At 37.3% G+C, this 141,585-nt stretch overlaps 2 protein-coding genes across 4 annotated transcripts; one reads left to right on the forward strand and one right to left on the reverse strand.

Annotated features, from left to right (window-relative positions):
* Positions 1-17,076: 17,076 nt before the first annotated feature.
* LOC126825619 (probable G-protein coupled receptor 19) lies at positions 17,077-43,591 on the forward strand. Its single transcript, XM_050555315.2, has 2 exons — positions 17,077-17,551; positions 41,676-43,591. The coding sequence occupies exon 2, from the start codon at positions 41,716-41,718 to the stop codon at positions 42,892-42,894; it is 1,179 nt and encodes a 392-aa protein (XP_050411272.1). The 5' UTR covers positions 17,077-17,551; positions 41,676-41,715; the 3' UTR covers positions 42,895-43,591.
* A 5,484-nt stretch (positions 43,592-49,075) lies between these two features.
* On the reverse strand, positions 49,076-75,344 carry LOC126825617 (uncharacterized). 3 transcript variants are annotated; one of them, XM_050555313.1, is made up of 12 exons: positions 75,289-75,344; positions 62,217-62,366; positions 61,121-61,208; positions 58,808-58,983; positions 57,652-57,961; positions 56,490-56,606; positions 56,157-56,293; positions 53,313-54,079; positions 52,744-52,868; positions 50,784-50,872; positions 49,901-49,968; positions 49,076-49,512 (listed from the first exon to the last, which is right to left on the reverse strand). In XM_050555313.1, exons 2-12 carry the CDS (start codon positions 62,344-62,346, stop codon positions 49,393-49,395), a joined length of 2,127 nt encoding a protein of 708 aa, XP_050411270.1. In that variant the 5' UTR covers positions 62,347-62,366; positions 75,289-75,344; the 3' UTR covers positions 49,076-49,392. The 3 variants fall into 3 exon arrangements, with proteins under 3 accessions (XP_050411270.1, XP_050411269.1, XP_055958032.1); XM_050555312.2 differs by lacking the exon at positions 75,289-75,344 and adding an exon at positions 74,346-74,366; XM_056102057.1 differs by lacking the exon at positions 50,784-50,872.
* Between the last annotated feature and the right edge of the window lie 66,241 nt (positions 75,345-141,585).

Consider the following 141,585-nt stretch of genomic DNA (forward strand, 5'->3'; position numbering starts at 1 on the left):
CCATACTCTATTTCGAAACACTAATGTTAAAGGGGCATTAAGGAAGACTAGATAAAGAGCTGACAGTGCTCGCTATATTAATAGTTAAAAAATAGATAACGTAAAGAGAATACGCTGAGAATTTCATTCAAATTACTTCACTCTAAGCCGAGAAACCCAAATTTAAAAAACACCGTAGCCTCGATTGTGATTGTTACCGTTGTTACGATAATAAACAAAGTCTCGATTATCCAGTTTTACGGTTAATCATTAACATTCAGTCATGACCAATAGATGACACCGAGGGTTGATTATGTTCTTGTCATGTTAATAAATGTCTAATTAATAGTTTATATAACATTTAAGGTTTAAAGAAAGAGCAGCAATAGGCAGATTTAGCTCTTGCATATATAATGTATATTTAATATCCAAACATCGATGTTTTCGACACATCAACTAACTAGAATCCCGATATTTGAGTTTTCAGTTACCATTATACATGTTAGTCTAGGACAAATTTATCAGAAGGAACGATGAATCATAACCGTCGGAAACAAAAACAAAACACCTTTCACGTTATTTATCAAGACCCCTAAGAACAGAAAATCAAATTGTTGTGACCTTTTACGGACCGGTAAACATGGACATAGTCAAAAGTTATCTTATGGTACACACATTATTTAAACTGACCGTATATTACGTGTTTATTAATTTTTATCGATTTCATCCAGGGGCAGATTAAGCGATTATCCGCCGGAGACTGCTCGTTCCGAAGGGTCGTAGCGATGCGGGATAGGCGGGGCTTCCCCAGAAATTTTTAAAATTACGTCGATGTAGATGAGATTTAGAGCACTTTCCTGACTAATGCAGATAGGGATAAACCATGTTGTGTGTGAGGGAAAATGTGCCCAGACTGCGTCGTTTCCGCCTATTCTTCTTGGAGATCGCGGGTTCGATCCCGATGTTCGGCAAAGCATGTTCCTTGGGATTTTTCCGGCGTGGTTTTCCATTGTTAATGCCACATGACTGAACACCCGACCTCCAGGCTAGCGAGCCAGCGTCTTACCCACTTAGATCGACATACTTTACATGGATGTTACGGTCAGTTTTGAAAAACTGGTTTGTATTTTACCGTTTGAAAGTGATACCAACCGGAATCCGATCTCGCTATCCCAGATCGCACCAACCTATCAAGAAATACAAGATTCTGTTCCTTATTGTCAGATACCAACAACTACTGCCCAGGTGACTCTATGTCTAATTATCTCTGGTCACGTTTTCCACTCTCCTGAATATATTCCTACAATTTCAGAAATTCAAATGGAATCAGTTAATACCGATGAAAAACGGAACGTTTTAAATGGTAAAATCTTTAGTGGTCTGTTAATTTAACCATGCAAATCTTCCTACAATCCATAAAGAGTTATTTCCCTTTAATAACACATCCATGAGAGAACCATGCAGAAATTGGAAAAAACCCTGGAAGCCGGCAATATTTAATCATTCTTGGTCTGCGGGGCTTTCCAGGCATCAGAAGTCACACAATGAAGTGAGCTTGTGTTTCTCAACTTCTGGTATAACGGGAAATTTTCGTTTTGGGAGCCAATTTGGCCAGATATTTCGACCAAATTTTACGCTATCAGATGTTGTGACCCTTACTTTTTGATTGGTTCAGGTTCAGATTGCATGCTTTTGGGAATGACTGAATCGTGTCGAATTTTCTGTGAGTAATCTATAAGTGGTCGTTTCCTAAAACGTGTGTAACTCCGTCTTTGTCGACCTGGAATATAATTGCTTGGTGTGGTGATGGATGACATTCCTTTAAGTAAGTATATGCCAGAAGAATATAAAAATGACTGGAACTTAACCCACTAGACTACTGCAATACTCTGAAAACATGTAAAAAAAAAATCGTCATTTTTCGAATTCCACGCTTACCGAAACGGAAGGGTCGGAGCGGTAACTCGTAAATAATATTGCAGGACCATGCAACGGCAATTCTCATGTTATGTATTTAGTAGGGAAGTGTACAAATGGGCTGGCATGACTTGGAACAGTCTAACCAAAGCAGAACCTTTGCACCAATGACCAACACTTATGCTTTAATGACATAGGGTCGCCTGTCCAACCTCGTGGGTTTTCTCTGGGTCCTCCGGTTTCCTCCCACTGCTAAAGACCCCAACGCGCAAGCGAATTATAGAAATAAAATTGAACCATGTGTTAGTCCCGAAATGACCTAGTTTGTGTCGAGTGGACGTTAAACTCCATTTCTCTCTCTCTCTCCCTCTCGCTTTAATGACAACTGATTATCACTACATGTTTCGTTGTTTGAACATTCCTCGTGGCAAAAAGATTAGTTTTATTAACAATCATGGTGTTTTTGTGACAAAATCGGACTTTATCACGTGCTGGAAAGAAGGGACATAATTCGTTTATAATATGAAGCTACCAGGTCTTCGACTAGCAATTATTGTCCCATTGACTTCAGTGTTAAATGGCTGTAACATCACAGGCTGTACCTTTTTGCTCTACCTCCAAACTAACGGCATCTCAATGGGGACAAAAGCGGCCCCTAACACCGCTTGCATATTCATGACCCAATTCGAAGAAACTATACTTAACAAAAGCCCCATCAAACCTCTAGTCTGGTGGAGATACATTGACGATATATTTTTTTAGTGGCCTGCCACACTAGAGAATCTTACTAGATTCATGGAAGATACCAACTCTATTCAATACCAAGCATCAAGTTAACCCTTGAACACAGTCTTAAAATTATTACCTTCTTAGATGTCACACTTTATATTTAGACGAAAACCAATGCCTTCAAACCCGTCTTTACCAAACACCCACAGACAGCTTCTTCTATTTACATTACAACAACAGCCATTCAGAACCCCTAAAAAGAAGCCCCCCCGTACAGTCAAGCCCTTAGAATATGCCGCATCTCCAGTACGATAGAAAATCGTGAAAATTCGCTTAAAACCTGTCGAAAACACTTTTTGAAAAGAGGATACCCCCTACATCTAATAGCATCAAGCTTTGACCGAGCCAGATCTCAACCCCGAGCAGACCCGTTAGTCCAAAAAGAAAAGAAAACACAAGATTCCATCGTATTTAGTACCAAGTACATCCCATGATTAAACCATCATAAACTCATCAACGATCCACTCGATATAGTAAAATCAAACGTCGAAACCAACTTCATAGCGGACAAAAAGATTGTTGTCTTCTACCAACGCAATAGAAACTTACGAGATATGCTGATTAGATCAGATATCGCCCTCCGTATACACAAACCAGCAGGATGTAAAAAGTGTGGACGTAACTGCATATACACAAACCAGCAGGATGTAAAAAAATGTGGACGTAACTACACATTATGCCGATATATAAATGAAGACAATACTCATAAAATCCAAAACCAACTCTAATGTTTTTACCATCAAAGAACACCTAAACTGCTTAACCCCTTATGTTATATACGCCATTATTTGCTCCTTTTGCGGCAAACAATACATTGGCCAAACCAGTGATAATTGCAAAAAAAAAAGATTTCCCAATCACCTCAGCGACATTAGAAGGAATAAGGAAACCCCGGTCAGCAACCATTTCCAGGAATCCAATCACAAACCTGACGTCATTATTCTAACCATGACGTCACGTAATTTGAACAAACGGCTAAGACACAAAGAGAGCCTCATTCAGCTTTTAGGAACCAGCCAACCAGGAGAGATCAACGATCATACCTGAAGAACACATCGAGATCATTATGCAGATTCACCATATTGTCCAGAATGCGGACGCCGATACAAGTGGCGCTCTAACCTATACCGTCATCTTATAAAGGACCATAACTTTACCACCACTGAAATCAAAGAACTTAAAAAGAAATTCACCACGGACCGCTCACTCCGTAAATTTCCGCACGACACACCTTCTTGTGTCCCGGAAATACCGAGCCAGTGGATTCCTCCGTTTGAGCTTCGTGTGCGACATCCTAACTCGGCCAAATTAATCTCCCAACACCGAAGCCACGGCGATCACCATTAGTCCAGACCCATCAAACACCGACATCGCCTTGGAATTCGAAGAATATCTAACCCATATCACTCCCATCTCCGAACCCGCCAGAAGAGATCCCAGAACCAGTCCATCTTTGGAACAGATTCCTTCCGATCACGATGTCACGGCACCTGCCTACCACGACCTAGATTTCAACTCTATACTCGGCGAATACAATATCATTTTTTGAAGAATGCCAATCGCCCAATGATCTGAAAATAAGAACTATTTTGGTGTATTTGTTTATTTATCCATATATGTTTTTATTTGTTAATCACTCTAAGCATTTTATTATATGTAGGGTAATATGGTGTAATTTCGCCCATAGGGGCAATTTCGCGCACCTTTCTTTAAACGCCGTTCGCGTAAAATTTTACCGTTTTCCAACCGCGAATGCTTTTTCATCAGATCATAACATCACGTGATAGACATACCCGGAACACCGCTTACGTCATTTATAAATAATAAATAAGATATGTAACATCTTCCGTGATTGGTGGAATTCTAGGTCATCTCAAGGTTACGACCCAGAGCAGACGACGGTAAGTTTACCTTACATTAAAGGGATATAACTCCATTTAAATCGGCCATTAAGTTATTGCCCCTTATGTTTTCGATAAATATAGTTAGTCTAGCGCAATTCTGTCGCAAAATAAATGGTATTTTTATATAAAAAATTAACAAAATAATCAAATAAATATAGGACGAAATTACCCCACCTAATTTTCATGATAGACGAAATTACCCCTTAGTTAATTTTATACATGAACGATATTACCCCATGCCAAAACATAGGCATAATTAAAAACTCTTAACAGTTTAAAGAACGTGCCTGACGATTAATTTGTAAATTATTTATTAATTTATTTATATTATTTATTTATTTTAGAATTAACCATGCCCCGAACATATATCAAAAAGGGATTATACAAGAACCAGGACCCGGAAAAAATGGAAGAAGCTGTGTTAGCAATAAAAACAGGACGCCTATCGTATTCAGAGGCAGCTACAAATTATGATATCCCAAAGTCCACGATACGGGACCACGTCAAGGGAAGGATCCTCCCAGGCAGTCATATAGGGAGACCCACAGCCATTCCGGAGAAAATTGAAAAAGAAATAGTCGAGACGGCGCTTAAAGCGTCCGGTATGGGGTTTGGGGTGAGCCGGCAACACCTGATTTCAAAGACGGGACGGCTTGTCAACCAGATGAAATTGGACACCCCCTTTAAAGGTGGGATTCCCGGGCCTGATTGGTTCCGATCCTTGCAAAAAAGACACCCTGAAATTGTATTACGGAAACCCGAAAAACTTGCTCAAAACAGAGTTCGTATGATGAACAAAGATGTGGTATCACATTATTTTCGCACCTTAAATAACGTCCTTGATGATTTGCAGCTTAAAACATGCCCAGAAAAAATTTGGAACATGGATGAAACAGGGTTCATTATGGAACATACTCCTGTAAAGGTGTGTGCCAGGAAAGGGTCCAAGTCGGTGCCAGCTAGAACCAGCAACTCTAGAGAATCGGTGACATGTCTGGCCACTGTCAATGCTACTGGACGCCACATCCCCCCTATGCTAATTGTACGTGGGAAAACCCAGAGGTCACTACAGGCCTGGAGAATGAAAGACGCCCCCGAGGGAACATTTTGGACGTATCAGAACCGGGCTTGGATGGAAGATGTCCTTGCTCAGGAATGGTTTGTAAAAGTCTTCATTCCAAGCATCGGTCCTGAACGTCCACAACTGCTACTGTTAGACAGCCACAGTTCCCATGAAACTCTCTCTCTACTAGAAATGGCACAAAAAGAAAACATTACGCTGATGACTTACCCGCCTCACACAACACATTTCCTTCAACCTTTGGATAGAACAGTTTTTAAATCGCTTAAATCACATTACAATAAATTTTGCTCCGAATATTTGATTGAAAACCCTACAGATACTATCACTAAAATATCATGGCCCACAATTTTTAAAAAATCATTTACAGAATCTCTGTCAGTTCAGAACATACAAAATGGATTTAAAGCATGTGGAATTTACCCATATAATCCGGAATGTGTTCCCGCCGAGGCTTTTCTGCCGAGCACGGCCTATAAACCAGCTTCCACGCCGGTGGCCTCAGTTTCAGAATTACCTGCTGCAGAATCCATGATACACGTGGACATGGACGTCATAGATACTACATCACCTGCTGCAGAATCCATGATCAACGTGGACATGGAAGTCATAGATGATACATCGCCTGCTGCAGAATCCATGATCCACGTGGACATGGAAGTCATAGATGATACATCACCTGCTGCAGAATCCATGATCCACGTGGACATGGAAGTTATAGATGCTGCAGAAATACCGCCTGGAGCTACTGTACTAGCGCCAGATGCAACTAGCATCTTACAGTCTTTGGCTGATGGGGCGAGGGGGGTAGATATCATTGATATAAATTCCATGTTTATACCTCCAACAACAGAATTAACCAAAACAAAAAATAACCGGCTTATAACATCGTGCCGCGTTTTGACTAGTGACGATATCATTTTGGAAAAAAAGAGAGAAGTAGAAGAAAAAGAAAGAAAAAGGGTTTCCATAATTAATTGTTATCTATATTTTTATTAAATATCATTATTTGCTTGATTACGATATCTGTATGTGTATCGAAGCGTAGCATGTTAATAAATACGGAAGTAGTATAACTATAAGTGCTTTTAAATTATCCAACTTTTATCGATATAATGAGATTACATGATTTAATAAGTTGTAAATAAATGTGATATAATTATTCTCTTCTGGGTTTGCTTTCGGGGGTATGTACAGATTTTATTTCTTGGGGGGGGGGGGGGTATGTACAGATTTTTTTTCTTGGGGGGTGGGGGTATGCCGTGATTTTCCTAGGAAATTAAATAGGTTTTAACTTCCTAGTGTTCAGCTCCGAATGGGTTAATAACAACGGACATTATACGCCCTACTATATGAAGGAAATATTGCCGGGGATTCGAAACCACGCCAGTGGATTCAATGACAGGCTTTATGATACAGCGCGAACGTGCTAACCATTCGGCCATCCAACCCCAATTATAAAGCTGTCTAGAAATTACGACGTGTCGGGAGAGGTGGGGGGGGGCGAGGGAATGAATGAAATGGGGTTTAACGTCCTGCGCTTATGCACTTAACCTGGGTTAATTGAAGACGGGCATATGCCATACAGTGTGCTATATAGGGGAATTTTGCCCGGGCAGCAATTGAATTCCAACTGCCAGGGGATCCTTTACGTGCACGCCAATGTGTACACGAGACCTCGGGTTTTTCGTCCCATCCGAACGACTAGGCAGCTGTCCTTGTCAGGCCCTCCGTCTGCATCACTGACAAGGGGAAACCACGCCGGAAAATCGAGATGAACTTTCTCGGCCAATGCAGGGATCGAACATCCGACCTCACTACCAATCCTAAACGCTCTTATTACGTCACAATCACTTTTCCTATAAATACTGTACGCTTCGCTCCATCAAATCATTACTGAGGAAGGACACCTTTAGTCCGAAACGTCTACAATAAATTAGTTTATCACCACCCAGAAGTTCGTCTATCGTCTCTGGTTATAGGAGTTGCCTTTCTACTTATTAGCGTAATTGAGCCGCCATTTTGTCGGGTTTCCCGGGTTTCTTTCTGATCTTCATGAAATTGAGAGAGAGAGAAAGAGAAATGGGGTTTAACGTCCACTCGACACAAACTATGCCATTTCTGGACTAATATATTTTTTTTAAAGTTTTATTTCAATAATTCGCTCGCTCGTGGGGGTCTTTAGCAGTAGGAGGAAACCGGAGGACCCGAAGCAAACCCACAAAGTTGGACAGGCAACCCTACTCCTTGTCACGTACAACCGTGGAATCGAAACCCCGCCAGTTGACTCAATGACAGACCGTATGATACAGCGCGCACGTGCTAACCATTCGCCCCCCCCCCTCACGAAATTGAACTCAACCGTCATTTGGTTGTAACACTGATATACTTAAACAACATTGATATTACATACTTTTAACACTATTTGAGTGCATAGAGCGGCCAGTTTTGGTCCAATTTTCACTAAAATGGAACCCAACCGTCATTTTTAAAATTGGATTAAACTTGTGACCTTTAGAGGATCCACAAGCTACAAAATATGTGACTTTCCGTACAATCAGGGGCCATAATCCAGGAGGAAGTTACGGTCCGATATGCGCAAATATGTGGGCATATAAAAATATCTCAACACATTAGCTAGCGTCATTTTCTCCAGAAATGTGTTCAAACTCCGATACTGTCATTCACCTAATGGGCATCTACGTTACGTTTAACCATGCTACCTTAATTAAAAGCAGTTGTTATGTTCCAAAGTCTTGACCAATCAAATTGCTTATCGCTCCTTAGCCTAAGCAGAAAATTCTCACCATCGAACTTAGTCAAGGTAATGATATAATGAATCTATACTCGGAGTTTCATCACTCTCACTTAATTAAAAGCAAAGTTATCGTGCCCCAAAGCACCAACCAATCAGATTTCTTATCTCTGCTTACCGTAAGCAGACAATGTTTATCATCGAACTCCATCAAGGCATTCATCAAATGAAGGCCTACACCGAGTTTGAACATTCTACCTCAATTAGAAGGAGAGTTATTGTGTTCCAAAGTATCAACCAATCAAATTGCTTATCGCTCTGCTTACCCTGGGCAGAAACTACTCACTACCGAACTTGAAATGAAATGAAATGAAATGGGGTTTAACGTCCTACTGTTTTGCTCCTAACTGGGCTAATGAAGACGGGCATACGCCATACAGTGTGCTATGAGGGAAATTTTGCCCGGACAGCGGCACTACGGCCTACTCTTATATCGAATTCCAACTGTCAAGGGATCTTTTACGTGCACGCCAATGTGTACACGGGACCTCGGTTTTTCGTCTCATCCGAATGACTAGACAGCTGTCCTTGTCAGGCCCTCCGTCCTGCATCACTGACAAGGGGGAATCACGCCGGAAAATCGGGATGAACTTTCTCGGCCAATGCAGGGATCGAACACCCGACCTCCAGACTAGCGAGCCAGCGCCTTACCCACCGTGATCCCCACTACCGAACTTAGTCAAGGTATTGATGTGATAAAGCTATACATCAAGTGTCCCCACTCTCACTGACTTAGAACTAATGTTATCGTGCCCCAAAGCATCAACTAATCAAATTGCTTATCCTAAGCAGAAAATTCTTCGCACTCCATCAAGGCATTCACCTAATAAACGCCTATGCCAAGCGTGAACATTCTAGCTCAATTAGAATACGCGGTATTGTGTTCCAAAGTCTCGACCAATCAAATTGCTTATCGCTCCGCTTACTCGAAAATGCTCATTATCGAACTTAGTCAGGGTATTTATGTAATAAAACTATACACCGAATTTCATCACTAACTTAACTAGAACTAAAGTTATCGTGTCCCAAAATATCAACCAATCAAATTGCTTATCTCTGCTTACCCCAAGTAGAAAATGCTCATCTTCGAACTCCATCAAGGCATTGACCTAATAAACACCTACACCAAGTTTGAACTTTATAGCTCTATTAGAAGGAGAGTTATTATGTTCCAAAGTCTCGGCCAATCAAATTGCTTATCGCTGACAGGCGGACGAATCCATTTTCGAAGGCGGTGGACGACCAGGGAAGGGTAGCAGGGACAGAGGGCACAATGGCAATTAGGAATACGATGGCACTGAAGCGGGCATTTCCATAGGTATTTGAGATAACTCTTTCGAATTTCGAGGGATAACTCTTTCGAAATTCGAGGACACTTTTTCAGCAGAGAAGGCGTTAAAGCGGAAGGGAGGGTATATAGCAGCACACACACCCTATACCCTGAGAAGAAATCCCAACGGAATCGAGCGTTTTCAACCATTTCCAGTTTTCTTTTGTTGTTTTTTTTTTCATTGATGAGGGTAGGTGCCTACCCACCCAGCACGCCCCTGCTTCACCATGTTAGTGGTTTAGAGTGTCGTGCTTCGAGCTCTAGCTGACCGGTCATCTCTGGCTTGCGACTGTGGTTTCGATCCCCGGTGTAATCACAGGTGGGTTTATTCCGGGTACTTCGGTTTTCTTCCACAAGAAAGATATCACCTTCAGTGGAAACTAATGTTAAACACCACAAACAACAACACGACATAGGTCGACGTTTTGGTGTATTTTACACGGTTCATAATGATTGCCAGTTTGTTAGCATGTTTGTTGTCACAGTATTTTGTGCGTTTGGCTTCGTTTCAGGGGCTGATAAATCGGACTAAACAGAATGACGCTTAGAAAATAATGAAACTGTTTCTGTTGGCCATAAATCATCCCTGATCAAGTTAGCAAGAGCTGGGAGTTGTAATGCATGACCTGTTGAAGGTATTCAATGTTTTGTCTGCAAATCGAAAGCTCTCTATAGTTCTTGGAATGGCGAATCTCCAATTGGTGTTCACAAAATGTAGAACCCGTATTGACTATTTCTCCAATCACCCGACTTTGACAATAACCACAATAATTTGTTTGCATCAATTTGTCTACAATTGTCAACTATTGCACAGTCGCGGAATAATATTAGAAAACATTTATTCCCATTTCTTGGAAGAGCATGTCGTCACCAGTTAAATGGAAATATCGACATGGTTCCGAATTCCGCCAACCAGACAAACATAAACATGTCTAATACCAGCACTTAAATTAATGACAAAATAAGATCTAGATCAAGATATTCTGATCATCTTGAAGAATATACAGATCAAATTATATATCCTGCAATTGATCATAAGGTTTTCAATGTTCATGGAAATTTTGACGTCCTTACGTTCCCGACATGGTTCAGTGTGTCTATTTGTGCTCTTTTGGTGTAGAGGCGTTGAATATAGGTTGTGGCCTCTTAAGGGAGTTTATTAAAACACCCATAGCGTCGCTGTCCTGGCAAAAATTCCCATCGGCCTACTGTATTGTGTATGCCGGTGTAGAAAAGTAGGGCGTTAAACCCCATTTCATTCCATTTCACTTTGTTAAATAAAACCTGAACCGAATCTGATTAAAATACAGATTTATATTTCGTTTCGTTGTTTTTATACTTTCGATGGACTATACTACATGAAGATCTGACCGGTTGTAGTGGAAAGCCGCGTCAGGCTGCAACTTAAAACTCTAAAATCTGCAAAAACGTTCTCTTCACTTGAACGAACAACTTACAGTAACTATAAAATCAACATCACAGACATTAAAACTCGTTTGCACTTATAGACCACCCCTGTCACGTAGAAACCATTGCACTGATGCAGACTTTATTGAAGACTTCTAGAGGTCACAATTTGTATCCGATTTTGATGAAACTTAAAACATATCTTTAGATCCCAAAGATCTTAAGTCTCTTTTGATATTTGCACATTTCAGGCCATAACTTTCTGGATCATTGCCCCTGATTGTACAACAGAAATCGCGTTCGTTTTTAGCTTGTTCTCATCCATCTCTTGCAAAATGTGGTCGTATCCTACCTGGCAGCCGCTGGTTCTGTATTCTGTTCTTGAAAACACCGCCCAAAAATGAAAACGAGAAGTTGAACCAGTTGACTGATCCGAAATGTCCCGTATTTGTATTGGGAGTGTCCTGGATATTCATATTTTAACGTGAAATTCAAAGGACAATAACTAACGTCAGGAACGTCGTGTCGCTTGCAGGGAACGCAATCTTGGAAATCATATCGTCAATCCGGCAGGTGAGCAAAGTGGAAGATTGGCAAATCGTCGTGGTAAATACGACAATTAGGTGAGACTGGTTAGGTAATATTTGCCGTAAATTTGTTAGTCACCCAGAACCCCTTAGTCTTCAATGTACAGGGGGTTTGGGACAAGTTCTAATGCTCATGCGTAAGCGTGAGTTTTTTTAATGTGGTTGATTATCCAGTATCTTTTGCCAAGTGAAATAAGAGTTGCGACCCATAATTCTTGCATTAATATATAAACAAACATGAATCATGACGACGAATAAGGACTAAGGACGAATCCAACAAACAGCTCATCAGAAATTTTACATTCAAAACATTGAACTGGCAATGCAATCAAATAGATTTTTTGAAATGGCATTCTTAAATTAACTTCATGTGCGCCAACATTTTGTTTTAGGACTAGTTACCCCCATTGTTGACAATGTATCCAGAATATTTTTCGGGATGATATAGACACTATAAATGTGTTTGAATAGTATTTGCAAATCGATTACCCATAATCAGTTTCTCGTAAAAATGCCCTTGGTTACATTCCTACAGTTAATTATAGTATACCTGTTCTAGCGTATAATTCCAAGCTATGTGAGTAGCTATGAATTGCAAACCGTTACATAGGAGCTTAACAGCATTAGAGGCCCTGAGCATATAACAGTGTAATGGACCCCTGCCTACCCAACCACAAACGGGAAAACATGTAAGTTAGTGTATGGGTACTTCCTACAAAATCAGTGCTTAAACATTAAAAAAAACATACCGTACAGCAAGTTACAACATACGTAGATAAGAATGGAATCCCTATCCCCTTATAACATTTCAGTGTATTACTTTGAGACAAATAACTCGACTGAATTCAATTTTTCATCAACAGATATTATATAGAAAGGTACAAAACAGGCTGATGAGAAAGACAGTCGGGATCAAAGTCGCAATACTCAATAATTCTCACTAATTAAATAATGGTAAACTCGATTACCATGTGACACATCACGTGGGCAACAATACTGAAAAAATAGTCTCAGTCACCCAGAACGCCCTAGTCTTCAACGTTCGGAGCGTCTGGGTCAGTTGTCAACATTTGGTGCTGTACCGAAGCCACGACATAGATAGATGTACATTGAGTTTTAACCAGTTTTTTATCGGTACATATCGAGGGCTGAAACCCAGAAATGCCTATTTAAACCAGCGGTTGCCAGGCAATATACGCCCACACTTTGCGTAGATAACAAAGTAAAAACAAAAGCGATATTTCGTACAATCAGCGGCCATAATCCAGAAAGTTATGGTCTGAAATGCGCAAATATCAAGAGATAGAACTTTTGGATATAAAGATATATTTTAAGTTTCATAATTACATTTACACAAAATGAGTACAAAGAGATGCCATTTTGTCGGGCACTTGCATTTCGATTTCCACGAAATTCGAATTCAGACTTCATTATGGTGGAATGGTGATATATTTAAGCGGGGCTTATGTCGACTTTGCAACCCATTTGCAAATGAACATTTTCTGCTGCGGGTAAGCAGAGCGATAAGCAATTTGATTGGTCGAGAGAGAGTGAGGACACTTGGTGTATATCCTTATTACATCAGTACCTTGACTAAGTTCGATAATGAGAATTTTCTGCTGAGGGTAAGCAGGGCGATAAGCAATTTTATTGGTCGAGACTTTGGAACACAATAACTCTCCTAATTGAAGTAGAATGTTCAAACTTGGTGTAGATGTTCATTAGGCGAATGCCTTGATGAAGTTTGGTGATGAACATTGTCTGTTTAAGGTAAGCTTAGATAAGCAATCTGATTGGTTGATGCACGATAACTTTGGTTATTATGAAGCTGAGAGTGATGTAACTCCGAATATAGATTCATTATATAATTAAGTTCGATGGTGAGAATTTTCTGCTTAGGCTAAGGAGCGATAAGCAATTTGATTGCCCAAGACTTTGAAACATAACAACTCTGTTTTTAATTGAGGTAGAATGTTTAAACTGTATGTGGATGTTCATTAGGTGACTGAGTTCAATGATTAACATTTTGAGCTGAAGCTAAGCAGAGCTAGTCAATTTCATTGGTCGATGCTTTGGGACAAGATAATCTTGATTCTATCTGATAGAGTGATAAAACTTAGTGTATAGTTTGATTGCTCGATACTTTAAAAAAAAATGTGCGATTAATTAATATGTGTCATCTATTTATTTTGGGATTTCGGCGGGGGACATCACTGTCGCTTAAGCCATCTTTATGATGTCGTTTGGTGTCGCCACCGTGTGCTCAATTTGGCGATTGAGAAATAAAATGAAATGGGGTTTAACGCCCTGCTTTGACGATTGAGCACCTGATCGGGACCATTATGTCGATACAAACGACTCGCTCTTCGTCAGGTTGAATGGTTTGGCGGATTGTTAAAATTGAAAACAACATGGAACGTGATATGGTTTGCAAATACTATTTCAAATATAAGCATAACAGCATTTGTTCATTATTTAAAAGACAAGTGCAGGATTTTGGAGAAATTTATTTGATTTTTTTTTTTACAGTTGATGCTCATTATCGAACTTAGTCAAAGTATTGATATAGTGAAACTATTTCATCACTCTCACTCAATTAGAACCCAACTTACCGTGTCCCAAGACGTCAACCAATCAAATTGCTTATCTCTGCTTGGGTTGGGCTGAAAATGCTCATCTAGGTAACTCAGGCACAGTGATTCAAGGGAAAGAACTGTCAGAATATAAGTCCTCTATCTACAAGAACTAGTCAAGTGGAGAACGCTAGACCGGAGACGGTCCTGCACATAATAACGTCATGTGGATTCGTCCAAGGTTATGAATAACGCTATCTCTGTTTACATCTGGAGACTGGCGAAATTTGCAGGTCCTAACACTAACTCAATTTTTGTTGATTTGTTGGTCTAGAATGGACGAAGGGGGTTTGAATTAACATTTTTTTTCCAGGTTTTGGTAAATATTCATGATTTAGAGGCGGAAGGATAACAGTTGTCAGGTTGGTTACGGTGATATGTGCGGCGAAAAATTACAAGGTTTTAGTATTCTTCTTCAGGTTTGTTTATCTCAAAATTTCCGTGATCAACCTCGTAGAAATTTTGGTGCAAAGACATTACCATTTGTTTCTCTGTGTGTAGTGAAAAGCAATCGGCCTAACGAGAATGTTGGGAAAAGTTGGAGCCGGGCAAAGAGGAGAGAATTAACATTGAAGTCACTGGGGAAATTAATGGTGGTCTGCCTCCATCTGCAAGAACTAGACAAGTTGGATATATGCATAACTTACACTAATGTAGCTGATGAAAATGACAGCAAGAACCCTCTATCTGGATATACTTGTTTCTTGTTTCCAAAAAAAAGATAGTGTTTTGACTTCGCTATTACAACATTTGTTATTTAGATAAGACTTGGGTCATATTTGCTGAGAAACTACATGTAATACCAAACTGTTTGGTGTATTTAACTCAGTTTTGACTATTTTGGAGATAGACTTCTGGCTGGCAGTCCTCGCTCTGTTCTTCTATTTGCGTTTATTAAAGATTTGAGGGCCTTCCTACTATTGTATATCACATCCATATGATTTTATATATTTGCCCATCTTAGTGTTTAAGATTGGAAACCCTTGTCTCAGTCTTCGTCTTAACACTATTAAGGGGGAGCAAAGACAAGTGCAAATACTAGACGATCACAGGGCTACTAAGATATGTAGTAAGAAAAGATGCACGGGTCATACGTAGGATGTGACGACCAGATTTGGTGGCCCGCTCTCCACGTCTGACAGAAGACCCATGGTACAACACCATCGCAGTGAAGAATACGCGAAAACGAACCTAGGTTGATTCACTTTCCCACACCTTCTCCCCGAGAATTGTCAATTATTTCAGTGCATGCGAAGATGAATTTGAATCGGAGCCCATGGACCCCTGACATCCAGGTGTCATTTAAGGAAATTAAAGATGCCGTGTGACTTGTCCCTTTCACCACCAACCATCATTTATTAGACAATTTAATAGATGGCACCACCATTCCACCCGATACAGATTTTATTGGTTGGCAGATTTTTAGCATATGTTTCAAGGCTTTTAAAAGGGTTGAATACCGTTTTTAGGACTTTTGTCTAATGGTTTGGATTGTTCGTACTTGCTTTTATTTTATTGTAACTAACAACCAGTGATTAAAAATTTCGAATAATTACTCTCTTATATTAAATCCAGAAATACCAGAATAAAGGTTAAATAAATTTTAATAGTACTTTTATTTAAAGAAAAAACACAAAACATTGGTCCAAAATGATAAAGATCGATCATTCTGACTTACCGTATAGTCCAAATAAGTTTACATTGTTTTCAGTTGATTTCACAACGCCATCTTTGTCTCTCTTAGATAAATGTAGGTCCAATTATAATAATTGGGCTATCTTATTTCTTACAAACCAGCCCATTGTTCATGTAGGCCTTGTCTACGTAGGTGTGCTTGATTTAAAAACGATAGTATATATATTAAACTTTTGAAATATTGTGCCTCCAATTTATAAACCCATTTGTTTAACTATCGATTTTCGTATATCACCACTGACTGAAGTGGGGTAAATCAATGGATAGAGTGGGCATGTCACATTGTTTTTATCCTTTTGGAACTTCTAGCAAGGGAACATCTGCCACTTTCACACGTTCCGGTCGTCACATTTATAAACTTAATTATGATTGTGTAGTGATGGACTTTTAGAATCCATGGGACTATTTTATTCATAAAAACAATTAAAGAAAATAAATATCCAACCCATGCGTAAGGTTTCGGTGACAAGGGTCATAACTCTTTAAATCGGCACACGATATCGATGATGCTACCCGTCATATCCTTAATCTAAAGAATATCAAGATATTTAAGCCAAGAATTGTTTTTCATTTAGAGAACGTGTCATTGATTAGAAACCTTGAAATAACATAACAAGTGACGTTCATTTCATTTACATTCATAAACATAGAACAAATAATATCAGAGATAATTATAAGTTAGTAGCCGTTTTAAATTAAACTCATTGGTATATATACTTCAAGTCGGTTCGATTTGTGTAAAAATATTAACAGACTGTCATGGCAACAAGCTGGAAGCCTGTAACTGGGAACTCGACAAATCCGATCTACAACTATCAACCTACGTTGACGTCAGTATTAAAAGGACGATTCCATTATATTGATTGGACTATATGTATGGGGTTATTGAGAGTCGAGGGTTGATTAACACTATCTATCTTGGACTGATTGTTCTGATGATTTACCTTAACAATATTATCACTCTCTCGTACCTGTTCTGACCTGGAAAAAGACGGATCGAGTCGGTGAAGCTATTTTATTCGACATTGTTTCAGCACTGTGACGTTTTATTAACAAGGTAAATTGACAGCTACCTATTGATTGCTATAGACTTTATGATAAACTAGACTTAAACATGATCTTGGGATGTGATATGGCACGGCTTTAAATTTCACAGTCTGGATCCGAAGAGGCTTCGGTCTTTGAAGTCATGCTGAAAATTTTGATGTCTTAAATTGTGGTATAGATGTTTTGTCACACGGGAATATTTATATGACCATAGGTTCCAGATGTTACAAAATGGCAGCCAACTACATGTGCCTTAACATGCAAGTGGTACAATTATTTATATTGTAAAATATCCAGTTGCGACTTAACTTTTGTTCAATCACGTGAACATATTGGCAACATCTGTTTTGCTGACAATTTAATTAAGGTAAGCACATCTATTTGTTTATGTTACCGGCTCTATGTTAAATAGTATTGGATATATGGATTCACTTTTGGTGTTTAAATGGGCCGTTCAGTGATTTATATTAACTAACTGCTATTTACCATCATAAACAATAAGAGAGGTACCACCTCGATTTCATTTCATTGTTGTGTGTGGCCACCACAGATAAGGTCATTTTAATTATGATGCATTACCGTTATACAGATTTATTTCTTTATATTAGGGTTAAATGGGCCAGATTTAAAAAGATTGTGAGATACATGCATATAATATTTTTATGCTCTATTTCCATATCACAACAAACAAACTATTGGAATTCAAAGGCCATCAAAAGGGGACGTTTAATACAAATGCAAAATAATAATATGATATTGTGAAAAATGAGCATGTACTAAATTGAAAATCGTAGAGGATACAATGCAATTTAGCTTTCTGCCAAAGTGGGGATCTGAAAGATCCCGCCACAAAGATTATTGATGTTTTAAAAATTATGGATATACGTAAGCTTCCCCACTAAAAGCTAAAACATGTTTTCTTTATAAAACATTATTCGTATTGAAATAAGAAAAAGGGGGTCAATCCCAATCTTTAAAAAAAATAAAAGTGACAGCACTCCATATATTCGTAAACAACCGATAAAAATGTAGAATAATGTTGGAATCAATACTGTAGACTAAAGAGTATTAATAATCAAGTGATAAGCCTTAATGTGAATTATTATATATAATTAACCAGAACAATACAACATAAACATATATACATCAAAAACAATTCCAAGTTTTAAATGGAAAATATGCACCAAAATCAGACTACGAGCCCAAACTGGAACCTTTAGACATCTATCCTAATTTTAAATGATGTCGGCCCAAGCAGACATAATGTAATGATAACATCAACCCAGGTCGGGTGTTCGATCCCTGCATTGGCCGAAAAAGTACATCCAGATTTTCCGGCGTGGTTCTTCCTTGTCAGTGATACCGAACGGAGGGCCTGACAAGGACAGCTGACTAGTCGTTCGGATGGGACGAAAAACCGAGGTCCCGTGTACACAGTGGCGTGCACGTTAAAGATCCCTTGACAGCTGGATTTCGATATAAGAGTAGGCCGTAGTGCCGCTGTCAGGGCAAAATTTCCCTCATAGCACACTGTATGGCGTATGCCCGTCTTAATTAGTCCAGTTCGGGGCAGAACAGTAGAACGTTAAACCCCATTTCATTTTCGAATCCCAATCCTGCCTCGTGCATAACACGTATCGGTCCTTGTCATCGTTGCATGTTCTTGCATACATTTTAAAGGTAACAGTTATTATCCTGATACATATAAATCCATGTTTTGTTGGCGCTAGGTATACGTTTGCTAACTTCATGATACATATAAATACATAGGTTTTTTAAATTGGCTCTAGGTATATGTTTGCTGACTTCATTTCGAATCCGGGTGAGATACTCCATCTTCTGGTGACTATGTATTGTGACATCACATGGTAACTATACTTGACATGCACAGATAGTTGTTCCATATTTTCACTTTAAAGTGTGGTATGTGTTTGGTTTTTTTTTATATTTTTAAACATTTTCCATGTTTTGACTTAAAAATGTGGTATGTGTTTCTTGAAAATTAATAAAAATTTACGAAAAAATATGTTCTTCCCTGAAGTCCACATCTTCAAAAACTAGAGAAGGTAGGATAAAATTGATATAGTGTCGGGTGCCATCTTTGATGACGTCATAGCGAAATAACCTACCACATGGCGAGTGTCCACCCAAGTTCAAAATTCTCCCTATTCAAACTTTCGTACAGAACCACAATGCACGGATTTTTGCGTCAGAAATGTGTTGCAGCCCCTATTCGAAAACTGTGGCCTTTATAAACATGTGTATTGAGTTGATAGAATCTTAAGCAAGAGAATACACACAGTTTCTTATCAATATAACTTCTGGGTATTGGATTTGCATAAAGAAGGGACCTGGGATGTTGCCTCTTATCTTTCAAATACTCAAACTAAAGTTAGAGCAGCCGCTGTGAAAGTGGGTCTATGACGAAAAGACAATCTATGTTTAGTTTGGTGTAGGTTATTTTAAAATTCCTAAAGCATACATTAAGCAAAAGAATAGTTTCTTATCAAAATGACTTCTGGGTATTGGATTTGCATAAAGAGGGGACCTGGGATATTTCCTCTAGCTTTCAAATACATTAACATTTAGAGCAGCCGATGTGAAAGTGGCTCCATGACCAAACCAAAAAAACAATCTATGTTTACTTTGATGTAGCTTATGTATAAAATTCCTAAAGCATACATTAACAATCATTGACGAGTTGTAGAATATTACGGTGGGTTCCAGCTAAACAAATTTCACCTATGCGTGTAAAAGCATTGAAAGCAAAAAGAAACATTGCGGTCAATGAAATTATTTCGTATTTAGATTATTGGTATTTCGTAGTAATTGGTAATCTGCTATCAATCGATGGCGACAGACGAAAGGCCTCAGCAAGCATCTTTTTTTATAAGAAAATGAGACACAGGATCTCTACCCAAACTGATTTTCTGAACGTACGAAAAAGCAGATAAATATTTTCGAAAACTTTTTCGAACAAAAAGGAAATTAACAAAGCAATGTGAGATGTTGATAATTTTGTATTAAGGGTGTTTAAATTATGCAAAAACTGAAAATTCAGACCAAGCGCGATTATAAACCAGTTGTGTAGTTGGGGCCAAGGCAGCAGTTAGTAATCCATCAATAACTGGAAAAAGCTCTGACCTTAAACAATATTTTATTTCTTGGTGAGTCACAGATATATGGATACAATAACAAGCACTAATGCTTATGTAACCAATGTTCATTGAGAAGATAGACGACTGGATATGGTTGATTTACATATTTTACAGAATGCAGAAGGTAAAGATCCCTTGGAAAGAACATACTAGTGGATTATAACGGTAGATATTTAATAAGACGATGTCTATGCCAAGGCCCAAAATTAGTTCGCCAAGTTTTATGAGGTCACCTGCTTTCTGATTAAGTGCATGCTTGATTTTAATTTAGTTTTGAATTCAGAAATAGTTTTGGAATTTTTTATTGGAAGACTTGGATCATTCCACTGTTTAACAGAAGATGGAAAGAAAGAGTTCTGGTACAGTAATGTTCTAAAGTTTATTTGCTTAAATTGGTTTGAGTTTCAAAGACGGTAGGGTTGGTCAGCGGTGACAAGAGGTGGAACTATATCGGTTAGATATCTTGGAACTAGTCCATTTAAAATTTTGTAGAAAAGTATCATTTTTTGTTGATAGCGTCTTAATTGAAGCTGGCAGATTCCAGTTTCCGTTTAAAGTATATTATGAGATGCACCACGTGGAAGGCCGGTTATAGTACGCAATGCGGCGAGTTAAAGTTTTTCAAGTTGAGTTGATTTATCTTTAGAACAATTATTCCATACACAATCTGGAGAGGAATCCGGTGAAATTGGAGTGGGTAACAACCACTGAACTTACACTGATTTGAACTGACCTGAACGACCTGTCCGTCATAAACTACGATTATTGACATTATATCGTTACGTGAAACAATGTAACAATCATTGAACTAGAACTGATGTTTAACTGACCTCGGCGACCTGTCCGCCATAACCTAGGAGAATTCATGTTTGACTTAACACTTCGATAAAATTTCTTATTGCCAGTTTGGTTTAGATGACATTGGCCGTCTTCAAAAATTTGACTTGGGTGTCAAGACTTGTAGAAGTAAAAATTGTGTTGACTACATTTCTCTGATTTAAATATAATTCGGGGCAACGGTCGCGTGATTATTTCACATATATAAACGTGTCTAACCCCAAATCCACATATTAAATATGATGCATAGCTAATAATTGCGTTCGCGACATACTGTAGGGTTCTGTGCATATTGCATAGCCCCCCCCCCCTCTCTGAAGAATAATTACATGGGGCATAAAACTATATAAGAAATCTGTAAGTTCATAATAATTGTTTACAGGGGTTTTGATAGTTCCCCCAGTGAAGCTGAAAAAATCGTATTTCACACTGAGCAAGATTCATTTCTATCAGTTTCTGGCCTCGAATGCAGTCGGCGAAAGCATTTTGCCCAGGCAAGTAAAGTCAGGCTGACACTTGCACGACTTTTGGCAACGATTTTGTTGTGGCAAGTCGTGCCATTTTGGGGCACGAACTGGGAGGCTCCCGCACTGTTCATGACTAGTTCCGAATGCGTGCCCATCAGTGTCCACATTGGCACGACGAGTTCACGCATAGTTTGCGCACTTCCCACATTGGCACGACGAGTTTGCGCAATTCGGACTTGGGTACGCCATATAAAACGGGGGCCTCCCCAACCCCTGGTCAATTTTGGATTGGCTGTGGAAGAGACAACATGCTGAATGTCAGAGACACAATCATTGCAGGGAAGAGAAGATGCCTACACCTGGCAGCTGCTCTAGCCATTGTTCAAGAGCAGCAGAAGAGCAATAAAAGGCAACCCCACCTCGAAGAAAGAAACAAAGGAAAGTGTGGGTCAGGGAATGGTTGACCAGAAGGCAAGAGTTTGGACAGTATGACAGTTTAGTGACTGAACTCCACAAGGAAGATCAAAGGGGCTACAAAAATTACCTCAGAATCACACCTGACCTGTTCCAAGAGATGGTTGAGAAGTTAACCCCTCGCCTCCAGAAGCAGTCCACCTTCATGAGGGAACCGCTTCAAGTTGGACTCGCATAGCTGTCACCCTCCGTTTCCTAGCCACTGGAAATTCCTATCCAAGTCTGCAGTACAGCTTCAGGGTTGAAGCAAGTACCATCTGCAAGTTCATACCCGAGGTGTGTAAAGCCATCATCGCGGTCTACAAGGACGAAGTGCTGCGCTGCCCCAAAACTGAAGAGGGGTGGAAGGAAGTTACTGCCAGGTTCAGCTCCAGATGGAACTACCACAACTGTCTGGGGGATGTGGACGGCAAGCACATCGCCATGGAGAATCCACCCAATGCTGGCTCTTACTACTACAACTACAAGGGCTTCCACAGAATTGTTCTGATGGCAGTGGCAGATGCTACCTACAAGTTCCTCTATTTGGATGTTGGGGCAGAGGGTGGTGCGTCGGATGGAGTAACTGTTCCCTGCATGATGCTGTAGAAGAGAACAGAGCTGGAGTGCCTCAACCAAAACCACTCCCTATTGGTGACCAGCCAGTCCCCTATCACTTCGTAGGGGATGACGCCTTTGCTCTCGGAACCTGAATGATGAAACCATTCTCCCATCGGCCACAGGTGGATAACATAGACACTTGATATGGATGACTGGGGGGGAATGCTCTCTCTCAGCGGTCTCTGCCTCTGGCCTTCTCTGCTTTGCTCTTCCTCGTGTCTGCTTTGTTTTAGGCATGTTGTCTCTGTGATATGTTGTCTCTTCGCTGGCATCTCTGGAATGGCGAGCAGTGTCCAGGAAGCCCTATATATACACCTGCACCGACGCGAACGCCACTGTCGCGCAGTAGTCGTGAACTAGTGGTGACAGTTGTGTCATGGCGCGCACTGGCACGCATCGTCCCGACGAGTTCACGAACAGTTTGCGGATAGTTCACGACCCGGTCGCTAAATTTTGTCGTGACCAAAATTTTGAACATTTCAAAATTCTCTTCCCGACATGGCACGCAGTCACGGCGGGTTTACGCCCACTTCGTGCCACGGAATCGTGCAAGTGTCAGCCTTGCTTAACTTCCAAGCCGACGCACAAAACTATGACCTAGCATACGAGGTGACGTCAAACTAAATGAATCCGAAAACAGGCATAAAACGAGTTATGTAGCATAACTTTTAGTATATTGCATCAAATATATGATATTGATAATACTAGGTTAATTGTTCTTGGAAATAGACTTTCGTACAGACTTAAGGATGAAATGCAAAACTGACATGTTCGGAACGTCAGCATCCCTCACCCCCGTAGCAAATTGCCTTCAATCAAGTAATCGCACCTTCCACAGTTTCCTCGTCCACATTTTGTTACCGCGTACTCGATTTCGAGACCAACGTATTTGGCTCTTGTTAGCATCTTTTTTAAGCTAGGTGAACTTTGCTTCACTAAGGATTTTGTTCATTCGCTCACTACGTCTCAGTAGAGCAAAGTTATTTCGGGGTACATTGGTCATATTCCGAGTTTCGAGGATTGTACGTGGAGATGTATGATATGCACTTTTCTTTTGGTACTTTGTTCTACTGAGACGTATTGAGCGAATGAACAAAATCCTTAGTGAAACAAAGTTCATTTCTTCAAAGCGCCAACCACCTAGCTTTAAAAAAATGCTAACAAGAGCAAAATGTGGACGAGGAAACTGTGGAACGTGCGTATTACTTGATTGAAGGCAATTCTTTTAACTTTAATAATTTTCCTTTTAAAATAATTAGTAGTATAACATGCTCTGTCACATATGTAGTATATGTAATTACATGCCTTGGATGTAATGAATTATTCATTGGGTCCACAAATGAATTACGGAAAAGTGTGACAGTATACATAAACAGCATATAAAAGAGAAAATATACCGCAAAATCCCATTAAGTGGGCATATCGCTGAGTATGCTAAAAATAAATCGCTACATTTTCATATTTCCCCCTTTTATAAACTGTCTGATAATAATATCACAAAATTAAGAGTTAAAGAAGATTATTTTATAAACAAATTCAAACCAAACTCAACCAGTGATGTTATTTCGTTTTGGTTTACATGAAAAATTATTGTAACTATCTCTCCGTAATGACGTTACAGGCGAAACATGTAGGCATTTAAATACAATTTCTTTAATGGTATTTTTTACTTAATTTTTTAAGAATATATAGTGACTAGGGTGGATATTAGTCTATATATGTCTTTTTTGTTGTGCCTAAAAATAATATATAGTGACTACAGTGGATATTGGTCTGTATTTGTCTTTTTTGTTGTGCCTAAAAATAATATGTTCTTCAATGACTCATTAAATTAGTTCTTAGGTAATCATTGTATTAAATGTCAGAGAAGTAATGAACCCTTCCTTTTCCTTAATTAATAAACCATCAAATAGGTGTATGTAGATGGACGGTTTGGTATGTTATGCATTGCAATGAAATGTGTGATGTGAAGCAAAGATAACATTTTCTGATGATATGAAATGAACTGCAGTATTAAGAGCGTGTCCGCGAGAAAACCATGCAGAAGGTGCTATGGCTTCAATCACAGATTTTGACCAAATTTGGTTTATAAGTCGGGATAGTCCCAAAACACATAAATGTGCAATATCAGATAAATCTTTCAATTCCTGACTGAGAAAAATGAAAAAACATTTTCATGTGGTGAAATTGCCCAAATCCGTCGGAAGTTTTTGATCAAACTTATGGTATGACACCCCCCAGGGGCAAGAAGTGGTTACAACAATGGGTCATTTTTATTTTTTGTATGAAATGTTGGAGGTTGCTTGTTCACGTGAGCATAAATTTTTGAAACCCACCCCACGAAAGAAGTAACTATAGGGCGTCAAACTTGGGTGACGAAATGTGGGGAATTTAGATAGGCTTTGATATCCAGTCCGTATACAGATCTCGTTCACCAGAATCGTCTGAAATTAATTTTGTGGTAACAGCACTAGGTTATCTACACCTCCATCAACACCAGAACACCCAGCAACCCTCAAATGATAACAGATTCGTATTCCCAGAACCCCAAAATACCAGGCATGGGGGAGGCACCTAGTCAAAGAAAGAGAAAAAAAGACATTGTCTGCGATATCACCTAGGCGTAAGCTTCTATTTCACACAGACGTGATACCCCCCCCCCCCCCCACACACACACACACACGCGCGTAATATATATATTATATATATAACGAAAGAAAACGAAAAAAAGAATTGAAAAACATTTTTTTTAAATAACCATATTGTGTAAGATTTAGATGAAGCGCCGACCTTCATCTCTATAATGACTTTAAAATAGATAATGTATTGAACATTTGAGTCAAATTACTTCATCCTTAATAAAGTTATGACTAGTATAGCGTAGTCTCGAATTTCATTGCTACCGTTGACATCGAGAGTTGATTTAATAACTGTCTAATTAATAGTTTATATAACATTTCAGGCCCAAAGAAAGACCTACAATAGGTAGATTTAACTCTTACATAATGCATGTTATTGCTACCGTTACGATAGTAAAAAAGGGATCGATTGTCCATTTTTAAATCAAAAATCCGATGTCCTAGAGAGTTGAGTATTAACTTCCCATGTGAATAAACATGTCTAATTAATAATTTATATAACATTTGAGGCCAAAAGAAAGATCTGCAACAGACAGATTAAGCTCTTACACCATGCATTTTTAAACAGGTTATATATAGGTATCCTTTTCTCAACGATCCACACCCATTAAAAACAAAGAAGCAAAATCCCACGAGTATTTTGAATTCTATTTTGAACTTTGCTTATCTCCAACTCAACTTAGGATTTGAGGTGAGATATCCCAAATGACTGTATTAGACACAGTTCGGTGGTCAGTCCATATACTTTTACACTGATATTTTTTTATAATTTTGATTCCCCTGTAGGATCAATGGTACTTTATTTTATTTTTCCCACAACAATCCTTTAATGAAAATGAACAGTTATTCACACCGTTTAGGAATGCTACCTGGAAACGGCATAAAACTGTTAACCGTGAACAGGTGTTTTCCAGGTAGTTTAGTGGTATCTGCTGTACACCGGCCGCCTAAAGAGACGTGTTAAGCGATAATCTCCGTGGGTTTATTGATATGATAAATACACTAATCAATATTAATTAGCACTAGTACTATATGAGCTCAGTACAATCAATAGTACCATGTCATTACAGTGTGGTTTTACGATCTATATGGTTGTTTTATATGAGGAGATAAGATTCAGAGCCATGCATCACATTACAAGTAATTATATCATAATTATTATTGGTCAGATTAGGAGTTCTTTATTAGTTTTTTCTAACGAACAACCACAACAGGTTATTTATTCGTGGAAATATTCTCATTTTAAGAATGTAAACAATCGTGACTTTGCTTCAGATTATTTGACTTGTTTCAGTTTTTATGACGGAATACTTCATCGTCACGATAGAATAGGTGATTGGTAGGACCTCACATTTCTATAGGTTTTTTTCCGCTCCATAACTTTACCTACCACTTCACAAATCTAACAATGTTTTGTTGTGGATACCCTGATAGGACGAAAAACTTGAGATACTCTCGTGTACACGTTGGGGTGTGCGTAAAAGAACCATTAGCAGCAAGAATTCTCTGAAGAGCAGACAGACACGTCGCTGTCAGATCAAAATTCTCCTCCCTAACCATCCACATGTGACCATAGAAAAATACGTATGTTAATCTCTATATAACCCAACCATAGTGTTGACGAGGCGTTAAAAACAAAAACATTCTTATCATGTTTGCATTTATTCGAAGCGGGGAATGTTTTGGATGGATATGGGTAAACAGTTCCAGAACCGTTTGTGGGTTTCGGCTCATTAAGAAATTATTGCCCCCCCCCCCCACTCTCCCAGTTAATAGATTTAAAACTCAATACATATTATTTTAAAATGGGTTTCGAATTGCAATAATCCGCTTATCTGTATAATATTTTGTCTCGTTAATGATTTGGGTTTTAAAGTCTCATTGCGTCATTTTAGCGCAATAGAAATCCATTGCAAACTGGTTAAAGATGATTTCGGATTAAACCCGTTTATTCCGTTCAGTATTTAAAAATATATGTTGAACTGAAATTTCATCGTTCTATGCTGCTCGCTATGTAATAAGCCCGCTGCCATTTTGTTGTGGGTGAACATAATTGATAGGCCTATTTTAAATAGGGGTATCAACAAAAGGCATTTTCAGTTGATCCCGCTAGATGCATCGAATTTTCGGAGGCCAAATTCACTGAAAAAGACAAATCTGGAAAAAAAATTCCTCTACAATGGGTTTTTGAGTTGGAGCCTGGCGATTTTCCAAAATGACGGCTAATATGGCCACCAATAATCGGTTTTCTCGTTTTTCACTCAGTTGGATGGTTTTAGATACCTTGTTTGGTGTCTTTTTGGTGGTTTTCAGGGTTGAGGAGTCCAATGGTAGCATCAGCAATGGTGTCACGTTCACGGTTATACCAAAAATCCAAAATGGCGGCCAAAATTAAGTCATAATGACCGATTTTCCAAGTAAAAAGTGGATTAACGGAGATTCAGGTTGTGTTATATGGGAGATTGGTGGCGAGTGAGTCAGATCAGGAGGTCTAATTACCTGAATATATCACCAGGGTCGATGTGGTCAAACTGGGCGGCTTAATGACGTTATAAGCTTAATCTATGACGTCACGAGAATTAGTTTTCGGTGATGTAGGGTTTTTCTGAGCCAATAAGTAAATAGTAATGTATCAGTTCGGAGGCAGATATATTATTCTGTTAACTGCTATGAGGAAAAACACTTCTAGAATGAAACTTGCTCCAAATAAACCGTGTCCAGATAATTTCTTGATTTACTCATCACTGTTTAATATCAAAATGACCAATAATAAAACATAACACATGAATAGGATATAAGTAATCAGTTATCATAACATTGAAAATAATCGGAAATCATATCAAACAGAAACAATAAAGATCACAGTTCTGATTTCTGGCCATGTCATCCTTAGGATTCTAAGCCTCCCCTCAGTCCATGTACTTCTATTCAGCTCACCGGTACTCCATTTCACATGCGTTCATAGCCTGGTGGGAGAATTACATTTTCCCCGCTTGGGGAAATTTTTTTACAGCACTTTGAAAATCTGACCCCCAGCAATCATGAAAAAATGGGGTAAAGTTACAAGTATTGTCAATATCTCAGTAAGTACTAGTGATACGGTCATCAAACTTCGTAGGAATCTTCTCCAGCTGATGCTTGGTGACTTTCTATAAGTTTCACTCGCAATCCGTGACGTCATCAGCCGAAAAAACGAGATGGCGAACCATTTTTTCCCGAAATGAAAATTTCCATCGGAGAATGAGTCAGTACAAGGAAATTGATTTTTTGTTTGCTTGATTGGTCCGGTACTGAGTTTCTGTGACTATTCTGAATTGAAACGGAGCAAATTTCCACTTCCGGTGTGACGTCATCTGGCAAAAATCTATAATTTTGGCGGGAATTTTTTTCAGTTTTGCAAGGATTTTATATATCGAGTGATGGGTTTGAATGCATGTTTCCATAGTGGGACAAAGCGAGAACGACCTGATTACGGTGTTTCGGGTGAAATTATTGATTCTTCAGACGCAACAACACTACAATTTTCTGGAGTGGAATCCGGAAATAAAATCGATTCATAATATAATCATTTAAACAACATCAGGAATTATTTGAACAACAATAGCAATTCTAAACATCGTCATCCTCAACATCATCAAAACTATAAACTTCAAAATTATCGCAATCACGACCGCCGCACCCACCGCAAGCCTGGACACATTTAATGCCGTTTTTCCGACAGGAACATGACTGAGTGGAACACATAGTTTGGCAATTGCATCTGATCACCTTTAGTAACTTATCAGGAGCCGGATTCAAATCTGTCATAATTGGCATGAATTTGTCCTTGTGGATTTTCCATCCCCATTCTTCGGCGTTCAGAATTCTATCGTCAATCGAAATCCATCGAACAATTTGTAGATGCACCAGCAATGAGTGCTTGTTTGAAGCACCTTCGGTAGGGGGAAGTCTTTGTGGCTCAAGTTTTTTTTGACTTGGATATCATTGACTGGAATTTTCTGTATCGTAGAGCACATAGATTGTCACTAGAGTTCCCGCCATACAGCCGAATGAATATTACCAGTCCAGCTGCCTGTATCTCGTCCGCGCTGGCGTCCAACGACATCATCACATCGGCCGCTCTTTGAAGCTCTACGGATTTCTGAAGCATTTTCAACACATGCAGCTTGCCATGTTGAATTGTTGATGAAGTTGTGTCACAGCCCGACCATGAATGAATAAACAGTAGGTACTTGATGACCATCGGATCCAGAGTCTTATGTATGTCAGAGATTTTGAACAATTGTTTTATTGTTTGTCGTTCGCGTTTCCTAGTGTCTTTCCTGATATAAACCTCCTCCATGTCATTCTTCCAATGATAGATCAAGGATACAATTATATCAGTGTCATTACAAACGACACATACAACCTGTTTTTCTTCACTATACTTCAAGGCAGTTTTTACGACCGTATTGTCCGCGTCTGCTTCACACAGCACAGTTTTGTGTCTATGGACAAGCCAACCTGAGAGGAACCTTATCAAGTTTGATTTATTGCTCAGATTCCTCAAGAAGGCTTCCCTATCAGGATATATTTCATTACGACCCCAATTTTAACATTGGGTGCCATTTTACCTGCTCTACGTATATGTTCGTGGTCTTTGATTGATTTAGAGTCATACCCATCAAAAATGATAACGGAAGAGCCAAAGTTGTCATGAACGAAATTATCATAATTCTCTGCCAGTTCGTTATAGGTCTTTCCGGCAGTTCACGCTGTTCATCCTCCTGCTTCTGTTGGTGCCACTGCTTATGGACTATGAAATTTGCCATATTTCTAAAACACACTATGTCTTGTCTCCCACCACCCACGCTGGCAAAAAACACATGATCTCCGTATTGCTCATATAATTTCACCTTCAGCATTTTCTTAGAATAAATCTCCTCTCCACACGCCAATGTTCTCATAGTGTCCATCAGCTCATCAAGAGTGTATAGTTCTGCCTCCGAGTAATGCTCAAGCCAGTCGCACATCGCCAGGAACCAAGAATGCATACTATTGTCCATGGGCCGGCCGGACTCACTATAAGTTGATATTGCACGCGCAAATTGCTTGTAGCAGCCATGATGGTAACGACCTTCAGCCGCCAATTGGATTGGTTCCAGGGCGGTAGGAGCGTTCCCTTCCAGGTACCTCTTCGCACGTTCAACATCCAAGAGCCTCGTATACGTTTTACGACACGCCGCATGCATAATGACCTTGACCGGTTCATCAGTTGCAGATTTGGCGCGAAAATATTCAGTCATTTTTTCATCTCCACAAGCCTCACTGCAGCGGATCAGCGTTTGTAGGCCTTTCAACCGAATCTTTGCTTCATCATCTGTCACTGAGTTACAACATATTGGACATTCACTCACCAAATCCATGGCAATCACCTCAAATTGTAGAATTACAACGAGAAATTACAAAAGCATAATATGACACTCTTCCATACCACCCAAAATGAAAAATGGCGTCAGACTAGATCCTGGTCCTCATGACGTCATAGCATACCGTGACGTCACCGTGGAACGTTATATTCTTAATATTTGACTCAAAATCATGTATATTGATGAATAATGCGTGTTTCAATGACAAATTATGCCTGAAAAATATTGCTAATTTAAATACTGCGTGGTTTTCAAGACGAATTATGACGAATTTTCATTTCGCGAAAAAAAACGGTTCGCCATCTTGTTTTTGCGGATGATGACGTCACGGATAGCGAGTGAAACTTATAGAAAGTCATCAAGCATCAGCTGGAGAAGATTCCTTCCAAGTTTGATGACCGTATCACTAGTACTTACTGAGATATTGACAATTTAAATACTGAGTGGTTTAAAAGACGAATTATGACGAATTTTCATTTCGCAAAAAAAACGGTTCGCCATCTTGTTTTTTCGGATGATGACGTCACGGACAGCGAGTGAAACTTATAGAAAGTCACCAAAAATCAACTGGAGAAGGTTCCTACCAAGTTTGATGACCGTATCACTAGTACTTACTGAGATATTGACAATACTTGTAACTTTACCCCATTTTTTCATGATTGCTGGGGGTCAGATTTTCAAAGTGCTGTAAAAAATTTTCCCCAAGCGGGAAAACGTGGGACTTTTTTTGGGATGATGTTCTAGTCATATACTTTCAGAAAAAATAAGAATCATTTCTTCCCTAATTTTTTCCCCAGTTCACAGCCCATCCACCAGGCTATCAGTCAAAGCTGTTCTTAAAATAGTGTCAAGGTCGTCCTCAACCTTGTTCTCTGGACTTGCTGCTCGCAACTCGGCGACAGAGAAGTTCTGGTACTTGAATCTATTCCCGTCCATGATGCGTCTCTTCTGGCTTTCAGTCAGTCTGGAAAGAATGTCTAAATTTGAGGAATTTACAGGTCCACCATGTCGCTTACACACATCCAACACTCTCGTCAGGCGACTGTTCTTTTTCTTATTCAGTTCCTTTTTCTTCTGGACAGCTAATTGCCTGCTGAACTTAACCTTTTCTAGGAATTCAGTCTCGAGACGTCTAGCCATCTTAGCCTGCTCGGAACTCCTCGCCCATTTCCATTTTTTTCGCCGGTCATCTTCACTCATCTCATAGAAGTCCGAGTTTGTCAGCAAACCATTTTGCTTTACTATTGCCTTGCGGGAGTGGGCCTCAAGTGATGTGGAACCTCCGGTTGTTCTAATACGATTGTCGAGGCCAGCAAACTCAGATTCACACCCCAAGTTAATTTGCGGCGCAAATTGTAACTTTCGCTCGTCGATATCGTCTGCTTCATTAGCGCTCGGTTTGAAATAGTCTATCTCTAGTAACTGACGATTCACGGTGCTTATGGGCTCATCCAAGACACGGCTGATCAACTGACCTTTACCAGTTGTAGTCTTGGAAAAGTCATCCGTCCATTTGCTGAACTGATTTAGTCTTTCTCTGCATCTCTGCATAAGGTACGAAAGTCACTCCAATTTCTGTTCTTGTGTTCAGTCGACTTACGCCCATCTATGCCCAAAAAGTCCATCAGTGGAAAAATTATGATATCTCCCAATAGGCTGTAGATCTCAGTGCACATAATGAACCAGTCGTTTCGGATGAAAGTTGCCACCGCCAAAACCAGTTTGTTGGAGTGCTCATCGACTATATCATCGAAAAAGTCTCTGATGGTGTCCTTCATTCTGCCGAAAGTCTGTGCCAACTCTGCATTCCGACCGAATCGATTTGCAGTGAAACCCTTGAAGCCATCGTGCTCTATACCCTTTATATACTGAATGTTGGGCATGCGATGGAGACAGGAGCTTTGTGATGGCGATGAGACCCAGAGTGTGAATAGATCCACCGGACCGAAGAATTTTAGTGCAGTCAATCAGGCGCTCCTGTCCAATACGTTGCTCTGCATCTTTGAACACTTTTTCTGTTACATTGTCTATACCCAATATCACGTGAGCAGAGCACTTCAAGATCTGTTCATCAGTTACACCCAATTCCTTGAGTATTACAGAGCAATCCCCGGCCCGATCACTCATCCAAAAGTCAATATTTTCTAATTTTATCTGGTACATATAGGTCTCTGTGGGAGATATTCGTCGTGTAACCCGTCGTCATCGTCTGTTTCCCAGCTGGACTACAAACAGTGAGATGATCTGCCTTGACATCAAGGACCCATTTCCAGCTGCCTTCACAGTATCATCAACGCCTACGGTAACAATGGTATCCGATGTTTTAGCCAACAAAGTCTTTGCTTCCAGTTCTAAATTCAGATTCGCGGCATCTTTGATGTAGTTGGTCAGTGTAGCATGGCTAGGCATCGTATAAGTTCGGTCAATGGAGACGCGTTTACGTTTGAGGCCAGTCGGTTCATTTTGTCCACCCAACACTTCGTCTAGGCAACCATCGCAATCAGAGTCAGTTTCATCCAGATTCTCAGAGTTTTTCTCTACGTCCTCATTCTCATCCGCCAACTTTTGATTAGCCAACTGCCATCTCTGGCCAAATACGTCGTTTCCCAATTCCACGGCTCTAGGCGTTACATGATAGTTACATAAACACTTCACCATGCACCGCATCAAAGATTCGTTGAATGTTTTTGGACCATCCCGGACTTTCACCAATGGAAATTGCATTTCATCTGCACTACCCTTATCATCGTGACTCCTAATCTCTTTTCTTGATTGCGTATGAATAGAGTTCCACGATTCCACATCGTAATCAACATCCATAGAGCTATTGACATCATTATCTGAACCACTTACACTAGACATGGCTATTTCAAGTTCTGCGAGATTTACCTTTACCTGCTCCTCTCTTTCTAGATTCAGGTTCTCCAGTAGCTGTTCCTGTCGTTGGCTTCGTTCCTCAACACGCCGTTTTTGCTTCATCCAGCTGATCGAAACCCTGTCAGAGCAGCGAGCAAGGTAGTCACCGTGACAATTGTCTTCATCGAAAGCCTGGTCTTCTGGAGTCATTTTTACCTGGTACTTCATCTCAAGTAACTTCTCATAGTCACGTTCCGTGCATCGTATATCGTATGCTCGTGTCCTCATTTTCTGATTGAAGGCTATGGCTTTATCCTTCCAGGACTGGGACGGACGTTTAGTCGGATGATTGTCTGTTTTCGACATGGTGCGCAGAACTTCATATTCAGTTTTCAGACGTCTGGCTATTGACCTTTCACTCATGGGATATACATTTTTTTGGATCCAATCATCACTGCAACATCCGCCCCAGAAAGTATTGTCCTGTGGGCAGTTTCGCACCGGCCTCATAGTCAATCACCTCTCCGTAGACCTCACCACACAGCTCTTTCCTGGTATCGCTGCTTCGAAATTGAATTTCCATGTCCTAAACTAATTCAACCAGTAAAATTGGTCACGCTTTATATGATAGATAATCCTAGGACCGAGACCTGTCGGGTGTTGCACATTTTATTTCGAAAAATAGGCAAAAAACTCCCATCTTGATGACAAGCACATTCCTTCTGGTTGTGACGTCATTGGCGTGCGACGTCATTCACGTGACGTCTTTGATTTGGCGTCGCGTCGGCGTGTTCGGTACAGACTTCCACTAGGACGAACATCAGGCCAGCAATGAAGCATGCCCTTTAGCAATCCAGAAATATTTGGACAATTTGACGCGGAACCACACTCCCCGACGATGACGTATGACGTCACAATGACTACAATTTTTGATTCGTAGTTTTCGAGTGGCCCCGGTGATGGAACACTCGTACAGCAAAAACGGCGGAGCAACTGGAATACTAGACCGAAAGTGCACGACGTGTTAGAAAAATGGGAACTCCTTGAGGCTTTGGGTTTCCTGCTTCAAAATCGATCATTATGATGTCATTTTGCCCGCCATTTTGGAGTTTTGGTATAACCGTGAACGTGACGTCATTGCTGATACTTCCATTAGACTCGGCGACCATGAAAACCCCATGAAAGACACCAAACGCACCGATTATTGTCAGTCATATTGGGCGCCATTTTGGAAAATCGCCAGGCTCCAACCCAAAAACTCATTGTAGAGAAAAAGTTCTTCCAGGTTTGGCTTTTTCGGTCTATTTGGTCTCAGAAAATCCCCTGCACAAAAAATATTGCGGATTTTGACACCCCTATTTCAAATCCGATTAAATACCAGTCGGGATGATATCTAGCGTTGGTATGTTGATTTTGTTTTCTTAATTAACTAATCTGGGTACATATAAGCGTGGATTAAACCGTGAAAAATTTGACATTTAATCGAAAATAAGTATATCCTGCCTTTTTTATTTTTATTTTTATTTTTTTTTTTTATAAACAATATTTTATTCTCAGAAAAGAATTGAGGGACAGGCTAGGCCTATATGGCAGAAAATATATACAGAATGACTATATAACCAAATTATGAAGTATTGAAATAAGGTTTTGGGGTAAGGTACAAATTGAATGTTTACGTGCATCGGAATGTAGAGGACAGGTTAAAAGGTAATGTTCGGCATCTTCATAATCATGACGGCAAGCGCATACAGGGCTGACTGAGATGTGCCTTGCGAACTTATGACCATTTAGGTCACTACAGGAAAGGCGAAGTCGACAATGTAAAATCTGATTTTTTTCTTTTTCCTGAACTAAAGTATAATGGCGCTTCTTTGTCAACTTGTTTCAATTTACTTTTAAAGATACTGATAGAGGGAGATGATTTTATAAAGTCAGACAGCTGGTTCCATTCCTTAATCGTAGATGGTATTCGAAAATAAAGATCTTCTGCAAAAGTATTCTGATAAATTAGATTTGTTACCAAGGTTATAAGGCTTTTTCGGGAATAATATCAATTCATGAAGATATGGTGGTGTGAGATGATTCATAACTTTGTAAAAGAGTATACGTTTATGAGGTCTTCCCCTTTCCTGTAGTGTGATAAAACCCGTGTAGTCATATAAAAGTCTATGGTTGGTCCCCCTAACAGCACCACATGTAGTCCTGAGTGCGTCAAGTTGCAATGATTCTAGTTTGTTAGTAAGTTCGTCGGTGCACCCATCCCGTATGACATCACAATGGTCTAAATGCGGAAGAATATAGGATGTGTACAATGTTTTCAAAGAATTTCTATTTAGTCTGTACTTCAGAGAGCCGAGAACGTTTACAAGCCTAGAATTTTTCGTCAAGATATTGTCGATATATATGACTATCATATTCACAGTCATTTTGAAAAGTCAGCCCCAAATGCTTGTGCTCAAGTACTTCCTTTATTTGCAGTGTTGTCAAGTGAAAGTGTTGGCAATACTGGGTCCTTTTTAGTCGATACCGTAAGTGTTTCAGTTTTCAGTAGGTTGAAAGAGACCATGCCAAGTCTTTGCCTAAGTATTGATCTTATCTAGGTCTTCATTTAGGACATCCGCGGATGCAGTTGGGTCATGGATTCTTAAGTACAAGCTGGTATCATCTGCAAATAATCTAACATTAGAATTAAGGTTTTCAACAATATCATTTATATATATAAGGAAGAGGAGAGGTCCGAGGACAGAGCCATGTGGAATACCAGCAGGGACAGTGAAGGGACAGGACGAGGTACCACTGACAATCACAGATTGACTTCTGTTGGTTAAATAACTTCTGAACCAGTCAAGTAGACCTCCTCTTATCCCCACCGCCCCAAGATTATGACAGAGTCCTGCATGTCAGACCCTGTCAAAAGCCTTGCTAATATCAGAGAACACTGCCCTCGTGTACTGGCCTTCGTCAAGTGTGGAAGATCAATTAGTTGATAAGATGATGATTCGCCGTCCAAAAAACCGCTTTGCAGATAAGTTATTATAGAGTGTGCCCGAAAGAAATTAAAAACATGCTCATATACACATTTTTCAAAAATTTTAGCGTCTATACTCAGAAGTGAAACAGGTCTATAATTTTCACACTCCGTTGGGTCACCTTTTTTCAAAATAGCTATTACATTGGCCGTTTTCCAAATAGAGGGTACTGTATTAGAAGATAAAGATAAGTTAAATTTCAAACATGATAGACTTTAAACGTTTTCCATTGATTTTATCTGGTCCAATAGCTTTGAATGCGTTCTTCTACTGCAAAGTCCACATTCCAAGATTTATCAGGAACAATAATGTATTTAATTTTATTTTGATCTATGTTTTTTAAATGAAATGAATTGGGGTTTAACGTCCTACAGTTCTGTCTCGATTGGCCTAATGAAGATGGGCATACGCCATACAGTGTGCCATGAGGGAAATTTTGCCAAGACAGCGGCGCTACGGCCAACTCGTATATCGCATTCAAACTACCAATTGACCTTTTACGTGTACGCCAATGTGTACACGGTTTTAATCCCATCCGAACGACTAGACAGCTGTCCTTGTCAGGCCCTCCGTCCTGCCGGAAAATCTCGATGAACTTTCTCCGCCAACACCGGGATCGAATCCGCGACCCCCCAGGATAGAGCCAGCGTCTTACTCACCTAGCCACCATGGCCCCGATCAATGTTTCTAATTCCGAACTATGTCGATTGCACATAACACACCATTATTATGTATATTCCATTCCCAATATAGAAGGACACGAGATTCCATACTTTTTAACTAGCGGGAAGGTTTTTCAATCGATAAAGGCACCCTTTTTCATAAAACAATTTTTAAGGGAGCTGAAAAGGACATTAAAAAGAAGGTGGGTTGTTTGTTTTCTAAATGTCAAAAGAGTTAGTGTTGAAAAGAACAATATTTTGCGAAAGTAAATGTTGAGTGTAGTCGGTTACAATATGAGGCCACCGATACCATGCAGATTAATCATCCTCTTTATTCGGCCCAAAAACGTAATTTTATCCGAAAATTTGATGTCTAATATACATAGAAAAAGATCACAATAAATTCGGTAACTTGTGTGACAGAAATCGGGACCCGAGGTGGCTCAGTGAATAAGACGTTGGCTGACTAACCAGGATGTCTCGGGTTCGCTCTCGGAGTTAGTCGAGAAAGTTCCTCGGGATTTCACGGCACTGTTTCCCATTGCCAATAGAACAGGACGAAGGGTCTGGCACGAAACGTTGCCTCGTCTATCGGGTGGAATGTACACATTTTTTCTGCATGTAAAAGATTCCTTGACGGTTGTAATTCCATTGCCATATGCCAAAGAAACCACCAACCATCGTCGTTTTCATTGTTTTCTGAATACGCGCCACGCCAAAGGTCATTTATTTTAAATATTCGCCAAATTTATTGGTAAAATCAATATTTTAGGGAAATGCATGGTGTATTTTTGACAATAATTTATCTATTTGAGAATCTTATCAAATCATGAACGTATTGACCGGATGATTTTGCATTGAGCAGAGTTAACTGAACCTTTACTAAAATGAATTCCCCAAATGGACGTGTTTGTACCTCCTGATCATTCTGCCTCAAATTCATTATTTTTTGCCAAAACGAGACATAAAATGTAACTTCAAATCCCTTTCATACATTCTAGACTAAAAAATAATCAGTATTAGGCATGTAAAACGTTTACAAAAAAAGGATACGGATTTATCTTTATGAATAACTCGCACTGCCCAAATTGTAGTTGGACTCCATCATAATGGTAAGCTTTTCCAGAAATATTTGATTTCAAGGTTACTTGTGGGTCTTACTTTATTATTTGGCCAATTAAAAGACGGTATCTGTCATTAAAGGGAATTACTCGGAGGCTTACACGACGATAGAGAGAGAAATGGGGTTTAACGTCCACTCGACACAAACTAGGTCATTTCGGGACTAACATGTTGCTCTTTTTTTTCAATAATTCGCTTGCGCGTAGGGGTCTTTAGCAGTGGTAGAAAACCGGAGGACGTGGAGAAAACCCACGAGGATGGACAGGTGACCCTACTCCTTGTCACGTACAACTGGAGAATCGAAACCACGTCAGTTGACTCAATGACAGGCCTAATGATACAACACACACGCGCTAACCATTTGGCCACCCAGCCCCACTCAGTTATTAGTATTTAGGTACCTATCGGGCAGTACAACCCGATCAAGAAAATGGAACAAGAGGACGACCAGCGTCAGGACTGGTAAAAGCCTGTAGATCCCGTCACAGTAAAAGCAGAACGGAAGCTGGCAATCGTGATTTCCACCATCTCATTCCGTCCAATCAGTCTTTTTTTATGGTTGAGAGAATTCATGTGTGGTGCGTTTACCTGATCGTAAAACATGTATCTCACTTGTTATCCTCATGATTATATTATTGAAGGTGGAGGCTATCTCGCAAACGTGATTTACATTTATAAAAATCTACATGTAGAAGAGAGTTCAACGCCCTAATCGCCCACTTACGGAACATTCTGGCGTATAGTTGTTTGGTTCAAATCAGTGTTATGTTTATTTTTTTAAGCTTAATGCTACACGTATCGTGGTCTCGCTTAAATGAACTAAACCTCTATTCTTTGGAAACACAAAATGGACAAAATTGAGTCGAAAGGCACATATTAATGTAATATGAATGTATATTAGCTGATTTATATTCATTTTGTAAAGTTTTCGTTATAATTTCTAATCAGTTATGTTTGTCGAAATACGTGAGCTGTCCAAATTGAATGCCTGGTTAGTCCATTTTTCATCGGTAGTACGATTTGACGTTTCACTTCGATACTAATTTATGGAATATGTCCTGCCTCATTACAAAATGTTAACACCGTATCTTAATCAGGAGCTCGTATTTCCACCGAAAGATAGCATCATCAATATTGATTGAAATGGACCAGTATTAAATTCTATTTCGCGTTTTGATATCGAAAATTATGGATATTATTGAGTTTTAGCTCCTTTAATGGTAAACACAAGAAAACGATAGTATTGTTGGGTGACATTAAGCAATTGGACACTAATGACGCCGTAAATGTGCATTACGTAGTTGTTATGGTAATGCTTGGCAGTAAACGGCTATTCATCATTATTATTAGGCATATGATTAGTTTTATTAAAACAATGATGAATAGCATTTATGTTTTCTATTAATGGACTGTTTATTAATCAGCTACTTGGAAACATGGATCTCTATGTTCTGTGGTAGATAAAGACATGTCTTTATGATTCAATCTTAGATGGACCTACAGATGGCTGGAAGATATGAGAAATCTTTTAACTGGATATTTGTTAGTCAATCTGTTATAAAACGACCGGAAGACATTATGACATGTACGTATAAAATATAAATAACAATATTGTGCAATTTTTTGGAAATACAATGAAATTGGCTGATTTTAGACTGGCTTTAGTGGTTGTAATCCATAATAGAGATTTACCAAGTACAACTTATAAGGAATACAGAAGAAGAAAGACCGTGAGTGACCCGTATAGTTGGTCATTAAGTTGTATTTCATTGTGGTCAGTTGCCATGCACTAATGTAACTTTGATAGAAATACTGGCAACACTTCCTCTAAATTGCTTTTATATATCTGAGCAATTTGACTAGAGGCGATAAACATTGTTCACGGAAATTACATTTTAATCAGTCTTCTTTTTGCAAATAATGAAACGATATCGGATCTTAAAATATCATTAAGTTTGTTTTTAACAGGCAGATTTTTCTTCAGCCTAGGGCATCAGTTATTCTTAAGACGACCATGATACTATAAGCTTGTCATACACGAGTGTCGGTTTAATATGACTTTCTTGATGAAGTCTGGAATCCCGTTGGACAGTTTTGTGTGTTTCTGTTATCCAAAATAAATTTAAACTTGATTAATCGCTGTTAGCTCTGGAAAATTCGCGGAAATATAACTTTTACTGCCAAGAAGACCGACTCATACGAGGTTAGAATATAACAGCAAAGTTAGCCCGGGATAGAGCAATTATATGTATAATCTTTCAAAGATTAAACCATTTGTCTTGCCAGTTAATTTCAATAATTTACTAAGTGTCTGCAAAAACAGGTACACGTTAAGGTCTGCAGATAAGCATTCTCTTTTAATTAACTATTTATGGCAATCATCAGCGCATCAGATATAGTTGTGAGTGTACCTGATAAAAAGCTATTTTAGTTAAATGAAGTATTAACAAAATGTTCTTTGTTCCTTAAATGTCAAAGCAATCTAGAGGGTTTTTTTTAGCACATTAGTTTTGTATTCGCCGCAGTCCTCCTGTGAAATTGTCTGTGCACGAACTTTCTCTATTTGCCACCAATAATGCACGGTCTAATGCTCGTAATTACATACGAATATATTTATTAGAATTCAAATCAATATTATTGTAACAATTATATTCAACATTGTATACCGGTTTCAAATATTAAGCGACAGTGTGTAGTTGAATCGTTTTTCTTTATTTGTTATTTACAAATAATGAGATGACTAGCCTCGTTATTGGCGAATAACGAGAGACACGCTGTCTCGTTATTCGTTATTCAACGTTATTCAATTGAAGCCAGACATCACTAGAATGATAGATGCCAAGTATCCCCAAGTAGCATAACACGCAGAAAAACGACTTCTAGCCAAAAACCAATCCACATATGAAGGTGTTCAGATATCTTTAATGAGGATATTTTAGATTTAAGTCCACATACATCAGGGTATAGTAGTCTTAAAAGTTCAGATTTAGACATTTTGATTAAACACTTGAAATATTCGAAACGTCCAGCGCTAAATCTTATGGGGTCATCAGCTGGTATTTGAGGTTGGAATCATTTTAGCTCTCGGAGACTTTTAAATATTTATTAATTTTGAATGAAAAACTGGTGTATCAACACTTAGGTTCTATGTTCTATTTCAGACCAGTTTTAATCAGCCTGGATGCAGCGGAAGAGTACGACGTTAGGCCCTTATTCATTTCGTTTTATTTCTATTTCAGATGAGGTTATGGACGCGAAGAATCTAAGAATCTCCATACAATGATAAGTTACTACAACAACACCACCACAATGGCCGTACCCATCTACCAATCAGACGGCTCAATTATAGGCCTTGACATGGAGCGACTGACAGTCCAAATCGTATTAGAGCTATTAACTCTCGGAATACTGTGGTTACTTTCTGTGATAGGAAACATCCTTGTATGTGTTGTGATATACCGTAGCAGACGGATGCAATCAACGACAAACTATTTCGTCGTTTCTTTAGCCGGAGCCGACCTTGCTATCGCCTTTGTTTGTGTGCCTTTTATAGCGTCTCGTGTCTCGACTAATAATTGGATGGTTGGTCAACTAGTTTGTAAGCTCGTCCGATTTTTTCAGTATTTAGTGCCTTGCATAAATATGTATGTCCTCGTCGCCATCTGCATCGATAGATTCTATACAATTATATATCCACTCAGCTTTAAAGTGACACGGGGAACAGCTAAACGTCTCATTGCTTTTAGTTGGGTTTTTGCTTCCGTTTTATGTTTTTTTAATTTTTACTTCTTTGACGTACTTCCATCACCGACGCGTAGTGATACAGGTATTTGTCCCACGTATATACCAGTAAGTGATTGGCCTGGAATAGTGTACACCTTGTGTGTAGTGATATTTCAGTATTTCACGCCTCTAGTGATCTTAGCTGTCGGTTATACTCGAGTCTTTAAATATATTTGGAAAGCTGGATGGGGACCACGGCCCATTCAGAGAACTATGAATGCTGTGCCGAGGACTAAAGTCAAAATGGTGAAAATGTTGATCGTTGTGACGTACTCTTCCGTTCTTTGTTACGCGCCATTTTATGTTGTTCAGTTGTGGTTCTGTTTCGACCCACACTCTTTGTACGACCCAACAGTATTCATATTTACAGCCTGGTTAGTTCTAAGTACAGGAGTTGCTAAACCGTTTATTTATCTGTGTTACAATTCGAACTTCAGAAGAGGATGCAAAGAAGTGTTCTGTATGTCTACCATGAAGTGCTACCGTAGTAATACTTACGCTATCACAAACGCTAGCCTTATTAGTAAAAAGAACCACGTTGGTATCATGGATGCTGGAATAACAGATCTGGGTACCAGGTCGCCCGATTCCCCAACTCGGGCTTTTAATCGTGCTCCTCTAGTCGAAAAAAGTGCCTGGCCGTTGTCTGGAACCATGCCTTCAACATATCTTTAATGAAATTTAGACAATAGTAATGCTTACAATTCATATACATGTATTTAGAATAAGGCACCGTCGCAAAATTTCAACACTACACCCAATCGAATAACCCACGGAAATTGGTGCGTGGGTTGAACCCACCGAGGGTATGAAATGAAGAATTAAATGTCGGTTATTTAATATTGAATATGAATGAAAATATGTAAACATTTTCTCACTGCGTCGGCGCGGATGGGCAGGTGGGTGGGTGAATCGTGACCTATCCATGGGATATTCGTTTGGACTCAAGTGTTCACATTTTTGCGATGGCTCCTAACAGAGTTGGGTTTATATCTGTTCTTGGTTAAATATGTTCCTGCTATCAATGATGCTTTTAAAATATTGTATTTGATACGAATGCAAATCTTGTTCTAAGTGATTTTATCAAGCCCCTATCAAGGGGTGGTTGCAAACATGCCACGCGCAAAGCAGATCAATGAGTCCAATTCAATCGTACTGACGAAAACGACATTTAATTATTTCTACTTATATAACAATAGACGAATTATTTATATCGGCTCACCCAATTCCTTAGCCTTATTTGTATTTCGATTTATGTTATACCCTTTGGTCTAGAATCGAAATATATTTGCATATACACATCATGGTTTTGGTGAACATTACTGACGTCACATTCTATAGCTTACTTCGACCTGCCAAAATAAATAAAATCGATATGATCAAACCACTTTCAGATTTCTTTTTATATTCACACATTTTCATGTGGACGTATTATATGTCGTCAACTCTGTCCGTCCGTTCACATTAATTTTTGTTTCTGCACAATCGATCTACAGGTCGCAATTTTGATCGGATTTTGATGCATCCACGGTATCCCCAGTGCCATCCTTCCGTTCGGCTCCATTGACCCCTTGGTCTATTCACGGGTTTTCGTTGATTCAAATTATCTGCCCTTAATGAATTTATTGGCCACATAGGTTGATCCTACAAACCAATCAAAACGGTTTACATACCAGGCTTGGCGTCATTGTTCACACCAAACAAAAGCTCGATTAGGAGTAGGGTTGCAAGAAATTTAATAATTTGACAAAGTTTGCAACACCGATTCGGCGATCTTAGTCCCAATAAATTGCGATTTACTTCCCTACGCTCACTGGAGAACTTTATGATTGGTTGATAAAAATAGCACAATTATCTAGGGCGAATAATTTAACTATGTGGCTCTCCTGTGAATGGACCAAGGGATTAGTGGTCCATAGTAGAGTAGAACGGAACGATTCCACTGGGGATACCGAGGATGATTTTGATGAAATATTTGTTTATACCCCAAAGATCTCGGTTACTTTCAATATTGGCGTAACTTCCTGGATTATGACCCATGGTTGTACGACAAATCGTCTTTTTAGCCTGTGGTCACTCTAAAGGTCACAATTTTTAATAGATTTTAAAACCCGTTCATATATTTCACCGTAAAACCATGATTATGGTTTTGTTCGAGCTTCGTGAAAACCGAACGGAAGCTTCTCTTCAAAAGGGACCTCCCCTTTACACAAATAGTGTTAACGCATGTAATACGTATACCAAGGTTATGGACCCTAAAATTTGAATTCCGACAAAACTTGAACACATATGGTGCGCATCAAAACTCAACTTATAGTTTTTACAGCCTTGGTTCTTCACACACATTGAATATTTAAGAAATAGATATACACTTGTATTACGCAACTATGGAAGCCTCATCTGAGGGTCATATCATGTATATCCATAGTGAGTTAGATTTGAATACACTTGTAATACACAGTAGACTGGTGAATATATTCCCTAAAACTATGCAATAGCCACCAATTATGACACTATTTCTAAAACTGAGAATTTGTCATCATATGTATGACATATTAAATTATAACAGTAAATCTTGAATCAGTGAGCCATTGATTTACCTCGTTCTTCATACCACCCCCTCCTCCCCCCAACCTTGGAAACTACCAATTTTCCAGTGGTTACACCTAAAATAAATAGAATCAAGTTCAATGTTTATAATCAGAAACTATCTGTAACAATTGTTTATATATTTGTTGTCTTCTTTCCGTATGTCTGTTTTCCAGTCGGCTTTCAATACCATTCCACCGTTCTGTTAACTCCGCCATCTTGGAAACGTATAAAGCTCTACAAGAAGAAAAACTTACTCATTATTCAGAACATGTCTAAAATAATAAATTACGTTATGGTCGAAAATACCTGATATTTGGTGATGGTATTATTGCACCAATGCAAAGTAAATAGTGCCGGAACATGACCCAAATGTGACGCCCCATTTCAGAAATTAATTGAACTTTGTTCAAATCGATATTTAGTCACATTTTCTGATATTTATATGAATGCAATTTTTAAAGATAATCCCATAGAAACTGCATCCTCAATTACCTTTACAATGTCTTCGGCAAGGGGGGGGGGGGTAAATCCCGAAAGGTAAAGGTATGTCTTTGAATGCTGTATAGCGGCACGTTCTCGCATGACCACAATGCTTCACACCATATTTGAAAACAAATCCGTAAAAAACACTCTGACCTCTATCGCGTACACGGGGCGGGGGTGGGGTGGGCAATAACTCTGGAACAGAAAGTCGCGGAACGCTGAATATCGATAGGGATTATCCATTCATGTCCCCGGTGCCTCTCACAAATTTTAAAACTACGATCCGTTAAAAATGTGGCCTAGGTCGCGTTCAAAGGTTTCGGAAAAGGGGGCATAACTTTAGAATGAAAGGTCGTGGAATGTTGACTATCGAGTTAATTCGTCCCCTCATAACTACATTGCTTCCCACCAAAATCTATAGCCTATATCGCGTTCACAAGCAAATTATTGATGGACGGACCGATTGATTCAGCCACACAGAAATGTGGGCATATAAAAATCAATCACATCCCTATATACGTTATAGTGTATTTTCCATAGTGAACTACCGTCTTACACCCCAACTAATAAACTCCCATGAACATAAGAATCTGAGTATAGTGGGTACATTTTTTTTTAAATTCTAGCACTTACTTTCTTTTCTCGGAATTCTCTTTCCTCAAATTCAAATCACACTGTCTTTGCTTAAATTCTAAATCCCTCTGTCTCTGTTCTTCCTCTTCATTCGATGATAAAAGATTGAAATCATCATCGTCGTCGTCTTCATAATCCTTGAATATTTCACGTATACTCTTATATCGATCAACAGCATTTTCTGTATCCCGTCTATCGAGTTTTGTAATCTCCTCCTTTTCCTCTTCTAAATCATCGCCAACTGGCATAATGTCTGTGGTATCTTCGTTTAAAACAAGCGGTGAAGTTTCTCTACGGGCTTTCCGTGAAACATTAACTGATTCACAACTTTGAATTTTCATATCGGGGGAATCTAAACTCGATTCGCGAGATGTTGCGAGTTGAATACCTATTAGGTCGTGAGTTTCACTCACATTTAAATTATAAACAATGTCGGTAACATCCACCGCAGCGTCATTTAAACAGGAAGACAGACTAACACAACGGTCCGTGACTTGGGGTGCACTGGCATCATCGTCATTATCCAAGTGTATAATTTCCAGATTGTTTGTAATAGGAGGAAGTTTTGGATAGGAGTCAAAACTCGACATTTTTAACATCGAAGATAGGGTCAGTGCTAATCGTTGAAAACAGGGATATATTCCACTGAATTATTGTGGTCGTGACAATGCTGCTTTCCACGTTGTTGTTGTAATCAAAGAATTTCCAGTAACACCAGAATCTAAGAGGCGGTTCTTGTACAAGTCTTCCCCCACTTTACATGTATATGAGTTAAGGCGTCATAACGGCCACAAAATCATTAATGTCGTTTTCCACTCGAGTAAAACTAAATGTGGAAATCGTTAAAGAAATTCTGGAAGGAAACCACACCTATTGAACATTGACGGTAATGATTGTAAATATATAATGGTGACTGAAAAACTATGATTGGTTAGTATATGACCATCAATAATCCTCTTTACACAGACTTATGAAACAAGCTTCTTATTTTAACAGTAAATTGTAGGGCATACATGTACTTATAGATCTTGAATACAAACTGTTTACTAGATAATACCCTTACTAATACCCTCATTAGAGAATGATATAATAGGCATGTTACTAGGCGAAATAATTCAACGTCATTACACCTAATAAAATCCCGGGAATTTTCTCGGTCAACACCCTTGATTAGCGAGCCATTGTCTTTTTTTATCTTGTAAAATTTTACTATTACAATTAACATTTTACAGGCAGGGAATGGTACAATAAATAAGGTAAATTAAAAAAAGGTGTTAAAAAGAAAGGTACTATTTCATTGTAATTCAAATTGAAACTCAAGTAAATTTTTTAAAGTGCGTTACCTCCAGAAGGAAAGTAATAAAAAGCTATTTAAAGAAGATCTAATCGACTATGAGCGTTCTGGGGAAACCTGCTCTCGAAGGTCGAAAAGCTTCAAAGTTTCGAGATAATCCTGGTTATCCCCCTTTTCTAATAGAAAATAATCATACGTATGATCATTTTACAGTTTATATACATTTACAAGTCAACAGTTATTTTGCCGTCCAATTCATAGCATATACATAGAGATGGTAAAATGAAAGTTTGAGTAAAATTCATCCGATTGTTATCGCAATACTTACTTACTGTATTTAAAGTATATTTCAATACTGTCTTGAATAGTTTAACAATATCAACCTCTATATTATTATCTAGGGACTTTATCCTACGTTTATAGATAGGAAATCAAATTACAAAGGTCATTAGGATGGGATTTGGTGTTAGACTGAAGTCCCAGTAATAAGAAAGTGTTAAAATCAGGATCACATAACTTATATGGTAATAAATCATTAATAAATTCTTTGATTCTTGACTTAAAATAACGCAAATCTAAACATTCAATAAATAAATGCTGTAAATCTTCAATCTCATCCTTACATATAGGACACAAATCATCATCGGTTTTACCAATTCTATCCAATTTGGACATTGTCCATATTATGTTGTGGGCTATTTTATAATCCAATTCGACCATTTAAGGATCTTTAAAACACAGAAAGACATTTCTCCAGACACTTTCCCAGTGGACGTGCATTTTGCCAGGAATCTTTAAAAATGGGATGTGAGGTGGGGGGGGGGCTCAAGAACTCACGTCGATGGGGCTCTCAAGGACCCACGTCTATGGTTCACCCCTTCATTGCATTCCCGCTCCCGATTAACACAGATCTGCTCATCGCTTAACCCAAACCTAACATAAGTTCCTATATTTTCGTTGGGTTGAACTCTGATTACAGTGAATGCAGAAACGTTTTACCATTTCTTGCTAAAAGAAAGTTGATGTACACCGCGACATTTCAAAGTTACCTGCTTCCTACGACTGTTCCCCCTGCCTCACAATTATGAATATTCACCAAAACCATGGAGAAAATGTAAATTCAACCCGTTTTGTTCGATTCTGAACTAAAGGGGCAAGAACATAATCAAAGGAAGACAAAGACTAAACAATAAATGGGAATTTTAGTGATCTGGCCTTTAATCATTTAGTTAAGGTCTGTCGTCCATATCGAAGGGAATCGCAGTGGCTCAGTGAATAAGCGTTTGCTCACAAACCAGGGGGTATCTGAGTAGCTCCCGTTGTTGAGCGAGAAAGTTTTCCCTGTCAGCAGTGCAGGGGGTAGGTCTTGGCAAGGATAGTGTCTAGTCGTTCGAGTCGGGCGAAAACCGAGGTCCCGGGAAGGCGAAATTCCCCTCATAACACTGATTGGCTTATGCTCATCTGCATTATCCCAATCGGTGCAGAAAGTAGGACGTTACACTCCTTTTCATTTCATTTCCATATTGACGATTATGCGTGTCATTCAGTTTATGTTTGAGACAGAGATTTTAATTACCGCAAGAGTTGGGTCTTAATACATGTAAAATTTTTGACGCATGCTGTTCTCGTGATAAAAATTGAACCATATGATAGTCCCGAAATGACCTAGTCTGTGTCGAGTGGACGTTAAAAAATGGATTTGCTAAGTCGGATTAAACGCCTTCCGGTGGTATCATTCCAAAAGATATTATAGATACCGGGACTTTTTTCAAGTTTGCGGGAGCCCTTTCGCCTTCATGGCAGGAACGGGCCTAAATAAAGCAAAATAACTTCTCGGAATTAATTACACAAGTCTTAAAAAGTAATATATATTCGATATTCAACAGATATGTATAATACAGCCAATAATATAATAGAACAAAATATAAATACTTGTTTAAACTCTGATCAATCATAACTAATTGATTAACTTTCAGAACGATTTTTTGTACATGTACATACAAATCCATAGAAATCAAAGCTGATAGATCTCAATACAGGAATGGAAAGTCCAAATTAGGTTTAGTGCTGACACTGCGCTGTACTATATTTTGTCGTAAAGTTGTCCTTTATTGTATATTAGATATGTATTGATCTTCTAGATGAGTATTCTTATTATATATAGATAAATACTATAATATGGAATCATTTCTTTGATTAGGTAGAAATGACTTATAAGCTTTCTGTCGTTTTTTTAATTCTTCTTTCAGCGTCTGGTATTCTTCCTTCGTATATTGTTTACTTTCTTTCGTCTGAATATAAAAATTACACCAAGCATGATAGTACTGTATTAAAAAAAAAACTATGGACCATTCACAATCATAGGGATTACTTTACTTGGGACTAATAATTATTCAGATCGACCAGTCTAGAGACTATGTAAGGTCACGGAGAGACTATGTAATTTCTGTTTTATTTCATTAATTCGTTGGCATCGCGAGGAAACCAGAGGACAAGTGACCCTACCTCCTGTCACATACATGCGGGGAATCGAAAACACGCGTTAAATCATTCCCCCCCCCCCCCAAGAAATTAAAAACATAGCTGTTTAAATCCTAAAGCCCTGTGATATGAGTACTGACCAATATGCTGTATCTAAGCTAGGTCACCAAATATTTTGACCAAAAAAAACCTCCATACCTTCTTTAATCTTTTTCTAAATCCAGGGCACGTTTTAGGCCGTAATGGTTTTGGTGTTCGGAAAACTTCTGAAAATGATGAAAAAAATAATAAAAAATATAATTTATTTTACATAAAATGGCAAATCGAACCAAAAGGAGTGTCTAGATAAATGCTAAAATTGAATTGGACTGGTGGTCGTCGTACAAATGGGATTTTTAACCCATCAATATCAGCTTGTTTATCGACAAGACAAGCTATCGATTGCTCAAATCCTTAATCAGAATCGATAATATAAACTTCCTCTTCAGGTACAACTCGTTAGCACAAGGAGATTTTATCATCACCAACCAGCCTCCGTGCCGTTATTATTATTAGTGGGATAGTACTGCGCATGCGTATTTTAAAACGGGTAGGCCTTAGTCACATTTATCTCTGAGGAGCTCCCTTTATGTAAGTAAACGCCACGTCTTTATAAGATCTCTTGCATCTACATCATCACACTGATCAGCAGTGAATATTCGCTAGGCTGCTACAATCACTGAGAGGAATGGCATCGGTTCGGTTTAATTAGCTCACAACAGTAACTTTTTCCTAGTAATAGAAAAATAAAGAAAGTTGTTTGAAGTGTATCTGGATAAAAAAAAATATTTTCTATTCCCTGTAAACGAGTTTATAAAATGAGTAAAGGGCACCATTCTGTCCGGACCAGTGTGTAAACAATGCACGCGCTATTGAGCCAATGATCGACGTTGCGTGATGTGACGTCACATGTAGAAGGCATTTGAACTTATACAGGTTAGTCATCTTATAATCTTATACATAGTTATGAGAAGGCTTTCGCAATACCCCTGTGAAACAGATTGCTACTTCATTACTATAATAGCCTTACACATGAACTCACCTTCGTCGTGGTTGTTATTATTTTGAGCATCGTGTTCATCATCTGACGTAGAATTAATGGTGGATGGGTTAATATCTAACAAACGTGGACTGAGGACAAACATAAAACATAAACAACAACAAATATGTTAGACTGGATGCAACATGGAAGCATTGGGTTGGGAACTGAACACTCAATCAGAATATTATAGGCCTACTTAGAAAGCAAAGTTGAATCGCTCTAAAGGAATAAAGTATTTTTGATAAACTAAATATTTTGGGGGAAGATTTGGGGAACATATTGGTTTTGGGAAACGTCTAACGACGAAGGGGTAGTGTAATTTTGAGGGGTCAATTTTGCTACACATACTTTCATCAACCAAAGATTGTTTACAGTGTTTCCTGCATGCAGATTGGATTATGGTAACATATAAAATATGGAATCATAAGCCGAATTAAATTATGTCGAAAGTTACTTGCATTGCACCAAACTGGAGTTATTGCCCATTTACTGGCGAAAATCTATGATTACTCGAAGGCCACTTAAAGAAAATCACGGAGGTCAATAACTACGAATGTGACAATAATCATGTCCCTCAACCCAAGTTCGTAATATTAGTAAATAACGAGGTTAAATAAACAAAATAATTAATGATAAACACACCAATTAAAACAAGGCTATTGTTAAACGTACAATGGTTGGTGATCGAATCTTGGTTATAATAATATATGTATTTGTATTTTCAAGAGAGGGCGGTACATTAACATCACATAAATAGTACAAAAGTCCGCGGGATAATCTTTGGCGGTTTTGTTTGGTTGGTTGGTAAGGGTAGTGGGGGGGGTATCATAGGTGGAGCCTCCCACCATTAGTAATTGTTTGTTGTTTTGGTGGAGGGTGCTGCGGTATTATAAATATCTAGTTGTTATACGAGTCTGACTGAAAAGTTCTACTGCCATCTGTGACAGACCTGTACAAAGTCGATGGTTTCTATTGATTTTTCTACACCCCTTCGAGGTGTACACTCTTTTGCTAACGATGCTGCAAGGTCTTGATGCCTGACAGGAAGACATTTTCTTCAGATAAAAAGTCGTTCACAGCTAACATGACGTCATCGTTACTAAGCAAATGACGACCGGCTAGTTCCTTTTTCATTTTTGGAAATAGGTCTCATCCATGGTTACAAATCTGGCAAAAAATATCAGGATCCGCTTCAAACCGGTGCAGATTGTCATGGGACGTCAGAAATCTGACACGTTTCTGATCCGCAGTTAAGAGTTTTGGTACCCATCTTTCAGACATCCTGGCAATATGTCGAGTGGTCAATCGTCGATCTGCCTTTACCATGTCATGCACCCGGGTAATATTTTCTTGAATGCTGATGGCCTTCCAGGACGCGGGTCATCGCCAAGGCCCTCTCTGCCACGCTTAAATTCCACAGCCCACTTCTTTACTGTGAAAAAGGAAGGGGCATCATCCCCGAAAGTGGAGACCATGTCGGCATGTATCTGTGTTGGGCTTAGTCCTTTCAGTTGCAGGTACTTGACGACTGTCCTATAGCCAGTTTTGTCCATTTCTGGTGATTTCAATGGATAGGTTCACAAGATGGTCTTAGAACTTTTCAGCCAGCCCTCGTACTTTTTATCCTTAGCAATTTATTTTCAGCGCTAAACCCCCTTTGTCCCATCTACCCCCATTTGAAAAGATTGAGCTTAGAGTAAATAAAAAGGTATCTATGAGTTTCAATAAAAATTGTTTCCCTAAACACACATGCTGACCTGAGTGGAAGATTCCCTTATTGTGGTATATACAGCCAAATTAATCCATTCAAACGATGAGGAGTGTTACATCGTTTACGCTTAGCAATGACTGTTAACTATAGCCTCATAGTTGTTAATGTCATGGTTAATTCACAAAAAAACCCAAATATTGTTATAGCTTTAAACATAAAAAAACAATAAAATATTATACATAGAAATACCTGTGTTTAATATTAGCAGGTTCAGTTTGAGCGTCGTCTTCCTTTCTATATGATGTAAATGCTACCGTTGTTTTCTCTCTAGGTCTAATAACTACTTTATTACCTGGTCGAGGTTTATGCTCTTCCTACAAAAAAATATATTATAATGTATACACTATTTTCTATTTCTAAGATTTTTTTTGTGAAGTAAATTTAGACCATAGGTGGCTAATCTATGGCACAAGTGGCAAACTGTACCATTCCAATTAGAACATTGGGGAATTCTAAGTGCCACATTGGCCCATTCCAAGAGGCACATAGCACATAATAATGATATGAAAACGAATTCTTAACAAAGTTGAGTCTAAATACCAAAACCTTAGCGAAATAAAAGCAGAATCAAAGGTCTCATAAAGCTAAATAATGTTTCTTGATATATGGCATATTAAAAGTCGTGCCGATAATTCTTGGCATAATAATATGGACCGTAAAAGGTTCGCACCTCCTACTTTAAGACATATTAAGGGTTTTTGTATGGGAAGACAAACTGAACAAAAAATTCATAGTAGTTTAATTGTTATTTCTCTCACCTCTACCTGATAGCGGTGTAATTTAACCATTCGTTTATTAGCCCGAGTTCCTTCATTAAACCCATTATGCCATTCCTGTATACGCCTTTCTAATAGGGTTAACGCCGAATCACTACACGCCCAGTCATATTCAGCTTCCGCTTGAGCATACATATCTCCAACACCAGCAAGGATAGAATCTGTGAATTCATCCGTCATACCATTTCTAGCCAATGAGATAGCATATTGGGATTCGTGTTCGGGACTAACTCCCTCGAGCGGCATTTCCTCTTCGATAATTGTGGGACCTCTAGCAGTGTTGTTATCTGTAACTTGTAGATAGTTTAGTTTACTTGAGCTTGAATACTTCTGAGATTGTAATTTTCGTGTACGGCGCTTATTTTCTCGCATACGAATGAGATAGAAAACACTGCCCGGTCCATACATATTAATTAAAGGTCCCTTTTGAATTCCGTCTGACCTAAGTTCGAATTCAGCTGGTTTGTCGTGCTGAACCGACGGAGCGTTTTTTAATTTTTCTTTTTTCTCTTTTTCGTCTAACGTGTATAAGAAGAATCTAAATAAAGGCAGAGTTTCTTCACTTAAACGTGAGAAGTGTAAAGTCAGTTTGTTATGGACTATATCTTTCATAATGTTCATGGAATGGGGGTGACGTTTCTCTAGCAGACGATCATAATTACTTTGGTCTAGTATAAAAACCGTGGCTTGTTCCGTACATATTATACTTTCACTATACGTTGGCAACCCTAGCACCATTTCTAAATCACCTGAAAGAAATTGGGATATTTTAAAATATTAAAGTCGCCGACCCCAATCCTGTAAATTTGGAACCATATCTAATTTTTCATAACTTAATCCACGCTAATATGTACTGATATTGATTAAATTGACCACAGATATCTAGCTCGAATGACAGTAAATTCTCTCGTTTCAACTGTTCGATTTGAATGTACTGGGAGTTTAACGTCTACTCGATACTAACTAGGTCATTTCCGGATAATTTGGTGCATTTCTTTTCTCAATATTATGCTTGCGCGTGGGGGTCTTTATTAGTAGAAAGACCCAGAGAGTTACAAACAAGAGATGGTTACAGATGCTATTATGTTGGATAAGACTTGCCTATGATGTTAATATATACTATTCAAAAAAAGTAGGGGATATTTGATTTTGGGGGCATAATACTAAAATATGCAAATGACTACGAAAAAAGTCACTATAGAACCTAACAGAAGAAACATTTCCAGTTACATGTGACGCCCAAACGCACCAATAGCTACCGCATGGAATGCAGGTGATGCTTGGGATCATCATGGGGGTCCAACCCAAGATTTGCACGACTCTGACTTTGAATGTTACAGTCATTGTGGCATTGAATTCCAGGGTGGAAACATCAGTTTAATTGTTTTAGTGACCAGAAAACAAATTTTGATATGCGTCGGCTTACCCAAAATGAAAGGTTACGTGCCCTTGGCATGCTACAGATCGGCACAACACAGGCGGTTGTGGCGCGGACGATGAATGTTTCTCAGTCTGTCATAAGCAGGCTATGGTCCAGATACCGTGATACACAATCTGTACAGGACAGACCACGCTCAGGTCGACCAAGGGCGACAACTCAAGCCCAGGATCGATTTATCCGTACCTTGGCCTTGAGAAATCGTGTCATCACAGCAAATCAGATCAGCGCTCGTCTTCAAACAGACACTGGTGTGAGAGTGAGTGGCCAGACGATTCGGAATCGACTGCATAGGGGTCACCTTCGCGCCCGACGTCCTCGCGTGATCCCTTGTTTGAGAGATCATCACATTCAGGCAAGACGTCGTTGGTGTAGGGATCGTCAACACTGGGATAATCGACGCTGGAGCAATGTGATGTTTTCAGATGAGTCAAGGTTCACTGTTGATTTTTTGGACAGACGTAGGAGGGTGTGGCGTCGTCGAAACGAGCGCTTCCAAGACGTTAACGTCATCAGACATGATCGATTTGGGGGTGGTTCTGTTATGGTGTGGGGAGGCATCACTGTTGCTGGAAGAACGGCTTTACATGTTGTTGCAGGGCGTGTTACAGGCCAGTACTACCGGGACAACATCTTGGCAGTCCATGTTGTGCCGTTCGCACGACGTCATGGCCGCCGTTTCATCTTCCAGGATGACAACGCAAGATGTCACAGGGCCAGGATCGTTACAGGTTACCTCCAACAACAGAACATCACCACATTACCTTGGCCAGCACTGAGTCCCGACCTCTCCCCCATCGAGCATGTCTGGGACATGCTTGGACAGAGGTTACGTCAACGTCAACAACGTCCTGCCAATGTCCAAGAACTTGCTGCTGCGTTGCAACAGGAATGGGACAATCTGGACCAAAATGACCTTAGACGTCTCATTAGGAGTATGCCACGTCGGATCAATGCTTGTTTGGCAAACAGAGGAGGATTTACCCGTTACTGACTTGGTTGTGATGCTGTGGTAACTTTGCTGTTTGACCCCGGGTATCATTTTACCCTTATAATGGTCAGTCTGTGCCTTACTTAGTCTAACGATCATTTGGAATAAATCGATGAATGTGAACTTCATTTCATTTTGTCATTTGTTTCTTCGTCAGTTTCATTAGGTGACTTTAATAACACTTAAAAATCAAATATCCCCTACTTTTTTTGAATAGTATAGTACAGAGGTTATTCTGTAGGGTAAGACTTACCTATAATGTCAATAGTACAAAGGTTATTCTGTAGGGTAAGACTTACCTATAATGTCAATACATGTAGTACAGACGCTATTCTGTTGGGTAAGACTTGCCTATAATGTCAATTGTACGAAGGTTATTCTGTTGGGTAAAACTTACCTATAATGTCAATAGCTCCCATCAAACACAACTCTAAATGTTTATTACCATGTTTCTTACTTTCTTGATTAGTTTGACGTTTTTGGTAAGTTGTTACTTTCTTGTCTGTAAACCTTTTCTTTTCTAAATTCATCTCTCTAATGTACAAGAATATAATGCATAACACCGTATAAAGAGGGTTATATCAATTTAAAGAAGAATTTCATAACGTAAAGGGCCTTGCCACTTTCACCTAGAAAATATATCATTAATTAAATCTTAAGCTGAAAATGCTGGGTTGAAGGGCGTTTTGTTTTATTAGGGGGATTCTGGTAAATTATTCAGTCCACTTACTTTCGTAAAAGGTCTCTTGCTTTTTCTTTCTCAAGATCAGCTATATCATGTGTTGGAAAATGTGTTGGATATTGAGATCTATGTTGAGACGGATCCATAACAACTTTAACTTGGCCGCTGAAAATAACATTAAAAATGTATGGGATCCCAAACGTTTTTTCTTGGGCAGGGATACTGGAACGTGAGTTAGTTGAGCGATATTATTATTCTCAGCAAGAATAATCGAGGATTTTATGGCAGATATCACAAATTACCGAAAATCCACGAATTAATCTATTCAGAGTAGCGTATATTGTGCAAAGCCACTAAAGATATGTACGAAAACGCCTGTATCTCAGTAATGTCTTTACAAATTTCTACCAAACTTTATACGCACTCTATTTGCGGTATCCTTACTTTAACTTTATTGTTAAATCATGTCCAAAAAAATCATATTTTTACCAACAGTGATGATACCCAAAGTAATTAATAGCGCCGTTTTAATGTAGGCTGAAAGTGCAATTAAGTCAATTCGTGAATCAAAATTGAGGATAAACCAAATCAGACATCTGAATCTTCCACAATTATAAGTAATTGGTGCTATCAGTTCCCCACCAATGGTCTCTTGTGAAAATTATTTCCTTGCCAATACATCTCTTTATCAGTAGAAATTAAACCAAATTGCCACAATTTCCGTAATTAGCCAATTTACAGTCAATGGATTAGTGGGTGTAATTGAAAATGTTCTCAATGGACTAAAGATAAATTTGTTTATGTTGAACGTGTTCTGTTTGTGTTTTCTTTCGGTATTTTTCTTTGTCGGCTATGGCAACACAGTGGGTGGAGGCTACAAGTCTAGAAAAAAAAGAGTCGAGGAAAACCACAAAGCGGTTAGGAAGGTAAATGAAGGTAAGAACTCGACAATACGTTCTCTGTCCGGATACCGGAGTAATGAGATCTAAAAAACAAAACGAGCGACTATGCCTGTTGGACGTTAAAAGTTGGTGTGAAGCATTGGGGACATGAAGGGATGAACCCTATCGATATTCAGCGTTTTGTGACTTTCCATTTCAGAGTTATCGCCCCTAAATAAAAAATATACCATATCTTGTTAACAATAAGGTATAGTTAGTGTCGAGTGGATATTAATATAAATTATAAAGTTGCTACGTCTGTATAATACCTGATGATAAAAATTAAGCCATCTACTGGAGTTCCTTGTTTTACTATCAGATCTTCAAATTTAAATATATCTTTCTTTAAACTCATAGCCATCATGTTCTTATATCTAAATGGCATGGAGTGGAATAAAGGCAGAGAATTAACAAATCTCTGTTTCTCCTCAAAAGCTTGTGACTGATGAGATCTTAATGACCGATTATAGAGGTCTTTACGTACAACTAGTAAGTCGCACACTTCTGTTGATATAATACTGGCGTTTCTAACACAGTCATTGTTGATAAGAGCCAATTCACCAAAACTTTTACCAGCCTCTGAAATAATCAAATACACGTATTTTTAGAATTAAAAACAATCCAATCGTTTAGCACCTACGGTCCCCAATTTTCCGAAATGCGCTGTTGATAACGTTGGTTTTGGCCTTCAGTCGGTAGAAAATGTTCTTTATTCCACCACGTCCATAACCTTCTAGTTCAAGTACCGATGTGTCATTTGTAGTTTTCACTATAATATCAAATTTCTCATGGCGTAATCCACGCTCATATGTACCCAGATTAATTATTAAACATTTAATTAAGAAAATAAAACCAAAATACCAACGCTAGATAATGTCTCGGCTTGGATTCAATCGGATTAAAAGAAAAGGCCCTACCAATTTTGTTGGCCATAATAAAATGACAGAGGGCTTATTACGTAGCGAAAAGCATAGATCGGTGATATTTCAATTCAACACCTCTTTGTAAATACTGAATGGTATAGATCCATTTTGGGCCTATATTCATACATGTATATATTAGTGATTCATCTTTCAAAGTATTTTAGTTTTCAAGGGATTCATATTGCACTAAAACAACTATAAAAACAAATCCACTAAAGCTTATTGGTGGCGTATCCCATAACGATTGAGAACCTTCCACGTGATCCCTTTTGGATTAATAGCGTGGAAAAACGAACAAAAACAATATTGGGATAACATTTTTAATAGTTTTAATCCTACGAGGTGTTCCCATTGTTGTAAATACATCACCACCTCCCAGTTTACAAAATGTGTCCATCCTATCCGCGTACTGGTCACGATATCAAAATAAAGAAATGAAATGTGGTTTAATGTCCTACTTTTCTGTGCTACTGAAGACGGGTCAAAATAAAGACTTATTTACCTATCACACCAAGGAAGTTTCCATATTTAGTTCTATCTATGGGTCTAATTTCTGGCCCATCCCTTAATACAGCTGCTTCCTCGTCTAACTGTTTCTTTTTAACCAGACTAAATTCTTCATCTGATAAAGTTGTGTTGATGTGAATGGATACCGAACCCGTTAAAATGATGTAAAAGCTGAAAATATATATAATGCAAAACGAATTGATGAAAAAAGCTGAAAACGAAAGCTTAATACATATAGAGAATCTCCTACGAGTCTTTTATGCTATGAGGGCTTCTTATCAAGTATTTCATTTACAGCCACGTCCCCTGCACCTCTATCATCCACGTTGCTGCCAGGCTGGAACAAACTTCCTGGCCATAAGCTTGCTACGCTGTTACGACCTTTATATAGGGAAGATACTGAGCCTCGTCCATCAGCTCCAGTCTAGCACCCACAGAGGAAACCTCAAGAAAACTATGCAATGTTCTTGATTGCTTGACTATTGGTTGTTTTCTGCTTTGAAAGTGAATGAGGACGGATGAGCATGGCACAGTCTCTATAGGCGTGACGAGAGAACGACTTATGCTTGGTAGGCATGTCACTGGAGTGTGGTGAGAAAGTATCCAGGTCTGACTGGTAACCGTGAGATCATGGTGGGAACACTTTTCGCGCAGTTAGATCTTGGCAATGAGCGTAGAAAGATCTTGTAGTAAGCGCTTGGTGTGGTCGTTGCAGGCGCATGATGGGCACGTGGCGTAAGCACCACGCTGCAGCTATGCTCCTTTTGCCTTCATGCCAGGAATAGGCTTTACTTTCCCAGGAAATCGATGATAAATAAATGCTAATAATGTGTTTAGAAAACGTTCCACCATCTTGGAAATATGCTAAATTCATGAATATACGACCATTTTACGTAGTTGTATATGACAGAAATCGAATCTGCCTCCCCGAAAACATATATATTGTCAACAAAGACAACTACTTAAACGAAATCAACCCATCGTCCGATTTTCCCGCCACAAGTGGCAGCAATGTTGGAAATATACTAAATAATATTATGTGAACATGTGATCATTTTACAAGGTTGTAAATGTCAGAAATTGATTCTGCGCCCCCGTAAACATATATATTGACACCAAACACTACCACTTAATCCAAATCTGCACATCGTCTCATTTTCCCGCCAAAAACGCCCGCCATCTTGGTAATATGTTAAGTATATGAACATGTGATCATTTTACAAGGTTTTAAATGTCAGGAATGGAATTTGCGGCCCCGAAAACATATATATTGACACCAAACACTACTACTTAATCGAAATCAGCACGTCGACCGATTTTCCCGCTAAAAATGGGCGCCATCTTGGAAATATCATCATGAAATGATGGAAAACAATCTGAGATATAGTCATGAATGCCGCCAATATTAATACATTGCCAAATCACAGTTGATAAAGCTTATTCCACGATTTCTACCCGAAAAGCCGACGGTTTTACATTAACGATCGGACTATTAAGATAAATAATTAGTTCAACAGGTCACAAGGCCATACTTATTGATATGCATCTTTTTTCAAAGATAGACTTTATTTCGCTCTGCTCTGAAAAAATTGCGCAACTTCAATCAGAAGCGGTGTGGCAGATAATTATAACCATTGCTTGTTTGTTAGACACTGATTATTGCTTGATAAAAACAACTGGATGGACTAGCCGCGTTACCCGGAGCTGCATGGTTTGAGTATATCTCAATGTTTGTGACATGCATAATAACGCAATAATCATAAATTTTCGATTTCATCATTACATACTACTGCACCAAATACAAAAACAAATTTCGCCATTAGATTTCTTACAAATCAAGTTGTTATTATGAAGTTATTTAAACACGCTATCTTTCCATATTAAAGGCGTTAACATATTGTACAAGGTGGATAACTCTCACTACCCACGAATATATTTTAAAACTCGTACTATGTTAACACTATTTGAGCGATGAACCTGCAACTGGTCAATAACTAGTATATGTCAATTTCATCATTAAATACCGATTCAAATACGAAATAAATAGCACTAGTAAATTGTTATTATAAAGTTATTTTAAAATGTATAAATTCAATAGTTTGGTTTCCCATAACGAACAAACAAATATATATCGATAAAAGATAAATAACGGCGATGAATTAAACAGTAAAGTTGTGAAATATATTCTGTAGATACATTTTGAAGCAAACAAATTAGTTTGCAGTGTGTTGACAAATTAGAGATCTGAGGTAAGCAGCATCGGGCGTATATATAGGAGAAAATAATAATATATTATTGTCCTACTTACCAATCACCCTTTTCACCTTGTCTAATAACCACAGAATCTTTTTTACATGTCATAAACTCACAATTCTTTACTATATCTTTTAATACCTCTAATGACAAAAACAATATATTTTATAACCCAATATTTTGAAGTCTTTATAATATGGATATGTTAGGACACTGACTGGATCTAGTTTAATTAGGCCTACTACCTAATTAATTGTCAAATGCTGTGTCGATATAACAAATGACATTGGGGGAAAAAAGATATATTGTTGCTTATAGGCCTACAACCTAATTAATTGTTACAGGCTGTGTCAATATAACAAATGAAATTGCAAAAAAGATATAATTGTCGCTTATATCGATTTTACTATCAAAACAACATAAATATTCCTAGTCGCTGCCATTGGATTGCTGGATTACCATATTGTTTCACTGAATGTTTTTATACTAACCTACCCACCCGAACCTAACCTATAGGCACCGAACTTCTGGAAACTGAGCCAATAGACCCGATTCCGCTGGCATCAATGTGATGAAATTCGACTTCATTTGAACCACAATTACTAAATGCCTATCAAAGACGACACAACTAATTCATTCGACTGATAATTTATTTGGTAACGTATTAGTATCAATTTATTCTGTGTTGAAATCCGGCAATTGTCATCTGCCATAATGATACTACTGATTATACGAAGACGAGTAAATTAAATTTAAGTCGATTGGAAGACAATTTGTTCCATCTGGGGGCCCTACTTCATTCATTTGTCAGATGTTATCGAAAACCGAGCTTTATTTAAGAAAACGACAACTGTATGATAAGATACCCCATTTTCTAGTGCAGTTTGAAAGACCACATAAACACACTTCATAAAGTGTTATATTTACTGCAATCCATGATGAAAGGTGTATTCTTTGGACTGTACTATAGTAAACATACATTCCGGTTGTTCATTTGAATTATTACACTTTTCAATTTCGAATATTATAGATAATATCAAGTTAGAGGTCTAGCTCCTTTAATATAGCACTTTTTGTAAGTTAGTATCAATTTTGGTATCCGGTAATATTCACTAGAAACGAAGAAAAATGTTTTTTAAAAAAAAACTCACCAGAATGAAGATATTTAAATGAATCTGATTTCTTTCTGAACCAAGGTAGAATTTGTTCTATTTCTGCATCCGGGCGTTTATCCGGTGGTTGAATTAGTAGTGATATGACTGTATCATAAAGGTGAGCCATAGCACCCCAGGATCGTGCACCTGAAATGGTTGATTTACCTTGCTTAACCATCGTTCGAGGGAAATCTGAACACTTAGCAGATAAAGTCCGGAATCTATACCCTTACATATAAAGTATTCTGAACTTATAGACACGTTTCCACGGTCAACATTTCATTCCGGAAACGCCCACGTCTTTGAGTTCAACGGTAGCACAATAAGTATCTTACAGTCTTGTCAGATGAGTTGGCCATTTCTATCAAAATGTCGTTCATTGTCAGTTACACTCTTGGGTTCTAAAATGTCTTCTAAATTTCCCGTATTATTAAGTATATATCCTAACAACTCTGATACCTTATAAAGGAAACGTATACATCCACTTGTAATGAAGTGGAATGGGTTTTACGTCCTACTTTTCTGCACCAACCGGGATAATTTATCCCTTCCTTGTGTTACTAGTCAAAGTTTCTTCACGGTGAGGCCCGTCTTTCTACAGTCAACTTTGTCATCGCTGGAATAAAAGTTATAATGTTCATGGCACCATTTGATGAAAATGTCACAAATGAACGAAGCAAATGTCCGTTGGTCAAAGATCACAGCGGGACAAGAATAGTTCTAAATCTGTACAACCAATAATGGGAACTAAACAAACGGATCTTAAGGAATCGATTGGATGATTATGATATGACTTAAGTAGGGTTAATATTCTATTTCCGGTAGATACACGGTATTAAAGTGATCCAAAAATACTACTTTAGATTTTGACCACCGCATAGACATCGATTTTTAATTTTGTTAAGATTATTTTCGTATTTTGATCTGACAATATTATTATAAAAATCTATATCTTGTTCCATGAAGATAGTATTAAATTTAGTAGCTACACCCATGGACTCTATACTATCTATTACAAGGTCCATGGATTCTCTGGTACCATATTTATATCTACCCCTAATATATTTACACCCTATAAACTCAATCATTCCGGAGATATGGAGGGTTAAGGTGCCAATAGCAGCCGTATTGGATTTATGCTAATTACTCGAAAACCTATCTTTTTATTTTGGATTTATGCTAATTGTTGCTCGTATGACTTATGACGTCACAAGGTCGTCACCTGGCATTTTTTTTCTAGTTCTTTGGTAGCACTTTCCTGTCTACTCGTAATACATTTACATCCTCCAAACTCAACCAATCCCGAGATATCGGAGTTTTAAGTTTCAATGGCGGCCATATTGGATTTATGCTAATTGTTGGCCGTATGACGTGACAGGGACGTCATTTAGCTATGTTTTTTGAGTCATCTGTACCACTTTCCTATCTATCCGTAATACATTTACACCCTCCAAACTCAACCATTCCCGAGATATTGGAGTTTTATGGTGCCAATGGTGGCTATATTGGATTTATGCTGATTACTCGAAAACCTATCTTTTTATTTTGGGCGATTTTTGTTTAGGGGACCTTCAGGGATCCCTCTACCAGATTCCGTCGAGATAATCCGACTGCAATTTGTTCTAGGTGATTTATTATATTTACCGGACTATAAGCAAGGCAATTAGTGTTACTCTCAATTTTTTGGCATCACCTTAGTATATTGGGTGGCCTAGAAAACAACAGTACACTATTTAAAGTGGGCTAATTCAAACGACACGTGAACTGTAAATGGTATAGGTACAACACTTTTTGAATTATTGCACTTTATTCAATTTCTTAGATGACCTTAGTATATACTTGATTTTATATCATGGCCTTACTATACTTGATTTTGTATCATTACCTTAGTATACTTGATTTTATATCATCGTTTTAGTATATACTTGATTTTATATCATCACCTTAGTATATACCCGATTGTATATCCTCACCTTGTACTTGATTTTATATCCTCACCTTAGCGTATACCTAATTTTATATCATCACCTTATTCTTCATTTTATATCATCACCTTATTCTTCATTTTATATCATCACCTTATATTTGATTTATATCACCATCTTAGTATAGGCCTATACTTATTTTTATATAAATTGATAGCTTAGTATATATACTCATGCCATTCTCAAAACGACCCATATAATTAATATCACCTTAACAAGGCCCCACAATTATTTTTTTATAAAACACATTCAATTTTACATTGTCACCTTAGTATATACTCAAAATATAAGCTCTAAGCGCGCGTTTACTTACTGTGGTTACCAAGTAATTTCTCCATTTTTTTTCTTCTGGTCAATATACTATATACAATAAATATATGAAATAATCGATATCTGTTTATCACGTAAAGCACTTAGTTATCACTCAATTAGTTCAATAAATCGCCCTTTTTTCGATTAGTCTTACACACTTTCTTATTCGTCACAAACAGGTTGCATTTAAACATTTGTCAAAAATAGTCTATAACCATTTCACAATTCAAACAGACTTTATCCTGTATATGTTCCACAGAAAGGTGAAATAATTTGGTGATATAATATCGCATTATATACAGAATCTACACGCGAAATTGTTTAAATTATTTTCCTCGCTTAAAATAATGACGTCTTTGTGATGATTCCTTCTAAACAATTAAGTCTTGTATTCTCAGTTCAACGGAGATTGAAAATAAATGTTTTGTCAATTACCGAGCTTTGAATATCACTTCGGTTAAAACATATAAATTAGTATGCGCGACTGTATCTCCATAGGTGAACGTCGTGCAAGAATTTCACGATCGGCATCCACTATGCTGTTTATCGTAAAGACCAACCTTGTCCTTACAAAACCATATCATCCATTTATGACACATTAAACCCCAATTCACCTCTCTCACTGATCGAAAATAATTTGTGAAGCCAACTGAATCAATTGATTAGTATCCAAAAAATCATTGTAATATCCTGTATAGTATAGACTTGAGTTGTTTGTGTCCTCACTTCACTCTGGTGAAAGATTAATCCCTTAATCGGCTCGGGCTACAATTGTAATCCCTCGACGTCGACCTGTTACACAAGCCTATCACTACACTATACCCAAACCCAATAATTTAGTCTCGATTTTTGATATGTTTCTGAAGACAATGTTCTAAACAGGACATTTTTCTGACAAAAAAATTATTTGCTTGGTTTCACGCTAGACTTAGATTAAAGACCACTATCCAATCGCATTTAATGACAATCAGAGTCTAATCAATCATATTATGTCTAGGTTTCTTTTGCTGATCAATCTATTATCGATACATTTATAAAGGTGGCAATTTTTACAGACAATGACATCGTTATGAGCCATTATTTGCAAGAACACAGGTCTAAAAAGAATGCCTAATTTCAATAAAATGAAATTGACAATAATTTGCAATTTACTGAAATGTAATATATAATGTTGAAGAGGGTACATAACAAGACAGTTCTTGTTTTTGTTCTAAACATCTTGCTTATCCTGACGAGCTATTATCAGTTTGACTAGCCCGTGAGAAATATTGTTTTTGATAATGGCATAACCGAGTCTATAACATTTATCAATATGGCGTTATGTGTAGCCGCGAATTACAGCATCATATTTTGTCATTTGCATGAATATATTGTGTTCGCTTTTCACTATATTTGACTGTAAATGTAGATTCAGCTCAATCGAAAAGTAAACACCAAGCCGATTTGTGACCCCTTAAAAATGTAAAGGGGTTTAACGTCCAAATATTCTGCTTTTAAAAAAAAAGAAAGCCGGTACATATCATGTTTATTGAATTTCTCTTAAAACAGTTAATCAGAAATGAAATTGCGTTTAACGTCCTGTTTTTGTGCACTAATAGGGCTAACGACGACGGTCACATACAATGTAGTGTCCTATAAGGAAAACCCAATTGCCAAGGGATCTTCTGCGTATACGCCAACGTGCGCACAGGGCCTAGTTGTTTTTTTTATCTCACGCGAAAAACTACCCACTGTCCTTGGGCAGGACCGAATCAGGAACCGCGTGGTTAGTGATTCAAGGTCTTACTTACTGAGCTACCGTGGTTCCCAGTTAATCGGAAGGCTGAGGGCGTGTTTGATTGAATTCAATCCGAACAAAGTTGGATTCGATTTAAATCAGCGAAACGTACTTATTTCTGGTCAAAGTTGAAATATCTATTCCTGTCTGATTTATCACTTTATCGATATAAGGTATAATACAGAATATCAAGGACCGATATACAGCGATCTTCAAATGTGAAATTAATCAGGAACCCAGATTCGAATACTGATCAGCTAAGGGGTGATGATTGCTCAACTCAAAACTACATTTTTTCGCAATTCAGAAACAGCTCTGAGAGTTTCTTACAGATTTTAAAAACCGAATCCAGATCTTTGAATAGTGTGGACTATTTGGATTGAAAATGAAAAATGGTGTAATTAACAGAGAGTGTTTGCGTTCCATTAAATTGGGAATTTAAAGGATCTAGATTTAGATTCAAAACAACTCGCCTGCAAACATAACATTCGGCTGTGTCTTGTCTCCAGATTACCATTAAACACGATTATAGTATGACGTCTTGTTCACTATATTGTAATAATGTATTGTTTTTCTTCAGGTAAACGAGGAAGGTTTAAATGCAGTAAGCGGATTATGCTATAACCTAAATAACAGCTATGAAATATTTCTCAATATAAGTAATGACTAATGATTATTATTAGTATACATATGGCGCCTCTATATATAGTACATGTATATGTCATCATAAAACACCTACTGTTTGTTAAACTGATTTACACAAATTATTTATTCATTTAAATATCAAATAAATGTAAGTGTCAAATGTGTGAAAGCACAGGGTTTATGGTGCGACGGGGGTATGCCTAATCAGCATTCTATAGACCGGAGTTCTGTGAACACCGAGTGCCTAATCTGAACAAAGACTTGTGTCATATCTTAAGAAACAAAAGTCCTGAAAAGATCCCAAGATTTGTTCAACCTACAATTATCAATTATTTTTGGACCAGGAACTGCGTAACTCATCTAAATTGCCCATTTAATTTTAAATGGATTGAAGATAAAACGATTTGTTTGAATTTATTGTGTTCATTTAGTTTCTATTTAGATGAAAACTTTATTCGTTAAAAAAGTTCTCCCCCGTATGCTAAACCGTGGATAAAACGATTGAGATATAAGCGATTTTCTATTCACTGGTCGACCTAAATCAAAGACATCCTATCCATTTTACCGAGTTAAATGACTGAAGTACATTATACGTTTGTGGGTAATACAACACCAAACATACACAATATAATAACACTAGTTTATGTCGATTCATTTATAAAGAGATTTAACGCCTGCGTGAAAGATAATATATCATGTAATCACAGATTTGGATTCTTATAAAAACAAATAGTGCAGGATGGCCGCATTACACGCAAACAGAACCGTAAAGACAAACCGCGGCCAAGACATAAAATGAAATGAAATGGGGTTTAACGTCCTACTGTTCTGCTCTTAAACTGGGCTAATGAAGACGGGCATACGCCATACAGTGTGCTATGAGGGAAATTTCGCCCGGGCAGCAGCGCTACGGCCTACTCTTATATCGAATTCCAACTGCCAAGGGATCTTTTACGTGCACGCCAATATGTACACGGGACCTCGGTTTTTCGTCCCATCTGAACGACTAGACAGCTGTCCTTGTCAGGCCCTCCGCCTGCATCACTGACAAGGGGAAACCACGCCGGAAAATCTAGATGAACTTTCTCGGCCAATGCAGGAATCGAACACCCGACCTCCAGGCTAGCGAGCCAACGTCTTACCCACTTAGCCACGTGATCCACCGCGGGCAAGACACAAACTGCACAGACAATGCAAGTAATAAACACCACGTATCAAGTCAAGTGAATCGGTGCCGTCGGGCCTGTAATGATATAGGCTTCACTTAAAATGAAATATTAATTTTAAAACAAAACAATCATTAGCAAGAAAGACGCAATAATGCGAACAGCATTGCCAGTGGTCGTATTGAAGGCGATAGTCAAAATGCTGTCAGTATTGACAGCAAACGATATACTACTCCATGTTGGGAGAAGGGCAGGGTCTGAATGGAATGGAATGGGACCTACCGTTTCCTCATACACAGCATGTCTAGCCTCGATCAGCAGTACTAAAGTCAGTACGATAAACAGCATAGTCTCGATTATCCATTTAATCGTTAAATCGTGAAGGAAAGTTATGCAGTAAATCTGCTCATAATCCACTAAAGATCGCAGGAACTTATGTCTAATTAATAATTTTTTAGATAACATTTCAGGCCTAAAGAAAGTCCTGCAATAGACAGATTTAGCTCTTGTATAATGTATGTTTAAGTGCACGGTTTAACCTCGGGTAAACATCCCCCCGCAATGACTAGACACAATTTTCGTCGGTGTGCAAAACCGGTACATCTAGCCGACAATCCAGTTTTCTGACTACTGTACTATCAGTGAGATTCCTGTTATAATGCGTTATTTAGAGCCTTAAATTGTTAATGGCATCAACAGACACGGGGGGTCCCATATTCAAAGACATAATTCTATCAAAAAGTGAATAACAAGTCATTGGGGACGCTTGAAACATACCGATTTTTAAAACTTATATGGCAGTCCAATATTTCCTCTATACTACTCCATGACAATCTGATTAAAACAAATCCTATTTCGTTCTTTTAGTTCCAAATTTCATTTTACTTTCTTTTTTTTTTAAACTACCTGGCTCAATGCAGCGGGGGTATAAAAACGGAACACAATATAGATCATTTTAATCAGATTGCTTCCAAGCCAATGTCGTTAAAATGTTACTTTTTTTTAGTAATGCTGATGGTGTAGACCACAAGGTTAAATCTATACTTTTTTTTAGTAATGCTGATGGTGAAGACCGCAAGGTTAAATCTATACTTCACGTAACGTGACGTTCGTAAAATTTTATGTAAATATGCTTATAAATATTTTAAGTGGTTTTATTTCAATATCGAACATATAAGAGATCTATTTATTATATTAAACAGTAGTACACGCCTCTCGATATACTTGCATAAATTATATACAGAAACCAGTCTTTACCTATCTGTGTGAAATATGTAGCCATGAAAAATATTCTTTAAGAGATTTATTTGTCATCTTGTAATCCGGGTTCTATATTCGTAGGCGCAGAATCGGGAATTGTGTGGCCAATTTGGATTCGTTTGTCAATTAATTACGCCAAAGACGTCAGCTCTTTTCACTCATCGGCTACTTAGTGAATAAATGAAATGAAATTAAATGGAGTTTAACTGCTCCGAACAGGGCTAATGAAGACGAGCATACGCCATACAGTGTGCTATGAGGGACATTTTGCCCGGACAGCGGCACTTAGGCCTACTCTTATATCGAATTTCAACTGTCAAGGGATCTTTTACACGCACGCCAATATGTACACGGGGTCTCGGTTTTTCGTCCCATCCGAACGACTAGACAGCTGTCCTTGCCAGGCCCTCCGTCCTGCATCACTGACAAGGGAGAACCACGCCGGAAAATCTGGATGACCTTTCTCGGCCAATGCAGGGATCGAACACCCGACCACCAGGCTAGTGAGCTAGCGGTTTACCCACTTAGCCACCCTGACCCCCCCAGTTAGTGAATAACATGGACCGTTTTTGTTAAAGGGGCATGATGGGGGGGGGGTAGATAAATAATTGGCAGTTCTCGCTATAATAATTATTAAAATACAGATGTGACGTCACCCTTTGATGTTGGCGTACCATTATTTCAAATAATCGTACGGGCAACTTGCCAATAGTACTATATTCATACCAGTGAGATATTGGACTAGTGTGACGTAAAAGCTCGTGCGGAGTGTCAGTATTTTAAGATGTTTAATGGTCTCGAGCTTACGACATTGCGTAATATATTGTAATGTCTCGCTCTCGACCATTAAACAATACATAATAACGCAAATACATAGAATATGCTGAAAATTTCAGTCAAATTGCTCCACTCTGAACCGAGATATATAGCTTTTGAAGTTTAGGCTAGCCTCGATTATCATTACTAAAGTCGGTACGATAAAAAAAAAACAATGTCTCGATTATCCATTTTTACGTTTAATTATTTTTGAAAAAATGTATTTCAATCCGCTAAATCTCGCAGGCTAGCGATGGCATCGAGAGTTGATTATGTTATGGATAAGTTAATAATGTATAATTAATAATTTAGATAACATTCAGGCCTAAAAAAGGAACTGCATAGGCAGATTTAGCTCTTGCATAATTGTCGTGATTGAGTCCAAGATCGGGTACGTGCAGATACGGTCGGATACGTATGATAAGCCTCCGTCAGATCAAAGCTCGATGTGGTCTAAAAAGTTTGGCGATCTAAGGAGACTCATAATTTCTGGCAGGTCGAGTATAATCGCAGTTCAAATTTGGAATTACTTCAACCAGTCTCCGGGACCAACAAACTCGGTCAAACAAGACCTCAGCACGCTCTCAACACGACCAACGCGATCTAAGAAGACCTTAACACGACCGAACGTGATCCCGATGCGATGCAACAAGACAACGAGATGTTCACCAGACACAATATGAAACTACAAGCCATTTTCTATGGAAGCGTATAGGGGTCAGTAGCTCGATAGATATTTAGTTGGCAATATGGACCGTCACGTACACTCGTCGGGAAGGGTCGAGTTGATGTCTTTTTAACAAGACCTGCTCCCGATTCACCAAGACCTGACGGCGACCTTCGCGATCCACAAAGGCCTTCTCCAGCTTTACAACGCGACTCAAAATATAGGTCGTGTTTTGGTGTGATGGGGGCTTTAGAGGTTGAGTTGATACCTTTTCAACAAGACCTGCTCCCGATTCACCAAGACCTGACGGCGACCTTCGCGATCCAAGAAGACCTTCCCAATCTTTACAATGCGACTAAGAATTTCAATCGTAGCCCGAAAGAGAAGGACGGTGTCTAATCGTGCAGAGGATACAAAAAATGAGTTCCAGTCTCTACACTGGCACGTAAATAACCCTTGACTGGTAATACCCCCCCCCCTCCTCACGCCTCCAGTAGCACACTGGAAAGGGCATGCCCGTTTCAGTTGGTGGGTCGAAAAACCGAAGTCCTGTTTACACATTGGCGTGCACGTAAAAGAACCTTTGTTAGTTGGAGTAAGAGTAATGAATTTCCCTCATAGCTCACTGTATAGTGTATGCCCGTCTACTTTAGCGCAGTCGGTGCAGAAAAGTAAGCCGTTCAACCCCATTTCATTTGATTTAAAATACAGATAATTGTTGATTATTCTTCTTTATTCGTCGTTACTAATAAGACTATACCAAAACGCTATTTTAGTGTTTTGATTTTTTTGTTTATATTTATAAGTACTTACAACAACTGCTAGACATAATATTTATCGTTTTGATCCCTTTGTGAATATGAGTACTTACCCTCCCTACAGGTGTGGTGTATTATTATTGATCAACAATACTTTCTCTCCATATTTCGTTTACGGGGTTCAATAAAGTACACACTAATTGATATCTCCTTACCGGCATTTAATAAAAGGAAACCTGTATAAGCTGTTTCTAATATGTGCATGTTACAATCCTAAATAGGCTATACAATATAGCCAACTTATTTCTTTAGTTTAATCTGCACTCACGCACATTTTCTTTAGCAATACTTTCATAAAATTATTCTACATGGTTAATTAGTTTTATGTTTTAGAATTTGGATATGGCAGTCACAGAGAGATACAATGGATGATAATCCTGTAATTACCTAACCTAATCCATCATAATCCCAAAGATTAAAGTTCGATAAAATATAAAAGATATGTCTTAATACGTCTGTTTATAAACCAGGGAGGTAACTCTCCTATGACTATTTCCATCAATACCAGGAGATGGATGATGACAAATCCTTAAAACTTTAGTCATATTTATTTATCGGAGTAGTAGTGAAATGGGTTTAACGTCCCCTAGACACAAACTAGGTCATTTCGCCACTAACATATGGATCAATTTTATTTCAATAATACGCTTGCTCTTTGGGGTCTTTAACAGTAGGAGGACCCGGAGAAAACCAACGAGGTTGGACAGGTGACTCTACTCCTTGTCACCTTCAAGCGGGAATCGAAACCACGTCACTTAACTCAATGACAGGCTTTATGACTTAACGCGCACGCGTTAACCATTCGGCAACCCAACTCCTCTTGAAATTTCTGGACCATCCCAATTTTACGACTACGGTTCCGTGTGTAATGCCAAAAACAATCTGTGACCGACGTTCCATTCACAAAGGTTACGTCTACGTAGATTAATTAAATAGGTTGTAACTTGTCAGTGGCGTGCAGAGAGGGTGCAAAAGGGGGATTTGGCCCCGGTCATCCAAATCAGGGGTGGGGCGCATCCAATCGGAGAATAAAATTAAAACTTCAAAGTGTTCTGAAATTTGATATCATAACTGTTAACTTTATTGTATTAACTGCACTATTTAATTTGAATAAAAAAGGTTCGTTTCATCTATATTGACAGACTAGGGTTAGGGTTTGAGTTATGGTTAAGCCGAAACGTCGTAATTAAAACTTTTCAATCATCACAAAAAAAAAACAAAAAAACAAAAAAACACGAGTTTACCAGAAAAAAACTTGAAGGTGATGCTGCTAAGAAATAATTTTGAGTCTAGCGGAGAAATCACTAAGTGTTCTCACTTGCGATATCAGAATTGTTTTACCCACCGAAAGAAAACTATGTCACTATAACTTCACTGTTACAAATTGACCGCATGATGAAATAGTATACGGAGATAATGTGATCGGCAAGAGAATCCAAATTGGTAGAGTATAGCCATTTCCCAAATTCATTGCATTTAGGTTTCAATTGTTGGTCGGACATTCTTGGTCATCAGGGTAACAAGATGTTTCTTGGTCAATGGGTCTCCCGTCGTCATTAGCCCAGTCGGTGCCGAAAAGTAGACCATTAAACACTATTCCATTTCCACAAGAGTATATAAAGGGGACACACTGCCGCAAATCAATCATGATAATATGACAAACTACACAATATTTTCTATGAACTGAACAAGAACAAGTGGATAATAACACGGTGCCCAAAAATTCCTTATCTTGTGAGCTCCTCAAATGAAAGGTAGTATTTGAAACTGTATAGTATTTCCGATAACGTGTAGTTCATTGCAATAGTTGCTAATCTTAAAGGCGCTAAATCGCTAATAATTGGGACCTAGAGATTGACACAAATAGATCGCAACGTATATAATAATGTAATAAGAATGTACATGTGTATATAAACTGATTTACACGCAATCGTTTCTGTTTTTACCGTAATTTCTAATCAGTTATGTTCGGCGAAATACGGGAGAAGTCTAAATGAAATTGTAATCTCTAGCTTCTGGTTATTCCAGTCTACACCGATAGTATTTATCGCACATGCTCTTCAGATAAGAATATGGCGTGGCATGACTTGTGGAATATGTCTAGTCTCGTTCTTCGAATCGCTTGTTACAAATGGCGCTGAAACGCATTATGGTACACGATGCGTGTACCAATGGTAAAATGTTTATTTTGTCTTAAATATTGGATATCAGAAGCCTACCATTTTCCGGTAGGATTACAACATCAGTGTTGATTTGAATTGACAAATAATCCGGGTTTTCAATGTCGAAGACTATAGAGATGATAATGAGTTAGAGACTTAGCTACTTGAAGTAAAAGGTGTGTGTCTATCTTTTCATTGCACGTAGTATATTAATTCAAAACTAATTGAATAAATATTCTTATTTTCACCTAATTAAAATATTGAGACCCTTAAAAAAGTTGTCCTATGTCCCAATAGTATGCCTATGCGTCCTAGTTAATTAGGGAATGTTCGAGTTTTTCCTTAAGTACTCGTAATTTAGTTAGCAAAGTTTCTTCTTGTTCCTGTATTTAAATGTTAAAACAATAATTCTTTCTCTTCAAATAATAAAATATTCATATCGAACGTATGTTCTGTTTTATTGGTCAAGTTTGAATCAACTCTAATGTTTCATTGAAATAAAAAGAAATTTGACCCACCTTTAGATCTAGAACAGTCCGTCCTTTATCCAACGATTAAAATAAGTTACTAATGTAATGTATATAGATATTAATAGTGCCCACAATTGCTATTAATATGCACTTAAAGAAATTTCTTTTTTTTATTTAAAATATGGGTTACGTCAAATTTGAATAGAAACTCAAACATACCTTTGGGATTTTCGCCCATTGCTGTTGGCTACACTAAGCGACCAGGGTTGGCTTTACGACCCTTCACTAAATAGACAAAATCCGCATTTGTTGTTTTTTTCTTCATAATGAAAATAGTCAGCCCTGTCTCTATTGTCGGGTGTGTGATTAATACAATTCAATTGTAAACCCCAGCCATTCAAATATAGATAATACATAAATAATATGTAAGCAAATAAACGGCTTTTATTACTTATAATATACACAAATGTCTTATTATATACAGTCGTCAACTATTGTGTGCATATACATTATGTTTAAGGCGGATTTTTTTCATGGCGCTAATGACTTAGTTTCCTTATAAGATATAGACATACCTTGACATTGCACAAGTCATTTGCCCAACCGGGCATTTACAATGTTGAACTTTTAAAAAGAGACAATTTTTTAGTATAAATTTTAATTGTATATTTATATAACCTGGTTTTTTTTATATTTTAGATATTTAGATACATAAAAGAATTGAAATATTGAATTTTAATTTATTTACTTACCTGTGCTATATTTTTTTTTTATGTATGCGAATCAATTTATTACTGTGGTATTATTTAGTGTATCTCGTTAAAATCACCATATTTGGTGCAATATAGACCGGTTGGTGCAGACGTACCATTTCATATCATATCGTAACTATTATAAATAAGACACGCTACTATATATAGCCCCAAAGCATATTATATATGTGAATATATTTGTAAAATTTGATATATTTTGCTTGATAAACGATACCTACGCGTAAATAGCTGTTAATAATACGTATGTGTCCTCCAAGCAACCAGTTCTCTCAATACCTGCGCATTAGTAATACAAAACCGGGAAGGTATACGGTAGGGTGGTGGGTTATAATATACGGTTGGTCACCAATGTAAGTGTCGTGGTTTCGATTCCATGCTTGAGCGTGATATATCACTGATAAAAAGTAAGGTCGCCTGCGTACCATTGTGTTTTTTTTTTCTTCGGGTTCTCCAGTTCCCTCCCTGGAGAAAACCCACAGGGCTACAAAGATCCTATAAAGCTCATGGCTTCAGACCACTAGACAACACAATCACAATGTAACTATAGGCCTACTGTCACGTTTAAGTTGAAATCTACTTCTCCTCTAGTTCACCAGCAAATGCATGCGGGAAGTCTGACTTTTTGCTAAATGTATACTTATTATGGGTTTTAGCGATCCATACGCTTATTTATGGACATACGATGGCTCAAACAATCAAGGGAGATAAGAACGTTTTATTCTGCTATCCAACTATTGGAACCGTTATTATGGCACTGGATACACTGAAATGTTTAAATGTGATTATTAAGCTGTGTGTAGATGTCTGACCTGCAATACCTAAATATCAGTCGCATATATAGCTTGTGTAACTATTAATGATAATACTAGGATTATGGTTACAGCAACTGAACACTACCGCAGTGTATTCAATTAAATAACATGAATGAATGAAATGAGTTTTAATGTCCTACTTTTCTGCCCCGACCGGGTTAATAAAGAATGAAGTCTAAATAACATCCACACGTAGGTATGTATATATCTTACTAATAACTTATGGGGATCACGTGGCTAAGTGGGTAAGACGCTGGCTCGCTAGCCTGGAGGTCGGGTGTTCGATCCCTGCATTGGCCGAGAAAGTTCATCCAGATTTTCCGGCATGGTTCTCCCTTGTCAGTGATGCAGGACGGAGGGCCTGACAGTGACAGCAGTCTAGTCTTTCGGATGAGACGAAAAACCGAGGTCCCGTGTACACATTGGCGTGCACGTAAAAGAACCCTTGACAGTTGGAATTCGTGGAATTCGATATAAGAGTAGGCCGCAGTGCCGCTGTCCGGGCAAAATTTCACTCATAGCACACTGTATGGCGTATGACCGTCTTCATTAGCCAAGTTCGGAGCAAAACAGTAGGACGTTAAACCCCATTTCATTTCATTTCATTTCTAATAACTTACACTCGCTGTAAATGTTAGCTTTAGATTTTCGGTCAATGGGTTTTTATTTCCCTTAAGCAACGTGTACATTATCAAAACGTGGATATAAGCCCCCCCCCCCCCATGAAGACCAAGTAAGCGCCCCTCGAGGCCAAGTAAACACCCCTACGGTTCACAAGAAACAATAACAAAATCAATAATAATCATAATATGACATGAACTTTATGTCAACTTCAATAAAACTGCTTACCGGCGAACAACTATAAGGACAATATGATCTTTGTTCGTCGACTTCTCATCAACACTTCGAAAAGAGTTGAATTTGCATTGTTTCGCCTTCATGTTTGCTGGCATGTTGTCGAAAGATTGCAAATGCAATTTTTATTTCAAAAGACATACGAATCTACTACTCTATGGATTCAAATTAAATAGTTTTGTAAAAGTTAATCAATATTTTCTGGATTTTCATTAGTGATAATTTTTAAAAAGATATAGCAATGACGTAATATAAATTCTATAGATTGATGGATTAACCCTGGTTTTGTTTTAAATATTTATAGACAAAGTGACTCAGCGCAATTGAAACATCAACTGTAAAGGTGTCAGACTTATTTTCTTCTGAACTGTATTACAGAAGTAAATATTTAAGCTATAGTTTGGTGTCAATTTGGTTTCCAATTTTCATTTAGAACTTATTTAATAACAGCTAAAAATTGACTTATCATGTTGCTTCATTTTTATTTTCATTTTTCTTTAAAAATACACTTCCCTACACTGTCAAAAATAAATGTAAAATTACAGTGTAAAATATGTAATTTCTTTAACATAACGCTGTAAAAATACTACTGCATGTTTTTATACTATAAATTTACTGTATTAGTGCGGTAACATGGGATTACTGTAAAATTGGTAAATTAACAATAAAATTTATAGAATATAGATATAATATGTAGTTTTCTCATGGACAATTGGGCGAAAGTTGGGGTTTTCTCAAGGAAAACTGGTCAACAAGTTGGGAAAAAAAGCTCGAAAAGTAATCCAGAAAAAAATCCTGTGTGCGGCCCTCGGAATATGATGGAATATGTTGAATATTATTATGGTTCAAGTGATTATATTTGACCCTGGAATGAAAGTAAGCTCAGAAACAAGTAGATTGTTAGCCCTTCCAACGAGATGGATAGCTCTTGGAAAGGATAGACACTTTTCAGATTACAGCCTGTCCGAGAATTGCGTGGCATCAATTTCGTTTGGTGATTAGGACACATAGCGGTTAAACCTGGAAGTTCAACTCCAACTATTCAGAGATTTATTAACTCGCTTTTGATGATACTTGCTGTTTTATGATGCGATTTTTTGTTACCTAGGGAGGAGTTGGCCTAGTCGTGCCTTCCACTAATTCGTACCACCCTGATGCCAGCGTTACTGGCAAGGATCAGGAGACCGGCACAACCGGCATATAATGGGGCCCTCCGAGGGCAGTGTTTAATCTACTGAAATACTGAAACACTGAAATCTACCGAAATTTACTGAAAACTAAAATTAAAATACAAAATAAAATATGGTCAATGATGGAGGTAGACTGATTGCGTATTTTAAAACATTCAAAACATAATAGGCATCAACAAAATTTTGGAGAAAAAAAATGGGAATTTTTTTTTATTTTTTTTTTTTGGGGGGGGGGGGCTATTTGTAAAACGAACATCGTAATGACCTTGACTTTCCTTCATCGGCGCTCACTTGGTCCAAAACCGCACACAGAGGAACAGGCCCCGGGTTACCTTTTTAGGGTGTTTTCCAGTATTTAGGGTGTTTTCCGGTATTTAGGGTGTTTTCCGGTATTTAGTGTTTTCCGGTGTTTTCCGGTATTCAGTATAAAATGGTGCTTTCCGGTTGTTTTCCGGTGTTTTTCGGTTGTTTTCCAGTGTTTCCGGTGATTTCCGGTATATAGTACGGCCCCATCTCTTTAGAACTTTGTTAAAACATTGAAAGACCTTTTAAGGCTTCATTACTTTTCGTCTATAGTTCACTTATGGGGGGGGGGGTCTCGGTGGCTAAGTGGGTAAGACGCTGGCTCGCTAGCCTGGAGGTCGGGTGTTCGATACCTGCTTTGGGAAAGTTCATCAGGCCGGACAAGGATAGCTGTCTATTCGTTCGGATGGGACGAAACACCGAGGTTCCGTGTACACATTGGTGTGCACGTAAAAGAGTCCTATTAAACTGTTAAAAGTATATATATATTTACAGTTATAAGTATACTTAAAATACAGTGACCTATGTGGAATATCACATGGTTTGTTAACTAAAATGCATATGAATACAAGGCTTATGTAAGATTACATCAAACGTAATGTAGAAATACAACCATATTATGTCAGTTTACATTATGTGAACTGTATATTAACAGAATTGCCATTTGAATTATTATTTTTACAGCAAACTTTAAATTAACTGTCGAATAGTGACTACATCGGTTATTCCCTTCCCTCACTGTAAATTTACATGCTGTTTGTAAATCTAAATCTACCACTTAGATGTAAATTTACAAGTCAGTGTTTAAATACAGTCATTTTACTGGCAACTTTCTGCCAGTCGATCCCTGCATTGGTCGAGAAAGTTCATCCAGATTTTCCGGCGTGGTTTCCCCTTGTCAGTGATGCAGGACGGAGGGCCTGACAAGGACAGCTGTCTAGTCGTTCGGATGGGACGAAAAACCGAGGTCCCGTTTACACATTGGCGTGCACGTAAAAGATCCCTTGGCAGTTGGAATTCGATATAAGAGTATGCCGTAGAGAAACTGCCCGGGCAAAATTTCCCTCATAGCACACTGTATGGGCTTATGCCCGTCTTCATTAGCCCAGGTTAGGAGTAGAACAATAGGACGTTAAACCCCATTTCATTTCATTTCATTTCATTTCATTTCACTTTCTGCCAGTCAATTTACGGTAAAAATACACAAATATTATTTACAGTGTAAACCATTTTATAACAAAGCAATTATTTATTATTAGTAAAAATCTTTGACTGATTTTCTATTTCTACTTATATGTCTGTTTAAACCATTAAGGAACGGATATTCCCCATTAAAACACTCCGAAAACAATCGCCCGCGTATCAATTGCCCCACTTTGAAACCCTGGAACCATGACATTAGTCAAGTATAGAACTTAAGTAAATAGACCCGGAGATCAGATACAACTATAATCATATGTTTCTATGCTCGTAACGGTTAAATTGTTCGTTCAATCCTTTAAATCAACAAATAAAAGCGTTTATCTGAAACCAAAATAGTTAGCTAATCGAAATCGTTTACTCCCAAGAACTGAAGTAGAGATAATGAGTTACTCGAGTTTCGTATAGAGTATTGTGTAACGTTCAAGACACAAAAATCATAGTCATGAATGGACATTGATTTAATGTCTTAGTTCATTCACAAATCTCAGTTTCAGACTTCTACTCGTGTACCAGTGTTGTATAAACGAAATAATCGGCATCAAGTTCAACAACTCTTTAAAAGGATAAGTAATCTCTAAAGCAACTAAAAGAATGCCATACATGTCTGATTATCGATATTCTGAATTCATGTCGTCACTCATCGTAGACATGTAATAATAAAGAAATGCCGCCATCAGCTTATCTGGCCTTGGTTTATGATTAGATGATTCCAGTATAAAAAGCTATCATGTTTTAGTGTATAAATGATCATTTATATTCAACTATAAACATGTCGTATTTTGTCTTTAACACCCCCCTCGTTCCTACAGCGGAATTATTTACACAAATTCGAAGACCAGAAAGAAATAAACATTATCACCCAGACATGTAATACGCCCCGAAGGTCTTAACTTGCGCCATAATGTCTCAGCATATACTCAAAGATCTCAATTTTACTACCTGATTGAAAATTATCACGGACTGGAAGGGGATATTTATAATGAAATAAATCGATTTATCAAGGGGAAATAAGTCCCAAAAGGCCCTAACCCTAGGTCCACCATGTACACGGAAGCTTTAAACTCAGCTACAGTCGAGATAATTCCACAACAAGACAAAAATAGCTCAAGATATTATGGACATACTGTTTGAATGGCATTTAGTAATTGAACACATTAAAATAAACACCACAGTTCTATGGATAACAATTACTATATTTCTATAAAGCTACGTTTCAACAATGATTCTCTTGTCGTAATCTTGTGCTTGATAGCGACAAGAGAATCATTGTTGAAACGTAGCTTTATAGAAATATAGTAATTGTTATCCATAGAACTGTTGTGTTTATTTTAATATTATGGACAACCGAGCCTATATAAATCTAGGCATCATAGATATCCCATATAAAGCATTCCTTTATACCCATGGCCAGTTTATTTCATTATAAATATCCCCTTCCAGGCCGTAATAATAATGCATGAGGTGATATTTTACTGTGGTATCCGTAAAAAAAATTATAAAATACGATACTAGGGATGCCTCGGCTATAGGTTTTAAATATCTTAGAAATGTCACAGATCATTAATTAGCCATTAATTGGTGATTCTCGGGACCAATCGATATAGTCTGTCGATTTATTTCAATTTAATAATTATCGTACGTTTATAAACCAGTACCGTATCAAAAGTTCTACTGGATGACCGAGAGATTCATGTAATACTCGCCCAAAATAAACCCCAGAATGCATCGAATCGAATCTATTTTTCAAAATTTTCTGGACCCATACAGATGTTCTAATTGTTTCTCACAGTTTGGTCGAACAGGGGACATTCTGAAGATGAAAAATCTACAAATGTAGAGAGGTATATAGCTGGGCTGCAGTCACTAAAGTTCACACGCCAATCCGGGGCGCGATGCAACTCGGCGCTAAGCAGACAAAGCCAGTTTTAAAATATAATTGATTTTCTGTTTAAGTCTAGACCTAAATAAAATTGACACCGCCTCTTTAGCTCACTCGTTACATTTTAATTTGAGTTAATTGTATGTGTAAACTCACCATATGTGGGATATAATCAAACTGGAAGTTTTACAAATACAGGACGCAACATTTGTTTTCAAAAAACCACGTTTCACGATTCGTGAGACTGTCCTTCGTAGATATATTCATCTTCCATGTGCCATAATGAGTTTACGCCATACGGAAATTTCAAGATTTGTTCTGAACATTTTAATCAATCAGAGGACATTCTGAAGATGAAAAATCTTATGAATCTTGCGTAGTGGTATTTGAAATTAGAGAGAGAGAGAGAGAGGCAAAGCTCTTTTGAGAAAAAAAGAAAGAAAATGAAACATGTGTCCCAGTTATTATGGCATGATGAAAATGAGTTTAACCAATATTCTTAAATCTCTTTAATAAATATCTGTATTTTTATTTGCTACATTTGCTACGTAATAAACCGTTAAGAAAATGCTATTAAGATATTGCAATGTTTATTTGAAATAACAACATACACGGTGTGCAACCTACACATTCAACTTACGATATCTTCAAGTTTACTGATTGAAATTAATTAGGTTTCTATGAAGTTGATCAATTTCATCTGATATTAAATTAATTATGATTTCAAACAGGCACAAGCGTATACTATGTACTTGGAACCGGGCAAAACGTCATTGGTATCATCTTGGAATTGTGCCGTCAGACGAGTACACGACACGTAAGACAAGTTTGTATTTCCACGAACCACTACTTGGTGTGTATTGTGTTGTGTTTTTCTTAGTTATGGGGTGCAACTAACTCGCAGGTTGACCCTGTAGGACGAGGAAGTTGGGTTGGTGAGAGAGTCAACACTGCTTGATGAGTTTTCCGAAGCTGCTCCAATGTTCTTCAAATGTATCTTAGACTTAAAGATACATTATGGGAGATTAGATAAAGAGCTGGCAGTTCTCACTGTAATAGTTAAAAGCTAGATAATGTAAAGGGAATTTGCTGAAAACTTCAAATTGATCCACTCTGAACCGAGAATTTAACGATTGAATTTTCGGCCTAGCCTCGATCATCATTATTAGAGTCAGTACGATAAAAACATAGTCGCGATTATCCATTTCATGATTAAATCATGAATGAAAGTTGAGCAGCAAATCGGATCCTAATCCAGTAAATATTGCAGGCTAATTAATGTCTAATTAATAATTTAGATAACATTTCAAGCTTAAAGAAAGACCTGAAATAGGCAGATTTAGCTCTTGCATAATGTATGTTTAACCAGTTTTTCGTTATGAAATATTTACATCGCCCATTTTAACAATTCTAGACAATATTGATCATATTGAAGGTATTGTGTTTTGATTTAAAATATAATTCATATTAATGCCGTTCTTATTGCTCTATTACTGCACGTCTACACTTCGTAGGATTGTTTCAGCTCATTCTACATCTACATTCTCTTGCCACTGAGACTACCTTCAGTGACATATTATGGAAATATGGGATTTTACTATTCCAATAAAGAAAAATACATGTGATTCACTCTGGTTTTGTATTTTAACGAATCAGTGCTTCATTCTTCTACTGCTCAAAACAAATGCGGTGACTCGGCGATCATTGGCGACCATGGAGTGGAGACCATAGCACGATATCTGACGTTTCCATCACGCTTTCACCACGCTTATGGCGATCTTGGCGCTCTCTATGGGACCATTTTCCGTCGACATATTTCGAATCCCCGGTTGTACGTGACAAGGAGTAGGGTCGCCTGTCCAACCTCGTGGGGTTTTTCGGGTCCTCCGATTTCCTCCCACTGCTAAAGACCCTTACGCGCAAGCGAATTATTGAAATAAAATTAAACCATATGTTAGTCCCGAAATGACCTAGTTTGTGTCGAGTGGACGTTAAACCCCGTTTCTCTCACTCTCCCGTCGCCGTAACAGCGCAGTAAGGACCCCACCTTGGGCTGACGAGGGAATTACCGGGAAGTTGATAGTATACACGCTGCTTAAGGTTTATCCAGTTGACCAATAGGTTACTAGAGAGGAAGAACCAGGGGTGTTTATTATATCGACCTCTTGTGTATTGATACGATAACTCATTCTAAAACATTATTTTGTTAAGATTTGGCTCAGCAATTTTGATTCTTGTGTGCGAATTTCTTCAGCCATTCTCAGATTAGTGGTGTATCGATATCACTAAAATTGATTTTGAAGTGTTTCCAAAAGTCCCATTTATTTTCATCCGTCTGATTTGTAATCAGAACAATTGGATTTGTCTCAAAATTTCAAATTAGTAATAAAATCATGCTGTTGATTTGTTACAACACTTCATCAACCAATGTTTTAGTAAACGGAAATTCAAGTTGTTCAGCATAAATATTGGGGCCTGATTCGCAGAACGCTCGGGAAGATTCGCACGTCTCATTGTCACCAGACAGCGTGATTGGATTGGGAGATGACGCATGCTAGGTTTCTTGACCATAGTACGCCCATATACGTGTTTTGATCCAACAATTTCATTCAATAAACCTTTTGTCATTTTACTGCTGCCAAAATGTACCATTTCATACCTTAGACAGAAAAATTATATTTCATCTTCAGTTAAAAGCATCTCAAACAGACTTCAAATTAGTATAGAAGTGAACAATATGAAAGATATATTCTGGAGAAAAGTAAGAATGAAATAAATCTGTTTATATCCCCTGCACTTTAAAATATAGTTCAGAATTTTTTACACACATTGTGAACACTGCTTAACAGACGTTTTTCCCCCGCTACATTTCCATTGTCTTGCTTTTTTTAATGACAAATAAACGAAAGCTTTGATCATAATATTATTATTTCCTCGATTTCGAGTAGAATGCAAACAGCATTCAAAACAACTTTCTTATTCGAAAATCGGTTTCTTTATTGGCAAAATAATTAGAACAGTGGGTTCTAGGTATTAACAATAGGCTGACTCGACTCGTTGTTTTTCACAGGAAAAATAATTATCAGTTTGTTTGTATATCTTTTTAAGCGGAATATTCTATAAAGCGACAGCCATACAGCACAAGTACTTTAAACATAGCATTTGACGTCAAATAAAAAAAATAGCTCCCTTACGTCATGTCATCCGCCCCCAAGACGAACGCCTGTGTATACAGGACCCTGAATGTGCTGGTATAAAAAAGAACACACATAACACTATCGGTATCCAATCAGACTTCCACGTTGTGTACTTTTTTAAATAGATAAAACTTGGAGAACCTGTGTTGTTATAAAGACATTGCTTAGACGAAATACATAGAGGATATTTGTCGTTTTAGAGTGAATAACATATTTTATTTCATCGAGAAGCAAGAAAACTTATATTTTCACGAATGCGTAGCATGAGTGAAAATATAAACTTTTTCTTGCTTAGAGATGAAATAAATATGTTATTCACGACAAAACGACAAATGTTCTATTTATTTTATGATTTTACAATCATTTTAGGTAAAAACAACATGGACTACTTTGTCCAGTGGAATAACACTTTTATTTCACTGATAAAACGCGGTATTCCACTACTGATCATAAAATAAAGGAAACTACAACATGTATGATAGTTATATCTACAGTCTGAGTTAACAAGCCGAGAACTCGGGCCTATCGCCTGAAACGCTACATGTTGTCTCTGCCCCGGTCTTTTCGCCGAGGCGGATAATGGAACACCGGATGAGGATCTCCAAAACTTTAATCGCACACTTCTTTCTTATAAAGAGGATACGTGCATGGGTCATAAACTGTCCCCCGGGAAATTGGCCAGGTACCACCTTTACCCGATTGGTCACCTGTACAGAAGCTACCCTGGATTTAAACACAGTGGCCTAATATGGGAACTAAGGAGTCAGGAACTGATGAAGGGTCTCCATTTTTCTAGCATGGCAGACCATACGTGGATTAACACTTAACAGACTATGACGTCATTGACCCAATCTGATTAAAATACAGATCTATATTTCGTTTCGTTTTTTATACTTTCGATGGCCTACACTACATGAATATCTGACAAGTTGTACTGAAAGGTCGTGTCAGGGGTCGTACGATAGGCCTTTGACCCTATGACGTCAGACATTGATAAATCAATCAGCGTTGACGATTCTAGTAGTTTACTCACAGTTCTGTGCATGGCACGCCAAGAACTCGCGTAACAGACCGTTTCATTGGCTAATCCCTTACTTCACCCAAAACACCGGTAATATAACAACTCTTCCAGATCCTGGTGTAGTAAAGACAAGTAAAACGAAATTTTGAACTATAAAAAACGAAACAAAATAGGATCTGTGTTTTAATCAGATTGTCATTAACCGATTTTAATCTGCAGGGTATCTAATAAGCCCGAATCTAGCTGTTACCGACTTGAATATATTAAGCAGAACACCACTGAGAGAACTTAAATAACCTATATAGACATATAGTATTACATTGTCATGACCAAAGCTGCTAACAAAAGGTCAAGACTAATTTTGCATTAAAGTAAAAAGTAACTTTAAATCCAATTTTAGGTGAAATTGGTTGATTTGCACGCTTATCTTGGAACCGCTATCCTGGGCCCTCCCTTGAAAAATGCAAATCTAAGTCGGTTTACACCGGGCAGAGAATTAACAGCACGGGGAATGGGGTCCGTACAATGCCAATCCAGGCATTGGGGTAGAAGCTCCTTCATGCAATGTTTCTTAAAATTATCTCTTTAGCCCTGGAAAACAGTTTTATACCAATGTTGGCCGTCACTAAATGGTGTATCTTTAAATCAATTAACGGAAATATTTATTCATCCTTACAAAAGGACATATTTGGAATTTTTAGAACGGTAATAAAATATGTGTTATATAAATATAAATTGGCACCACCCGTTGTGCCATGTAGCAATTTATACTTAACTGACCACTCACTTGCCAAACGATTTTCCAGGGTGCCCCCCCCCCCCCAACGATTTTCCAGGGTGCCCCACACCTCTTGTCAGTGGTGCAGAGAAGAGGGCCTGGCAAGGACAGTGTCTAGTCGTTTGCAATAGGACGAAAATCCGAGGTCACGTGTATACATTGGTTTGTATGTAACTGAACAATTGACATTTGGAATTCAAGTTGGCTTTAGCGCCTCTGTCCGATCAAACTTTCCCCTCATAGCACACTACATTAACCCAGTCGATGTAGAAAAGTAGGAAGTTAAACCCCATTTCATTTCATTCTCTTTTACATTACACTCAAATATTTACCACATCGTCTTAACGCATTCCAATACTTAGAGGTTAGCTTCAATAATTGACAACCAAGACAATAATGTAGGGCTTACATTGTTTTATTAACATATCCATAGTAAGCACTCAAGCTGGATTTGTCACATTGTTTCATTTAATTTATATCAATTCAATAACAAAAGAAAATGAAACAAAAACATCCATTAATAGATCTACACTTTCATAATTCAAAGTTATTTATCTGAACATTTCATTCTTCTATACAATTCCATAGAATCAATAATTATTATTCATCTAAAGAAAATATTTTTCATACAAATTATTCATAAAGTATTTCGAAAGGACCCCTTGTACTAATAAATTTATTTTGTTTTGGCGACCAGCACGATTTTGTACTAACCAATCTGATCCATACCAGTTTCGTATCATATCGATTCTCAACTTCTGGCACCATGAACGTATTTCGCATGCGCCGTAAATTTAATATAAATGGGGATGGGAGTGTCTGTGGCGCCAATTAAAGTATTTTTCTAAAATGACGGTATGGCCAGTGCAATGCGCTATGTCACTGACATAATGTCAGTACTGTTTAAAATATCAATGTAATTACTCGCCACATTGCACAGCCGTCATTCCAGAAAAGTACCACATTACACATGGCCATCCGGTACTTAGAGTGCGTTTGATCGACCAATACCTGAATCTGGTGGGTTCCAGAATTTGCTCTATAGAGCTTTCGCAGACTAATTAAAATAGGGAAATAGATCTTAACCTACTAATTAAAATAGGACTTAACCTACTGCCGGGTTTGCTTGTTCTTCATGATTGTTTACATAATACAGTAAGATCTAAAAACACCTAACAACATTTAACAAAAAGATCTTATCTAGCCAATAAAGATAAAGAAGAAGTTGGATCTTCGTGTAGTTTTGACCAAGTAACCTGAAAACCGGAATAAAGGTCAAATTTTCCATCTTAACAATCATGAATCAAATTTTAGATTTGACCAGACAGATTGAATTTACAGCAAATCCAGATTACTTGCCAAACTCTAACCGTGTCCTGCTTCAACCCAGCGTAAACCCTTTAGAATATAATTGTAAACCGATAGATACAAAAATGGTTAAACTTGGATCTGAATGAGACACCACGTGAAGTTCTCAGATGGTACATATTGAGCATGCCAATTTCGATTTCGTGAAACAGGCCCCTGCGAAACAACGCACTTCATTATTTATGACATCGAATTGATTCATTCAGATTTTTCACAATTTAAGCAAAGGTTAGAATTCAAAATGATGAGAAAAAGATAATGGCCATAAAATATTCTGACACCGAACTAAAATTCTGCGAAAAAAACCTATATTAAATACATTTAATTTTAGAATCTAGTTAATTACATTGAAATCATGACAAAATATATTTGTTGCAGAAAATATAAATCGGCTACAACAGTTTATACCAGAGTAAAATAATATATTGTTTTTTTGGTTGGGTTTTTTTTTTTAAATACAGCAAGAAATAAAAATTGAAAATGGTCAACAAAACAATGGAATTTAATTTAGATGTTTAATCCTATGGAGTTTAATTAATGAATTTACATGGAATTAACAAATAAGTTGCTGTTATTACTTATTCTATTAACAAGGTAATTATATGTCGAACAGCAGAAAGTCATGCAACAATGCTTATTTGTAGAAGCTGGTGAAATACTTTCAATTAATTTTTTTTCATTTGTCCTAAATTATTCATGGAGTCGATTTTAATCAACGTGACTTCGATAAATCCTCCAGGATTTTAACACTAAATACATTTCTTAATTTTAGCATGTTTAATGAACACAAAATAAGTAAGACCGGCACGAACATGTCATTTTTTTCTGTCAAAGAGGCAATTCACTGAGAGTTAGTTAAACTGTCGCTGTTTGACTCGGTACCCAGCTTGGCTCAGTCGTTTGTATTTAGTTAGCTGTGTTCAAATGGAACATATTTTATCAAAGCCGATAATATTGATTTATCCTGTGGTTTCAAATTTTTTGGCAACTCGTTACTGAAATGTTTCAATAACACAATTATTTATTATTGCCTTTGTTATTTATTTATGTCCTATTTATTATTTTTCGTCTTGTTGAGTACTATATTGTATACCATAGTTTGGCCTAATATTTTACTCTCCACAAATGTCCAAGCTCAAGATACGGTACAGAGCCAAACTGAGTGTTATTTTACATAATGAGGATGCCTAAAAACAATTCAAGTTCACAAGTTTAAATCATTAATAGCTATCATACAGAGGTGTTAGTGTTCTTTAAGGGCACGTGACATATGCTACTTACGTTAAACACCTGAAATTTGGTTACTATGCAGATAACTGAGGTGGGGTCCTTCTACTGTAATTTTTTTGGTAAACGAACCAAGCTATTTAAAAAGATCGCGACGAGATTTCAACCAGCCTAACACAACCCAGTTACTTATTCGTTTCTGGTAATATACACAATCTGATTAAAACGCAGATCTTAATTCGTTTTGATTTCGTTTTATTGGTCTGTACTACCATGTAGTGGAGGCCATCGAAAGTATAAAACAAACGAAACGATTATAGATCTTTATTCTAATCCGGCTGACGGTAACCACGGGGGAAAAGAAACCTGTTCCTACCTACAGTATTTTGTATTAATACTGTTCAATTAGAGAATATTGACTGATACGTCATCGTTATTCAAATTTAAAACGATATTTTCATTAAAAAAAACACCTAAAGAGCAATAAATGAAAGCACTCCTTTGTACATTATTACTATTATCAATAATTGCAAGAAGAACGGAACATAATCTAAACACAAAACGCAAATTTTGAGTCCTGATAACTATTTCTTCATTAACCGCAATAGAAACGACAGTCTCAAATAGATATCATACTCTCATTTCACAATATTGTTTTACTGAAGTAGATTTGCTGACAATCTCTCGTGACGGAGTAAAAGCTGTCGTGGACTAACCATTGTCACTTGTAACCCTTATGTCAGTTAGTGTGGCATCTTTAACCCTTATGTGAGTTTGAGCAGCATCTTTAACCCTTGTGTCGAGAGATTGCGTTCCATTTCTTAAATTTTATATGTTAAACGTGTGGCATTAATGCGCAACATTTCCAGTGGTTATTTGTGCTGTACGCTTTCATTAACTAGCGCAGTATGTTCAGTTCACTAGCCAATCAAAAGGCAGTTAAAACAAAAAATTGTAAGGGTGCAATTGAGAGAATACAATTTACCCTTGTATTTTAAGAGTTATTTGGGGCTTGGAATATACTTATATCACACATGATATGAAAGCGTAAGGTATATACATGTAAGTAACTATGTTTGGTAATATATATATATATATATTGTTATTTATACCGATGAAAATGGCGGCATAACATGGAGTGTAGACTGTTTTTTTTATCTTTTTATAGACATTCTCACCTGAAATAAATAAAATTTAGTTGCTTCAAATTCTAAAAAAACGCATTACACATGAGCGTCGTAGGCTAAAGGTAAGCGTGGGGGTTGATGGCACCTCCGCCCGACAGCAAAACTAGCTAGATTTGGCGGGGTAAAAAAGACACTGTTGACAATAACGTCGCAACAACAATCCGGATTCTGAATGTCTTTCTTTATTATCACCCTTGCTCCGTGGAACACTTGCAGTACATTTTTCAAAATGGGCCAGGAAAAAAAAAAGGATTCCTTATCTTTACCATCCTTAAAGCAAGTTGTTTAATAATATTATAGACACTAAAGAATAACTGCACAACAAAACTAGGACAGAACAAACGATACGGTGGTATAATCTATAATAGATGTATATAGATGTATATTCCCATAAGATGTAACCCAATAAATCATTCGAATGTTCCTTAAATCACCAAAGGGTGTGTATATCGTTTTCCAAAACACGTAAAGGTTAATCCAGTGAACAGTTCTAGTCGTTCGGGTGGGACGAAAGACCGAGGTCCCGTGTGCACATTAACAATTAGACTTTGAAATAAGAGAAGGCCGTAGTGCCGCTGTCCGGGCAAACACTCCCTCATATCACACTATAGGCTATGCCGTAGCCCAGTCAGTGCAGAAAAGTATGACGTTAATTAAAACCCCATTTCTTTTCGAATAAAGTTTAATAACAGCACAGATTGAGTCACCGCGATCTCGTTAAACAGGTTGGACGTTGATCTTAATTAAAGATCGTCGATATAAAAGCTATTCCGTCATTATATAGATTAATATGTAAATAATTCTACTAACCTAGTACAGTGATTAGTTTCGTAATAGTCTGTCAATTGCCCTTCGTTTTCGTCCTGGACTGTGACCACTTCTCAAATATTCATACTGGTTGGCTGCGGCATCGAGTGATTCTGTTAGACACAATCCACCCAGTCGCACAGAACATGATCGTTTACTGTAACAAAAACAAACAAATAAAACCTTTATATTTGAAAAGAGATTGGACGCAACATTTATGCCGTCTATATACAAAAAAATGTAATCCCACGACTTTCTGGGACTAGAGCAGGAGCCCTGGGGGTTAACCTAGCTGAAAAGTGTACCAATTTTCTCCTATATGGTATCAATGTATGTATATCTGGTATCATCAGAATGTAAGTCTGCCGGGTTTCTGGTGGTGGATGTGGTATTCCACGCCCAAAATGCCATGATCCCCAACTAGGCTAGATTAGCTCAAAAGTGTACCACATGAAAATCGCACAGCAATGTACCGTACATCTTCAGGTATTACAAAAAACACTCTGACAGACATTTCTAGTGGTGGGGTACCCCTGACAGAGCTATGTAATTGCCAGATATTTGTAGTGATGGAGTATCCCTGACAAGAGTTATCTAATTTCCAGACCAAAGCTGACTAGATTAGCTCAAATCTGTACCACCTAAAACAGCTTTGGGGTTGTTCAGTACCACCACAGGAGTCATGCATGACCACTGGCAGACAGTTTGTGCGATGGGTTGCCCCTAACAGACACGCCCAAAATAACACGACCGCCAACAGTGTGCGGCACTGTTCCTGTGGTCCAAAAAATTAAAAGTTGTGCCAGGATGCGTAGATGGAAGATGCGATAAACTACGGTTGTAGGAACAATTTTATTTTTCAAAAACGCATTTTTAGCCCCATAAAATGTTTTTTGCCCAAAAATCAATTTCTTGCAATCGCAGTTTATCGCCTCTTCCATACGTGCTAGGTATTAGTATCCTACGCATCCTGGCTAAATATCTAATTTTTTAAAACACGGGAACAGTGCCAGCGAAGCTAGTCTAGTTGGGGGCGTGGCATTTTGGGGCGTGTCTGTTAGGGGTAACCCACCGCACAAACTGTCTGGCAGTGTTCATTGATGACTCCTGTAGTGGTACTGAACAACTCCAAAGCTGTTTTAGTTGATACAGATTTCAGCTAATCTAGCCTAGCTTTGGTCTAAATATTAGATAACTCTTGTCAGGGATACTCCATCACTACAAATGTCTGACAATTACATAGCTCTGTCAGGGGTACCCCACCACTAGAAATGTTTGTCAGTGTTTTTGTAATACCTGAAGATGTACGGTACACTGCAGTAAGATTTTCGTGTGGTACACTTTTGAGCTAATCTAGCCTAGTTGGGGATCATGGCATTTAGGGCGTGGAATACCACACCCACCACCAGAAACCCGACAGACTTACATTCTGATGATACCAGATATACATACATTGATACCATATAGGAGAAAATTGGCACACTTTTCAGCTAGGTTGACCCCCTGGGCTCCCGGTCTAGACGCATCCTGTTCTTAATATTATTCAATGCAACATCGCTTTTACGTCACCACCGTAATTTTACCATTTATAAAACACGACTCCCTTTAGGACCAATCCAATGAAATTTGAGCTCAATCAAATGGTATCTCAATCGTTTGACGATAGATACATTTAATTTGATCACAACTAACCCACACATTAGGATGCCCGACAAGGCTAATAGCAGTTGGCTCACTTAAAGGGCATATAGCTTGTCTGCGATATCACCCTTGATGGAAGTGGACGTAACGCTCCAGAAAGGAAATATATACTTCTATTCTTTTAACTTTAATATAGAAATGAAATAATATGGAATTGGGTTTAACGTCCTACTGTTCTGCTACGACTGGGCTAATGAAGACGGGAAATTTTGCCAGGACGGCGGCCCTACGACCTACTCTCATATCGAATTCCAACTGCCCAGGAATCTTTTACGTGCACGCCCATCTATACACGGGACCTCGGTTTTCCGTCCCATTCGAACGATTAGGGTGTGTTTTCTTAGTCCGTTACAAATGGCGCCCGAAACCACACGTTCGTAATCTTCAACAAATAGCCATCATTATCTATTTATCTATATAAATAAAATCAAAGATGTGCGTATGTATGTATGTATGTGTTTATGTTCGCCCATAACGCTTCGTCACCGCAATCCACACTACATAATACGCTCGTATGTGGTATCAAGTTAACCAATTTCGTTGCCCGCGCTCTACCCCCACATAATGTGGTATCAAATTAACCAACTAGACCCCGTTTTAGGTCATAGAATTTGGACCCCGGGCGAATGTGGACCCCACATGGAATTTGGGCCCCGGGCCCCGGACGAAGCTGGGTATCCAGCTGGTGGGTCTATGTTATGCTGATAGATCGAAATACTATATAGCTTTAAGGTTGTCCGGATTGCATATTCAAGAATCTATACATCGATGTTATTTGAATAACCAGACCGCCTTGATTTGATTCAAAAACAAAATTGGAAATGCTTTGAGACGTTTATTTGATTTGTGGGGTGACAATCTGTCTTTGTTGAAAGTGCTAGTGTTAAGATTAAACCGACTGTGTCTTCGGCTTATACAGGTCACAATTCTATGGAATAAGATTACTGCTTATTACTGATCGACGTTTCGACTAACTTAATATAAGTTAGGTCCCTTTAAGGTAAGTAGAAGGGTATCTCTGGTTGGTCAGCATTAACCAAGTATTGTTGTGTTCATGTTTATATTGTCTTGTTATATTTTCAAATTTTATCATTTCTTGGTAATGACTAAGAAAGCCTAGCCGAAAAGTCGCTCAGTAATAAGCAGTAATTGTATTCCATAGAATTGTGACCTGTATATTCCAGTTCAATCACTAAATGTCATTGAAACAATTTGTGTGTTCGGCTGTTGACACAGTAAGCCTAAAAGGAAGCTGAAATTAGTAAACGCATAGACTTCTACTTAGTCCCACCATGATCGAAATAGCACATCAGATCCACCCAATTGATGACATTATTTTGACCTACATCAAAGAAGATTAGCCTTCATTAGGAATATCACCACAATGAGGTTGATCATGATCTTACAAACGCAAACTGTGAAGCCGTTGGCATGTTTCTAGACAGACCTTCTATAAAATGTCTAAGGATAAATTCAGCATGGACACCTCTTATATTTGTTAAAATATCATGTTCTAGTGTCTTTCACACCTTGTTTTATGCACGAGGAAAATCGTGTGTATAATCTGTTCAAGGTCCAAGAACGTGCTCAATGAATTGATTATCAGTGACACAACACGACCGTGGGGTGTACATGGTTCTCGAGAAAGACCACCAAGTTACATACAAATAGAAGACTATTGATCAAACATGTTTAGCAATTGTAATTAATCTAAACTTATATAAAATATTTTTGATATTGAAAGATTATTGCTATGGAAGTTTATGTATCATTTTCGCTTCTCTTTTTACGTTCATCTACTCAAATAGTATATAAATACGGGGGTCATCGTGGTGATATTCCACTTTGTTTTTCACAGAAAACTGTTCAATCAAACCTAACAGTAAATTTAGGAGGCCCGCACCACACACAAGCAAAGTCCATAAGACAAACCAGCGGACAAGACACACAAACTACACAGACATTGCAAGCCATAAACAACAAACGTATCAAGTGAATGGATCGTGGTACGTCGTTGATTCTATCAAATCTGTAACATTAGGTCAGGAATATACCGACTTGCTGTTCTTGTCAATTCACTTCCAAATCCCCCATCATACATAATCAAGATTCGGATTATGGTAAATCAAAGAGACTTCAGTCCAGAATCCAATTTTCTTTTTAAAAAATCAGCTACATCGTTTGGACCAGATTTCAATACTGATCTCGAATTTTACCAATACAAGAATGCTATTGGTTTTTTATGCTTCATAATGGAAACAGATTGTCGTAGGAGGTCGACCTAATTAAAATCAGATTACATTTCGTTTATTTCTGGTTTTAACAATTTTCTGTCATCACGATGTTCTTCCATGAAGATTTCTGTTATATCAGACAATCGTCTAGTAAATGGTTATAATCTTGAAACCACTCAGAATCATTTCTTATACGATTTTCCCCATAACGCCCCCACCCCACGCCCTCCTTTAACGAATATAAACCACTCTCAAAAACTTATAACAATGGACATTCGATGAGGGGGCGGCAGACATGACCCCATTTGCCTAGCAAGCTTCTTCTTACTTCACCCGTAAAGTCAAAGTATGCTTCCACTAGAAATAAATGTTAATCTTAAATGTTACCTGGGTGTACTTGATTCGTCCAGTTGCTGGGCGGCAACCATATCCTGCAAGGTCATTAAAGCTTTTCTTTTATTCACTATATCTTCCAATACTCTGTAACAAACGGAAAACAAAATAAATAGGACTATTTAATATCTGTCTAGTCGTGCTTCAATATTAACTATATTTAATCATTTTAAATGCCATAACTTCGGCATCATATACTAACTAGTATTCAATGTCTTTGATTTAAAAGCATATAATTTCCTTTATTTTGTCTGATTTGTATTAAAATTAGAATAATTTGTAAAAGTTGCGGCATTGTTTTTATAATGATTTTACATTAATAGTAATTGTAGAGAACAGTTTTTGGTTTAATGTCTCGTCAACACAATATTTCCGCCATTTTAATTCAAATATATGGTAGGATTTTGTGTTGCTACGGTTTCATGTACAATGCCAGGCGGGTGAATTTTACCAGGTGCAGAGTTTCCGCCTACCCGTCTTTTACATGCCCTCCAATAAGGTTCACAGATGGATCTCGAATTATCACCGAATACGGACACAGTTTGAAGAATCCCGAAGGTTATATATATTTAAAATTAGAACGCTTTTTTCATTTCGTCCTTGTGGGTCTGAGTTTTTACACTGCAAGGTAAAATTGGGTCCGCCAATACATAACACAAGGAATATAAAAAGGCAGAAAACGAATTGAAAAACATTCTAAATCAGTTGGAACATATTATCGTATACCCATTTTGCTCATGCAAAAACACGCAATTAATCATTTTGACCATCTGATTGACTCTCTATCCTAGGTTATATTTTACGCTTTGGGTAGGATAAACTCTACATTTCCTGATTTTATACTTCAACTAGCGTGATAGATCTGATAAAATCTGTGAAGGTTATATTGCGTTAAGAGTAACCTATCGTTCTAGATTAAAGTTGTTGTCAATTGAGTATTCTTGTTTCTATTTCCTATCATTAACCAAATTACGAATTAACAAAAAAATAGTTCCTTCTTTCATATTATGCGCAATGAACCGGGGTATTTTTTTTATAATTAATTGGTTTTAAAAAAATTATTTGGTAGATTTTATGGTTAGTTGTTGTTTAAACCTTTCAAATGAAGTTGATTAGGAAAATCCAATTGTTTATGCTACATATTTATGTCATCAAAGAGATTAAAACAAATGTTATCGAATAGTTAACCTATAGCTTCTATAAATCCAAAGCCTTTTGACACGAATGTTTATAACGTGGCGGGTAGAGCAAAAAGGCGGGAATGTAGTACATGACTATTCCATTTAATCCGCCATTAATGAAATTACGACAATGGTAAATTAGTGAGCCTCATTCGATTCTTGCGCAGGAAGTTCAAACGGATGGACTTGATGGCGGGAGTAGAAAGTGTGTTGACTTAGTGGCGCTTTTGAAAACAAATGTACTGACCGCGTGTAAAAACAGCAGATAGTCAAATGCATCCAGCATACCGTGAACGGTGAATAGGCACCATATTATACGATATGTTTTTAATGGCGTCAGATTGTGTTGATATGTCGTCTGGTCTTGTTGACATTCCGTCTGTAGACGTTACATCGCCGTTAATAGATATTAAACTATGGTATCTAATCGGGTCATCGTCTTGTATCGTTTGCCACAGACAGAAATTACATTATTTTGTGATTGGTCAACAGTCATCAAACATATTTAGAACTTTGTCCATTAAATTTACTTTCACGTAATAGAACGATCAAGACATCTAAATTGAAAACAGTTATGTATCCCAGTGCTTAACATCATTACCTGTTAGATACACTGAGGACAGTTGGGCTGTTGGGGTCATAAATTTAGTCACTATTACTGCCTAGATCACTCCGCTTCATCTGGTCTGGCCCATTAATCGCATACATATTAGACCATTTTGTGGAACATTTCTCTTCCAGTCATAATAAGTTCTAATATCATTCACGAAAAGATATCTCCTCAGCATGAGAATTTACTCTATAATCCGATTTAAAAAATAAAATTTCAAGTTCATAGAATGCTATTTGTTGGGTTGTTTTGTTGTGGTAGAATTATATTCTATCTCGATCTATCTCATATATAAGCCAATATCAACTGTATGATCATGTGGGGACACATAAAGATAAATTGAAGCAAAAACATTTTCTGCTTAATCTTGCGAAGGTAAATTGGATCGTGCAGGGCTTGTCCAATCATTAATCGAAATAACACATCAGATCAAGCAAGGTAAATACTTTATTTTAACCTAAATCAATGATTCTTCACCTTAACGCGGTTCCTTCAGTCGCAAAATGGTATCCTTTCTATTGAATATGTAGAAACAATTTTACTGACCTTTCAATCTTTCTCTCCATTTCAGGTGACAGACTTGATCTTTTTCCTGGACTCAGACCATCACTTAACCATTCGTGTGATAGAAGTTTGTTATTTACCGAGGTTAATGTACAATGGTGACTGTTTATACCAAATGCGCAGGTTCGTTTTCTGCGGGAAAAATATAAGCATTGATAAGCAGAGTACCACCATAGATATTTTAGTTTAATTGCATTTCACATGAAAAGCGTTATATTTTCATGGTCATTACCATTAATAAAAAGTTTTAACTCTACTTACTATATACTTTATTTGCGGATGGTGGGTAAGGGGCGTTCGAATGATCTAAGGGGCGCACTTTAGATTATAACGTCTGTCACTGAGTCAAGTGACACGGTTTTGAGTCCCGGCTTGTATGTGTCCAAACTCGTGGGGCTTCTCCTGGTCCTTCGGTGTCCCCCCACTGCTAAAGACCGCTACGCTAAAGCAGCGAATTATTGAGTGGACGTTAACCCTCTACGTCCTAAGAAGAGGCTAACTGCAATGTTTATGTTGACAATGTGATAGAATTGACATGCTTTTGGCATAATATTATAATGTCAAGGTAGAATCGTGTGTTTCGTTCATACAGCAGGACAGAAACATCACCCAAATGCATTTCTTTCCATTGTAATAATGGTCAGCTCGTATATACAAAACAAATTATGGTTGTCGTTTTTGACAGAGTAAACCGAAGTCTCCGTGCCTATTTTTCTTCCGGGAAGTGACGTTAATTTATTACAACATTGTTATGTTTAATTATAAATGGAATTCAGTTCGATTATACCGATATCATTTATATCATATTTGTTCCTACACATTCTTGTATTTGATCTTGACTAATAATATTGTTTATTAAAGAAATATTCTCAATCTTACTTATTTCACAGAAGTCAATTTGTGACATATTTTAGCAACATTTACCGTAATAGTATTAAGGCAAAGTTTATATCTCTCCTTATTGACACCAAGGCGACTGGTGGGCGTATACTGCTTTTTATTTCATTATTTCGTCATAGATATATTGCTCGAGATAAGAGTTAAAATTACCACAATATCCATTTCATTACTTCTATTTAGTTCCTGATTTTTTAAAACCCAGATTAAAATGGAAACGTTAGCACTCGTCTCGAAAAACTGTGCTTTATTAGTTCTACTTTAATCAATTTAAAGATGCAATATGTAAGAGCTAAATCTACCTATTGTAGGTTTTTATTTTGGCTTCAAATGTTATGTAAATTATTATTTAGACATTTAATTCACATGGCAAGCCTATAATCAACTCTCTAGACCATCGGATGGCGAAAATTTAAACAGATTGAAATACGGTTGCCATTTAATGATTTAATTTAAAAATAGAGAAGCGAGGCTGAGTCTCGATTAACGTGTAACGTTGCTACGATAATAAGCAATTTGCGCTATATCTTCCAAGAACCATAACTTGGCTTAGAATGAAGTGATTTGAATACAATTTTCAATAAATTCATTTATCATTATCTATTTTTTTAACTATTTTTGCGAGAACGGCAGCTCTTTATCTAAATCTTACACAATACATCTTTAACAAACTAGGTATCAATGCGCGAAAGTTACCACGGTTATTCAAACTGTGGGCATTAGTTAACACATTATGGTTAAAACAAAAGGCATTGACTAGTGGATGCAAGGGCTCGAATTGAAGGTGTTCAATTAATCCTTGTATCTGGCAGATGATCATTATAAATGAGAAATGCTATCGGTGTATTAAAAAGAAATAGAATGAAAACATGAATCATAGCAAAGCCTGATTTTTGTTCAGAAATTTGTTTTTTACAAGTTTAACATTCGAAATTTACAAAAAAACGTGTTGCCAGAAGTTATACCCTTTTAAAGTGTTGAGTTCCTAGAGCAACACACATTTTTCTTCCCGGAGGATAAGCGTTTTGTGTGCTTAACTTTGCGCTTACCGAGTGCCATCGGCGAAAGGATACAATTCTTACTCGGACAAATAAATGGATAACCTTTCTAAAGGCAGTGTTCTGTTAAGTGCACTATGACACCAGATATATGCCGCAAAGTTGAAGCATATCATAAAGTTTTAGCAATAAATCAATTTTCTTCATAGCTCAGCTGTTTTATGTTCAAGAACAGCGCACATGACATCCAAACCTGAAATCGCACCATTAATTATATTAGGCCTATTAGAGATTTGACGTTTAAACGTTCGTTGGTATCGCTTTTCTCAAATGTCACCAGTGGCAATATTAATGTTAAATTGAATGCCTAGACCGGTATTTTTATAGCTTACACGAATCGGCTAGCTCTATTGCTACTAAGATTATCGGCTTAGACGTTAATCCCGCGTTGAAGAACAACTAATCAACACCAGCTTCTGAAAAAATAAATTGAGGCAACCAATTCATTGATTGGTCCGTCGGATGAAAGTATCCTAAAGCTCCTTCTAATAGCAGATATAATATAGGTAGAATTAACCATGTCCCTTGATTCAATTGACCCGTTTTAAAATGGCAAGTCAAGGCGAAAACTTGTTCTATATCACTGACGAGAGATGTACAAAACGTAGGAAAATCATGCGCACCAATTTAGTTACAAAGCACACAACATTACAGATGAACTTTGCGGGGGGGGGGGGTGCTATTGAAATTAGTTTAAACATCACTTCCGGTCTTTCCTTCTTATTCATGTCGTTTAATCAGGATATTCTCCAACATTTAGGTCAATTCTAGTACAGTCCGAATTAAAAAAATATATAAGACTTGCGTCATGAATGGAGGAGGAGAAACCAATTTAGTCGTCTTTCTGATTTGACTCTATCTTTCACGATGTATGAATATGAAATGAAGGTAATTATTCAGAACCAAAGGTTGCTATTCCCTTTGTGCTTGCTGATCGGGGTCAGTGTCTCTAATCATTCGCTAAACTCTTGCAGACAATTAACATCCTGTTGCCTGGCTTAAAAGAATTGGCAAACCTACACCCGGACTTAAACTACACAGTAATTTTTGATTTACCGATCCATGTCTTTCATAGGTTTTATTACTGATTGAGATTTAAAAGGACCTGGGGATTTGTCTGGCGGATAGATGAAGGAAACGGGCGCCGTATATTGAAGCGATTCGTCTATTCATCACGACGATGTGTAATTATTCTTCTCCCGAGGTTTTTATTAACTGACCATGACCAATGAGTGATAATTTAGACAATTCTCTTTGTATTGAAATCTCCAATTTCCACGTCATTCAACGCCATAAAGTAGGGAAAGTGGGTATAATTAGATGGACAAAGTCTACAAGCTATTGTAATACATGTCAAGAAATCGCCTATAAAGATCCACAGGGAACTCTAAGTAGAAGTTAAGACTCTCACTTAATGATTGATTATCTTATTTGAAATATAAATCCAATGGCAATCATCAGTTATGTCGTTTTATTGTATCATATCCAGATCGTGTTTAAGTGTTGTTTGAGTATTATTATAATTTACATAGTTCTTTATTCATAAAATATATTACAAATATGTATTTCTAGACAGTGCTTTTGTTCTTATCCAGAATATCTCTTGAATTTGTGACGGCCTACTTTTATTTCGAATTCCAACTGTCAAGGGTTCTTATACGTGCTCTACCCAAACGACTAGTCACATTGGCCGACTACATGTAGAACAGTGGCTGACTTTTATAACTACATTAGGAAGCCATGGTTGCTCTGTAAATAGGGCACTGACCGACTAACCAGGAACTCCCGGGGTCGATCCTTGTGTCGGTTCTCCCTTGTCAAGTTTTCTTGTAGTCGTTCGGATGGGACGAAAAACGAAGTCTAGTCTACACGTAAAACTGGTTAGTGAAATACACTACAAATGAACTTAAAGACAAAAGAGAAGCACAACGAACGAATTCAACAAAATCCAGCAATAATAAGTGTTATCCAGTCCGAAAAGTTACCCAGGTTGCCTTTCAGGTAGATCTCTACTGTTGTCAACGTATTGAGTCCACCCATCCTTGCTACCGTTGCCATGATTATATGACACGTCATATCAAACAAAGTCACGAAATTCCTGTTAACACGGATATGAAGTTAAATGATTGTTCCTGTAATTATTTATGATTGTTGATGATACGTGCCAATTAACACCGGGTATGACATCCGATTTTTTTTTTTTAAAAACCCAATAAATTAGCAAGGCGAAGAATCCTATTGAATTTCAATGCTTTCTGATAATAAATTCCGTTTGTAGTGTCCTTAATCCTAGGCGAAGAATCCTATTGAATTTCAATGCTTTCTGATAGAAATGTATATGCTAAGTTCAGATAAGATAAATAATGAAGTCTCTTGAATTCCACAATATCCGGTAATCACTTTTGGAGTTATGGCCCTTGCTCACTATGTAGGATTTTATTACCGGCTTAGCAACAACAACCGAGTTCCGACATTCTTGAAATACACATTGTTCCGATTAGTGGTTTGAAGAAGCCAGTGATATTTCACATACGACTTTTTATGAATTGTTTTCAGTTTTGAACACCGGGTCACAACAAACTCATATTTTTTTCGTTTACTTTCAATACGACCATTTGTTTTTTCACAAGTGTACACTGATCACTATCTAATATCAGAGCAGGTCGATTTTGATATTTCGTCTTTGATATCTGACAATTTATTGAATTGTTCATGGAAGAACAACCAAATTTCTGGTTTAATATTTAATATCAGAATAATGCGACGTCTTATTGACTATTTCTTTGTCATAAACTAAATTAATTTTTAATACTTCATGTCTTGACAATTTCATACCAAAACAAATATTCAATATTCTATGTCTTATTAAAAGGCATTATGCAAGGGCTAAATCTTGTCTATTGTTATATAAATTATTAAGTAGACATAATAAACGCTTGATGCCATCGGATGATTCCGATATTAAGTAGATTTAAATAGGTTTTGCGGTTACCGTAGCAATGACAATCGAGGCTAGATTATAATTGTATCGCGAACAGCTATGCTCATAGTAAGTTATTTGACTAAAATTTACAACATATTCCATTTTCATTATCTATTTTTTAACTATTATAGCGAGAACTGTCGGCTCTTAATCTTACCTAATGCCGCATTAACTCTAAATAAATGTGTGAATGTATATTTGATTGAGAATAATGAGAATGTCTTATAGATTACTTACTGAAATGTAGCTAAATCGCTATCTATACTATCAAGGGTTCTTTGTAATTGATCCACAGCTACTTTGGAAGTATCTCTTTTGTGGATTGATCTGAAATATATTATTATACACATTTCATATAGGGGAAACAGAACAATGTAAACTGGAACAACTTAACAAAACGTGGACAATTTCACTCTGGGTTCCTCGGTGGTTAGAGTACCTTGTCAGAACTATACGAAACAGCATTTTGATTGGTTAATAAATGTGAAGCGATTTCAGACTTTGCATAAAATCATAGATACGGCATTTTACAGCCTCGACTCTGGCACTTAATCTGTACGTAATTTTCTTCCCAAAAGTGTAATTGAGACATTTTGTATTTATCTTTATTTGCATAATTTTATGTACATTATAAAAAACATTTAAACCTGTTCAGATTTGTGGAAAAACAGTTTAGAGTTCTTATTCGTTATGACAGAAGACCACCTTTTTATAAAATGAACATTAAACATCAACAAGAACAAGATAACCTCTAAATGATTTGGTGACATCTTCATCGAGGAAATATAGGATGCTCGATTCACAGTCCAGAACGTCCCGAATTGACAGAATTGCAATCGAGTAACGCCAAATTCAGTTCTGTCACAGTTCTGTCAGTCCCGATAACGGAGGTGGTGTAAGTAGAATCGTGACGTAATTAAAAGGTTTCGGCTGCATGGTTGGTTGAGATATTTACTTATTCAGTCGACGCATGAGTTGTAACCCGAAATCCACCTTTTCACTCGATTGTCACTATTTTTGGGATTGAGAGAATTCAATTCCGGAATGTTCAATCGAGTACCCCCATTGTGAACACAAATAAGCACACTGATCCGCAGTGAATGTTCGCTAGGACGCGACAATCACTGATAAGGATGACATCGATGCGACTTAATAAGCCACAAAAATTTACTTTTTTCTTCCGACAAATTAAATTCTAAAACCTTTTTTTAATGTATTAGAAAAATAAATAAAGACGTTTGAAGTATTTGTAGGTAAATATTATTTCCTGCTTTAGTGTAAATGGGTATTAAAATGAGTAAAAGGCGCCATTCTGCTCGAATCAGTAACGTCTTATGTAAACAATGCACGCGCCATTGAGCCAATGATTGACGCCGTGTGATATGACGTCATGTGTTGAAGGCAGTCATCTTTTACAGAGATATTAGAAGACTTTTTAATACTCTGTGAACAGATTGACAAATAAGGCGCATTATTTTAATTAATTATCAACTTAAAATTACTTCAAAAAGAATTTCACATATGATTTTTTTAGTAGCAGAAGTTTAGAGAACTTAAAATCATTACGGGCAAAAACAATTTTAGGTAAGAATTTTTTAATAGCAAATGTTGAATTCCAATTTATGTCGTTTACAGGACAGATCTAGATGGCATATATGAAGTAAAGGTTTAAAAAAAACAAAAAAAAACAACATATCCTTTTCAAAATACCTGTAGGTTTTATGAATATAAGTAACCGAATCTAACTCGAGTAAATGTGTAGATTTCCTTTTAAATGGAATATAGGGTAGAATTACATTTGTTATTTGATTCAACTGACCAGCACTGTATTCGACTCTTAAGCATGTTATTGATTAACATCTTCAGTTGGTTATGGAATACTGATTGTGGGTTGATTGGTATTAACCAAGTAGTATATTTGGATATTTGGTTAGATAATACAGTGGGTACTCTGCAAGGCTTACCGGGGAATAATACATTCTCTAATGGGTTGTCATTTTAAGAATAACTGTATTTCATTCTCATTTGCAAACTATAGTTTGTTGAAATTATGATAGCATTTCCCCAAGTCGTCTGAATATTAACGTCTGTGCAAAAAAGTTGGACGTTAAACCCCATTTCATATCGTTTCATTTCTGAATATTAACAAAAATACATAATTAATTATATGGAACAGACAACGAATATACACCCACCTACAAGTTTTGGAAGGGTGACTCTCATTACAGATAAAATGTAGAGCAGAGCGTTGACAACGTTTCGGCAACCGGGATGTGTGCTAGGGTGGGCGGCGGGGGCGGGGAGTGTAATAACTCAGGGCCCGGTTTCTCGAAATCTTAACTAAAGATAAAATCCAAATTTTAGTAGATATTTCAATTTCGATTGGCTAAGCACTAAAATAAGTCTAATATGATCCATTCAAATTACTAAAATTTTGGATTTTATCTTAGTTAAAATTTCGTGAAACAGACCCCTGTTCTTCAATTCAGTGCAATAAAGTTTGTATAAAGGCTTCAAATTCTTACCTGTAGTCTGTTATACATGTAGCTATACTGATCAGTGTTAACAAAATGACTGCCGTCACATTTAAGTATGTTGAAGGGTTAATCATGGTTACCTAGTGTGTCTTTTACCTGAAGAATAGATGTGATATTAGCTATTTAGATCGACATTTTGTCTGCCAAAGTTACCTTCTGTATCCAGTTTATATTGCTTAAAAATGTACACATTCGTTCAGTGGGAAAATATAACAATGTCGAAATAGTAAGAGTAGGAGAAGTGCACTACACGCAAACAAAACCGATTAGACAAACCTGCGAACAAAAAAAACTAAACAGACATTGCATTAAATAAACAACAAACATCAAAACAGATGAATGTATCCGGGGGCTAACCGCAAGCGTCCATTGCGCTATAGTCCCGGGTCCATACAGACTTCACTTAAAATGAAAAACAAAACAATGATTTACAAGAAAGACGCAATTGAAATAAGGCGACCGGTCTTGGCGGTGGTCTTCTCCTGGATGGCGATAGTCTGCCACTTGATGTCATGAGTTAAAATGTCAAATAAGTAACAAAAATATGGGCGAAAAATCCAGAAAGAAATTCGGAAAAAGTTAAATATCAATAAGTAAAGTGTCTCCATTAGAAAACTCTTCAAAGAATTGCTATTATTTATAACGTGTGGGAGACTTTATTATAATATTCACGGCGACCATGGGTAATTCTGACGATTCCGTTGACATTATAAACATAAACATAAAAGGAAATCAAATCTCTCGGTAACATAGACTTTACAAATATACATTAGTCATCTGGCATCACGTAGGTCTAATTTCCAATTTCGCTGGATCATTGAAACTTGCAATTTGATCGGGTCATAAAGATGATCGCTGTCTTCGAGTAGGAAATCAGCGAAGATATGATCTTAAATTGAAGACACCGACATTGGGTCTTTTCAATCGATAGCAAATTTGCGACAATAAGACTATTTAATATACCGACGGGTCGACGGGTGCTCAACTCGCACCACCCACTATTAGAGAGATTTTGGAACAAATTTATGGTCGTCATCAAGGAATTGGTGATAAGTATAAGATGTCTGTGACGTCTATCATGGAGATTATTTTACGAATACTAACGTTTCTACTGTATATTCACATAATACGTTAGTTTAGCAAATTCATACTACTTTGTTACTTTGTATCATGATATTTGAATCTGAATTTCCATTAGGATGAATGGTACTATATGTAATAGATATATCTTAGTGGATATATAGACCAGTAAAAACAATCCACGCTCCTACACACAAAATAAAACCAAACAAACCACAGCTAAATGCCGCTCAAATAAGAAACCACGTAGAGATTCGGGGTTTCAATATAGATCTTAATCTGTAATTTAAATCAACGTACTTGCATTGCCGACGTACGCTGAACACAGAACTACATGTCTGTCTCAAAATAATGTGAATATTACGTTAACAAGACATCAAAACCCATTCCATATTTAACTGAGAATTAGTCCAGCAGATGTGAATGGTCTATGATAAAGTAATCATATTTGGTGGCCAGCAAATAATTCCAACCTAATCCTCAGTCTTAACAAATTTCCCGTCATGAATACCAACGAAAATAAAGACGATATTAGTGTTGAAATAATCCGGACTTAAGCGCAGACATATGACATGGCATTGATGACAATTCATTATAAGCATGGTTATATATTCTAACGGTACATGTATTATTACTTAGGGTTAATTAATTACAACCGGGAACATGCCAGATTTCATTTATTAAATAGCAACACGGGAAATGATGTACAGTAATCCAAACAGACAAATTTGAAGGGGATTGGACAGAGGCAATAGATTAGGCGGGAATGATTTTATTTAACCAATCGCAGTGCCTAAAATTAGACTTCAAAGATATCAGAGGAAGCATTTACAGGCCAACTGAAACAGGGCCGAATTAAGCTGTTCCCCTTGTTAAACTCTACCGTTACAAAATATAGTATATGTCCACTTTAATATTGTGACCCCTGGCTGCAGACCAGTCACCCCATCCCCTCAAATTACGCAAGGACGGAAAATCAAATTTTAATAGCCCTGCATTTTTAGTCAGACTCTCACCCGGATACCTTATGTGGGTAATGGTTAGTGACGACATTAACCAAAAGCAGAAATAACAGTTCATAGTTATCTTCACTTGCAACTAAACGAATTCTTTATTTTCAAAAGTTATTCTTTATTTTAGTTTTAAATAGGAAGTGACATAGGATTTGACTATTTCATAAGTTTATTATTATGTTTATCAAAATGTAACGGCTTCCTACTGGTACTTACTCTCTAAAAAATATCTCGAATGTCTTCAGTAATGTAAGTAATGACGAAACTTAAAGGTAATTAAAATATTGATTTCCTTCGCGTGGAGTTTTTAAACGCAAAAATGTAGACTACTTTAACAGTTACTTGCATTATTGATAAGAGAACAATTTATGATACACTGAACTCATTCAAGTTTTTGTCGTTTCTGGCCGCCATAAATGACACAAAGATTTTGAAATAAGTTTGTAACAAATAATAAAGACTTTTCATCAAAAATTAAACCAATAAAATTGGTTATTATTTATTATAATATATCCTTATTGATCTATATGTTTTATATTTCGGGACAAAATAAAAAGGTATAATTTTCAAGTTTTTAAATAAAACTTTGTATTAATTTAAGATAACTTACAAGTGAGATTAAAACCACAAACGTTCCCTCAAAAGAGACCAAAAGTAGTTGTATAGCGGCGTAAACTGCAGATTGCACTATCCTTACACTCTCTCTAAAACAGTCAAATCCCAATATAGTAGACGATAAACTTTAATATAATCGCTCCTTTCAGGCACAATTGATCACTGTATTTGTCTCGGTTCAATTCAACATTATTTAAGCTTTTGCTTTGATTATCTTCCACGGTTGTTTTAAGAGGAGGTTGGAATGAGGTAGGAAATTTTATCGTTGCTTAAGAAGTCTCAAATGAATCCAAATGTCACACCCAACTCAAAGGGTTTTGCTTTTCGCGATCTTGCTAATGTTTCGAATATAGAGTCGTAAATGTAGATATCCCTGAAATAATTGATATAATTTTCGCTCGTCCACGGTTGTTTCTCTCCTAAACTTGTTGTAAATAGGAATATGACAATAAAGCCAGTGATATCCCCACAAACATAAATAAATCAAGCACAACTTTACACCAAACTAAAAAGCGATTGGCACTTAATGATGACAATTTGTTGTCAATGGCGTAAATGGCTTGAACTATATAGAACCTGTTTCGCTATTTTGTCTTTGTCTTCCGCTATTTTTTAAGCAAGAAAAAATATTGTTTAGATTAAAATAAAGAAATGACTTGCGAGATAATCTGATGTGTTATTTCTATTAGTGTTTGGATAGGCCCTAGGCTATATTAGATTTTTCTTTCGAAAGACTAAACGGAAGTTTGCTAGTTTACTAGTTTTAGTTTAACTTTTAGCTTACTTTGTCGACAGTGGAACACTGACTTTATGGATAAACTTAAAATTTCCAAGGAAGATAGACTGCAATCACATAAAACAAATCAACATAGAATTAAATGAGGTCGCTAATTTAAGTTTGACACAAATAAGTGGTCTATATATAGCTCTTTTAAATACAGAGAATCGTAAGAACATGGTTTTCTCAAATATTGAGAAGCTACATCTCGTTTACCTATTACGCGGGTCGCCATTTTTGTCCAAATAGCATTTGTGGTAGTCATATCTCGAAACATCTGAATAAACAGAGTGACTAAATGGAATAGACATCTACTATCGCCTCGTGTCAACAATTTAGTATGACTTGACTATTCAAATAACAATATCAACATTACACATGACCAACAAATGTATTTATTTTAAGAGGTCTTCGTATTTCCAATCGTTCTGAGAAAAACAAATATTTTACACAATATAACGGATTCATCAAAAATGATTTTGCCAAAAAATATAACATACATTTTTTTATCCGATCTGATCAAAGTTGTTTTATTGTTTTAACAATTACGAACCAATATATTGAAGATCACCCTACACTGATATCCAAGACAACACACCCAATTGATATATTTTAACGTGAACTGGAAACTGTCAATAAATGTCCCTGTGGGATTAAATGAACTCCAGAGTCTTAAGATCAATATGTTGCATGTTAGAATAATGTTATTTAACAACTTAAATAAATACTATTAGGCTATATTCTATATAATGCTCAACTTTAATTCATTCTAATGTACATAAAATTGGATATAATTGGTTTGGGGGTTTTGTTTTTTGTTTTTTTGTTTTTTTGTTTTTTTTCATTAAGCCATTAGTTTTATTTCCTGAAAGAGAACTATTTGAAATGTAATATGAACCGACGAGTTTTGAGACGTCGAGTCTCCATCCGACTCGGAAATATTAAGTATGCTTGCCAATTACTTTTCTACATCTTGTCTGCATACGTTAATCCGCTAGTGATAACCACTACGACGCTATGGAGAATACTCGTTCTCTTGTTTTGGAGTGTTTGACCATGCAGCACAATTTGTGCCTTATACTATTATCTTCTTTTCTGTACCGTTAAAACACGAAGCCAAGTTCGTTGCTACAGTTTGTGATTGTGTGGGTCAGTCATCAAGACTATAAATTAACTAGAGATTATAGAGCAGAATGTTTTACTGCTGTTTTGGGAATTATTGTAGGAAGAATATATTACCGTATTCACCACGTCAATTAATACTTGTACATAGCTAGAACGATTGGGACGCCTTATACAAAATGCAATTGTTCTTTTACGTGCATGCGAATATCGGTACTCGTGACCGCGGTTTGTCTCGTACGACTTTTCCTTGGTGGAACCTACAGATAAGATTTGGAATTACGAGGAACTTTCCCGTCCAAAACCGGGGCATTCTAAATCAACAATGTCCAGACTATATCATGCTGTTAAAAACATGGTTATCTACAAATTTATAGATTTTCTCAAGTAAAAACAATTTCTAAAATTGGTCGGCTACCAAATTGTGATAATTTTTCTAAAATTTTCGCATCGCGTCTAATCTCACGGCTCATTGTTAGTATAGGGCGTGAAGTACTGTGTAGGATATTCAGAACCGGAAATGGCTTTAGAAATTCTTATTGTGATAACATACGCTTCATGGTCGCTATCGTGACCACCTTGGTGGGCATGAGCCACAGAACACATATTTTTAAAATTAGTCGAAAGGTAAACTATATCTTAATGACAAACGTCATCCAGTAAGTTACTTATTCTTCGTCTAGTTATGAACTCAGTAAGTTACTTATGTTACTTATTCTTCGTCTAGTTATGAACTCAGTAAGTTACTTATTCTTCGTCTAGTTATGAACTCTTAGTTACACAAATATATGCCAACCCTACTAATGATGACTGATGAAGATTTTGCCCCAAGCACCCAGTGATGATGTCTGAAAAAATCGTTCTGTGATAAAATAATTATTGGTCCATGGAACTGAATATTTTTCAGACGGACAGGGTTATGGAATTTTGCACTGTGGTATTTATACTTTTTAAAATAGTATTCGTACAGCATTGCTCGGGTTTCTCACTTTTGTAGCACGAAAACCATAGTATTTCATTTTGTGCGAATACCACAGTATTTGTTTTGAACGAATACGACAGAACGAAACCTTATTAACGTTTTGTCAATAATAAGAGGTACCAAGTGTTCCAGAAAGAGTAACCATACCATGCCCTGTGTATGAAACGGTAAAATGTATACAAAATACCCATGTATCAATAAGACTTCGCTGAATATACTATTGGCCAAAGGGACATTTGAAATACTATCTTAGATATCAGTTTAGTAAATATATCATTTATTTACATCAGGTATATAAACAACTACATAAATACAACAGGAACATAATATTAAACAGAAACTAAACTACCTCAGTAACATAAACAATAACATCAACACGGTTGTAGCTTGTAAAGGACATATGGGATGAATTACATTTTTAATTAGAACACAGAGTTGAAAAGTCGATATCATATATATTATCAAAAACCAGCTGGGATCAATAAGTTCTATGCACCTAAATGATCGTTTAATTTGATGAAAGTTATAGAGAGGTTTGTCACACATTCTATCGATGCCATTTATTAACCAAAACAGTATTATATTTGAGAAATGCCTTTTTAGAAATAAATTGAACGAAAAACACAAAGAGTTAATTCTCAGACACCATTTTACAAGCGGTCATGGGGAGATCACCTTCAGATCACATCTGTATGGTCAACTCCATTTACCTGTATTTAGATTACTGGAGACAAACTTAAAAACTATCTTTATTGCAGCTTATCCAGAATTGTTAAAGTCAATATTATTAAACTGTAATTAATGTTAATCTGTTGTTTAATCTTAAACATACATTATGCAAGAGCTAAATCTGCCTATTGCAGGTCTTTCTTTAGGCCTGAAATGGTTTCTAAATTATTAATTAGACATCAATTAACTTATCCAGGCCATAATCGACTCTCGGTGGCATCGGATTTCTCCGATATTAAACAGATTAGAATAGTTCAGCCATATTTTTATTTAACCTAAAAATGGAGGAGCGAGACTTAGCTTCGAACAACCAGTACGGTGGTTGAAATTATTGCACACGTCTCGTCAAACATTCAAAGACTAATATCTTCGCTCGCAATAGAGTAATTTGAATGAAATTTTCAAATTATTCATTTTACATTATCTATTTTCGAACTATTATAGCAAGAATGGCTAGAATTTTATTTAAATCTTACATAATGTATTTTTAACAACAAACAAGATTTATCTTTTCATTTATTTATCCACCTAACCAGTTACTTCAACATGAAGTAATTATACTAGAAACGTGCTTGTATATAGTATAATACACTAATTAAAAGAAGTTTAAGTCTTTTTAAGAGAAATATGATGATTAGTTACATATATAGCATGATATAATCTGATACTGTGTGTACTGTTACCTATATTTAATGCCATTAATAATGAATGTTATCAATATGAAATGTGAAGATGTTTTCAAGATGGCCAAGAATGTTGTAATATATTTCAAATAATGTTCACCTACACGATTTGTGCTGAGGGCCAACTAGAAGAAATATCAGGATCTTATTTCTAACATAAGGCGTGACTTCCGGATTGTGCCATTTCCGGTTTCGAGCGTAGTTTCGTATTTAAAATGTGACACAGTTAATACAAAATAAAATAAAACTAATGGCGACGGGATATTTTTAAATGTTCGACCGAGTGTCATGGTTTGACTCCATTCTTGGGTTCCTAGTGCTTTAAAGATCCATTATGTATGTCAACTGCATGTCTTTCTTTTGGCTTCAAAAGTTATATTAACTATTATTTAGACATGTATTCACATGAAAAGCCTATAAGACCATGGGATGGCGGAAATTTAAATGGATTAAAATACGGTGCTATTTGATGATTTAATTTAACCAGCGGTTGCCGGGCAAGATATGCCAAAATTTTGCAAGAGATGAACAGAGAACAACCTATTTGCGTACAAAGAGCAACCATTTTGTCAGGCAGTTTCGATCTGATACATTTAAACTGTTTTTTAAATCAGATAAAAATTGTGACCTCTAGACGTTCCACTAGCTAAAAAAAAACACGTGATTTTTCGTACAATCAGGAGCCATAATCCAGGAAGTTATTAAAAGGAACCGAAATCGTTGGGTTATACGCATACATTTCAAGCTTCCTCAAAATCGGATAAAAATTGTGACTTGTAGTGAGTTCACAAGCTTGGTGTTACATACTTTTAGACTCTTTGCGTACAAGGAGCGGCCATTTTGTCCGACAGTTTCGGTCGGATTTTTGCGAAATTCGAGCTCAACCCCCACTGAGGTGTAACGATGATACATTTAAACGGATTTTAAAATCGAATACAAATTGTGACTTGTTGAGAGTCCACAAGTTAAAAACGTGATTTTTCGAACAGCCAGGGCTCATAATCCAGGAAGTTGCGTTCGATGTGCGCAGTTATCAACAAAAACCAAGATCTTTGTGATATTAACATGAATTTAAATTTTCATCAAAATCGAATCAAAATTGTGACCCTAGAGGGTCCACAACCTTGATATGCCATACATTTACACTATTTGCATACGAGGGGCGGCCATTTTGTCCGGCAGTTTCTCTCCGATTTTCACGAAATTCGAACTCAACCATCATTATGGTTTAACTTTTATATTTTCGAACAGGTTTTTAAATCGGATAAAAATTTGATCTCTAGAGGGACTACAGGCTAAAAACGCCATTTTTGTACAATCAGGGGCCATAATCCAGGAAGTTACGATCCGATATGCGCGAATATCGAAAGGAGCCAAGATCTTTGGGTTATAAACATACATTTCAATTTCAAGTTTCATCCAAATCGGGTGAAAATTGTGACCTCTAGAATGTCCACATTGAAAACCTGAGATTTCGTACAATCAGGGGCCATAATCCATGAAGTTACGGTCCGATACATGCTAATTTCGAAAGGAACCGCGATTTCTAGGAGATAGACCTATATTTCAAGTTTCGTCAACTTGGATAAAAATTGCAATCTGACTAAAATACAGATCTATATTTCGTTTCGTTTTTCATACTTTCGATGGCCTGCACTACATGAAGATCTGGCCGGTTGTAGTAGAAGGTCGCGTCAGGGGTCATACGAGAGGCTTTTGACCCTATGACGTCAGACATTTCATTAAACAATCAGCGTTGATGTTTCTAGTGAGATACCCACGGTTCACGGGGCACCGCACGCCAAGAATTCGCCGTAACAGACCGTTTCATTGGCTAACCACTCACATAAACCAGGAAGCATGTTATATAACAACTCTTTCAGATCCTAGTGTAGTAAAGACAAGTAAAACCAAATTTTGAACTATAAAAAACGAAACGAAATAGGATCTGTGTTTTAATCAGATTGATAAAAATTGTGACATGTAGAGTGTCTACAAACAAATTGTGGACGTACGGACGTCCGGACGGACAGGGGCGACGACAATATACGTCCACATGTAAATATGGGCGTATAAAAATGGCGAAGTGAGGCCAAGTCTCGAATGACAAGTGTTGTTACGATAATAACAATCTATGCCACATCTTGTCAGAACATTAAACGGTGAAAGCTTCGTAAAGAATAAAATAATTTAAATGAAATTTTCAATATAATATTCATTTTGCATTGACAATTTTTGAACTATTATAGCAAGAACGGCCAGGTCAATATCTAAATCTTGCATAATACATCTTTAACCGCTAGACAATTACTGGAAATGTTGTTTAAATGACATTTATTAATTGACAATATAAATAAATAAACTATAATATGAAATCACAATTATTTAGCTTCTAATAGAGCGACGTTTCAACTAGGCTTCATCAGGCATCACATCAAATGTCACCGTAAAAAAGCTAAGTAATTGTTATAGTTTATTTATTTCTGCTACTAGAAAATCTGTTACCATTTCTAGGGAACCTGTTTCCATGCTTTATATACCCATCCAGGGCGTGCAAATATTGAAAGAAGCCTACTTACTTCTAAACATATAAATATATGTCTGTAGAAAATCCAAATAGCTCGACAAATCTTGCTTTGGTAGTCAATTAATATACTGCAACCCACGATTTAAATAATTTAAAACTTGAAAAACATAAAAAAACAAAAAACAAAAAAAACCCCGATACTTGGAAAACTGTCGAATAAAAAAGTATGAATGACTTCAGCGATATAACCACCACAAATGATTTCAAAATCTAACCTAACCAATTGTCCAATACAACCTCGTCGCTAATATAATTAACACCCTCAATAATTACGAACTATTTTTTTTTCTTTTTTCATTCCCTATTTTATTTTCAATTTTTAATTTTGAAAATAACTTCAGTTTTCAATTTTTGATTTTGTAGAATCTTTTGTTCAATTTTGTAGAATATTTTTTTCAATTTTGTAGAATATTTTTTTCAATTTTGTAATCTGTTATTTCCTGTTTTTATTTTTAATTTGTAAAATGATTTCTAATTTTGTAAAATAATTTCTAATTTTGTAAAATAATTTCTAATTTTGTAAAATAATTTCTAATTTTGTAAAATAATTTCTAATTTTGTAAAATAATTTTTAATTTTGTAAAATAATTTCTAATTTTGTAAAACAATTTCTAATTTTGTAAAATAATTTCTAATTTTGTAAAATAATTTCTAATTTTGTAAAATAATTTCTAATTTTGTAAAATAATTTCTATTTTTGTAAAATTTCTCTCATAGTACACTGTGTCGCGTATGCCCGCGGGTTGGCCCAGAAAGTTCATTGGTATTTTCCGGCGTGGTTTCCCCTTGTCAGTGGTGCAAGACGGAGGGCCTGACAAAAACAGCTATCTAGTCGTTTTGATGGGACGAAAGACCGACATCACGTGTAGGCCCACACGTTGGCGTGCGCGTAAAAGACCCCTTAGCAGTTGGAATTCGATAAAGAGTAGGTCGTAGCGTTGTTGTCCGGGCAAAATTCCGCTGAATAACAAATGGCGTATTAGCCCAGTCGCAGCAAAACAGTAGGACGTTAAACCCCATTTCATTTCATTCCCTAATCGCCATTTTGTTGATAACAGACGCTTGTATTTTAATACTTCTATTTGACCGCGGCTGCACACCTTTCAAATGCATTGTCTTTAAAGAAACTTGCGATTTGTCGCCAGTGTGATATCATGTTTTAGGTGTGGTGATGAATGTTTTCCGGTTCTTCAGAACGAAATTGCACACTACTTTTTACTTATATAGGCCTAAGTTTTGCCTGCTGTTCAATCTTTTTCAAATGGTCAGATAAATGATGTTGTTATAAATCTATAATTTTAATCAATTGTATGAATTAATTCATTATAATTCGTTGCGATATCTTCGTGGTTGTAGTTTTCTTTCTATTGTTTATTTCCGAATGAACAAACTGTCGTGATGTATCTGTCACCCGTGATTTCTCTTCGACCAAAACTAACGTTAAACTACGTGATTCTTAGTTCAACTTACTTTAACAATGGCCTTTATGAGCTCAGTAATAAATGACATTTCGGGGATTAATAATAAAATTGGCGACAAAAGAAAAGATTTTCAACCAGGGGCGACGAGCCAGAAGCACTGGAACGGCTGCCCCTATGCCCTTTTATTCCCGCAAAGTACATTTATAGACATGTGCAGAAAGGAGGATTATAACTTTAGAGACACTGCCAGCGTCCCCCTTGTCAGTATCCGTGTTCAAGAGCACATTTTCTTAGTGAGCTACCCAGTAAAGTCAGTGGCGAGTGTTCAAACACTGTAAGACTAAGCAAGACTTGAAGACCGGTAATAGTGTCGACACTGCATTTCCATCTCCAACAATCTGCTTTTCCACTGAAGTTGCACTTAGGCCTCCCGAAACAAACCATTTTAAAGATATGTTCCTTTGGTATTCGAGCTACTAACTAACTATAATCGATTTGAGAATGATACTATCCGAAAACGCCATTATTGTGGATTACGCGTCACTTCCTGTCATTTGAATCGATGACCAACATTTATCGACATGCTAATTAGGATGTGTGACATTTGACCGTGAATAGTAGGATTTTTATTTTATTAGCCTCATAATCGTTAATATAATTATTTTGTTTCGTAAATAAAATATGTTCACTTACGAAGACTTTTTTAAAGCTGCAACAGATTAGCGCCTTTTATTAAATAATTATATAAATACGTCTTTGAATTAGCATCATTAATTAAGTAAGTCGTTGACTTGACGTCTTAGAATTTTACAACAGGTGACCTAATTAAATACGTCTTTGAATAAAAAGAATTGTCTCCACAGACTGAGATATAAATTGAATCGATTAAATAAGCTTCATTTGTATAACATGTAATTGTTTGCGATATGACTTCGTTGGAAGCGGACATTGAATTTATAAAGCTATTTCACACACGCACACACTAAAGTTTTTGATAGAAATACAAATTGCTTGCTGTGGTGTTCCGTTCCACAAAGATTAACCATAACCTTTATCGGACACGACACCAGTCATTACTAATATCCAAATGAAGCGATGGATTGGACTTGGATTTCAGAAGCCGGGGATTACCGTGGACTCCCGTTTGGTTACCAGCTTAGTCGTTATAAAAAAAATATATTCCAAATACTGATTAGGACTGTAACACTCTTCCATTGCATAATGAAACATTTCAAGAATATTTTCAGTGGCGAATACAGAACACGCACATTTTGTGTGTCCTCTACATTTAATATGCTCTTAACACACAATCGACTGTGTAAACGTCATTAGATCGTAATAAGAATGGGTCGTGCGTTTACGAAGTATAGCCATATGTTGTTTTTATTAACTTATATTTATTTCACGTCTTTAATTTTCTGTAATCGATTGAAAAATATTTGATTTTATGTCGCTGTAATGTGTTAAATGATGTATGCAAATGGTGTGTGTAATCAATCTTATTTTGTTAAACTAATAAAATTTCATTGGCCTTCTGTTATATAGCTTCTTAAAGGTTGTATTCTAGTTTACTCACCACTCTGATAATATATCGTTCGGACTGTTGACTCAGCACTCTGATCCTGTACCATTCAGAGTGTTTACCCAGCAGCAGACAGTCACCCGTGGAGTAGTGCGCCGTTAAGATAACACCATGGTTTCCAGGGCGCTTCACTAAGTTGCGGTCATATTAGAACCGTCCACAAGAGAACGCGAGAAATGGGTTTTAATGTCCTACTTATCTGCACCTACTGGGCTAATGAAGACGGGCGTATTATACGCCATATAGTGTGCACTGATAGAAGTTTTGCCGGACCAGCAATTGATTTCCAACTGTCATAGGTTATTATACGTGTGCGCCAATGACGTGTACAGGGGTTCTCGGTTTTTCGTCCCATCCGTACGACTACAGCACTGGGCAACAAAACACAGACGAAACATTTTTGGTTGAAGTTTGAACAAAGGAAAACTATCGAAAACCCCGGTGGTTTGTTGTAAAAAGTAGACCTTGGAAAAAGCGTTAAATTCGAATCACACAAAGAAGACTATTCGAATCATAACCTTTTACCAAAGAAAACCTGGATGTCGTTCTTCAAACCGTACCATTGTTATCATGTCATAAAATATGATCGTTCCATCATACTGACATAGCATATGGGTAATAATACTTAATATAAAGACTACTAGACAAGTAGTAATATGATACTGGTTATCTTTGTCATTAATCCCATGATTGTTTGAATATAGAATTGTTGATCAATAAATCTACTTTCTAAATAGTCGCTAATCATTATTTTCAGTATAGTATATAGGGGTAACTATTGGACAGTCATGAGGTAATCGAACTAAATGTATAGACTATGAACTATCAAATGCAGATATATAAGAATGACGCACTCGGATTCTCAGTAACAGGCAATTGTTGGGCTATGATAATTAAAGTACTGGGATACAATGTAGTATCAAGTGCAGGATTAGTAAAGAACTGATAAGAAAGTGTAGGGTTATGAGAATTGAAGTCATTTGATTTTTAGTACTGGCTAGGAAATATCAAATATAGGGTTCCTATGGAATAGCAAGAGTCAAATGTGGTGTTACTAGAATCAAAGGTTGTGGCTAGGATATAAAGTATAAACAGTCGGTTTACTATAATCAAAGTACCGATACTAAAAAGTATAAAGTGCAGGTTTACTAGCAGCATCGAAGCACTGACACTTGGAAGTATAAAGTGCAGGGTTATGAGAAATTAAGGTCATTTGATTTTACAACATCAAGAATTGACAGAAGCGGATCCAGATTACCACAATGAATATCACTCGATTGGTACTCGGTAAATTCTTCCAACATGTTTGGGGTAATTGTTTTAATTACCGACAGTCAGTCAATTCAGTTGTAATGCATCTTGATCGTGGAATCATCTATATAAACCAAGGTCATTCTTGATTCAGCTAATTATAACGTCTCTAATATTTCAGTCATATGATCTTAAAAGATTTTCGCTCACAACATGAAATTTATTTGCCTATTCCAGTGAATGGCATTTTAACATACCGGATCCGACCCCGAATACAGAAAGATCAAATCTAGGAGGATATCGATAACGTAGAAAATATTTATATTGGAGGATTACTTTGACCTTTTGCATACAATCAAATAATAACACCCCAGATGCTACGACATAGTCAAATCACGTTCATTGATGAATATTATTGTTTTTACCATTCGGCAAAGATCTCTTTAAGCTAGACTTTCATTTTCAACATAACGAAATTAATGTTCTAAATAAAAGTGACAGCTATTGTATTTTCTTACTACGTTATTAATCAACATCTGTTAAAATTTCATTCTCATTTCCGTAAATAGGAATTTAAAATAGGTTTAAGATAATTTTCGGTTGAAAGAAATTGAATAGAAATTAGCGTTTTTTTAGAAGCTTTGTAAGAATTACCATTTTTTGTTAAGTTTCTGTACTTTTTATTGAAGTGTGCTGCCAAATTTATTTCATCACATTTGAAAACATGTTATCGCCTCGGTAAAACACAAATTACTGTGAAGAGTCCCTTAATTCAACTGAGTTTAAAGTAGCAATATTTTTTATCAATTAACCAAACAAATCGTGTCCTATCTTTGTCGCTGTGGAAGTCCTGTGATCAATCCCGGTGCAGAGAGTTCATCGGGATTTACCGGTGTGATTTCCCCATGTGAGGCACTCGGTGTTGTAGCCAGTATTGCGTTGACATTCATTGTGGGGTGGGATTGTGGATGGAGCCACATTGTTTAGATCCGCTACTGTCGGTCACCCCACCATCTTAACATTCATTATATTTTTCAGTGGATATAAAGATGATTTTCAGTTATTTTGAAAAAAAAAGTCAAAACTACATTATTCCAATGGCAATGTCGAGTGGTTAATCGTCGATCAGCCATCACCATGTCATGCTCCTGGGTAATGTTTTCTTGAATGGTTGCTGTTGATGACCTTCCGAGACGCGCGTCATTGTCAAGACTCTTAGTCATACTAAACTTAGGTTGCCTGTCTAGAGTTAGCTCCACTTGAGCACAGCCACTAAGCTAGTTGACCGACATGTGAAAGACCTGTACAAAGTCAATGGTTTCCATTTATTTTTCTATAGTTCCCTTCGAGGTGTACACACTTTTGCCTAGAATGTTGCAAGGCCGAAAAATGTCATTCATGGCTGACATGACGTCATCATTACTATGAAAATGACGACCGGCTAGTTCCTTTTTCATTTTTTGAAACAAATCTCATCCATTGTTACGAATTTGGTCAAAAGATTATCAGAACCGGCTTCAAAACCGCACAGACTGTCACGGAACGTCTGGAATCTGACACGTTTCTGATCCGCAGTCGAGAGATTTGGCACTCATCTTGCAGAAACTGTTGTTATTCCTAACTCGTTGACGATACTATGCCCAACCCTCACATTCACATGCCATGTACCCGGGTAATGTTTTCTAGAATGCCATTTGACCCAAATCCCTAACTGGTCCAAGCATTTTAACTCAATTTCGCACAATTCCGGGCAGTTGCTGCAATAGAAATGCCGACCACGGTTTATGGTCGGTCTAGACATATATTATCACAAATACCAGTCAGAAATCCGTACCCAAATGGGTCAAATTGGCAAAAATTCGAAGTACCAACTTTTATCCATATATCATAATATGATGGAACCTGGTATCAAAATATATCCTTTCGGGGAAACTGAATCCATTTCCATACACATTTTGGTGATTAGTTATACCGCGGAGTCAATATTCGGAAACAATTTCAGATGGCTGAAAATTTCGAATTTTACAAAATGAACACATTTGGTATCAAAATATTCTCATTTCGGTAATTAATTGATTCCCCTGGGTCAAAATATGTGGAAATCCCATTGGGGGATTAAGAGTAATCGAGTCTGCCCATTCATCAAGCATCAACTAAATTTCAATTCGACTCTCTGGTCAACCACTGCTCACTGGCATGACGAAAGGCGCCTCTCTCAGCTCTCCGTGGACGCACCGTCGCGAGCGTGTCCGATTTCGAGCACCAACCTCAAAAATTGAGTCAAGATGGCCAAACCTATTGGGGCACACAGTGAATTTATTTCACAAAATGATTCAAAGGATGAGACACGGATGGATCCCGGTATGCAGTGAACCATTTGATAATGAATTGCCCACCGCCATTCCGAAGATGACGGAAATATAACGGGTATTGGAGGCCAACAATAATGAGCCGATTAATGAGCGGATATAACAATTTCAATGGCAGAAAATTTAGGACAGAATAAAACATCGTGTAAAGTCATGACTAAGTTCGACAATGCGCCAAGTGCGTGCTAGGGCCTCCGAATGACGGTAGGCAGACCAAAGTTAGGGCACTTTAGGAGAGGGGGCAGGATGGGGAAAGTTTAAGTTCTGTGGCACAAGGTAGAATCTTTTAAGTCCTAAAGATCTTAACACGAACATAATTTGCCGCAATCAAGAACTAAACGACCTGTGAGTAACGAAAAAAATAGTATCAATAGCGACTGGTATTCCTTACAAAGGGTGCCTGCCTAATGAGGGGAGGGGTATGGGGGTAGAATTGAAATTAGACTGCCAACCCCAAGAACGAGAGGACGACCAAGATGCACTTTGAGTCAGGCCAAGGAAGTTACTGGTGACAGATTAAATGTCAATAGAGTTCGTGGTGACGGTTAGCGTATTGGCCTTGAGTATGCTAACCGGCAAAAACGTTCCCGTCGCCCGTGTTGCAGGTTTCCTATATTCATTTAGATAAATAGATAAAACTAAGACAAATTAATTGATTCTGAATATTATGGAAATATTAATCCGGCTGTGAAATCTATTCTGGAAGTCATCCTTGGAAATCATGGTCTGATTGAACTTGTGTTGGGTCCCTATATCATCATGAAAACCGGACATATTCTGTACGTACATTGGGTGCGATTGGTTTGTAGTATCCCTGGATTTGGCTGGAATGACGGGAGGACACAGAAAAGGGGGCACAATGTTTTCATTAGGCTTGACATTTCCTTGTGTATTTAAGGTAACTGTCGAAATTCGAGTGCGCATTTTCGAACGGGAGGGCTCATAGTCACCCCGCTTCCTCCCCTATACCCTGGTAGGAAATCCCATCGGATTCGAGCGTTATCAACCATTTCCAGTTTCTTTTGTTTTTGCATTTATGAGGGCAGGGTAGGCGATTCACTACCTGCCCGTCACGTCTCTGCAATGGGATGTCTTTTTCGCTTAGGTTACACAGAGTGATGAACAATTTCAATGCTAGAGGCTTTACAAATATGCTAGGTGAGCAAGTACTTACTGAGTGGCATGTATATAGGAACACCAGCCTCATTGTTAATTTGTAAAATAAATCTAGATTAATGTCCAGTCATCAATTGTCCTGTCTTAGCATGACCAAAATATAGTTGTTGTAACAGCGGTCACCGATTATATCTGGTGTAATGGACCGTCTGCTGGTCTTTCTTACAGACAACGGTCTGCAAAAAGGAATTTTGGCACCACGGACCGTCTAGACCTTGATAGGGCCTACAGGCTCCTCCGCTTCCATAGAATTACAAAACTGTAATTCCTAATCGAAAATCTAAATCCCTAACTGGAATTTCTCTTTATATTGACACAGAGGAATCACATAATCACTAAAACAAGGATTCGACTACCTCTGAAACGTATATTTTGACACCAAACTTGATCCTTATGTGCGGGGGGGGGGGGATCTTGAATAACCCATCATATTGACGCAGTGATAACACCTATCACAAAAGCGTGTATGGGAATGAATTGATAGAAAAAAAAAAGGATTTTGGTCAAATGACAGCCATTTTTTTTAGACGTCATATTTAGACCCTTTTTGTTAGCTCAATTACAGCCAACTACAGCAAACAACCATGAAACGTCTTCTTCCAATTTTTGGGAAGTTGGCCCATTTATTTCATACTTTGACCCTACTAACATGTAACCATATATACATATATATATATATATATATATATATTACATAATCCGCAGAGTTTTAAATTTCAAAATTTTAAATCATAACTGAGAGTAAGGGTTTTTTTTTTTACATCGTCAAAAAAATTGGAATATCAAAGTTGGATTAAATAATTTAAAGAAATGACACGTCAGCACCAACAGTGCTTAGTAACGTCAATCAATATGGTGTCTATAAGTAACAAACACAAATTTTGTCATAAGGTCAAATTAATACTAGCCTATAAAGATCCAGCATAGACCAAAGACTGAATATATCTTAAACTATATCTCAAATTTAGGCGATAGTCTTAAACAAATGTGCCCAAAAAATCGGCAAAAGACAGGGCTACCCATACCCAATCTTCCCACAAAAGAAAAGGGGTAAGCGGTATAAAACTCATAACTCGGCGTTTCTACTCTTTTTGTCACTAAATCGTATGGATTTATTGAACCGTATGAATTATTATTATTCGCCCTCGTGTTGTTTAAATAATGACGACCTTGTCGTTCCATTTTTTTCATCCTGCTACTTTGCCCATTTTTGCACTCCTATCGCCATGTTTTCCCCCGTTTAGCATTCCTATCGCCATTTTTTTCTTCGTAGCCCCCTTAGATCCTCTCATCACTCACTTTAGGAAATGCTGGTCTAGAATATTCCTACGCTTCGGTAATGACAAAATGCATTCCAAGACTGATTTCATTAAGTATTTTAGTTAACTCTAAATGTTATCCAAGGCTTGCGTCGTTAATGGTTAGACAAATATTTATATCAACTCACATCGGAGCCAGTGCTTTATCTAACGTAAATATATTATTTAGTTTTTATCTTGCTGTTTAATTTATAAAAAAATTACCCTTTTTATTCCTTAATTGTGTATAATTTAGATAATGCAAATTCAATTAGATTTCATTAATTGATATTTCCTGTTTCGTTCTTTTTCTTTTTACCCAAAAACTGAAAACCTGTGGAAACTGTCACATTAAAAGTTAGCGGAGATTATAATATTCCTTCCTGTTGGAACGAATGTCCTTGAATCTGACAATTTAATCAAATCAAAAGAAAAATCAAATCAAACTCAAGTAGATATATTGAATGCATTTCAAGATATAAATGTCAAACAAATTTGACAGTGGAGTAGGTTAAACACATTAATCGCGAATTACAGTTTCATGTGAAGTTTAGTCTCTCTGTGTTCGCTGTAAGCCCCAAATTGCATAGAAATAAACTATCATTATTACAACCAATCGTTTAGTAGAAATATCAAATCATTTGAATAATTACTCGATATGCCCCTTTAGTCCATAAATTAAGTATAGGGAATCCACGATCTAGAAATACTTACCCGTGGGTGTGTCCAGTGACAGAGAGCGAGTCCCTTCCAATCCGTGAAGAAATGTTAAAATTTTAAGAGAGTGTTAGTAGTAAGACATGCATCATATATATGTAGAAATCTGATTTAGATTAGTGGGCGACTCAACACTTCAATTGTTCTGATGAAGTCAATCGAACACGCCTCGTTAGAAAACTCGGGTACACACAACTAATCAAGATTATATATTCTAATTTTATTACCTTTCCCCTTCTTCATAAATCAAGTTTATTAATACGACCATTGTTTCCAAATAAACACAAACGTATCGACGAACTAATTAAATGTAACTTGTGCACAAAGCTGAAACATATTCTAATCAAGCCGTATTACCATAAAGACAATATACAGCAAGATACAAAATGAATAAGAAACCCATTTCTCCGTTATATTTTAATTATATATTTTAAAAGTATATGATGATAAGTCTTTTTGAATAATAAAAAAAATAAACAGTTGATCTTAAATGGAAAAACATTACGTAAAATAATATCTAACCTTCTTCAGCTATTCGTGTAACTGTGGTTTTAAACACGACATGAAAATTCCAGAAGTTCGTATTCGCCGCTATCAAAAAAATAAACCCAATACATAATAAAACAAAACAGATACTAACCTTCTTAAGCGAGTCTTCGAATTAGTTTTCAAGCACAAAAAATAAAGTTCCTTAAAACGATGCTAAAATCATTGAATCATTAGTGAATGGTTGTATGAATCATAGTAGACTTCCAGCAAATTAAACTCGTTTCTATAAGTTTCTATTCTTATGGTCAATTGTACCGGTTTAGCACTTAATCGACAGACGTCGTCTGTTGTATTAAATTAGAAATCCGAAAGAAATGTAGTTTTCTTAACTCCCGAGGAAAAGTGTAAAAACAACCCGCTAAGCCAATGGTTGCGCAGAAGTACAAGAACTCTTTGGAACCACGCGGTAAATAAGACGGTAGATCATTATCGCCTCCTTTAAAAAGCGCGAAGAGCCGTGCGATTTTATCGACAAGGATAACGGTTTATGGCATACGGAAGATTAGAAGATTTAAGTGTTTATTGGAATATTGTAAATGCGGAGGTTGTTGGTTTAAACCTTAAGAATACCATAAGAGCAAGTGCTTCCAGTGGTAAACCATTTGTATAGAGGGTTTTGATGTAAGAGGCATAGATTCTTATCTAGATAACACAGATCGCCTAACGTGCAATTACCATTATCAATAGCATCTATTCGAACTATCTCAAAATCCTCACTTAAGAAAAATATGAATTCATTCTGTTAACAGTACAGATTTCTTAGCAATCAAAAAATTTTTTTAAAAAAATGTTATATAATTTGAACCTGCATTTTGAACGAGGAAGAGCAAGTCTCGAATTCAAAAATATCAATAAATGTTCAATGCAAAACATCGCCATTTTCTCCCTGATTAGGTACTTACACCATCTTAATTTTTTTAATAACACATTCAAGAATCCTACATGTTTAGTTCATTTAATTCGATTTTTCTAATTGTTGTATAGTGCTAATATAAAAACATGGTGATTTATTGCAGGCGTATACTGCGTTACTGGGGGTTTTTTGTTTTGTTTTTTTTTTTTTTTTTTTTTTTAATATTACCTCTGAATCAAGGGCAATTACTCTAAACATAACCAACAAACCACTGTCACATATCTTTGATGTCTAAATATGATGTCTTCGTTTTTACACAAATAAATCACAAAGACTATAATATACTATTCTATGTTTTATGGTGCCCTTCCCTGTATTATAAAGGTGCGACAGCCAGTCTCCAGTACAGATCCCGCAAAGAACTGTCTACTGAATTCCATTCCCGATTTCTCCGCTATGATATCATGAGAATTGTTTACCGTTCCTGTTTTGGTTGACTATAAATATTAAGAGGATATCAAAACAGTTCATCTCGAGCGTTATGGTGTTACTGACCGTGTGGGCTTCTTCCCTCATAGTGAACGGCCGACACAACCGAGTGAGGTTCGTCAAATTTAAAAAGGCCGTCAAATATTTTATGGGCCCTTTTTTTCTTGGGCCCTAGGCAGCTGCCCACAGTGCCTATGGGGTAATCCGCCTCTGCACTATCCGGCCTTTACAGTCTACGAGACACAACAAGCATGATAAATAATTTAAATTCGATACTAACAATAACATTTACATGCAATAACATTTACATGCAATAACATTTACATGCAATAACATTTAGCAATCACGATGTAAATCGGAAATATGAAAATATTGAGTAGGTAAAAAAATTACTTATAAAATATTAGTAATCAAAATGTCACCATATGTTGTTACGGTATTTTCTATGATAAAACATTTTTTAACAGTGGTAGCTGGGTGTTTACAAGGTGCGAGTTGCTCATTGGGGGACATAACTGGTGAGTGGGTGTCAACGTTAGGAAATGGGAGTTTATGGTGGTTGCGGCATGTACTTGCTGTATAGCAGTGAACATTATTAAGGCAAATTATGAAGTTCGTGAAATAAACAAATACTTAATTGAATCTACAATCAGTGTCTTAAATGTTTGTATAGTTCTAAAAGCAACAGCTTTGGCTCCCTCATCAATATTGGTGTCGCCATTTACAGAATCCTATAAAACTTTTTCCCACGATGTAATAATCGGTTTGACTCGTTTCGTGTAAACATTTTTTAATCAAAAATCTATTCATTATACAAATAACTAACAAAGTATTCTCTTAACTTCGTATTTAACCCCGGCACACCTTCCCGATGGATGTTACCTTCCAATCATGAGCATTTGGCTTCTCAAATCAAAATTCGTACTCTGGACTTGGATCTCCGATTAGGATCGACTTTGCTCTATTTTAATTTGTATGAAATCAGGTTTTGTGCCATTTAAGTCCAAACATATGATACATATAAATATATCAAAAATTAAATGGAATGGGGTTTAACGTCCTACTTTACTGTACCGATTGGACACATAGACAGTGTGCTACAAGGGTTTTTTCCCAAGCAGCAGCGATACGGCCACTCTTATTTCGAATTCCACCTGCCAGGCTGTTTTCCACGCCAACGTGTACACGGAACCTCAGTTTTTCATTCCTTGCCGGACCGTCCGCTCCCCGCCATTGACAATGAGAAACCAGGAAAACTTCCTAGAGCAACACCGGGGTCGAACCCCGGATCCCTTCCCTGGCTAGTGAGCCAGCACACTCACCATCTTCAATAGATGACTTGATCTCGCTTTAACTTCGTACATTTTATCAAACCCTTCACATAATACCCTGGGGGGTTGCATGGCTGAATGGTTAGCGTGCGCACGCTGTATCATAAAGTCTGTCATTGAGTCGACTGGCGTGGTTTCGAATCCCCGGTTGTACGTGACAAGGAGTAGGGGCGCCTGTCCAACCTCGTGGGTTTTCTCCGGGTCCTCCGGTTTCCTCCCACTGCTAAAGACCCCTATGCGCAAGCGAATTATTGAAATAAAATTAAACCATATGTTAGTCCCGAAATGACCTAGTTTGTGTCGAGTGGACGTTAAACCCCATTTCTCTCTCTCTCACATAATACCCTACATATTACTTCGTCATTAATTTAGACTAGCTATAAACCCAGCTGGGGACTTATCAGATTTCTCGATAGAAAATATCACTGCGAATACCAAGTCTCGTGCTTTCCAGCTAAAATGTATACCTGTGATAATCGAGTTGCAGGGTTCAAGATTCGTTCACGTGTCTGCGGTAAAGGGGGATAACGTTCCTATAAGTTCGGGAATGTCAGACTAATTAAGCAACGGCTAGATGTTTTAAAACTCGCGAATGTTGCTACCGCGGCTCCCAGTAAATAACAGTGGTTCTTAACCTACACGATAACACAAACTGGATGGGTTTTTTTTATGAATCTTGATGGCATTTAACACTTTCTGGATAGCAATCCATTAACTGAATACGAGTATTAGATTCTAGATGGTAAGCTCAGTTTCTTTCCTTCTTTCGTCACATCCGAATGACACCCGGTCCCTATACCCGATTTTTTTTTCTACTTTTGTATTTGTGGTTTTAAATAGATGACCCCCAATGTCCAATTAGCATACCTTTCAAGGGGTAATTATCACTTTTAATAAGAAAATGAATTTTTAATAAGATAAAATTCAAAATAACATTTAACTCGTCTAATTATCGAAAGATCGAACATTGACTTACTTAATGTGGGGTATTTTTCACAAGCGTTTGTTGAACTCGTTGACTACCACTAAACAAGTGGTACACCACATTGTATATTGAATATACATGAGCGATGACTTGGTTGATTTGTCTCGAAATGTACATGCCATAAATTTTGAACATCCTTAATGTCGTAGACAAATCGCGTCAAATCAAGAAAAAGAAATAAATAACGACTGGCGAAGGGGTTGTTATGTATCCTTGCAAACTATGGATTATTCATTGCGTATAATTCAGAAAGTAATCCAGCTTTAAACCTATCACGTTTATCTACAGCTACTAAAAACACTTGATTTATGTAGTTCTCTTTGTATTGGAAAACGTGAAAAATAACCAATTGCAACAATCTCTTCAAAACTCCCCTGCTAGCAGTAACAGAAAATAAATCCTTGATAACCTTTGCATATGGAATCACTTTTGGATTTCTTTGTCTAAATTGTGTAAATATGTTTTTTTAAACACATCCTAAACTAGATAAAAGAATTTTTTACAATCCCGCGGTGGAATAAAAAGAATTTTTCCCGATTATAAAATCAGCAAACAACTTGCAACAAAAGCTAAACAAGTCTTCAATTAATTTTAAAGAAGTGTGCAGCACGATGTTGAAATTAATCAAAAACACAACACTCGTGAACTTGTTTTACGTTGGCGGTAATAATTATTTAGCTGAATTATTTATGAAGACATTACCCTAAGAGTTGAAAGAAAGAAAGAAAGATGCTGAATAAAGACTAAAATTTTAATATACAACTAAAAAAGTGAACATTATGAGGAGCTAAATAAATAAAAAGAGTCCTTACAATACAATACAATACAATTACAATACAATAAACAAAGACTTGGGTCGCCTGTCCAACGTGGTGGGTTTTCTTAGGGTCCTCCGGTACCCTCCCACTGTTAAAGAACCCTAGGCGCGTGCTAATTATTGAAATAAAATTGAACCATATGTTATTCCCGGAATGACCTATTTTGTGTGGAGTGAACGTTAAAACTCTCTCCCCCTCCCTCTCTCTCTCTCTCTCTCTCTCGTCCGTGCTGTAAGCACGATACTGTCCGATTTAAAAACAGTTGCAAACTGTGTCCTTACCTGAGGGGTAGCCAGGTGGATAAGTAAGACTCTGGCCTGGAGGTCGCGGGTTTGATCCCGGTGTTGGCCGAGAAAGTTCATCGGGTTTTTCAGGCGTGGTTTCCCCATGTTAGTGGTGCATGACGCAGGGCCTGACAAGGACGTCTGTCTAGTGGTTTTGATGGGACGAAAACCCGAGGTCACGGGTACACATTGGCGTGCACGTAAAATATCCCTTGGCAGTTGGAAATCGATATAAGAGTAGGCCGTAGCGCCGCTGTTTGGGCAAAATTTCCCTCATTCCTTCTTTCACCGATTTTAAATCTCCCACTTTTTTATTTATGTCCGCTAGCAACGGTCTTCCTGTATTGCAGGCACAAATAAACCACAACACATATCAAAGCGAGGGCCTCTACCAGAATGCGAACACTGCCGTGTTCCCTCGACAGTAAAGTACATTTTGATTGAGTGGAAGCATCTCAAGGATTTTAGTTTGCATTTTTACGGTTGCCAGTTACTGCATCAATATAGAGACAAATTTTTATATTTTAATTGTATAAAATGTATCTTGATTTTGTGTTCATTTTTGCTATTTATATACACAAAATGTCTTATATTTATTTTTGAATTATGCGTATGTTATCTGTGATATTTGTTTTTATTTGTGTATTTAAAGATACATTCCAGGGTACAAACTGGGTGATTTGATGATATATTTGGACTAAAAACATATTCAAACTAATTTATCATAATTTTGCTTCAAATACTTCTCAAAACATTGTAATTGTCGGGGAATACCCTGGCTATAAAAAATCGACCAAAAGAGGTCATGTTTGTGTCACGTGATTTACCTCTCTCGGTACCTAGCAACGCAAGCGAAGTCGGAGGGGAATTCATTGCATACACAAGACGATGTTGTCTTTAATCGCTGACTATGTATTACAAATATCGAAGCCTAATTAAATTTTTGAATTATCCACTGCCCGCGTTTATCAAAATGTACATCAAGCGCTCAATCTCCGCGTGCAACCTTTGACGTCACGCGTGCAGACACTCCTAATCGTCGGGCTGTCGATTAGTGAAGCCCTTACATTTTTGTCCTGTATGCGCTCCATGAGTGTTTTTCAGGGAATCCAGTATTTTTCTATTAAGATTGGATATTTCTACTTTCCATATATACCAAAATTACCATACTTTTATTGGAAATAACCACCCGATAAATACTTTTCTGGGAACGCACCTTTAAATATATTAATGTGATAATGTTTAATTTGTCTCGTTAAATTCACCATGCTTGGCCCAAAATAGCCCGGATGGTGCCATAAACAACATTTCATTTCACTCTAAACAATTACTTCTTTGACTGCTGCCATTCTATAACTTGTGCGTATTTACCGTGGCGTTATATCTCATTTAAAAGTATGACAGTAAAAAACAAACATGTAGTGGCGGAGAGAAACGTGGTATAACGTCCACTCAATACCATGGACCTTATAATGTATTATAAGGTCCATGTCAATACACACACACTGTCATTTCGGGACTAACATATGGTATATAATTTGGATTCAATCGTATCTAAACGTGGTATAACGTCCACTCAATACCATGGACCTTATAATGTATTATAAGGTCCATGTCAATACACACACACTGTCATTTCGGGACTAACATATGGTATATAATTTGGATTCAATCGTATCTAAAACAGACCCATTTATTTGGTTCGAGGCAAATAAAGAAAGTAGACACCTTCTTAAATGGGTAGCAGAATACGTAGATTTACAAATCTTTATATCTATATAAATACTGAACGAAACTGAACCATTCGGGACTGATGTTCCTATTAGAGTTTCAAATTTTAAAACGTTGTTTGTCAGGGATTCTACTGCGCTAATATCACGTAATTGATCTTTAAGAAAACTCTGACATTTTCCAATTCTTTACTTCCTTGATTTCCCACCCGATTTGGAATAACAGCAAACAGCACATTGGGTGTCTGAAGCAGTACTTAACAACTGGGTGAAATTGAACATGTTTTCGTGTATAATAGGGTTCGATGATTTTCTTACGAAATTCGTGATAACGTGGACAGCTTAAAATAAAATTGAATTTATCGTTTATATTGTATAAGTGTGCATAATATTTCGCGAATTTAGTTTGTTCCATCCATTATGTGACGCCTCCCACTTGACTATGCATTATCCTTTATATTAGCCCTTGGCAACGGTTCTTCGTATTTTTCTTTTCTCAGATTAAACAAACCAACAATGTACAAAGTCGATTAATAAAGCTAATAATCCGCATACATCACGTTCCAACAACCGAGGCAATACCTTGCGGCCATATTGGAACCTCTTGATGACGACTGTCGCGCTTAGTAAGGTGATGGCAGTAAAAACAACTCTACCATAAACTGAGGTTATGTACATTATACGTAATAATAGTTTAAACATCTTATGTCAACGATGGACGAGGAGCAGAAAGCATTTTCAGGGTGTATTTTTTTATTTCTTGATAGATTACGGAAACTTGTTATTGTCCGAAGTGCTTCCGGGGTGCTGTAAAACAAACTTCTTAATGCCCTGTGCCACTATAGTCTGTTAACTAGGTCTTAATCAAAATACTGTACCAAAAGACATTTGCGTTTTATTAATTAAGCTGACCTCGGATGGGGTGATATTATGTAGGCTGGTGGATTTAAGTTGAATTTTGTTATTTGAAATTTTTTTTAGTCGAAATCTAGTTACAACTTTAATTGAAATTAAATTAATTACATTCTAAATCATGAATATTTCAAGACTTAATATTAAAATCTTTTATAAATAATAAACTACGGTTACCAGATAAAATTAATCAAGACGTCAATTGCATATATTTTATCTACAAAGTGAAAAGTTGTGACAACAAGATTAGCACCGTAATACCAAAATGAATTATGTTTTATACAGGACTAAAAGTATTGCAGCGATTAGATTATATCGAGGAAATCATTTAACATTCCAATTTAATTTAAAGCTTAATTCTGCATAACAATTGTTATTCGAAACCAGAAACCCATTCTTTTACTTTCACGGATTTACGGATAAAGGAGCCGACACAGATTTCACAGGGTAGCTCTTGATGAAATTGGGTTTTAAGTAAACAAATTTAACGTCAAAATGTGAACATATCTGGGATGTCCCCTTGTGAATTTTGAATTTGAACGCAATATTGATAAGAAATTGTATTATAACATACCAAATATTCCTCTCCAACGAACGTATCTTGCTGTATGAACAAATACCTAGGGGAAACAGGCATAATAAGCGACAATGTGATTGTCAAGTTAGAAATCACGTTATTATTATAAATTTTAATAATTAACGGCTTGTTCACATTAAAGATAATGTTTATTCAACCAGATAAAGAAAAATAAAAGATCCCCACTCAATTACATTTAATAATTAATAAAACATCAAAGGCATCAGTAAATCAAAAGAAAATGCAAATGCATTTCCATAGAAGTAAAGGCAATGGTAGTCTCGGTCACCCAGAACCTCCTAGTCTTCAACGCATGGGACTAGGTCCACTGTTAGGGTTAGGGTTGGGATTAGCACTAGCACTGTTTACATCTCGTGACATATGACGAAATATTGAGCTGGCCTTATCATTTAGTCCTAACCTAATAACCTATTATTCTCACATGTTGACAACACAAATATGATAGAGACTAAGTTAATGGCGATAATGTTTTAGTCAAACTGAAAACTGTAATTGTTCTATTGATTCTTTGAATTATTGTAAGAATTCTGGCAGAATAAAATGGCCACCTTTTTAGGACCAGGAACTGGCCCCAAACGCTAAGCATCTTGTTGTTGTTTCAGGGCCTACGCTCTTCGATTTTTGATATGAAGTCACAATTCCATAAATGGAAATGAAATGGAGATTAACGTACTACTACTGTTCTGCTGCGATCGGGCTAATGAAGACGGCCATACGCCATACAGTGTGCTATTAAGGAAATTTTGTCCGGACAGCGGCGCTACGGCCTACTCTTATGTCTGTTTAACTTTAAGTATGGTGGCTGTTAGCGGCCATTCAAATGAATCTAAATCGTCGCGTTGTGAAGAAGGCGACAAGTCGACAAGTCGACAAAATCAACCCACCAACACGACAAAATAACCCGACGATCGTCGCCTTCATTTCGTCGACTTGTCGGGTCAATTCTGTCGATTTGTCGGGTCAATTCTGACGACTTGTCGACTTGTCGCCTTCGACTTATTCACAACCCGACAAGTCGACATGTCGACAAAATACAATTATTTCGACTTGTCGTGCGGCGACTTGTCGTGCGGCGACTTGTCGCCTTGGAAGTCAAATCTAGCTTGCGCATTTGCTGATTGGATAACTTGCATGCGCACAGATTAACTTCCGAGGCGACAAGTTGCCGCACCACAAGTCGAAAGAATTGTATTTTGTCGACTTGTCGACTTGTCGGGTTGTGAATAAGTTGACACGACAAGTCGACAGAATTGACCCGACTAAGTCGACGAAATGAAGGCGACGATCGTCGGGTTATTTTGTCGTGTTGGCGGGTTGATTTTGAATGGGCCCGTATTCAAATGATATCACAAGTCTAAGATAGTCACTTAACTACTAGATTTCACTAAAATGAAGGATAAGTGGTATTCCACACTTTAGATCTAATGGCGTTAGATTCTAAATGTATGACTGGTTTGGGTGGCTCCCCATTAAAACCTTACACACCTTTTGAAACGCCTTTATCGGCTGGAATTAACGTATTTGCTCAAATCATAACAGATGGTGAAAACCCTTACGTTTTCCCCCCTTTTAATCTAATTCATCCATCTTAAATTTGTTGGAAGAACAATACATACATTGTATGGTTGTGGTGCCTGCATTATCTCCCACCCATGCATGGTTTCCAAAGTATGGCACGATTTTGCCATGAAGCTCATTTGTTGGCTTTTAAGGGGGACAAATCGGCTTTGTTATATCCTTTGAAGTCGGGATTCAAGCCAGACAAATTAGGTTTACCTTGGAATTTGTGGGTCGTTCGTTTCACACCCAAACCTAAAGAAAATGTAGCCAATTTAAAATTGTTTGTCTGTCCTCCATCTCATTTTCCGTTTGTCATTATTGGCGATTCGATCGTGTCTGTCTAAAACCATTTGTTACGGAAGGGAAGCTGCTGTGCATACCCGGTGCGAGAATTTCAGATATAATTCATAATTTACTGTGCATGTCTAAGTTTATTGCATGTAATATTCTTATAGTGCATGTTGGTATTAATGACATTAATAAACCTTTGAATGAATTCGATCATATGAAAAGCTTAAAAAGCGTTATACCTGTATTAAAAAGATGTCTTAAGGAAACTACTTTTATTTTTTCTGAGATATTGTATACAGAAATACAACATTTTAGAGCTCGTTCTGACTTTGTAAATGAGCATGTGTTAAGTTTGTCAGAAAGGGGTACTAGTCAGGCAGAACTATGGCTGAACCTGGAAATTGTATACAAAGTTTTTTTTATGATTGATTTTAGTAGCCTAGGATGTCCTCTTTCAGAATCTGCCGGGTGAACCTCGGTCACCCTTGAGCGTTTTGAGAAATTCAAGATGACGTCCAAGATGGCTGCCATTTCAAATAATCCCCAATAACTCCCAAAGTATTTAGTCTAGGCTGATAATTTTGGTGTCTAAGGAATACTCTGAAAGCATTCATTATGTTGTGGAGTTATTAGATGATAGTAAAATCCAAAATGGTGGCTAATATGGCACCTTAACCCTGTAGCGGCAATTGGGAGCGATTATTTCACCAAACCAAACTACATCTAGAGAGAAGCTATATATTTCAGGACATAGGCGCATAAGACGGATACGATGCCACCACATACATGGCTACCAGTGGTTCCAGGAAAGCATGGACCTCCCCTTGAAAAAGGGGTAAAAGCTGTTTTTTGAACATTTTCGAAAAAAAAAAACGAATTCTACCCGCAAAAGACGAAAATGACCTCCAAAAATAGATAATATTCAGTTTATCCCTTTAGTCGTGTTTCCGGCTGCAACCTGCGGCGACACAAGCGCAAAATACTGTACATTTTAAGCCGTCTCTAGTGCAGCTACAAGCTCGCGTACTACATGGATTGTCACTCTTGCATCCGCATCTGATGAACCGCATGACAAGTTGATTATAAACTGGAAGGGTGACCGGTTGTATTGCTTTCAATTTAGTGTCCTTCACCTAGCCATACAGTTCCGGATCAAGTTCAGGCGGATTACGATCTTCCAGTGAACGCCACACAATAGCTTGGTGATGAGCTATTTTTACATTCTACACAGTTTAGGTGGGCATGATGACGATACATTTCAAGTTTTGGATACCCATACCCTCCAGCGTGTTTCAGACACCGATTTGCTAGAGCTCTGCCCATAACACGCTGACATAAATGCAGTGGCTTGTGTAATCACCGATTCTATTGGAGAGTCTACTACCCCAAGGAGTGAGAGAGAATACAATCCAGCTTTTCCTCACACCGTAGCAGCATGCAACCGTGTCACATCCAATAAGGGCATGGGCTGACAGGATTTCAGTGATAATGGATGCTTGTTTCTCCATTGTTTTACCAATGTCAATAGTTGTTCGTTCCTTGATTGGTGATTCCATTGTATCCCGATTCTTTATGTTAACTGACTATGTGGTAGTAATGCACAAGAAGGACGAAGACATCGGTATCATCTGATATTACGGTTATGTCAGCTTGTTGATCACTTTGGGCACACATCATCACCTGCTGAACAACGATGTTGTCTGCTTCTTCATGTGTTGTTCGAAGATCTGACCTGGTTTTAACTACACCACCATTGCTAATCTCAATCGGGACAGCGTCCCCACCTATTACTACCAATTTATGGTTCCTGGTGTATTCATGATGGAATGACTCATCTTCAATTACACCCCCCCCCCCGGGTTCCCTTCAAATTTAATCTTTTTCCAAGGTATGTATGTATATATAAATGTGCTAGAAAATTATTTTTATATTTAAAAAGATCAAAGAACGTACTTTTAAGCGATTGCTGTAATTTGGTATTAAGACCCGGATTTTTACTTTAAATACCCCTATCCTCGTCATTTAATAGGGTTTGTACCACCCAAATTTGATCGTTTTTAAGATAAGCAAATATGAATGTGCCAGAAAATTATTTTTATATTTGAAGAGAGCAACGAACACGCTTTTCAGTGATATATAACACCATGACTGGTATTTCATATTAGGACCCGTATTTTTACATTGATTACATTGTACCACCAAAATTTGATCGTTTTTAAGGTAAGTAAATATGAATATGCCAGAAAACTATTTACATATTTGAAGAGAGCAATGAACAAGCTTTTCTTTGATATGTAACATCATGGCTGGAATTAGGTATTATGACCCGTATTTGAACTTTAAATACCCCTACCCCCCCCCACCCTCCATAATCATGTGCCAAATAATTATTTACATATACTTTCAAAAAAAGTAGGGGATATTGAAATGCAAATACCTATGCAGGTTGTAATATGATAAATAGTCATGGACTAGTATGTTCACAGATGAAAAACTTATCGCCCCAACAGAACCACTGAGCTGTATGTGCGACACGCAATAGCGCCATACACGTGGGGGGGGGGGTATTGTCAAATTTGACACTTCAAGGAAGGGTAGATGAAAACCGCCGCTTGCTGGTTTATCCTATCCATGTTTGCTTTCTTATCGGTTCTTGCATAAGATTTACTGTTTAGCGTATCTTTGCTTTAGTGTATTACGTTTAATTTGATCCGGAGACCTGTTCGTCAACCGACAACACTGCAAAAATTGACCGTGGCACTGCAAGAGGAGTGGGTCAGATTGACCCAAATCGTGATTGGACGGTTGATTAGGAGCATGCCACGACAAATTGCTGAATGTCTGAAGATTGGTGGAGCAATTACTTATTAAGACAAAAATCAAAAACCTCCATTTTCACTTTTGACAGTGTATCTCTTTGCGAGTGAAATGGGGCCGTCAGATAAGCCGCCCATATGAACTGTTTATGTTCATGTGTAGGCAATACATACACTGGTTACCTCTAATAAAAACAGCAGTGCATTTCCGCAGTTTTATATTGTTTCTGAATATCCCCTACCTTTTTTGAAGACTATATTTGAAGACAGCAATAAACAAGCTTTTCAGTGATATGTAACATAATGGCTTGAATTTCGTATTAAGACCCGTATTTTTACATTGAATACTCCCCCCCCCCCCACATTATCTTAGAGTTTAGTACCAACTTGCATCGTTTTTTAAAGTAAGTAAATATAAACCTGCAAGAAAATTATTTACATATTTACAAAGATCAATAAACAAGCTTTCCAGTGATATGTAACATCATGGCTGGAATTTCGTACTAAGATCCGTATTTTGACATTGAATACCTCTACCCCCTCATAATCATAGTAATAGAGTTTAGTACCACCCAAATTTAATCGCTTTTTAAGGAAGCTAAATATGAATGGGCCAGAAAATTATTTACATATTTAAAAAGACCCATGCTGTAACATCTAGCTTCTCTCTACATATAGTTTGGTTTGGTGAAATAATTGCTCCCAGTCGCCGCTAAAGGGTTAAGGGGCCATATTAGCCGCCATTTTTGGATTTTACTATCATCTAATCACTCCACAACATAATAAATGATTTCAGTGTATTCCTTGACTCAAAAAACATACGGTTAAACACCAAAATTATCACCCTAGACTCCCTATGGGAGTTATAGGGGATTATTTGAAATGGCGTCCTGGACGCCATCTTGAATTTCTCAAAACGCTCAAGGGTGACCGATTCTGAAAGAGGACACCCTGGGCTACTAAAATCAATCTTAAAAAAACTTTGTATACAATTCCCAGGTTCGCTCGAATTACTGGGTTTGGCGACCGGATACTGAGCTGTTGTGAAACATTCTAACATTTGTCAAACTGATTTATTTGACGGATTACATCTGAATAATCTCGGAGCTAGGAAATTTGCTGGAAATTTGGGTTTATATGCCTAAAAGTATCACTATTTTCTGCTGTGCGATGTTAATTTGTTATGGCATCTTTACAAGATTGTAATAAAATAAAATTGATATTTTGTAGTTTGGGTGTTTTCTTTTTTCAAGATCCGTTAATATTTTTGATGCAGGACGGGAGGGCCTGACAAAGACAGCTGTCTAGTCGTTCGGATGCAGGGACAGGTGTACACATGGGCGTGCACGTATAAGATCCCTAGACAGTTGGAATTCGATATAAGACTAACCGTAGTGCCACATTGATTTGTAAAGACTACGGGTTAAATGCCACTTTGGTTTGTAAAGACTATGCGTCAAATGCCATATTGTTTTGTAAAGACTATGTATGCTTTAAATGCAACATTAATATGTAAAGACTATGTATGCGTCAAATGTCACATTAATTTGTAAAGACTATGTATGCGTCAAATGCTTTATTAATTTGTATAATAACTGTGCACATGCGTCAAATACCGCATTAATTTGTAAAGACTGTGCATATGCGTCAAATACCGCATTTATTTGTAAAGACTATGTATGCGTCAAATACCGCATTAATTTGAAAAGACTATGTATGCGTTAAATGCTACAATAATTTGGAAAGACTATTTACACGTCTAATGCTAAATTATTTTGTAACGACTATTGTGATGCGTCAAATGCTACATTAATTAATTCGATTTGGTGCATTCTTCTGGGGACAAGTAACACGTGCTCAATAAGATAGATCTATTGAAAAAACGTATTTCCATTAGAACATAATTTTCAAACTTCAATTCAATCAAGGTACGAATCCCAACCAGTCCTTTTTAAGCATAGTCACTAATAAAAGGCTAAAGAGAAAACTTTAACCCAAGGCCGACCAACTTATGAACCCTAGTCAATCGTATGATTTCAGAAGCACGCCTAATAAAAACTTTTGATCTTTTGCACAATCCAAAATGTGTGGGTACACTTTGAACACCCCACCGCCACCCCTAGATCCAGTACTGAATGCGGGGGGTTGGATGGCTGAATGGTTTGCGCGTGTTGTACGTGACAAGGAGTAGGGTCGCCTGTCCAACCTCGTGGGTTTTCTCCGGGTCCTCCGGTTTCCCCCCACTGCTAAATACCCATACTTGCAAGAGAATTATGGGAATAAAATTGAACTATATGTTAGTCCCGAAATGACCCGGTTTGTGTCGAGTGGATGTTAAACCTCATTTCTCTCTCTCTCTCCGGTACTGAATGCGTCCAATAATAGCCGATATTCAACCCCCAAGAGAAGTCGGTCACGCGCTGATAACAATACATAATCTCAAGATAATACTCCCATTCGTCATTAGGCCTAATCTGTCAATGTATTGATTCTGGTAGTATACCCGTTCAAAGTTAAATAATCAAAATATGAATTAAATTGCCGGTTACCACCCCACTCCGTCCGAGCCCAACCCCTCTCCAAAATACCCATTTTATCAGTATTATAACTCAATATAAAATGTAGGTTACTACCTGACCTAGTGGCAATAGCATGTGTTACAGGGTCAAAAACATACTTGAAGTGTGGGATAAAAAAAAACCAACAGAAATTGATCACTTTTTTTCTCTAAGAATCCCCATTTCATTAGTGTGTTAAGTCAATGTACATGTTATACTCGTATCTGCCCCAGATCCTATAAGGTCAAATCATTATAAACATAATTAGAGTATCGAGAAAACAGGAAAATTAAAATAGAAATAGAGTACACATGTTTGTAGTAAATACAAGTATTGAAACAGATAAATTGAGTGATTTAATACGATATTTATCTCTTTAAATTGTTTTCTCTCTCTATCTAATAATCATCTGTTTTCCTGTTCACTGAATTGAAAAATTACCATACAGGTTCCAATGCTCACTTTTTATAGATTTCCAATGGTACTGCATTATTTGTGACCTTTCGTTTATACCCCACATTTTTAGCACTGATTTCGTTATTACAAAACAATTTAATGCATTTTCAGTGAAGTGATGCAACATAAATCATTGGCAAATGTAGTTGAGAGCAAATGAAAATAGTAGGTTATGGAAAACAAGACAAGAAATTTAATAGATCTACATAAAAACTCAAATTGATCACACCTCTCTTTTTGTTAACTTTGTAATTAAACATTTTCTACTTGTTTTTAATTATTCATTACAACTCTGTGAAATTTTCATTAAAACTAGAAAAAAAAGAGACAACGCTATTTTCTAGAAAACGGATGTGGTTGTAAACCAAAAGACATTTACATTCAGTTGTGGTTAATTCATAAAAATTAAAGGTGACGTTTCAGTATTGAGTGCGTCTCCGAATTAAAAAGTCTCTGGTAGTCATTTGAAAGTTTGAATATGTTAAAAGTTGAAACTCTAACAGTAATACCGGTCCAAAATGGTATAATTACGTTCAGTAGTTACAAAAGATTTAACGTCCCATGTAGCACCATGGGTCTTTCTGTCTGAGGTGGAGAGCGAGCGAGAAAACCGGTCGCCACATCCTACATACAACCCATGCATCTATTCTTACTACATATTTCTGTAGCCTTGTGATCGTCTAGAATTTGTCTCTAGCTGTCTTTACTTCTGCTTCACGTTGTGTATTTACTTCTTCCAGTTTCTTAAGACGTTTGTCTTACCAGGAATAATAATGCATAGTTCGCTTCTACATTTTATATAGCATATAACTGAATACAGGTATACAAGCATAGCACAAATTACAATACTATATAGCTAAAACCACTTCTCCACCCTATCCAGCCTCTCGGCTGTCT

This window comes from Patella vulgata, chromosome 6 (assembly GCF_932274485.2).
Source record: "Patella vulgata chromosome 6, xgPatVulg1.2, whole genome shotgun sequence".
In the NCBI taxonomy this organism is placed as follows: domain Eukaryota; kingdom Metazoa; phylum Mollusca; class Gastropoda; family Patellidae; genus Patella; species Patella vulgata.

Coding starts and splice junctions, on each gene's coding strand:
- LOC126825619 (XM_050555315.2), top strand. CDS start 41,716: ATGATAAGTTACTACAACAACACCACCACAATGGCCGTACCCATCTAC.
- LOC126825617 (XM_050555313.1), bottom strand. CDS start 62,346: ATGGCTCACCTTTATGATACAGTCATATCACTACTAATTCAACCACCG. Junction 54,080..56,156: donor GGGAGCTATTGACATTATAG/GTAAGTTTTACC, acceptor AATTTCTTTCAG/GTGATTTAGAAATGGTGCTA. Junction 49,969..50,783: donor TAATAACAACCACGACGAAG/GTGAGTTCATGT, acceptor CATCATTTTCAG/AAGTTTTCCGAACACCAAAA.